At 41.0% G+C, this 104,218-nt stretch overlaps 3 protein-coding genes, 1 long non-coding RNA gene and 1 other non-coding gene across 9 annotated transcripts in view; 2 read left to right on the top strand and 3 right to left on the bottom strand.

Moving 5' to 3' along the window:
* Positions 1-2,556: 2,556 nt before the first annotated feature.
* Positions 2,557-7,158, bottom strand: LOC128560384 (uncharacterized). 2 transcript variants are annotated; one of them, XM_053553978.1, is made up of 6 exons: positions 6,372-7,158; positions 5,763-5,837; positions 5,194-5,244; positions 4,591-4,679; positions 3,348-3,469; positions 2,557-2,759 (listed from the first exon to the last, which is right to left on the bottom strand). In XM_053553978.1, the coding sequence occupies exons 1-6, from the start codon at positions 6,654-6,656 to the stop codon at positions 2,575-2,577; spliced, it is 807 nt and encodes a 268-aa protein (XP_053409953.1). In that variant the 5' UTR covers positions 6,657-7,158; the 3' UTR covers positions 2,557-2,574. The 2 variants fall into 2 exon arrangements, 1 of the variants encoding a protein (XP_053409953.1); XR_008372944.1 differs by lacking the exon at positions 3,348-3,469 and having other exon boundaries at positions 5,194-7,158.
* A 5,815-nt stretch (positions 7,159-12,973) lies between these two features.
* KLHDC10 (kelch domain containing 10) lies at positions 12,974-83,044 on the bottom strand. Of its 4 annotated transcripts, none has more exons than XM_053553853.1 (10): positions 82,745-83,044; positions 52,145-52,231; positions 34,021-34,242; positions 28,544-28,698; positions 27,251-27,399; positions 24,394-24,478; positions 23,029-23,095; positions 21,649-21,696; positions 19,086-19,225; positions 12,974-18,093 (listed from the first exon to the last, which is right to left on the bottom strand). In XM_053553853.1, the coding sequence occupies exons 1-10, from the start codon at positions 82,908-82,910 to the stop codon at positions 17,884-17,886; spliced, it is 1,329 nt and encodes a 442-aa protein (XP_053409828.1). In that variant the 5' UTR covers positions 82,911-83,044; the 3' UTR covers positions 12,974-17,883. The 4 variants fall into 4 exon arrangements, with proteins under 4 accessions (XP_053409828.1, XP_053409830.1, XP_053409829.1 ...); XM_053553855.1 differs by having other exon boundaries at positions 82,841-83,020; XM_053553854.1 differs by lacking the exon at positions 52,145-52,231 and having other exon boundaries at positions 82,745-83,020.
* A 1,042-nt stretch (positions 83,045-84,086) lies between these two features.
* On the top strand, positions 84,087-90,641 carry LOC128560289 (uncharacterized). The gene is made up of 3 exons (XR_008372924.1): positions 84,087-84,169; positions 86,091-86,174; positions 90,467-90,641. It is a non-coding gene; the product is annotated as an uncharacterized LOC128560289 (long non-coding RNA).
* On the bottom strand, positions 86,088-86,250 carry LOC128560674 (U1 spliceosomal RNA). Its single transcript, XR_008373139.1, has one exon. It is a non-coding gene; the product is annotated as a U1 spliceosomal RNA (small nuclear RNA).
* An 8,760-nt stretch (positions 90,642-99,401) lies between the features above and the next one.
* ZC3HC1 (zinc finger C3HC-type containing 1) overlaps positions 99,402-104,218 on the top strand; it is a 43,021-nt gene continuing 38,204 nt past the window's right edge. The window contains 2 exon segments of the mRNA XM_053553859.1: positions 99,402-99,616; positions 101,348-101,459. Coding sequence (XP_053409834.1) covers positions 99,471-99,616; positions 101,348-101,459 — 258 coding nt within the window. The 5' untranslated portion in view covers positions 99,402-99,470.

The following is a 104,218-nucleotide window of genomic DNA, read 5'->3' as shown; positions in this document are numbered from 1 at the left end:
GGGATAAAACGGTGACAACTTAGGGCCTGGAGAACCCCTAACAGCCTGTGGGAGTTCCTGGAGTTGGCATGGGGCTCCTTCTCCTGCCATGACCCACGTGCCTGCCCTCATGCCTCAGCACCCACACCTGCCTGGGGTACATACCTGGTTTACTCTCCCTCCCCCACTCTTCTAGGTGAACATGAGGGTGAGGGTCAGGCAGACCCAGAGCAGAAGTGGGCAAAGCTGAGCCCATGGACAGGGGCAGCAGCAGGCAGAGCACCTTCATCTGCTTGGTTGAGAGCGATGTGGGGAGGGCATAACCCATGAACCTGGTCACCTTGCCCAGTGTCTGCGCCAGGCTCTTGGCAACTTCTACTTCCACTGTTTCCTATTCCAGCCCAGCAGAACTCAAGTGCCCTTTTGCAGAAAGAGGCCTTGGAGCTTCCATGTTGGTCCCCAGGCAGCTCTGACAGAGGGTACAACACATCTTCCATACTCCCCACACTCATGTGCCATGCAGCCCTGGGTGGAAAGGCGTTTGGGGGGCTTGCAGGATCAAATGTCTTGACTGGCTTTTAGCCTCTCCACTCCCCAAGCTGAATGCAATTTTTATTGAACCTATGAAGTACCAAGTCCTACAGAAACCATTGCAAGAATCTTCGGGAAAACAGATACAACACTCCTGTAGGACGGAGGATGAAAGTAATTCATGCCTCACCACACCCCCCTGGGCAACAGGTCCCAGGGTACCCAGTAGAATGCTTTACTCTCAGGCCTATCCAAGTTCTCTCCCAATCCAAATCTCATTAAAAGAAATCCCCAAAGGCTGTATTATTTGGCTCCCATCTGACCTCTTGAAATTTAAGGACTTTAATCAGTAGAACATTAAAAAATTAGGTAACTTTACAATAACAAGGACACCACCAGCTGGCCCTTGCAGTGGCTCTTGCAGAGTGGATGGGAAATGGATTGCACCATCTGGGCCTGACTTCTCTCCCAGAGAAGATGAGTGATTACACCATTTTGGAATCCAAGTTTGCAAAAACACGATTCCCAGATAGAGAAAAGTTATGCCCCTAAATGGCTTAGATCTAAGTATCATTTACTTGCTGTATCCCGCTACCCTGCCCCACACCAGGGCTCCTCTGTTCCCTATTCCAGGCCAAACATTCCAATGCATCATCCATGAGTGACATGCATGGGTGACAATGCAGGAAGTTCCTGGTGAAGAAATGTGGGAAAATCTAGCAGGAAATAAATTACATAGGTAGAAAGATAAGAAAATTGACCTGATTCCTCCTCCCAGCCCGAGTCTAGGATTTACCACTCCTCCTCCTGGAGCCACCTGGCTCTCAGGGAAGAGGCACACTGCCCGGCAGGTGACAGTTGAGACAGGAAAAGAGCCCTCTTCCTTAAGGAGCCATGAGACGGAGTAAGTTTCTAGACTGGGGATGGAGCCCCTCCGTGGAAGATGCCCATGCACCCTCCTCTGGCAGTGGTGGGACAGTGCCTGCCCCGTGTGGCATGTCCCCAGGTAAAGGAAGTGGACCAGGATTTTGAAACTGGAGCTGGGGCTCGGGCTCTGCTTGTGGACATGAGAACACATAGCAAGGAAGCAGCGTGGGCTCTTCCTCCCCAAGAGGGATATAGAGGCAGAAGCAGTTGGAGGCCCATTTCCCCACCCAGGGATACATTTGCAGCCTGGAGCCACCTGGCTTGGCTCACCCTCTTGCCCCACTGCTCCTCCTCAGAATCCCTCTCCACAAGCCGTGGAAGGGCCGCACCCCAGTACTGAGTGGGTCATTGGTGCCCTTGCTGCAGGAACTGGCCATCGTCTATGCCCTGGTAAGAGCACTCCTTCCACCCTCTCCAAGGTCAGCAAGGGCTGGAGGTGCCTGGGTGGGTGGTGCTGCTCAGGTTGTCTGTTAAATGTGGCATCAGTGCTCCAGGGTGATCTAACCAGATACCTACCAACCACCATTGGTCTGGCACTTTCCTGGCCACCTTGATTTTATTCTTGTGTTTGATTTGTGCAACCTTTTGAGAGTGGAAGCTCTTGTTTCAGAGGTGAGGAAGGCAAGGCCCAGAAGATCACATTTCTAAGCAGAACTGCTGAGATCTAAACTCATGTATTGTTTAAAGCCCAGACGGCTTTCCTGCAGGGCTTGTGTAACTAAACACCGCCCGCTGGATCCGGGAGCACATGCGTCAGAACCCACTCCACCTGCAAGTTTCCGACTGCGTCCACACGGACCGGCAGCTCCGGCTCAGAGCCCCCAAGTCAGGGAGCACAGCAGAAAAACCAGAGTCTTTTTTCTTTTCTTTCTTTAAGAGAAAGTATGGTGAATCACAGAGAATACTCTTGTGCCTACTACCCAGATTTGTCATATCTTTACATTCTGCCTTGAGCTGGTGTTTAAAAAAATGTTTTCTTAATAAAATTGTTTTAAAAAAGAGGGATGTCAAGAACAAAGACACCAAAGTCTTGACTCTTCCTAAGTCTGCCATGCTGGTGCTGCTAGATCAGTTCCCTGGGGCTGCAATAACAAAATATCACAAGCTGAGTGGCTTAAACAACAGAAATTTATTCTTTCACAGTTTAGAGGCTGGCAGTAGGAGATTGAGGTGTCGGCAGGGTTTGCTCCCTCTGAGGGCTGGCAGAGAGAATTGATCGATGCTTTCTCCCAGCTCTGGGAGTCTGCTGGCAGCCTCTGGTGTTCCTTGACTGACAGGGGTATCATCCTGATCTCCACCTTCATCTTCACATGGCGTTCTCCCTGAGTGTATGTGTGCACACGTGTCTGGGTTTAAATTTCCCCTTTTTGTAAGACATCAGTCGTATTAGACCAGGGCCCATCCTAACGACTTCCTTTTAATTTGATTACCTCTATATAGAGATCCTATTTCTAAACCAATTCACATTCTGAGGTGCTGTAGATTGGGACACCAAAGTATATTTTCTCTTCTTTCTTTCTGTCCTTTTTATTAGAGACAAGGTCTCATCTGTGTTGCCAAGGCTGGAGTGCAATGACTATTCACAGGCATGATCACAGCACACTGCAGCCTCAAACTCCTGGCCTCAAGCAATCCTCCCACCTCAGTCTCAGGAGCTGTGACTACAGGCACATACCACCATGCCCGGCTCTTTGCTGTATCTTTTTGGGGAGGAGGGGGACATAAGGATATAGCCTTATCCTGCCATGTGGGAGCTGATTTGGGGCAGTATTATACAGAGCGCGAGAACTGTGTTTATAACTAGCCCAGATGGTGTAGATTGTATCCCACCTCTGAGCACTCACAGGTAATTTCACAAGCTGGCTGCAATTCACACCCATATCTCCCATCAGAGCAACCTGTCAACGCACATGGCTTGGTTAAGACACATTTTCCAGGTGTCACAGGACAATTCAACATGTGGCAGGTCATCCTTGGCTTGGCAGGTACAGACAAGCCTCCAGCAGTCACATCAGAAAGCTCTCCAGGAGACCTGAGCACACCAAGAGCTTTTCACTTTTTTATTTTGTCTCTGTGCCAATGATCCCACACTAGACATTCCACTGGGGTAATTCCAACAAGAATTCTCCCAAGATCTATTGCCCAAAACATACTTACTGTCTGACACAGCCATTTATATTCCTTTTAGAGTCTCTTTTCGCATTGCTGACTTCCAGAAAGCTAATTAATTATTTTAGACACCACTATTAAATTGACATAGTGATTAATCTGATAATCCTTTTTATGAAATTACCTCTGAAATGCTAACTTTTCATCTTTTGAAACTCACTGTGTAAATTAACTCTGAAGATTACATTGTACCAGCTTTGGGCTCTGTAAATCTTAATGGCAGTTTTTTGCCAAAAGCAATAAAAGCTGTCCTGAATTTATCAGGTCAATCAGGAAAAAGGCAGGCAGGCAGGAAATTGAAGGTGACTCATGCTGCATGCGTAGGTTTCAACTGATGGAACTGTTAGAACCTGCTGTTACTGGTTAGATACCGTGGAGAACAGCAGCAGCCACAGGAAGCAGAGGGGCACATGGAGCCCCTGGTTGCAAGTATCGAGGCTCCCTACATGAGCAGAGCTAGTGTGGTTCTACAAGCTTCCTTCTCCTCTCCCTATCCAATCCCTGCATCTCCTCCCAATGCCGCTGGCTGAGTCTTTCAGTGTGGCAGTTGCCTTCCAACATGTGGCCTGAGCCCACAGAAAGATGCCTCACAGACCATGCTCAATCCCCAAAAGCCCTTGGCATGGGGTAGGTGCAGGAGCAGACCTGGGATACTGCTCTCCCCTCTGCTTTACATAGTGGGCAGGGTCCTGGGCCTCTGGATGACTTCAGTTTCTTCAGTCATGTTTATGAACACTGTCTCATAGGACACGTCAAGCCTGGCTGGGGCTACCAGGCCTGGTGGAAGGAGCAGTACCCACCTTTGGTATTTTTTAAAGTTAGTTTTCCTTTTTAATAGTAACCCCTGTGCATCCCATTGTGTGCCTTACTAGGAGTGTCAATCTCTTTTATGGCTGTGGCACTTTCCACTGTTTGGAAAGTGGCCCCATTCATCCTTCCCTTCATCCATCCATCCAACATGTGTACTGAGTACTTACAACATACCAGGCTCGGCGGCGCCTGTGCCTCAAAGGAGTAGGGCGTGGGCCCCGTATGCCGGAGGTGGCAGGTTCAAGCCCAGCCCCAGCCAAAAACTGCAAAAAAAAAAAAACCTGCAAAAAAAAAAAAAAAAAAAAACAGACTCTGGGGAAAATAGATCAAGAACAAGGCAATTCTGGTCCCCATGGCACTGTCATTCTAATAATCAGATGGATATTAAGGATCTGCTGTTCCATTCCTTGGGAAGTGGAATGGGCAGGAAGAGGACTGTAACCAGGGGGCTCAGAGAAGGCCTTGCTGGCTGACTGGCCTCACCCTCGCCCTGGCTCTGCTTCATTGAGAGGATGCCATTAGAATAAAGGACTGAGAAGGTGAGGAAGCTGAAGGAGGAGCATGCCAGGCGGAGGAGCAGCCATGCTGGGAGCACACCTGGCCACTCAAAGTGGTCCCTGTGGTTGGACTGGAGTGAGCCAAGGGACAGTGGTAGGAGGTAAGGTCACAGAAGTTTGGAATCTGACTGTGGCCATGGGAAAGCTGGATAAACGGGGCACCTCTGGGTGTTTTGCTGGGAAAAGCAGGCTTGCTGCCTCCTTCCTATTCCCCTCTCACCACTGTTCCGTCTTGGAGGTGTCTCAGGCAGGCCACAGTATCTGAAGACCCCTGTGAAAAGAAGCAGCCTGGGACCTGGTTTCCTGTAATTAGCTAGCTAACCTGGAGAAACTGAGGTTGCAGGGCACCTCCACCCAGCTTCCCACAGGTGGCCCTGCTGCTGCTTCTCGTGGCTCAAACTACACAGATCAGCTCAGTTTTGCCGGGGCATGATGTGCACCCCCCTGCAACATCCCTTTGTGCCCGGTTTTCTCCTATCCTTGGGCACACAGGTAAAAGCCAAAGCAGGAGAGAGCCCCTCCCTAGGAGCAGATGGGCTGATTCTGGTGATGGAGGGACCTCAGTAATCTATACAAAGCCTGAACCTGCCCAAGGTTTCTGACACCCTCACATTGCTCTAAAGAAGACAGACCCAGGGTGTGGAAGGCTTTGGTCAGCAAGGGCTTCAGTCAGCAGCAAGAGAGCGACACAGTGACATTTCTCCAGGAGGGGCTGGGGATACACTGCTTTGTGATCCCCCCCACCCAATCTCATGCAGGCGTTATTCCCTTGATCTATCACACTCACACCTTCAGCAAAAGGATGACTTTCTGGTAGTCGCCATCCCACATCAGGTGTCTGTCTTCCCCGGGAGGAGACCAGATCTGAAGAAGGAAGGACCAGAGCACCCTGGAGGTCTCCAGGGAGCACAGAGCAGGAGCAGTCAGGGAGCAGCTGGGAACAGTGGGACTCCGTGCTTCACACAGGACCTGCTTCTGGGCCTGGGTCCCTGGGGTTCTGGGTCCCCCTCCGTGTGGTTGCCCCTTCGCTAAGCTGCCTCATGGAAGGGTTTTCTAGAAAGGGCCAGCGAGGTGTGGGTGGCAGTCAGAGCTCTGGCATCTGTTTTCTGCTCCCTGGGTTTAAAGTTGACAGCAAGTATGAGTGCTTGGATTTTTGGTGCGTCCCCAGGCCCCATCTGCCACTCCACTGAGGGTGCCTGAGCCCTCTCCTCCGTCTTGTTTCCCCAGGCCCACATCCTGCTCCAGAACGACCCCCTCCCCCCCATGCCCACGGGAAGGGTCCTTCCTGTCGCTTCTCCAGCGAGCCTTTTCTTCCCCATCAAGTCACCCTCACAGCAAACTCCCCGTGGGTTGCCATGGAAACAGAGCATTCTTTCCTCCTCCCTCCTCGCTGTTTACCTTGGTCGGGGACTGCGGCAAAATCCAGCCAGTCGCTGACGGAGCGGAGCGTGGAGGGCGTGGGGAGCGGGAGGAGGGAGCCCGCGGGCCCCAAACCGGATCGCTCCGGTTCTGCGCGGCTCCCTCTGGCCTGGGGGCTTCTCCACCTCCGCGCAGTGGGCTGCGCATCCGGGCTTTAGTGCAGGAGTCTGAGACCACCTCTGCTCTGACCCGTGTCCCTCTTTGCCAGTGCGTGGCGCCAGCACAGCTTTGGGGGTCCTGCCCTGGTTGCAGGTTGTCCCCCATTCAAGGGCGCCCTGTTGAGGTGGGGGTGATGGGATCCACAATGTAGCCCTTTGCCCGTGCGCACCTTGGGCCCTGCGGCCTGCCACCAGCAGCGGGTCCGGTTTCCGCGCACGCTCCCGCAGCGGCCCTAGGGTCCTTTGGGTGGCTGTCTGGCTTAAAGCTACCCACTGCTCTTACAGGAGAAGTCACCCATTTATCCCAGCTCCAGGTGACCTGCCGGGCTTGCCTCTTCCTGGGGGCTCCCCTGGCTCCTGCCACATGGCTTCCCCGCTAACAGAAGCCACCGAAACTGGGCCCTGCCCGGCACGCTCAGGTCACTGATGTAACTTGGGGTACACTTTCTCGCGACTTCCAAGCTCCCGTCGTCGGCGAGGCTCAAGCTAACTTTCTGCTCCGTGGGCCTTCCGCGCCTGGTTGCTCGGTGGCCGTGCCCGGGGCTCGTCCCCTCCCCAGCGCAGGGCACGTGCCCGCGAGTGAGCGAGCCCGCGAGCCGCGGCGTGGGGCGGCGGGGCCCCCTCCCGGCCGGTCGCCGCCAGCCGGCTCCCCGCTAGGGGGAGGCAGAGCCCGGACCGCCTCTTCGCTTCGCCTTGGCGCGAGCACGAGGCCATCTTGTCGCATACTGAAAACCGTGACCCTTTCGCCCCATGGTGCGCACTGCGGCGGCCCCAGCGCACCTACTCCAGCCCCGAGCCCCACCTGGAAGCCAGGGGTGACCTTCGCCTTCCTGCTTGCCCTTTCGTAAGGGTTTTCTCGGTAACACTGTGGCTCATCTGCCCCCCCCCGCTGCCGGGCCTAAAGGATGAACGGTTTAGGACTTCACAGGACTAGAGACATGGGCACTCTAATCTGGGCTTTGAAGGGTCTGGGTTAGCTAACTCCCTTGGCAAACCATTTACCTGGTCTTGCCTTGGCCTACAAATCTGCCAGATGGGGATAATACCTCTAGGCCTATGATCCATGGCAGGGAGGCAGAGGCTGGGCTCTGAGGACGGGGTGGGGGTTGGGAGGGAGGTTCATCGGGTGTAAAGCCAGAGTTCTCACCGTGGTTGCCTAGTGTGCAAACAGCTTTGAACAACCTCCCTGCTCATAGTTCTGTGGACCATATGTCTCTGTGGGCAGCAAGTACAAATCTGGGTAGTGCAAGGGGCAAGGGGCAAGGGGCAGAGGCTGACATCCTGAACCATGACCTTGGCTGTTTCTGGGCAAGGTTTAGGTAGTTAGTGAAACCCAGATGCAGCAGAGGCCTGGACAGCCTAGATGTATTTTTCTGGGGTTGGTAGAATAAATAAGTCAGCTCCCTGACTCTGGGGTGAGGGGGGTTTTGGACACTGTGGTAGTCACGGTGAGGGCTGCCTCAATTCTCACAGCCAGGCAGCTTTAGCTGGAAGGTTCAAGGAGGATAAACTGACCAGCCTAGTCAGGGGACGTAGGTTGCATGATAGCTGCCTTCTCTACTTTTCACAGGTGGTATCTGCAATTCTGCTCTAAAACCCCTGTTCTCTGTGAGGTCCCAAAGTAGTGGCCAAGACTCCCAGCTGTCTCTGTCTTTCTCTCCTCCCTAGTTCTGGAGCTGGGATGGAGTGGTTACTGCCCTCCATGGCTGAGCTGGGCTGGGCACTTTCCTTTCTGCCTGGGCTGCTTGAGAATCTTAGTGTCTGAATGTCTCACTTTCACATTTGAGACTGTGAGGCCGGACCCTAGGCTTGTGTAGGATTATCGGATTTGCTGGGCCTGCTTTGCATGTCACTAACAAGCCCTGCACCTCCTCTCAACTGGCTGTGGAGTGTATGGAAGAAAAACTTCTGCCCTACTTGAATGTTCTTGAGGCTGGGCACAGTGGCTCACTCCTGTAATCCTAGCACTCTGGGAGGCCAAGGTGGTAGATTGCCTGAGCTCAGGAATTCCAGACCCGCTGGAACAAGAAGGAGACCCTGTCTCTACTAAAAATAGAAAAACTAGCCTGGCACTGTGGTGGGTCTGTGTAGTCCCAGCTAATTGAGAGGCTGACGCAAGAGGATCACTTGTGCTCAAGAGTTTGAGGTTGCTGTGAGCTGTGATGCCATGGCACTCTACTGAGAGTGACAAAGTGAGATTCTGTCTCAAAAAAAAAAAAAGTTCTTGCTTGATTTTATTAGATGGTGAGGAATAGGCTTTGGGCAGTAGGTTAAACCACAACTTAAAACTTGACAGTGTTTGTCAAAATCCTCTCCCTCCTCTCCATTTTTCCCTTCTTCTAGCTTCCAGGATTGGTTTTTAAATCAAAGATTACCAAGGACCAGTCAGGCTGCATCCAAATCAATGAGGAACCTGAAAATATGAATACTCCAGCTGCCCCCTTTGAATCACCCAATCCTTTGCAGCCTGCCTGACTAGTCAGAAGAGAACCAGACTCTAAGTATTTTGAAGATCTAAATTGAAAAAGCTGTGAAAGATTCTTGAAAGAGGGGGAAAAAGTAAAGAAAAAAACAAACAAAAAAACCCCAGAAACACACTTAAAAACCCACAGTTTCTACAGCAACCCTTCTTCCTTTCCATGTCAGTCTTAATACTGTAAGCTCTTTGCACTGTGTTTTTTAGTTTTCTTGTTTTTTTTTTTTTTTTTGATAGCTACCTTTACAGCTATAATTAATATGCTTATCTGGCTACTGTTTCAATTTGAGACATTTTATAGATTACCTTCCTGCCACAGAGAGGAGGATTCAGCTAGCTCACTCGCACCACCACTCTGCCCTCCTTCATCCTCTTATGTTTAGTTTCTTTATTAACTTTGTAATTTTTATTTATATTTATTTATTTATTTTTTGAGACAGAGTCTCAAACTGTTGCCCTGGGTAGAGTGCCATGGCATGATAGCTCACAGCAACCTCCAACTCAGGCTCAAGTGATCCTCTTGCTTCTGTTTGTCTATTTTTAGTAGAGATGGGGTCTCGCTTTTTGCTCAGGCTGGTCTCAAACCTGTGAGCTCAAGCAATCCACCTGCCTCGGCCTCCCAGAGTGCTAGGATTACAGGTGTGAGCCACCAAGCCTGGCCTCTAATTTTTATTTTATTTATTTATTTTCTTTTGAGATAGTCTTACTTTGTCGCCCTCGGTAGAGTGCCAGGGTGTCATAGCTCACAGCAACATCAAACTTTTGGGCTCAAGCAATCCTCCTCAGCCTCCTAAGTAGCTGAGACTATAGGCACCTACCACAACACCAGGCTATTTTTTTAGAGACAGAGTTGCCCTCTTGCTCAAGCTGGTCTGGAACTCCTGCCCTCAAGCAATCCACCTGCCTCAGCCTTCCAGAGTCCAGCCCTAACTTTGTAATTTTTAGTAACTTTTATTTCTTGTTCCATCAACTATAGAGAACAATAGTCAATACCTATATAATGTTTAGTATGTGCAAGTGTCATTCTAAACACTTGAGTATGTCTGTTCAGTCAAACCCACAATAACACCAGGAGACAGGTTACTATTTCTAGCCCCATTTTAGGGACAAGGAAAGAAGTGCTGTTTTACTGTTATGTTGGTGGTTCTGCAAAAGGGAAAGGAGAGAAGCTTGTGTGGTTCATCTGCCATCTTTACACTGAGTTCAAACAGGGCAAGGATTGTTTGTTCGTTCTGACTTTTGTGGTAAAGTCCCTTGCTGAACAATTAAGTATGACAATAATAAGTAAGGTAGCAAAGCCTTTCATCTTGGCTAGCTGGCACTGGCCAGTTAGCTCAGCTGTGGAACAGGGATTCCCAGATGTCTTAAACCAGCTGAATCAGAATTAGCTGAAGTGTTTGTTAAAATAATACACCTACTAAAACTTAATCTTTGGGATTTTGGAGTAGGACTCCATGTGTAATGAGCATGCATCATGGTTTTGAAACCAGTGGGTCATAGGTGGTCCTGTCAGTTGGCCTTCGTCTATTCCCTACTCCATTTTTCAGCCCTCTTTTTCAGAATCATACAAGTGAATATCCAGCCAGTGATAACTCACGAAGGAGCTATCTGGCTTGTGTGGTAGACCTCTCATCACAGTGGGATTAATGATCTTTAATATCAAGATCAAGGTGAAGAGATAAGGCTAGTCCAGTCCTAGTGCTATACACATATGGTACTATTATGCTCCAGGGCTTTAGCCAAATATACTAAATACAGAAGGTTAGATCTGAAAGTGACTTTGGGGATTGTCTAGCCAACCTCATTTGACAGATGAGTAAGCAAAGACTCAGAGAAAACTAAGTTGCATACAGAACAGGACTATTACAGACTGAGCCAAGAGCAGAATCCTGGTCTTCCACCAGGATTCTGGGTTATCTCTTTTGAGAACTGCATTGTCTTACAGGGGTCCTCAAACTTTTTAAACAGGGGCCAGTTCACTGTCCCTCAGACTGTTGGAGGGCCAGACTATAGTTTAAAAAAAAAACTATGAACAAATTCCTATGCACACTGCACATATCTTATTTTGAAGTAAAAAAACAAAAACGGGAACAAATACAATCACACCACCTCATATGGCCCGTGGGCTGTAGTTTAAGGACCCCTGGATAGGTAGCCACTAGCCACATGTACCTATTTACATTTAAATAAATGAAAAACTAAATCAAATTAAAAATTCAATCCCTCAGTCAGCTACATTTGAAATGCTCAATAGCCACAGATGGCTAGTGGCTACCACTATCTTGAAAAGTACAGATAAGTTCTTGTAAGAACTTTGTAAGAAGTTCTACTGGTCCAGTGCTGGGCTAGAACCTGGACTTTTCATTTGAAGGTAGCTTAGAAACTGGATGGTTTTATAATGTCGTCTCCTTTCAAGCAATTACTGCAGATTAACTACAAGAAAATGCGGTTATACTATTCCATTGTAATAGCTTAGTAATAGCATTTTGACAAACTAGAATTTTGCACATGTTTAACTGAAAGAACAAAACCACCCAAACCAACTAAGCCACTTGAATCCCCTCCCCCTAGGCCAAAATAGGGCTAGATGCCTTAACTAAGAACTGAACCAGATGCAAATAAGAGTCCATTTCAAAGCTGGTCTAAAGACTAAAAGGAGGCTCTGCGTCCGTAGCTCAGTGGTTAGGGTGCCGACCACATACACTGGGGCTGGCGGTTCGTACCCAGCCCAGGCCTGCTAAATGTTGACAACTACAACAAAAAAATGCCTGGGCATTGTAGTGTACACGTGTAGTCCCAGCTACTTGGGAGGGTGAGGCAAGAGAATCACTTAAGCCCAAGAGTTTGTGGTTGCTGTGAGCAGCGATGCTACGGCACTCTACCAAGGGCAACATAGTGAGACTCTGTCTCAAAAAATAAACAAACACACAAACAAATAAATAAAAGACTAAAAGGAATGAGATTCATTTCTTATTCCTGGTAGGTTGGAGGGGAGTATATTTTACAGAAGGGAGGAGAAATAAACCCAAGGTAAGAAGATTGCTCTGTACTGATAAATGTAAAGGATTAACTGTAAGGTAAATCCAAGGGTAGAAATTTTTCTCTTTTTCCTTGTAGACTTATATTGTAATTGGAGGGTGTTTTGTTTGTTTTTTGCAGTTTCTGGCCGGGGCTGGGTGTGAACCTGCCACCTCCGGCATATGGGGCCGGTGCCCTACTCCTTTGAGCCACAGGCACCACCCTGGAAGGTGTTTTTGATCCAATAAGTGGCCAATGGAAATACTGAAAAATAAGAGGCATATATGCAATTCTAGAAGGGAGCCCTTAAAAGTGACCAGACTTAAGAGTGTTCTTGTCTATTCTGGACTTAACAGACTTGGGGAAACGTACTGCTAGGGTGGGATTAGAGGTTGGAGCATCACAAAGTAGAGGTTTTAGAGAAGGAAGAATCTGGAAGACCAAGGCCAGAGCTAGGAACTGTGGTTTCATCCCCTAAAGACCCCTACGTAAGACTCAGCTCCCCCTGGGGCTTTTTCCTTGGATCATAAAATCATAGAACTTTGCATGTATAGGGTCACATTTTCCTTTTTGAATTTGTTATCCTCTCCCAATCTTCAGGAAAGCCTTGTTATACCCATATACATGTGTATAGCAGTGGTTTGGGGATATAGGATAGGGTAGGGAGAGGGCTGTCAGATGTGGCCTATTCCACAGTTGCTCCTTTGCTGATGTCCTTGTGGAGGGAACTATTGTCTAGGGGTTCCAGATGGCGAGCAGAACAGGTAGAAGAACTCACAGAGGGGGTGTGGAAGGTGGGTGATTCACAGATATTAGAAAAGCTGTGGTGGGGATGGTGGAGGTACGTGGGACTGATGCTTACGTCATGCAGACGAGCTTACATACGCACAAATTATAGTCAGACAATCAAGGTGGCCTTGAACCAGTACATCTGGGTAAGATTTATTGATCAGATTGTTTTAGAAAACCAACAGCAAAACACTGACAAGATACATAAATACAGATTGGACATTTTAGGGTAAATTCACTATATTTCCTACTTGTGTGTAGGAAACCAGGTAAGGTGGAAAAGCTGTCCTGATCATATGGCATGCACACCAGACTGCAAAAGGACATCCACACTATTTAACAGGACGGTGGCAAATAGCTTTAAAATAAGGCAAGCATTGTGTGTAGCCCAACCATACCCTGTAGGAAGAGCAAAGCCTAGGCTCACCCCTTGGAGACTGCGGCTCAGAAGGAGGCTTTCCTTTCTTGCCCAGATCCTTCCAGTAAATTTGTCCCTGGCAGGTGCCTTTGTAGGGAGATGCCTGTGCTCTTCCTGCGCAGACTCTGGTATAAGTAAGTGACTTTGGAGAAAGTCAGAGTGTTTTCTGATGCCTCCTTTGTATTCTAAATGTGTAACTAGTAAAACAGCAAATACTACCGCTTGGTGAAATTGTTTTTTTTTCCGTCTGAAAACTGTTTCTGACTCACCTTGTACGCTGAATAAGCAGGGCCTTTAAAAAACTTCTAAAACATTTTTTAAAAAATCAGAAACATGAAAATTACACTAAAAAGATGGTATCACTTTTGAAGCACAACTCAGGACTTCTGTTCATAACACCAGACTAGGGAAGAGGTCGCTTTCCTCTGATTTTAATGACCTTAGAAGAGAAATGCGAAGGCTGGGCATGATCCAGTGGTGACAGCAGTGGGGGTATGGAACTTCACTGAGCCTACTGCAGGCCTTGCCAATGCTCCTAGGGTTCCAAGCATATTTGGGGAACCAAAGCAAATTAAGTTAACAGTGACCAGTTTGGGGAGTGCAACTTATGATCACAGGACCATGAACCCTCCTACATGAGCTCAATACCAGAAAAAAAATCTTAAAATAATGAAAATGGCTTTTTGTGCTATATCAGAATGCTGGCAGGTAGATCAGTAACCTGTGCCACTTTCTAAACATCTGTAAGACCACATAAAAACAAATGGGTTTTACTGAATCATAAGACCAACACAGTCTTAGAGGATAATTCAACCTTTCCTATATGCCAAGCTATATGACTGGAAAAGGTATCTCCTAAGGAAGAAGCAAGACTCCTTCAAGATCAGAGGAAAAGCAAGTTTTTCAAGAGCCAAAGGAATGTGCTCAAATAATGGAATTTCCCCTGCAACATACAGCTTTTTCTGCCTGTAGGTGCTAAGAGTTCTTTGGTGTTTGTAAGAGAGACAGCCTAGAACTCAGGGCAGGAGATTATGCTGAAGAGTAACATCTAAACTCAAGATTACCACCCATGGTACCTAATTTTAGCATTCAACTATAATTGTTCAGACTGACCAATTATAGGTAATCAGGCCGCTTACATGTTCACTGATTTCCAGCCCCTCAGAGATTCTTCCTTTTTCTTTTCTAACTACTCATTAGCCTCATTCCACTGGGAAAGAGGTTCTTAGGGGAAAGGGATAGGGAGGAAAAAGAAATGTAAATGAATCAGCTGTTGATAGAAAAGCTGATACACTGATTATCTAAGGATTTCAATTATCTGTGCTTTATTCTTGCTACTCTGGATAACCAAAGATCACGGTTAACATATCTTTTGCTTAAAAACGTTAATATATTCATTATACTTTTAAATCTAGCTATGTAAGGGCATGAATGGTTTCAAGGAAATTTTTACATCACATCATTAGGGCACTAACAAAAGAAGATTCTGACAGTGGAAAGGGTTTTGTTTGGCCCCTGAAGCATAGTTAAAATTTCAATTATTCTGCATGAGTTTATAGTTTTCTAGGATGTGGCAAGTATTTTATTAAATGAAGAAAGCATCAGTGTCTTCGTTTAATAAAGTATTATATTCCCAGATAAATTAGTATATACATGGGAGAACTGATAGTATTAAATACTAGGTTTTAATTTTCCATTTAGGAAACTTCTTACATGTGGACTTCCTTCTGCTGAGGCAAAGAAACGTAACAAGTCATGCAGACAGGAGATAGAACAAAGATGACTGGGGAAAAAAAATCTCAACTCTAACAAACCCAAGGGACAGTAAGTCTCTAAGCGTTGGAGTTTAAAAACATGGACTTGAAAATCCAGCTTTACCAAGAGTTGGTTTAAACCAGCTGATCACATCTAAAATTCCTGACATGATTTAACTCTAAAGTAATGAGCTGGCTTCCCTAAGATAGGTACAAAAAAAGTGGCATATCTGCTTTATAGTTGCACCCTATATACAATCTGTATATATCCATATGTGTTTCTATATATTGCACTTAAAGTTACAGGACTGTAGCAAGATGGCTGGGAGCACCTCAAAGAGGCAAAGAAACAGCAGGCATAAACTTTCCTAAATCAAGGAAACAGTGTCAGGAATTCTTAGTGCTGGTTATAGGTAAACCAAAATGCCTGATGACCTCTTGTATAAAATTCCAGTCATCTACATTTCAGTCATAACACAGTCTCATTTGGCATCTAGAACGTGTGCACATGTGTGGCTCTATAGCACTCAGCGCTGGTGATACCATGTCATTTTCACTAGTGTTAGATTAAAAGACAGTTTAGACCAAGGATGTGCACTTTTATGAAACCGTCATGCACAGATCTGCCTCCAAAGTCTACTTCAACGAAAAGTACCCTCAGAAGGCTTAGCCAAGAGTGCTAGCAAGTGTGGATGGAACCAGACCACATCTCTCTCCAGCTTCCTGGTGTAGGAGAGCTGGAGACCCACTAATATCCCAAAGACCAGGGAAGTCTAAGCACAGAGGCTGAGCATTCTGTCTTTGGTCCCTATATAAATCCATGATAAAAATCCTCTCACCACCCTAGACAGCCTGACTTTTAAGTTGTGATGTATTTTCCACCCAACTTGCAGAGACCAGGCTGGAGTCAGCAGCGAAGCTCTGATTTGGACCAGCGGAGCTGCTCAGACTGCCTTGCTCTGGAAAGAACTCTTCAGAGGAACAAGTCTGACAGTGGGTGGCGGAGGTTAAGTGGCACACAGACTGGTAATGACAAGATGTGGGTGGATGACCACTAGAGGAGCTGCTCCTTTTCCTGCCTCTCTCCCACATTCCTCACTCCCTAAAGAGGACCTAAACTCACAGATGGGTGGTTATTACAAGACTTTGCAGAATACAGGCACCATTTACTCAACCCAACACGTACAGGATGTTATAATAAGGCCTAGAAGTTAGGAAACCACGTCTAGAGGCCATGGTTTTCTCTTTTCCAGAACTGAACACCAGATAGTATAAATTTTTAGCCTTAACTCAAAAGGTGATTTTAAATCCACACATAAGCTAACGAGATCCCTTCTGGGAAGAAGGAAAAAGAATAACTTTAAAAGCTATGTGAAAAAGAGGCACTTAAAGGAAAAATGTGTCCCAAATTCCCCAAGTGAGTGAACTGCTGTGAGGTGGCCTGCAAGGAATCAGCACTGTGTCCTCTGGTGTGCCTTCAGCACCTACGGACTTCTGAATGCTCATGGCCAGCACTTGCTCAAATCCTCTAGCAGCTTGATGGCAAAGCAAGTGAAAATTTAGATCTTTTTTCTTTATAGAAATAAAAAAATACACCAAAACAAAAACTAAAATTTCATACCAAAAAAGGTGAATGATCCTCAGTTTCATTCCTTCCTCATGCTAGTTTTTAAATGATACTTGGTTCTTTAGGAAAGATGACTTGTGGCTTTCCCCCAAAAACCTTTTAGCTAATTCTAGACAATTGCAGCACCATGCACATTGAAGCACATAGAAAAGGAGGCAACGAGCTCAGGGAAAATTCAAGGACAAACTGCCTAAGAAACTGGCAGGTACATGGTCCAGAGATTTAAAAAGCTCTGAAAAGAAAATGGCCAACGTGGCAAAGACCACGGCCTGAGCAGAAGCCAAGTTAACAGCCCGAAGGGTACAGCTCTTTCTGCCCAGCTCTTCTCTGGCCTCTCTCACAAGTATGTGTTTATGTGTCAAGGCATTTACACCAAACATTTAGGGTCTATAAAATTCCCCGCGAAGAAGTCAGAGATACCTAAAACTATTAACAAACATAGGGGAATTTCAAAACTGTCAGAATGAAGAACTTTGTCCACCATAACGTTTTCAATTTGAAATACTCTTGATGCCGTGATTTCTGAGAATCACATCAAAGAGCACGAGCACGTCACACTTGGCAGTCTTTCAACTAGCCAGCTGTAACCATCGGTGGCACCATACGGATGAGAAAAGAAATCACTAACCAGGAGTCGCTGAGCTGCTTATCTTTCCTTTAAAGCCAAAGGATTGGTTTGAATATCCATGCAGCAAGAAGTCAAGCGCTGCTGCCATTAGATCAGCTACTGAATTAGATGCACCGTGAAAAAGCTAATTTAAACATCTAGGCTTCAATATAACCTGCAGGACTCTCAAGGTTAGCCTTCTCATTTTACCCTCTAAACTTCTTCATGTTGCTGGAATTTTCAAAGTTTTGATTTAATGTTTGTTTTTATTGATGATGCTTTAGTTTGTAGAACATTGGTTAACATGGTTATATGTTCAGAATTCCCTTAAAAATTTTTTTTTAATCTTGATTCATAACATTATTAAGGTACTTTCAGACTTCTCCTCAACTCCATCGAGAAAGAAGGAGTGTGTATGTGTATATGTGTTGGGGCAGGAGGAGAGAGGCAAAGAAGGAAGCACATGGGAAAGTGAGATGTCCATAAACTTAAAAACCAATTTACGGAAAGGCATCTGATGTATTTTCTGAATAAGGCCTTGATCAAGGTAACCAATCCTCTTTGTAGCACATTCTACACTGCCCATAAATAAAGGAGTCTTTTTAAATTAACATTTCCAGTATCAATGACCAGTCCAGACATCCTCATTTCAAGCGCTCGATGAGTCCCTGTGTGAGTCCAAGGTGCAGAAGCTGTGTTCGGGAGAGGTTTGCTAGGTTAGGGAAGGCCGCGAGCAGCTTCTCCCATGCCAGTTCCAGCAGGCTAGGTACCACCAGCCAGATCTTAAACAGTGACCCAGTCCGTTTGTTTTCATGGATGTTCACCACTCCTCCATGAATGTACATGCAACCAGCCTATGAACAAACGGCAGTCAGAAGAGCACAAATTCAAATGGGAGAGAAACAGATACCAAGGCTGAACAGTCAGCACTACCCACCCAAAAAACATAGTAGGCTGAATGAAGATGAGGTGAAACAAAAAGAATTTCTCACGGATCTCACAGTGTAGACATCAAGATGGTTTAAATAATGAAGAAGTTACTAAGGACTAAACTATAGATTTTTTTTTTTTTTTTACTTCAACAACAAACAACTTCACTTTCTATTAATTAACATTAAACTAAGACTATATTGAAGTATCCAAAGTACCAAATACTGGGAAGAGAAAGATGAAAATTAAGGGCTTTGCCTTCAAGAAATTAGTAGGGTCTTCAATATTATGGTATCCTGGGGGCAAAACGAATTCTGCCCTCCCAGGAAACACCTTTAAATCACTGTCTGGGACCTGAATGCCAGGTGTAGCATTTACACCTAGCATTCATTTATGTTATTTTTTTCCATTTATGTTGTTCTGGTTTTTTTTTTTTTTTTTTTTGGAGACAGTTTTTCTTTGTTCCCCTCAGTAGAGTGCTATGGCATCATAGCTCACAGCAACCTCCAACTCTTGGACTCAAGTGATTCTCTTGCCTCAGCCTCCCAAGTAGCTGGGACTACAGGTGCCTGCCACAATGCCCAGCTATTTTTTAGAGACAGAGTCTTGCTCTGGCTCAGGCTGGTCTCGAACATGTGACCTCAGGCAATCCACCTGCCTCGGCCTCCCAGAGTGCTAGGATTACAGGCATGAGCCACCACACCCAGCACTATGTTCTTTTAAATTTGGGTATGATGCTTTTTTCTCTCCTTTGCTCAAAGTAAGGGCTAGCTTTGGAAGGAAGTTTCAAAACCACAATCTTAATCCAAGACTTACTGATACTAGGATCTTTTTTTCTTGCTAATACCTCTAAAAAGATTAGAGATTTAAGGAAGCAAGGCAACTATGTAAGGAAGATATGAAAAGAAAAACTTACTGGTGTAACAGCAGCACAGTGAAAATAAACTGGCTCTGGCATGGTAGCTGGGAGCTTTACCCATTGAAATGTCTGCAGATTCAATTTCCAGATATCTCCCAGGATTACTTCTCCATTATAGCCCCCACAAATAAATACATCTATCAAGAAAAGAGAAAGCCAAGGTCACATAAAGGAAAAGAACCAAAGTTTATAGTAGATCACATGGCCAGCTGACACAGATCTGTTCAGTGGATTGCCCCTACCATAGAGGAATTCGTTGTACAGTCTCTTGTGCTGCTTTCTTGTTCTTCAGTAGAGTTAGGACACTGTCAGATTCTTTATTGAGGTTAAGGGTATAAGCCTCCAAGGAGACTTCATGTCAGGGTTCTCAAATTCAAATACCTACAGGTTCCAGGCACAAAAAGTAAACCAACGAGAGGGTCCAGGAAAAACAAAAAGAGGTTTGGGGAATACAAACAAAAGTGCTCATCCTCTAAAAGAGGTGATGGCTATGCCCACTCTGGCTATTTGATACCATGGGGGAGATAAGGCTGGCAATTGCTACATCTGCCATTTTTTCAAAAGAAGCTGAAAATCTGGATTTTTTTTTTTTAAAGAAACACTTGATTTTAATACACATATGGACCACAAAACACATCTGCAAGCCACTAGCTTGAAAATTCTTTAAAATAATGTCATGGGCGGCGCCTGTGGCTCAGTCGGTAGGGCACCGGCCCCATATGCCGAGGGTGGCGGGTTCAAACTCGGCCCCGGCCAAACTGCAACCAAAAAATAGCCGGGCGTTGTGGCGGGTGCCTGTAGTCCCACCTACTCGGGAGGCTGAGGCAAGAGAATCGCTTAAGCCCAGGAGTTGGAGGTTGCTGTGAGCTGTGTGAGGCCATGGCACTCTACCGAGGGCCATAAAGTGAGACTCTGTCTCTACAAAAAAAAAAATAATAATAATGTCCTAAAAAAAATAAAGTAAAATAAAATAATATCCTACAAAGAATATATAAGAATATCTGCTCACACAGACAAATATCCTTCATTCAACCTGACATTCAACAGGAGGAGAAGCATTCACTGCACTGCTTAGTTTGGGGGCATAAAAGAGGTTCTTTCAGGCTTTCTTCAGCCCAAAGAGGACAATGAAAATCCATTTGGTCTCTACAGTTCTTTATTAGAAACAAAATTTTCCAAAAATGAAACAGGTTTTTTGTTTGTATGTGTGTGGTTATTACTATTATTTTTTTTAATTATTATTTTTTTTTTGTAGAGACAGAGTCTCACTTTACCACCCTCGGTAGAGTGCCGTGACGTCACAGGACTCACAGCAACCTCCAGCTCTTGGGCTTCCACGATTCTCCTGCCTTGGCCTCCCGAGCAGCTGGGACTACAGGGGCCTACCACAGCGCCCGGCTATTTTTTTGTTGCAGTTCGGCCGGGGCTGGGTTTGAACCGGCCACCTTCGGTATATAGGACCGGCGCCCTACTCACTAAGCCACAGGTGCCACCCTGTGTGTGGTTATTATTATTTTTGTGTGTGTGTGTGAAATCAGTTATTATTTTTGTGTGTGTGTGTGTGAAATCAGTTATTTTATATTACAAGACAACTTGTAACAAAGGCTGTGTTAAACTTCAAACTACAAGCCCAGAACTAAGACTGAATTCCATCTGTATGGTGCTTGGCCTCAAAGAATTAAATAAATAAGAGCCTTAATTCAGATCTAGATCAAGTTTAAACCAATACTTAATTAAACTATAAAATTCACTGGAAAATTTTTATAGCTAGGATTTAAGGAAAACTTTAAAGTAGAGCTCCATTCTCAGAGAGGCAAAGCTGAACAATGCCACTATCTATAAATCTTATCCCCAAAGCAGAAGCGTAATAAAAACTATCTCTGTACTAGAGATGGCAGATTAATCCTAGTTAAACCTGAACTAAGCTGCTGAAAGGATACAGGCTGTCTAACTCATTTAGATACACTGTCCTCCCAGAAAAATTTAAGGAGCTATATCAAACTATAAAATAAGATGGAAGGTTATCCAAAGAGGAGTCATTTATCACATTTAGATAAAGCAGCTGCAGCTGCTTTCTGATGCTATATGATGCCTTTATCATAGTATGGCCAAAGAATGAGTTAAGAGTTCTGTTTGGCATCAGCCAGAACAGAATCAACTTTATGAAATAACACTCTGAAGGAGTTTTTACCATTTCAGTACCATGTTCAGTGAGGTCCCCATTGTGTAACTATTCCAGATTATAAGCACCACCCACTATAATCACAGACATCTGCTAAGGCGTGGTGCTAGAAGATCAGCGGGTGCAATTAAGAGTTTATTTATCACAAATTTTTGAATTGTTATAATTGAGGAAATCCAAACACTATACTACTTTACTTTAAGAAAATTGCTAGGAGATAGGCATAACTCTATGTGTTTCCCTTTAAGTTTAAACTACGAGAAATAGACTCTCCCCAAAGTTTTGTTCTCTCTTTTGAGGAGCTATCATTAGGAAATAAGACATTTTTAGCAGATGCAATTACCGAAATAGAAACAAAATGTTATTTAGAATCCTTACCATTTTTTATCTGAACGCAACTGTGACACCTTCGAGCTGCAGGAAAACCTGCCAAACACATAAACACAGAAATTCTATTATTCACAGAAAGACTGGGAATCATATTACTATAACACAGTGAAAGGGCATACTATGAATAACTCAAAACAATTCCTTTGTTGCATTAAGCAAACCATTGATTAGTCCTTCCAAATTTCAAAAGCCATCAGAAGTCTCCTCATAACAGTATAGTATTGGCCAAATGCAGTGGCTCACTCCTGTAATCCTAGCAGTTTGGGAGGCCAAGGTGGATGGATTGCCTGAGTGGGACCAGCCTGAGCAAGAAGGAGATCCCGTCTCTAACTAAAAATATAAAAACTAGCCCAGCATTATTGTGGGTGCATATCCCACTTGGGAGGCTGAGGCAAAAGAATTGCTTGAGCCAAGGAAGGTGAGCTTGCTGTGAGCTATGACACCACAGCATTCTAGCCTGGGGCAACAGAGTAGGACTCTGTCTCAAAACCAAAATAAAACAAAACCAATCAAACAAAAAACCAAAAAAATAAAACAGTGCAATGTTAAGGTGCCAGGGAAACAAAGTGGAGGAGGGGCACAAGGGTTACTAGTAGCTTTCCCAGCCTTTTACCCACAAAAAGGCAGGTAGATCTTGATTTAAGCTCTTATTTCTTATCCCATCCATATTTCAAACATTTCTGCCACAAAATTCAACAATCCCCATTAAAAGTCACTTTGTTCAGGCCAGGCACAGTAGCTCATGTCTATAATCCTAACACTTTGGGAGGCTAAAATGGGAGGATCTCTTGAGGCCAGGAGTTTGAGGTTGCTCTATGAGGTAGGTTAATGCCATTGAAATCTAGCCCAATTGACAGAATGAGACTCTGTCTTAAAAAAAAAAAAAAAAGTCATTTTGCTCAATTGCTAAAAAAGAATAACAGTTGGGTTAAGAAATACAATATTGGCCCGGCATGTGGCTCACGCCTGTAGTCCTAGCACTCTGGAAGGCCAAAGCAGGTGGATTGCCTGAGCTTAGGAGTTTGAGACCAACCTGAGCAAAAGTGAGACCCCATCTCTACTCAAAATAGAAAAGCTAGGTGGGCATTGTGGTGGGCACCCGTAGTCCCAGCTACTTGGGAGGCTTAGGGAGGAGCCTAAGAGTTTGAGGTTGCTGTGAGCTATGATGACACCAGGGCACTCGACCCTGTGGTAACACAGTAAGACTCTGTCTCAAAAAAATAAAGAAAGAAAGAAATACAATATTTGCTAATAACATTTAAACAGATATTTTACTTGCCATATAACTCAATAAAGTTACTTTTCCCTTTCCAAAACAAGTAAAAGTATAATATACATTTGTTAAATGAATCAATACTTTTAATTTACCTATTTTTTCATGGGGCTTTGTTGCAATTTCCTCCCATGCATTTGTTTCAAGGTTGTATGCATGGATCTTGGAGAAAAAAAGAATATATACACATAGATAAATAATTTTAGCTAGTGTGAAAAATGGATTTTTAAAAAATACACTTTATTTTTTAGAGTAAGTTTACATTCACAGCAAAATTAAACAGAAGGTACAATGATTTTCTATATAGAAAACTAGACTTCTAATAACAGCCAGTGCAAACATATATTCCTGATAGAAAAGTTTTTCTTCTTTTGTTTTGCTTTTCTCTGATCTTTCCTAATTCTAATGTAAGGCAAAACACTGAATGAGGCAGTTGAAATTAAGCACATATATGATCTTAATTTTTTAAATTCACAGAAAAAAATGAAGGAAAAAGTTGGAATAAGAAACAGAAATGTGGGCGGCGCCTGTGGCTCAGTTGGTAAGGCGCCAGCCCCATATACCGAGGGTGGTGGGTTCAAACCCAGCCCCGGCCAAACTGCAACTAAAAAATAGCCGGGTGTTGTGGCGGGCGCCTGTAGTCCCGGCTACTTGGGAGGCTGAGGCAAGAGAATCGCTTAAAGCCCAGGAGTTGGAGGTTGCTGTGAGCTGTGGGAGGCCACGGCACTCTACTGAGGGCCATAAAGTGAGACTCTGTCTCTACAAAAAAAAAAGAAACAGAAATGTACACAATTCCTGATTTTCTTCTGCATGCCTTTCTACAATTTCCACATTTTCTACAATGAACATGAATCATTTTTATAACAGAAAAAAGCAAGTGTTGGTAAGGAAACATGGGAATATAGTTTTGACAAAACTTGAAAAGGACTATTAAGGTTCCAAAGCGGACCAGGAGCTCTGCAGTCTAATCTATATTTTCCCTGGGATATGTAACTATAACATTTTAGAAATGCCACAGGGATGGATAAATTACAGCTTTCAGATCTCGGCTTTCTAAAGTTAGTGATGATCAGCCCAAAACAAACCTGTTCTTTTTAGTTACACAGCATTGACAATGTTAGGGATGACATTCTGAGAATCCTAGTTCCAATTCCAATTAGTTCATCCATTTAAGTTACTCTATTTTCCTTTCAGTCATTTCCCTCATCCAGCATAAGGGGATAATTTTCATAAAGTATGCTCAGTGTGTGAAAAATGCAACTGTCAACTAGAAAGCATAAGAGGGGCACAGAGTCTGACCTTAAAATATAAAGAACTTCAAATACAAAATAGGTGTTGATGGGTATGCTGCTCAAAAATAAAAACACATAAAATAACAGGATCATCTTGCTTAGTGTGATATATGCCTCTCTTTATCCTTCTCCCTCTCCCTTTTTATTCTTTTTCTTTCTTTTAAATACCTTGTTTAAGGAATAAGCCGTCCAGGAAGTACCACCTCCCAAGATGTAAATCCTCTGCCCATCATGTGCAATTTCATGTCTGTATCTGAAAATACATAATAAAATACATTTGTAATTTGGTGAAAAAATGATCTGCAAGGTTTATTTTTAAGAGACAGAGTCTCACTATATTGCCCTCGGTTGAGTGCTGTGGTGTCCAACTCCTGGGCTTAGGTGATTCTCTTGCCTCAGCCTCCCAAGTAGCTGGTACTACAGGTGCCCCCCACAGCACCTGGCTATTTTTTTGTTGCAGTTTGGCCGGGGCCAGGTTTGAACCCGCCACCCTCGGTATATGGGTCCGGCGCCCCACCCACTGGGCCACAGGCGCCGCCCAACCTGCAAGGTTTTTATTGCATCATTATTTATAATAATAATTCACTGGAGAAAACCTAAGTGTTTAATAATAGTGAACTGACTGGAAGAATTATAGATTATATATAAAAGGAATCAATATGCAACCAATAGGAAGAATATAGTTACAGATGGATAATACTTTGAGAACTTTTCATATGACTGAAAAAAATTAGTTACATAAGAACATACATCATTAAAAATGTATGACTGGGTGGAGCCTGGGGCTCAGTGGGTACAGTGCCGGCCCCATATACCAAAGGTGACGGGTTCGAACTCAGCCTCTGGCCAAACTGCAACAAAAAAAATAGCAGGGCATTGTGGTGGGCACCTCTAGTCCCAGATGAGGGAGGCTGAGGTAAGAGAATCGCCTAAGGTCAGGAGTTGGAGGTTACTGTAAGCAGTGTGACGCCATGGCACTCTACCAAGGGCGATAAAGTGAGACTCTGTCTCTTAAAAAAAAAAAGAAAGTATAGCTACCCAAACATGTACAGAAAAATGACTATAAGGATATAATCTAAAATGTTAACCCTAGTTGTCTCTGAGCGTAGATGCTGTTTTTTATTTTCTTCATTTTGTCTATTTGTATTTTCTAGATTTTCTATAATCTTTTGTGACAACTTTGTGTAAGGGTGGAAATATTATAGAGTTTTAAAGTGATTTGCCTACATTTAATTAGAGACTCTAGACTAGACTATAGGTTTTCAAATTAAGATATTTATTTAGCAGATAATTATGCTACATAGAACGGTTGAGTATAATATGAAATGCCTACCAGAACTTTCACCTAGGCAGTCAGGCTAGAAGCTAAAACAATTTATAATGTGTCCACAAAGTAATTCAAAGAAAACAACCAAGTGAAAATGCTTTGGAAACTTAATCTATTTCCTCCTTTTCCTGAAAGCCCTGGTGCTGATAAAATAAATTACATTAAAATTAATCTAGTAGCAGACCATCTTCCAAGTCCTCTCATAGCAGTTTTGCAATCATGAGCCCACTAACATACTACAGTAAAGATAAATTCTTCCTTAGCACCTGCCATTTTGTTTAAAGGCAACAAACAGGTATTGATTAGTCTAAACAAGTGGTTCTCAACCTTTCCTAATGCCAGTCCTTTAATACAGTTCCTGTGGGCTGCGACCCACAGGTTGAGAACCGCTGGTCTAAACCGAGTGAATAAAAAATTGTTTATTGTCTTTGCTTTTAAACTGGAAGGGGAAAATCATTTCTTAAAGTGTTTCAATGAGTTTAATTCTAAGAAGCAGCAATGGCTATTAGGAAAGAAAAGTTATAAATGTAGGACTACTACTAAAAAGCAATCAGAGAGAACCATGTGATAGCTGAATGTTTTTTTTTTTTTGTAGAGACAGAGTCTTACTGTACATGCCGTGGCGTCACACGGCTCACAGCAACCTCTAACTCTTGGGCTTACGCGATTCTCTTGCCTCAGCCTCCCGAGTAGCTGGGATCACAAGCCACAACGCCCGGTTAGATAGTTGAATGTTTTTAACAGAGTCCTTAAAATGAATGACTTTTCCATTTATCCACCCATCTTTCCATCTATCCTTCCTTCCATCTAATCAACATTCATTGGGTACCACTATGGGCATGGCACTATGCCCTGTTCTGGGGATATATCTGTGAGCAAATGAGTCAAAGAATTCTAATATGTAAGTTAACAGTCACATATTGGTGGGGAGGAATCAGGGACTGACCTCACCCATGTTTTGTTTTTGTATGTTCTGATGTTCCACATAAACAAATGTACAAAAAAAAAAAAATCGGTGGGGTAAGTACTTGACCCCACCCCACCCCGCCAATGTGACTTTAGAAAGAAAATGAAAAAATAACTAGAAAGTAATTATTTTGGGCTCAGTGTCTGTAGCTCAGTGGCTAGGGCGCCAGCCACATATACTGGAGCTAGCGGGTTTGAATCCAGCGCGGGCCTGCCAAACAATGATGATAACTACAACCAAAAAATAGCTGGCCATTGTGGCGGGCACCTGTAGTCCCAGCTACTCGGGAGGCTGACGCAAGAGAATCGCTTAAGCCCAAAGAATTTGAGTTTCTGTAAGCTGTGACGCCATGAGACACTCTACTGAGGGTGACATAGTAAGACTCCGTCTCAAAAAAAAAAAAGAAAGTAATTATTTTGCCTATAATATGAAATTTAATTACAACTTCTACCCTTGGTTTCTTTTTCAAAGTGTTATAATCTTCCTAATGTAGAAGGGCTACAGAATAAAAAAAAAAAAGCCATAAAAAGATTCTGTAGTTGAGAAGGAAATACCACTTCCTCACCAGAAGACCTGCCTGTACTACAGAACTTTCTCTACTAACCTGGGGTCAAATGACCAGTTAGCTATTTTAACTAGGGCCAAAGGGATTTGCTTCATATTGCCAATACTCTAAAAGAGGTCAAATATTAGCAAGAAAGATTAAATATGCCTTCACCCTCAAACCTTACCTCTCTTCTGGTAGATCACAGGACAGATTGTTTGGTTTCAGTTGTGTCCACTCTCTGGTATTAAGATCTAATTTGTGCAGGTCTGTGCTGTAAATATAGCCGGTTGTCCCTCCAAAGACATAAAGGGAGCCATTGATGATAGCCATGGCCTGGACAGCAAGGAAAGGTGAACAAGACTGACTTTTTGACACTGGATTAAAGAACGTAAAGTTACCAGATACCCCCAAAATCAGGTTTTAGGAAATTCTCTTCTACTTTTTATCTTAAAAAAAAAATCAGACCCTTAAAGGACCAAAGACATTAGACAATCCAGATCATATTTAGAACCTGGAAAATATCTATAAAAAGGCAAAGATTTACTCAACTGGAGATCAAGTTCTACTAGACAAGCAAGATAATCCTTTAAGGGTCCTACCCAAGCACAAAATATACAGACTCAGGACATGAGCATTTCCATTAAAAGCTTCTTCTCTTTATAAGCAGGTTAAAGAAAAATACTCTTAAGAAGAAAAAACAGATAGGAAAATAAGTAGGAAGTCTCAAGTTGGCAGTCTAAGTAACCTGATATTTTCCATCAGACTTTCTTCATTTTAAGTTTGGCTCTTATTATGGCTACTTGTTGGAGACATATGCCTCCTGTGATAGGAGACAGAGTTATCTAGTGTATAGATTGAAGTTAAAGCTTAGAAGCTGTTCATCAGTACTTACACTGGCTAGTCGAGAAAGAAGCCAAAGCTAGGCTGTTCTGAGCTCAGCCCATTACTCTCAGAGTCTCTGATGTACAACAGGTGGCTCCCTACTTTTCTGGATATGACTTTTTAAATCGAAGGTTTGAAGCATTAGAGCCTAAACGAATCTCCACATAATCTATTTTAGCTCAGATCCATGTAAAAGTCTCTTAGCCAAGTGCAAGTGTCATCTACTCTACTACTGACGTCAGAAAACTTTTCAAAGAATCCTATCACTCTAAAAGTGATAAGACCCAGTCCATAGTGGAGGCAGTCTCTCATTTGGCATAGGGGTAAAGACAGGTTTCTGACATTTAAAGAAACTTCCATATAGGTCTAGGTCATGACCCTAAACTGAATTAGGAACAGGGAATGAGGGTAGGGAATGACATGCAACTAGACTTACAAATTATAATTTCACATCAGAACTGAAAAATCAAATACTAACCACATGGAACTTTTTCTCCATTTAAAAATATAGTAGCAACATAAATATTCTGACATCATCCACAGACTCAAAAAATATGAATAAATACATCCACCGTAACTGGCCACAGATTGGTACCTGTCCATATATACGACTGGGTTTCTTCCCCCGACAGCTGAGCAAAGCCCATCTCTTATACTTCACATTACAGACATGGACATCATTGCCGTTGCTCTCGCCAAACGGGATGCCGGTACCTCCAAACACTAACAAGTTGTTTCCATGCAGCACAACTGGGAAAGGAAAAGCACAGTTCCATTTACATACTGCTACCTACAATGTTCCCACATAAACCCAGAACATAAGAGAAACTCAAAAATATCTGCTTTGCCAAGAAGCAATGGCTCACGCCTATAATCCCAGTACTTGAGAGGCCAAGGTGGGTGGATTGCCTAAGCTCACAGGTTCAAGACCAGCCTGAGCCAGAGCAAGACCCCGTCTCTAAAAATAGCCAGACATTGTGGTGGGTGCCTGTGGTCCCAGCTACTTGGGAGGCTGAGGCAAGAGAATCGCTCGGGCCCAAGAGCTGGAGGTTTCTGTGAGCTATGATGCCATGGCACTCTACCGAGGGTGACAAAGTGAGACTCTATTTAAAAAAAAAAAAAAAAAAAACAATCTGCTTTAATGCTTTTATAAGATAGCACAAACCACTGACATTTTACAATAGGCTAAGGATCCCAAATTTGAAAATCCAAAATCCAAAATGCACCAACATCTGAAACTTTTCAAGCACTCACTTCACAATGGATATGCTCACTAGAGCATTTCAGATTTCAGATTTTCAGATTTGGGATGCTAATATAATACAAACATTCTCAAGTCCAAAAAAATCAGAACAGTCAAACACTTCTGGTCCCAGGCATTTCACTTAAGGGATATATAACCTGTCCTATAAAGTATTGCTGAAAAAGGTCTAATTCATACTACATAGACTATATCACATAGCTCATTGTTAGGTATGAAATGTATTCAATACATGTTTGTGCAATTCACTAAATACTATACATAACGATACTGAATTATATGAATGACAGTGTACTACCACCACTCAAGACAGTTCAAGCACGCAGCAAAATACAGATCATCTTTGCTTAAGCAAAGAAGGAAAGACCCAGGATGACTGGAGAGACTCAGTAGATTCAGGATGAAAGGATTAAAGCAGCATTCTGGTTTTGCCAGGGAAATGATTTCTATGTATAAAATTACGGTTTCTATCATTTTAATCCTATACCAAATAAAAAGAAACACTAATATCCTGCAGGTAATGCTGATGTTATTCCTCTATCTCTTATAATCCTGCCACCACACACACACACACACACACTCATTCTTTCTCACACATACTTTCTCTTTTTCTTTCAAAATAGTGCTCCTGTATTATTTCAGTGGTTTTCTTTTTAAACCACTGCCTTAATTGATTCAGTGCATTCATCAACAGCATGGGGCCACCAAGGGCTGGGTTTAATTTCAGTGTGACCTCAGAAAAATTATATAACCTCCCTAAATTAATCTTTACAACAGCCTTATCAGGTAGGAACTACTAATTTATTCTCCATCTTTATGGAGAGGTGGAGAACAGTTTAAATAATTTGGCTGGGCATGGTGGTTCATACCTATACTCCCAGCACTTTGGGAGGTCAAGGCAGGGGGATTGCTTGAACCCAGGGAATCAAGACCAACCTGGGCAACACAGTAAGAACACATCTCTAAATATAAATTAATTAATTAATAACTTGTTAAAGATTTCCTAAAAAAAGAACCTTGCCAAGCTAGGATTTATCCCAGGCAGTCTAGTTCCAGAGCTTGAGTTCTTGGCCATTACCCTCAGGACTTCTCTAAAGACTCACTTTCCTCATTTGTACGGTGGCAATCATTCCAGCAGCTGCATCACAGCAGGATGTTGCGAGGATTAAATAGACAATGTGTGTGAAGTACAGGCAGACCTCGTTTTATTGTGCTTTACTTCAATGGACTTTACATCATTGCACTTTGCATGATACTGTGCTTTTTACAAATTGAAGGTTCGTGTCAATCCTGTGTCAAGCAAGTCTGTGGGTGCCACTTTTCCAACAGTATGGGCTCACTTTGTGTCTCTGTGTCACATTTTGGTAATTTTCACAGTATTTCAAACTTTTCCATTATTATTACATCCATTATGGTGGTGTGTGATCGGTGATCTTTCACGTTACTATGATAATTATTTTGGGCACCACAAACCAGGCCCATATAAGATGGTGAATTTAATCAATAAATGTTGTGTGTGTTCTGACTGCTCCATCAACTGACTGCTCCTTTATCTCTTTCTCTCTCCTTAGGCCTCCCTACTCCCTGAGACACAGACTGCAATTAGGCTGATGAACAACCTTACAATGGCCTCTAAGCAATCAAGTGAAAGGAAGAGTTGCATACCTCTCATATTATTATTTTTTTAATCAACAAATCATAATTGCACATATTCATGGGGCACAGAGTCATGTTTCAACACATACAGGGTGGCCACAAAGTTCATGTGCAATTTAAAGTTTTAAACTTTGTGGCCACCCTGTATAATGTAGTTATCAGATTTTACCCTCCAAAGACATATCCATCATCTCAAATACCTATCATTTCTTTTTGTTGGGAGCATTCAATATTCTCCTTTTAGCTATTTGAAACTACGCGTGTCTAAAATATTGTTACCTATGGTCATCCTACCAGTGGTATATAACCCTAGAACTTATTCCCTCTATCTAGCTCTAACGTTGTATCCTTTAACAAATCTCTTCCCCCCTTCCCACATCCTTTCTAGCCTGTAGTATCCCCTGTCTCTTCACTTCTATATAAATCAATGTTTATTAGAGACGATTTAAGCTTTGTGAGGAAGGCATGTCTAAAGCCAAGATAGGCTGAAAGCTAGGATTCTTGTGCCAAACAGCCAGTGGTGAATGCAAAGGAAAAGTTCCTGAAGGATATTAAAAGTGTTATTCCAGTGAACATACGAATGATAAGAAAGGGAAACAGCTTGATTGCTCATATGGAGAACACGTAAAAGCCAAAGCCTAATGCAGAGTAAGGCCCGGACTCTCCTTAATTCTGTGAAGGCTGAGAGAGATGAGAAAGCAACAGAAGAAAAGTTGGAAGCTATCAGAGTTTGGTTCCGTGAGGTTTAGGAAAGAAACCATCACCTTTATATAAAAGTACAAGGTGAAGCAGCAAATTCTGTGTAGACGCAGCAGCAAAGTACTTGGAAGATCTAAGGTAACTGACAGAGATGGCCACATTAAACCACAGATGGTCCATGTAGATGAAACTGACTTCTATTAGAAGATGATGCTATCTAGGACTTTCATAGCTAGAGAGAAGTCGATGCCTGCCCGGCTTCAAAGCTTCAAAGCACAGGACGACAATCTTATTAAGGGCCGATGCAGCTGGTGACTCCAAGTGGAAGCCAATGCTCATTTACCATTCCAAAAAATTCTGGGGCCTCTAAGAATTAGGCTACACCTCCTCGGCCTCTCTATAAATGGAATGACAAAGGCTGCATACAGCGCACCTGCAAAGTTTACTGAGTATTTTAAGCCCACTGTTGAGACCTATTACTCAGAAAAAAAGATTCCTTTCAAAATATTATCACTCATTGACAATGCACCTGGTCATGCAAAAGCTCTCTTGGAGATGTGTTAACACAAGGAGATTAATGTTGTCTTCCTGCCTGCTAATGCAACATCCATTCTGTAGTCCATGGATCAAACAGTAATTTCAAGTCTTACTATTTAAAAATTACGTACACTTTACAGCTATGTAGCCATCACAGATAGTGATTCTTCTGATGGATGTGGGCAAAGTAAGTAGATTCTTCCGATGGATATGAAAACCAAATTCAATTCCAGATGCCATTAAGAAGAACAAGAGGAAGTCAAAATACCAACGTTAACTGGAGTTTGGAAGAAATTGATTCCAATCTTCATGGATGACTTTAAGGGGTTCAAGATTACAGTGGAAGAAGTTAACAGTGGATGTGATAGAAACAGCAACAGAACTAGAACCAGAAACGGAGAGTGAGCCAGGAGCAGTGGCATGTGCCTGTAATCCCAGCTACTTGGGAGGCTGACGCAAAAGGATCATTTGAGCACAGGAGTTTTTTTGTTTTTTTCCTTTTTGAGCACAGGAGTTTGAAGCCAGTCTAGGCTATATAGCAAGACCCTGTCTCTAAAACAAAAACAAAAGAAAAAAAGAAAAGAAAAGAGAAGAGGAGAAAAAAGAAAAGAAAGGAGGAGAAAAAAAAAGAAAAAGAAATAAAGACTTAAGATGTGACTGAACTGCTGCAATCTCATAATCTTGAATGAAGAGTTGCTATTTATGGATAAACAAAGTAGTTTCTTGAGATGAAATCTACTCCTGGTGAAAAATGCTATGAACACTGTTGAAATGACAACAAAGTATTTAGAAGATTACATAAACTGAGTTGATAAGGCCAGGGCAGATTGGAGAAGACTCACTCCAATTTTGAAAGAAGTTTTACTATGGATCAAGGGCTTGAACAGCACCATATGCGACAGGGAAATCTTTCATGAGAGGAAAAGTCATTCAATGCAGTGAAGTTCAGCCATCCCAACCTTCAGCAACCACTAGCCTAATCAGTTAGCTGCCATCAACATCAAGGCAAGACCCTACAACAACAGTAAAAAGATGATTCACTGAAGGCTCAGATGATCATTAGCATTTTTTAGCAATAAAGTATTTTGAATTAAGGTATGTAAAATTTTTAGACATAATGTTATTATAGACTTAATAGACCAAAGTACAGTGTAAACATAACTTTTATATGCACTGGGAAACCAAAAGAAAATTTGTGGGACTTGCTTTACTGCAATGGTCTGGAACAGAACCTGCAATATCTCCAAGGTCTGCCTGTACTTCACTTGATAGATATTAATTATCATAGTTATATATCCCTTTTGTTGATTTTCTGCTATATTTTGCCTAGCATATATAGGTATATGATATTTTATATTGGTTCTCAGCCTTCTGGACAACAGCAAGTATATATATATGATACTTTTCAGCGAACCCTCTAAGATCTCATTTCACAGGTAAAGAAATTAAAGCTAAAATTAAAATTTATTGGGCAGGCAAATGGTATACAGCTGGATTCAAACTCAGGACCCAAGTGATTATAAATTATCATGCTATATTATTATCATAGTAAAAAGCTTATCCATCCACAAGGTTAAATCATATTGCAATTTTATAAATTTTTTTTTTTTTTTTGAGACAAGAGTCTCAAGCTGTTGGCCTAGGGAGAGTGCCGTGGCATCAGCTCACAGCAACCTCAAACTCCTGGCCTTAAGTGATTCTCTCCACAATGCCCAGCTATTTTTTGATTATAGTTGTCGCTGTTTGGCAGGCCCTGGTTGGATTTGAACCCGCCAGCTCTGGTGTATGTGGCTGGTGCCCTAGTCGCTGAGCTATAGGCACAGAGCCTGATGTTATAAATTATTAACAGGAAACATGATATTGAACATGGCCTCTCAGACATTTCATGCAGTCAAAAGTTAAGAACTGCTTGCACTCACGTGACATAGATGCCAATTCCCGGGGCATGTAGCCATCCGTGCCCATCTGGTGCCATACTCCTGTAGCAAAATGATACCTCCAAAGCTCCCTGAAGAGAGGATAGTCTTCATTATCTGGCCCTCCTGACTCATCATAATCTGGGTTATAACCTCCAAACACATATAAATTGGTATTATCTGCCACACAACGATGTCCACTTCGTGCTGGTGGAGGTCTGTGGCCTAGGAGAGAAGAGGACATTTTTCCACAAGTGGACTACCAGATTCAAAGCACAAGAGCAATTAAGTAACAACCATTTTAGCTTTAAAAGAGGATCAGGAAGATTTATAACATGGATATACTTTGTATTTGCTTAAGGTATTTTATATATTCATACACATTACTTAAGACTTTAAGGAACCCATCTCTATTTCCATTTTATATGACTATCTTCAGATGGTGATAACTGTAAAAAAACACAATAAACTCAAGAAAATGGCTAACAACTTAAAATTTTCAAGAAAGGGGGGAAGGGCTTAATAATCCAAAAGCTAACGGGAAAATTTTTCTTATTTCCTTAGAGAGGAAAAAAACACAGGCTAACTAAACTATGAATATTAGAGAACTACATAAATATAACTGCAAATGTGAAGGAGTCATATATGAATAAAAATACACACGCATAAAACCTATGTTTATTTCCACATGTATAATTATATACCTAAAACGAAAAGTAGCTGTCATGGAGTTATCGCAAAATTTAGAATTTAAACATCATTCCAGATATTATGATGGTTAACAAAGAATATCCTTACATTTAACTTAGAGAACATCTTTCATCTTATTAAGAGCTTTACTAACTAAAGTTATTTCTACAATTTATATTTGAAAGCTTTCTGGAGTTTAAATTACATTAACTAGTTTACTAAAAATTACTTCAAGGTCATTTTAGAGTAAAAACAAAAACAAAACCTTTTTATTATTTCTATTATCCATATCCATATATATATATATTTTTTTTTTTTTTTTTTTGAGACAGAGCCTCAAGCTGTCACCCTAGGTAGAGTGCCATGGCATCACAGCTCACAGCAACCTCCAACTCCTGGGCTCAAGCGATTCTCCTGCCTAAGCCTCCCAAGTAGCTGGGACTACAGGTGCCTGCCACAACACCTGGCTATTTTTTTGGTTGCAGCCGTGCATTGTTGTTTGGTGGGCCGAGGCTGGATTCGAACCCACCAGCTCAGGTGTATGTGGTTGGTGCTTTAGCCACTTGAGCCACAGGCACCGAGCCATATCCTTATAATTTTTTATACCAGTCTACACAAACTCTCACATAGCTTCAGAACCAAAGATGCTTAAATATATATGGAATGGAATAAGACGCTACTACAGTTGTTTATTACCCTAAACATCTATCTACTTTTATAGCTAGTCATAGATATTAGTAGATGTACATTAATATTTGGGATAGGCTGGGTGCAGGGGCTCATACCTATAATCCTAGCAATCTGGAGGCAAGACTCTGTTTCAAAAAAAATAATTTAGGACGATGCTAGACACCTAATAAACTACTATTATACAAATAAATTCTTATTATCAACCTAATATGGGCCTTATTATTTTTTAAATCAAAATCCCACTTTCTAGGGTATGATTTTAATCAAGAATTCAAAAGAAATTTTACACCTATCTAGAACAACTCAACAAAAACAATATAGTGAATCATTGAGTCACTTAGGTCCAAGCTGTTAGTCCTATTTGAGTGTCTTCCATGGCTCCTCACCACTCGAGTACCAAGTCCTCCGCCCAGCATTTTAGAGCCTTTCCTCCACTAGCCTTGTCCCATCTTCTCTCCCACTCACTACTGCCTGTTTAAGTTGCTCTGTGCCTGGAAAGCCCTCTTCTACCTTGGCCTATTCTCTCTGTCATTTAATCCCTAGTTGTGGAAATGGCCCCAAGGCTAGCATGCAGCCCTTTCTCATTAGTCAAACCCTAGTGTCTTCCAGTTCAGTACCATACTCCTCAAATATTAGGGCATATATGTACAATTAGTAAAAATACACAAATATTAGGCAAACTATAACCAGTTGGCAAATATACTAATGAGCTGTGATGTGGCTTCAAGCAGTGACTTTCAATGGGTGTGACACGAGAGGATCTTGGGTATAGCATAAAAATTTTTAAAGGTCATTATTTTTGAAAGAAGTTCAAAGCACAGTAATTACATTCTTCTTTTTACTCTTTTTTCTTTTCTTTTTTTTGTAGTTTTTGGCCGGGGCTGGGTTTGAACCCACCCCCTCTGGTATATGGGGCTAGCACCCCACTCCTTTGAGCCACAGGCGCCGCCCTGGATCAACGTAATTTAAGTGTGCTGCGGAAGTTTAACTATAGGTTCAAGTGTGCCAGGAGATAAAAAAAGGTTGAAAAACACTGGCTTAAAGGAAGAACTCAATTTCTTTTCCGACTACTGTTGAACCACACAAAATGTGCTACTGACACAAGAGCAAGGGCTCCCTCCTATGAATACCTAGGTTGGAATCCAGGTTCTTTCTAACGGCTACCTTGAGCAAGGCACCCACCTGAGAACTGAGTTCTCAGCTTCCTCATTTCTTTTCCTTTTTTTTTTTTTTGAGACAGAGCCTCATGCTGTCGCCCTAGGTAGAGTGCCATGGCATCACAGCTCACAGCAACCTCCAACTCCTGTGCTTAAGTGATTCTCTTGCCTCACCCTACCAAGTAGCTGGGACTACAGATGCCCGCCACAACACCCGGCTATTTTTTGGTTGTAGTTGTCATTGTTGTTTGGCAGGCCCAGGCTGGATTAGAACCCGCCAGCTCCGGTGTATGCGACTGGCGCCTTAGCCCCTTGAGCTACAGGCGCCGAGCCCACTGCTTCCTCATTTCTATATGAGGATATTATTACTATACCTCATAGATTTATTACATGTATTATGTTAAAAGGAATTTATTGGCTTATATGCATCTTTCCAGGAGGCTGTGAGCTGAGGGAAGAGGAATGTATTTGTATTCACCTTTCTATAAGCAAGACTATGGCGCATAGAAAAACACTGACCAGGTGGGAATCAGCTAATGTGGCATTTGATTTTTTTCTAGTCATTTTGTCAGTTCGTTTTTCTTCTCCAAATAGATTATAAGCTCCTCAAGGGCAAAGATCGTGTATAATAATTATCTTGTATCACCCACAATACCTAAAACAGTTGGAAATACATAACAGGTACTACAAGTTTCGTTGACTTTAGCTTCAGGTCAAAGTTAAACAGTGTCAGGGATGATTAAAACAGCGTCCAACTCTCAGTGGACTTTGATACTGTATTATTATGATTAAGAGATTTATGATTTAGGGGGCAGATGTTAGATTATGCAATGGTCTTCTCAAGACACAAATGCTCAAAGAATTATCAAGACAAATTTAAAGAAAAAACATGGTCGGGCGGCGCCTGTGCTCAGTGAGTAGGGCGCCAGCCCCATATGCCGAGGGTGGTGGGTTCAAACCCAGCCCCGGCCAAACTGCAACAAAAAAATAGCCGGGCGTTGTGGCGGGCGCCTGTAGTCCCAGCTGCTCGGGAGGCTGAGGCAAGAGAATCACGGAAGCCCAGGAGTTAGAGGTTGCTGTGAGCCGTGTGACGCCACAGCACTCTACCCGAGGGCGGTACAGTGAGACTCTGTCTCTACAAAAAAAAAAGAAAAAACATCATCAACAGACAGGATCTCCAAAAATTCTGTAATGTCATTTGCTATATTACCTGAAGCCAATACGTAATCTATAAAGCTGCTTTTGGAGAAATATGAACAGAAATACAGTATAGTCTAGATTTTCTCTAAATAGCTATATAGCAGACAATGTGTTTATTATAAGTTTATTGCCAACTATTTCTGTGACAACTCACATGGATTATACATTGAAGAGTCCGTAAAAAGATGGTTTTATGTTTATGCACTCATTCACTAAGTCAAAAACATTACTGGAAAAAATATATTGAAAATGAAAGGGCGGCGCCTGTGGCTCAGTCAGTAAGGCGCCGGCCCCATATACCGAGGGTGGCGGGTTCAAACCCGGCCCCGGCCGAACTGCAACAAAAAAATAGCCGGGCGTTGTGGCGGGCGCCTGTAGTCCCAGCTACTCGGGAGGCTGAGGCAAGAGAATCGCTTAAGCCCAGGAATTGGAGGTTGCTGTGAGCTGTGTGAGGCCATGGCACTCTACCGAGGGCCATAAAGTGAGACTCTGTCTCTACAAAAAAAAAAAAAAGAAAATGAAAAATAAATTTAAGAAAACATTACTGGACACCAGCTATGTGTCATGTACTGTGGTAGGAGCTGGAGATACAGCAATAAGACAAATACTATCCTTGAATTCTGGAGCCTACAGTCTAGTCCTGCGCCATCTAATCAGTGCCCACTAGCCACACCATATGGCCATCGAGCACCTGAAATAGGGTTAGTCCATACTGATACATGCTTTAAACATACAATACCTGTAAGATTTCAAAGACTTAGTACCCCCAAATGAATGTACAATTATTAGTTTTTATATTGATTATATGTTTTTGTTGTTGTTGTTTTTTTGAGACAGAGTCTCCCTTTGTCGCTCTGGGTAGAGTGCCATGGCATCACAGTTCACAGCAACCTCCAATTCCTGGGCTCAAGTGATTCACTTGCCTCAGCCTCCTTGGTAATTGGTACTACAGGCGCCAACCACAACACCCACTTATTTTTAGAGATAGGGAGGGTCTCCCTCTGGCTCAGGCTGATCTTGAATTCCTGAGTTCAGGCAATCCACCTGCCTTGGCATCCCAGAGGGCTAGGATTAAAGGCATGAACCACCATACCCGGCCTCCACCTGTCTTTTTTATGTGGGTATTAGAAAATGTTTAATTTTGTGCCTCACATAGTATTTCTCACACTGCTGGTTTAGCCTAAATACTGGCTTCTGTTAATTTATGACCTGCTGAGTCCAGTGCCTGTATTCCTGGCACTTTTGGAGGCAAATGAGGCAAGATCGAGACCAGCTTGGACAACATAGCATGACTCTGTCTCTACAAAAATTTTTAAAATTAGCTAGAATTTACCTAACAATTGCAATCAGTGTAACCTGGCTTATTGTACCCTCAATGAATCCCCAACAATAAAAAAAAAAAAAAAAAAGCTAGAAACAGTGGCATGCATCGATAGTTCTTAGGAGGCTGAGCTAGGAATATTGCCTGAGCCCAAGAGTTTGAGGCGGCAGTGAACGATGATTGTGCCACGGCACCAGTATGGGCAACAGAGAGAAATCCTATCTCAAAAAAAAAAAAAAAAAAAATCATGATCTGTGCAAATCTAATTGTTAGGTAAAGATAATTTGATTAATATTTGATTAATTATTAGCCGTCCCGTCAAGGAGCCGTATAATTGGAAGTAAAGAGGCAAATCCTCTCTCTCATCAGTAACTACAGATTTCTTTCTCATACTTACAGCCCATGAGTGACTAACACATTAAAAAGGCATTTCAACTATAGGAAGTTACTGGGTTAATGCCATGGAGACTAAGCATTAATTTTCATTATTGGCTCCTCAACCTTAATAAAAACAAAATTGGGTTTAGAGTCTACAAAGTAGCTCTCTAAATCCCTACCCCCTAAATTCTCCATGTACAAATCCCATTTTCCTAAAAATTACTGCTGCTAATAAAAATCTCCCATAGAATTGGTTTATCTGATTCAGGAGCTTCCATTAGAAAATGTAAAAGTAAAAAATTAAAACTGAACCCGTATGGACAGGTTATCCCACATAAAACCCAGAAGGGATGAAGCCAAGGGACACATATCTGTGGTGTCTGACCCATCTTTTCTTCCATGCCACAAACACTTGCTCTTGTACCCCAAGGAGTGAGCAGGCGCGCTCAAAGGCAGAAAGAAGCTGTTTTCACTATTACAAATAGTATTGTAACAAAGCTTCCTCTACATATATTTATACTCGTGCAAATGCATGAGTATTTCTGGGAGTTGAATTTCTGGGTCAAAGGAATATGCATTTAAAACTGTTATAGTTACACTATTGTTACAATAGTTACACTATTGCTCTTCAAAATGAACGGACCAATTTATACTCCCAGCAATGTATATGGAAATGCCTAGTTCTTCATGCCATCTTTATCCATTTCTTTATGCCAATCTAATGAGTACAAATTGGTGTCAGGTTAATTTGCATTTCCTTTAATAGTTCATGTGTTTCTTGGTCCATTTGTATTTCAGAAGTCTGCAACTTAACCCTCAAATCGTTGAAACAGAAACATGGATCTATGTATGTTATGTATGATGCATGGTGGGGAAAGAGACAGGAAGGGGAGCAGGATAAAGCAAATGAGATAAAATGCTAACATTTAAGGATTCTGAGTGAAGGATACAGTTTTTTTTGTTTGTCTGTTTTTAGAGACACGGCTTGCTCTGTCACCCAGGCTGGAGTGCAGTGGAGTCCCCATAGGTTATTGTAACCTTATACTCTTGGGCTTAAGCAATCCTCCTGCCTCAGCCTCCCGAGTCGCTAGGACTACAGACACACACCACCATGCTGGGCTGATTTTCTTGTTTTTTATTTTTTTTGTAGAGACAAGGTCTGGCTATGTTGCCCAGGCTGGTCTCCAACTGTTGACCTCAAGCTATCACCCTGCCTCAGCTCCAAGAGTGCTGGGATTACAAGTGTGAGCCACCACGCTTAGTCAGAACATTTTACCATTCTTGAAATGTTAAGTCTGAAATAACATCAAAATAAAAATTTATTTTAAAAAACGTTTATATCTCCCTTGGGGCTTTTACTTGGGATAACCTATGAAGTAACAATCTCTAAGCTATTTATTATTATCTTTTTTGATGTCCACCAGTACAATTTCATTGCTCTTTGCTTTTTGTAAGTACTTTATAAATTTCCGTTTATAATATCCATTCACGATTGTGACTAGATATCTATTTTATTTTCTAATTGGCTGCTTTTAACATATAGGAATGTGATTTACTTATGCAAGTTTAAATTTTATCCAGCCAGCTATAATAATCATTAGTTATATTGAATCTTATAGGCAACTAGATCATCTGCTATTAATTCCAACTTTCACCACTTTCTCCCCAATATGCATCCTCTTCTTTTTTTTCCTGGTCTTCTATTGTATTGGCTGAAACCTCTTTCAGGGGCATCCAACTGTGGCCTGTAGCTGGTATGAATGTTTATCTGTGGTGGCGGATATCTTGAAAATTATGCGTGGACCTTTTTTTTTGCTCATCAGCTTTCATTATTATTTGTGTATTTAATGTGTGGCCCAAGACAAGGCTTAGATAAGCATTCACAGCCAGCTGCGGGTTGTGGTTGGATGTCCCTGCAAGGCCAAATAATGGAGAAGATAGAGGGCATTTTGTCTCATTTTTCACTTTAATGAAGATACTGGTAAGGTTTTACTTTATATATGATGTTTGCTACTGGTTTCTTGTAGACATCCGTATTCTATCAATAAAATAAATTTTCTTTTATCCCTGGATGCCTCAGAATTTTTTTCATTACCAAGAATGGTTGAGTTTTTTTTTTTTTTTTTTTTGAGACAGAGTCTCACTTTGTCATCCTTGGTAGAGTGTCATGTCATCATAGCTCACAGCAACCTCAAACTCCTGGCTTAAGCAATTCTCTTGCCTCAGCCTCTCCAGTAGCTGGGACTATAGGCGTCCACCATAACGCCCGGCTATTTTTTAGAGATGAGGTCTCGCTCTGGCTCAGGCTGGTCTCGAACCTGTGAGCTTAGGCAATCCACCCGCCTCGGCCTCCCAAGTGCTGGGATTACAGGCATGAGCCACTGTGCCCAGCCTGTGTTTCTTTTTGTAAATGAAGTTTACATTGAAATGTAATCTATATAAAAGCATATATGTCATAAGGGTATAGCTTCATGCATTTTAACAAAATGAACACTCTGATTATCAAATTTTATTAATTTTTTTGATACCAAGAAAACCACTCTTTTCCCTTTATCCTATTAAAGTGGCAAACTAAGTATATTCCACAGATAAAACCTGTTTGATTTTGATCCCTTTTGTTTTTATTTAGATTCACCCCTTCCATCTTACATATTTTTTTTTTTTTACCATTCTTTCTTGCTGTTTCATTTTTTAAGTTTACTAAAATAATCAAGCTCCCTTTTCTTTTTTTTTTCCTAGGAACATCTACATCCTATTGCCCCTAATACTTTCCAACAAACCCAAACTTTAATTTTTCTAACATTAAGAATAAACCACATATAAAGGAAACTTGCCTATTAATGGTGGTTACCTCTGGAAAGGGAATTAAGTTGAGTGAAGATGTAAAGAAAGACCTTTGCTTTTTTTGGTAACTCCTTTTTATTATGAAATATAACACATCTATAGGAATGTACATAAATATAGAGTTCAACAAATTATTAAATAGAGAACACGGAACCATCATCCAGGTCAAGAAATAGAATGACATAAATAGAAAGTTTAACAAATTATTTAAAAGGGAATATATAACCACCATCCTGATCAAGAAATAGAATATTATATTTCAAAAAGTTTAACAAATTATTAAAAAGCCACCATCCAGGTCAGGAAACAGAATATTGCTGGCACCCAGATGCCCTCATCTGTGCTTCCGGATAGCACCCGCCAACCCACCCCCTTCACTTCTAGAGGTAATCTATTTCCTGATTGTTAAGGCAATCATAAAATTTGCTATCTTTTTATAGGAATCATAAAATTTGCTGTTTATTTTTTATAGCTTTATTATACCTAGGTATGAATCCTTAAACAATACTATTTTGGCCTATTTTTGAAGTATATTTGATTAGAACAATATAGGATGTATTCTTTTTGGCTCTTTCATTCATGATTTTGTTTCTGAGATTCATCCATGTTACTGTTGGTAGATGTGGTCTGTTCATTTCCATTGCCAAATAGTATTTGTTTTTTTTTTTTTTCTAAGACAGGATCTCACTCTGCTGTCCAGGCTAGAGTGCAGTGGTGTCATCATAACTCATTGCAACCTCAACTCCTGAGCTCAAGTGCTCCTCCTCCCTCAGCCCCCACCCCCACCCCCACGTAGCTGGGACTATAGGTACACACCACCACAGCAGGCAAATTGTTCAGGCTGATCTTCAACTCCTGGCCTCAAATGATCCTCCCACCATGGCCTCCCAAAGTCCTAGGATTACAGGTACGAAACATGGCACCTGGCCCCTTGTATGAACATGTAACACAATTTACTCATCTAGTCTAAGTTGTATGAATACACATTTGGTTTGTTTCAAATCTGAGGTTCTTATTGTTGCACTGAACATTTCTGTACATGTTTTCAGGGGCACAGGGGCCCACATTTCTGTTGGCTATAAATCTAGAAATGGAACTTGAGTCTCATTATAGAAAGTTTTACCTTCACTAGATAATGTCAAAATGTTTTCCAAAATGGTTGTACTAATTTACACATCCACCAGCAGCATGCGAGAATTCCTGCTGCTTCACATCCTTCCCAATACTTGGTATTGTCATTATTGGTCTTTTAGGTTTTGTTTGTGTGTGTATTTTGAGAAAGCATCATAACTCACTGCAACCTCCAGCTCCTGGGTTCCAGAGATTCTCCTGCCTCAGCCTCCCAAGTAGATAGGACTATAGACGCAGGCCACTGTGCCTGGCTAATTTTTCTATTTTTAGTAGAGATGGGTCTTACTCTTGCCTCTTGCTCAGGCTGGTTTTGAACTCCTGAGCTCAAGCAATCCTCCTTCCTTGGCCTCCAAGAAGTACCAGGATTATAGGCATGAGCTACTGTGCCAGCCTTATTATCTGTCTTTTTAACTTAGAAATCCCTGTGGGTTTATAGACAGACCTTGTGATTTTTAATATGCATATCTCTTGTTACTAATGGGGTTGGGCACCTTTGCATATGGGCCATTTGGATTTTTTCTCCTGGGAAATACCTGCTCAAGTCTCTCATACATTTTCCTAGTGAGTTTTTTTTTTTTTTAACTGATTTGTACAAATTCATTATATATGCTTGCAATAACAACCTTCACTCTTCACCCTATGTATTTCCATATTATTTGAAGTTTTCTTTTAATAAGTAAATATTACACCTGTAAATTTTAAAGCAAAAATTCTAGGACCTTAAGCACTACTCCCAATTTAATTTCAGTTACAGGAAGTTGCACAGCTAGGTGCCTGTAGCACAGTGGTTATGGCGCCAGCCACATGCACTGAAAATGGCAGGTTCGAGCCCGGCCTGGGGGCTAGTTAAACAGTGAGGACAACTGCAACAAGAAAACAGCCAGGGCTCGGCGCCCGAGGTACGGTGGTTATGGCGCCGGCCACATGTACCGAGGTTGGCGGGTTTGAACCTGACCTGGGCCAGCTAAACAATAAGGACAACTGCAACCAAAAAACAGCCAGGCATTGTGGCAGCGCCTGTAGTCCCAGGTACTGGGGAGGCTGAGGCAAGAGAATCGCTTAAGCCCAAGAGTTTAAGAAAAGAAATTAAAAAGAAAAGAAAGAAAAGAGCCGGGAGTTGTGGCGGGCACCTGTAGACCCAGCTACTTGGGAGGCTGAGGCAAAGAATCACTTAATCCCAAGACTTTGAGGTTGCTGTGAGCTGTGACACAATAGAACTCTACTGAGGGCGACATATGGAGACTCTGTCTCAAAAAAAAAAAAAGGAAGTTGCACAGTTGACCCTTGAACGACACAGGTTTGGAGTGGGTCTACTTATATGTGGCTCTTCTTCTGTCTCTGCCAATTCTGAGACATCAAGACCAACTCCTCCTCCTCTTCCTCAGACTGTTCAATGTGACAATGACAAAGATGAAGATCTTTTCGATGATCCACTTGCACTTTTGAATAGTGAATACTTTTTCCTTCCCTTATGATTTTCTTAATATTTTCTTTTCTCTTACTTTATTGAACAAATATACAGTAGAACCTCCATAACTGACCACCTCCTTAAGTGACCTAATTTCCATTGACTGGACATGCACCACATGTTCCTGACGTTGACCACCTCTGCGTGTCGACTGGTTTGTTACAGTCCCTTAAGTGGTCAACTTACAAAGGTTCCACTGTAATATATATAACATACAAAATATGTGTTAATCTGCTATGTTATCAGTAACACTTCTAGGCGCAGTGGCTCACCCCTGTAATGCTAGCACCCTGGGAGGCCAAAGCAGGCAGATTGCTTGAGCTCAAGAATTCAAGACCAGCCTGAGTAAGGGTGAGACCCTCATCTCTACTAAAATACAAAAATTAGCTGGTGTTGTGGCAGTGCCTGCATTCCCAGCTACTTGCTGAGGCAAGAGGATCGCTTGAGCCCAGGAGTTTGAGGTTGCTGTGAGCTATGATGCCACAGCACTCGACCTCAGGGCAATGCCTCAAAAACAAACAAAAAAACCACTTCTGGTCAACAGTAGGCTCTTAGCAGTTAAGTTTTGTGGGAGTCAAAAGTGATTACAGATAACTGCACAGAATCAGTAACCATAACATTTGTCAGCTATGTGTGGCACATATTTATATTATTTCTATGTATTTTCAGAAATCTCAACACTTATACCATGCTTCATGGTCCCTTTAAGCACAACTTTAAGTTCTATTGTTTTTGTTTTTTGCACACTACTGCTTCTTATATCCAAATCTTCCTCTTCTTTTTATTTTTCATTTTACTGGGAGTATTTGTTCAAGTAATTTTCTCAAAATGGGAGCATGCCATAAATTTTTAGAGATCTTTTTTATTTATTTATTTTTTTTTTTGGAGAGTCTTATTATGTTGCCCTCGGTAGAGTGCTATGGTGTCGCAGCTCACAGCAACCTCAAAATCTTGGGCTTCAGCGATTCTCTTGTCTCAGCCTCCCAAATAGCTGGGACTACAGGCGCCCACCACAATGCCTAGCTATTTTTTTGTTGCAGTTGTCATTGCTGTTTAGCAGGCCCAGGCTGGGTTTGAACCCGGCCGCCTTGGTATATGTGGCTGGCACCCTAATCACTGAGCTACAGGCTCCAAGCAGATCTTTTTTATTTTGATCCCTCACTTAAACATTACTAGGGTTGAGTCCAGAAATCTGTCTTGAAAATTATTTCCCCTCAGAATACTGAAAGTACTGTCTTCTAGCAAACCACGTTACAGGTGGGAACTCCATAACAGTCTGATTTTCAGGCTTGAGTCTTTCTAGGTAATTTGTTTTCTACTGCTAGAATTGTAAATAGTTCAGTAATGGATAGAATTTTGCTTTTTGTTGGTCTGTTTTTGTATTTTTCCTGCTTGGTCCTTGAAAACAGAGTCATTCTTAAGTATAGGGAATATTCTTTATTTCTTTTTTTTCCCCCCTTCCATTACATGCTCTTTCCTCCTAAACTCCTATGAAATGGATCTATCCTCAAAGAATGGTTTTTCCTCATGTCCATTCCATGTACTGTCTATCTGCAGGTGTCCTTACTTTATGGTCTCCATATTTCCTCTACTTAATTTTCATGAAAAGTAACTGATCGAAAGCCTATCTATTATTTAGCCTTCCAACAGAGTTTTTATTTCAGCAATGAATTCTGCAACACAGTACTAATTTGTTGATTATTACTTTTATTCATGGCAACTGCCCTTTTATTTATGGATCTAATTCACTCTGGGCTCTGTGAGGATACCTCCTGTGATTTGAGCTTCCTAAAGTTCCATTCTGCTTTCCTCATTATCTCTGTTTCCACCGTAGGCAGCTGTTTTATTGGTTCATCTTAGTCACCTCTGCTAAGTCTAGTTTCCCTCAAATGTCTGGTGATCCCTGATCACCTATTCATATTAATACATGAAGGAACACACTGGTTACTTGTTGTAAGAAAAAGGTGTCTCCTTAACGGTTGCATTAAACAGTCTCCAAAACCTCCAAGTGGGAGGTCTGTCTAACTAGGAGTCTCTACAAGTAAGTGGTCCACTAACAGACATGTTTCCCTTTAGAAGTGTAAAAAAAGAAGTTTTACCTTACTATTGCCAAAACAAGACATGCTACATTTCGATAGTATGGCCCTATGTACGTCAATCCTGGATGGAGCTCCTCTTCTTTCCTCCCCCTACTCTCCTCGTCCAATCTATTGTGGAGGCCCATTACCTAAGGCTCTGCTTTGTGCCCTCTCTCTCCAATCCCAGTGTATGCTCATAAAACCTGCAAATCCCCTACTTTGCTTGAAGAATTCATGGCTTTATCCTGGGAATGAATGCCATTGCTAGAGCTCTTTGTGTGAAAGGAGGGAGAGAAGGAGGAGGGGAAGTAACCCTTGGAAGGCAGTTCTCTCACTGTTTGCCCTGACGTCCGACTTCCCCCAGACCTGCCCCCTTTGTATGCTTACTGTCCCTCATCTTACAGTTTCAGGACAGCCCTCCTAAGAAATTCTCTGATTTCTGTCACGGCAGCAGGAGCACCTATTTTGAGTTGCATTTTATTCTGTGATGGTTCTTCAATCAACATAATTTCAACTGCCTTCTATTACCCTGAAATTCTTCATAATTTCTGGCATTATAACAAAAATAATAACATTAACTCAACATTTGCCATATGTAAAAAATTCTAAGTATTCTGCACATGTTGTCTCTCTTGATCTTCACAATAACTCTAAGAGTTACTGCATATCATCCTAACTTTACAGATGAGGCAACTGAGGCAAAAACAGAATAAGCAATTTGCCCAAAATCACACAGTTGACAAGTGGCAGAGCCTGACAAGTGTCTGCACGGCTAATCAAGTTTCCAAGCCTCCCTTTCCTTTTTGGTTGGGGTTTTTTTGTTTGTTTGTTTTTTGAGATAGAGTCTCACTATGTCCCCCTTGGTAGAGTGCCGTGGCGTCACAGCTCATAGCAACTTCAAACTCTTGGGCTTAAGTGGTTCTCTTGCCTCAGCCTCCCAAGTAGCTGGGACTACAGGTGCCCGCCACAGTGCCTGGCTATTTTCTGGTTGCAGTTGTCATTGTTGTTGAGCAGACCCGGGCCAGCTCGAACCCGCCAGCCTTGGTGTATATGGCTGGCACCCTACTCATTGGACTATGGGTGCCAAGCGACCTTTTCTGTTTTGGGTGTTTTTTTTTTTTTTATTACAAAGGTGATTTATTCCTCATCTATGCCTGTTTTGTCATTTTTGATTATATCTGAGCAGCAGGGGAATGTAAATGGGTATGTTTAATCCATCACCTTATAACAGAAACCCCAGTTTTTTTTTTTTGTTTTTTTTTGTAGAGACAGAGTCTTACTGCACCGCCCTCGGGTAGAGTGCCATGACTTCACACGGCTCACAGCAACCTCTAACTCTTGGATTTACGCAATTCTCTTGCCTCAGCTTCCCAAGCAGCTGGGACTACCGGCGCCCGCCACAACACCTGGCTTTTTTTTGTTGCAGTTTGGCCGGGGCTGGGTTTGAACCCGCCACCCTCGGCATATGGGGCTGGTGCCCTACTCACTGAGCCACAGGCACCACCCGAAACCCCACTGTTTTTATAACACCAGTGTTGTTTTCACTACACCACACTTTTAATTGGTAGAAGTATCTTTGAGAGAAGATGTAGGATCTAGTGAAGGAATCTAGTGACAGAAAATGGGCCCTATGAAACTGTCTACAATCAAAACCCAAAGAGGTAACGTAAAGGATGCCTAAAATAAGAGGCTTCAAAGTGGCTAGTTCAAAAGTATAGACAACTTTACAAAAAAAAAATTGAAACATTAAACAATAGCATTTTCATGTTCTCAAAAATTCATTAGTTCATTGTCAACACGAACAGAAAGTTGAGAACTTATAAAATTTTAGTCCCTCCTACTCCCTGTCAGCAGCCTTTTAACTAATTCAACTCCCATACATACAATAAACCTACTACATGCACTATGCTACCAATTGCAGATAAAGAAATGAAACGCACACATGCTGTCCCTGCCCTTACAGAGCTTACAGTCTATGGGAGGCATAGACAAGTCAACAAATGTCTGCAATTCAGTGCAGGAGGTGCTATGATACAAGTCGGTACACAAATGGTGCCCGCAGAACAGAGAGGGAACAGGCTTGCCAAGGAAGTTTCTCTGAAATAAGTCTTAGATTAAGGGATATGCTGTTATTGGTTTGGAGAGATTAAACTGAATTTACCATATTTTCCCTGCCCCTCTATCCAATTATAAAACACCTGATGAACAGTACCTTCTCTTCAGTTGTCTTCAAGTCTCATCTAATTCCACTTTTTTTTTTTTTTTGAGACAGAGTCTCACTATGTCGCCCTTCGTAGACTGGCATGGCGTCACAGCTTACAGCAACCTCCAACTCTTGGGCTTAAGCAATTCTCTTGCCTCAGCCTCCCAAGTAGCTGGGACTACAGGTGCCTGCCACAACACCCAGCTATTTTTCACTTTTTTATTGTTGTCCTTATTGTTTAGCAGGCCACGGCAGGGTTTGAACCCACCAGCCCTGGTGTATGTGGCTGGAGCCCTAATCAGTGTATGTGGCCAGCACCCTAACCACTGACCTAGGAGCACCAAGCCTAATTCCACTTCCTTATATTCCAATCAATTCCTACTCTCTATTCTTACTATAACTACCTTAATCTCCATATCCACCATTTCTCACCTTGATAATGGTAATCATCTCATAACTGGTCTTTCAATTAAATCTGTTCACTAGTTAAGAAACCAAATCTCATCCTGAAAATGCCCCTGGAGTGGTGCCCCACTTGATTCTGGCCCTTTTCAGCTTCTGTCCACCCTTTCTCCGCCTCCACCAATGCTGAATTTTCTCCACAGCTATAAAGGTACCCACGCCCTGTTTTGCCTAAATGCCTTGACTCAAACTGCTTGGTTCTCATGGCTTGAGAGGTTCTAACCCTTCCTTGTTAATACCTACTCAGCCTTTAAGCACATCCCTTCTGAAAAGTCATCCTCATGGCCACTCCTCTTTTAGCCTCCTCCCCCCAGCTGAGTCGGGTACCTCTTCTGATTGCTCCCATTCCATACTGCCTCATCAGGACGCTAACCACAAAGAATGACACTCACATTATTCTGTAATTGTCTGTTTACCTGATTCTCTATTATTTAGATCATCAAGATAGCACAATGCCTGGTACATAGGAAGCAATCACAAAATACTGAAAGAATGAAAGAACAAACGAAGATAGTTCAGCCTGTGAAAGTTGATGAGACAACCCAAGGAGACAATGGAGAGAAGGACAGAACATTGGAGCAAAACCCACCTTTCGTGGGTTGAAGAAAGAAGCTGGTAAAGGAAACAGAGTGAACAATCAAGAGGCAGGAAGAAAACACCCAGGATTGTACAGTAAAGAAACCCAAAAGAAGAGAAAAATTTCAGAAGGAGCAGGTGGTCCACGGTACACTACCAACAGGTCAGAGAAGGTGAGAACTGGGAGAAGGCCGCTGGTGATCTTGATATAGCTAATGGTGGGTTAACGACCACCTGAGTTCTCAGCACGGTCGCAGATCATCTTTCTCAGCCATGTTTGAGGCAACTGAGACCTTACAAATAACCAATAGTATGAAACTTACCTGTGCAATCTTTTTTCTTATGATTAAAAAATTGGAAAACAGAAAATATACAAAAGAAAATAAAATCCCACCATCCAGATATAACCAGTTATGTCACTATTTTCTTTGTTTTTTTATATTTACATTTTTAGGTACTTATACTAATTCAATATCCTAATTAAATAATTTCTTAATTATATTTATATATAATAAAATAACGAAAATAATTAAATGTTAATAATATAAATAATGAACCTTAATTTATGCTTTATTCAGCCTAAGTTAGAGTTCTCATTGTAAATCAATAAATTAGCATTCTAATTTATAAATACAAAAAAAGAAAACAATAGAATCAGATCTGGTGTGCACAATGCATTTTTTTGTCACACGATACTAAAATCATCTCTTCATTTTTACTTAACAATTATTTATGCTAAAAGGTAGCACATTATCTTAACTATGCTAAAAGGTAGCACGTTATCTTAACTATCATATCTTGACCCATTTAGGCTTGATTTTATTCTTTTCATGCTCTGGAGCTTGGCTGCTAAAAAATAGGCTAGGCTGCTAGATATAGAAACATTTCTAGCAGCTACAAGATTTTTACCCAGGTTATTTTTAAAATATCTTCAGCTAAAATTAGATATATTGGCTTATAAATAATAAAGTCTAAATTATAACATTAAGTATGCTTGTCTGACAATTTGTTACATCTAGAAAAATAGTGTGAATGAGAGTTTTCAACCTTCTTCTGAGATTTTCTTTATACAGGATAGAGTATGTTTTAGTGGGAAAAATAAAAAGTAGAAGGAATGCAACACTTCTAAAAGTAAGAACTGCTAGGTCAAAGGGCATGAACATTTTTAAGGTTTTTTGATACATACATATTACCAAACTGGATCCAGAAAGGCTGTAGAACATTCACTTCCTTCAATGTGCGAGCTTCATTCTCCCACACCCTTGACAACACTGGATATTCTTATTTTTAATCTTTGTCAACATAATAGGTGAGAATATCTTATTGTTTTAATTGCCATGTTTATAATAATAGCAAAAATAAAGATTTGTTTACGTTTATTAGCAATCTTTTTTACAAACTGATTATTCATATCCCTTTACCTATTTTTCTAGTGAACACCTGCTTTTAACCTATTGATTTATAAGAGCTTTTATATATTTATAATATTACCCATTTATTGTATTTCTCCCTTATTTTTTTATTTGTAATATTTGACACGAGATTTTTTTTATTTTCTATCATCACATAAATTAATCTTTTATTTTTTCCTTAGAATTATATTTAGAAAATTCTTTCCCATACCCATATTTTATAAATTATCCACTCCAGTTCTTTCTAATATGATTACAGTAGAACCCCACTGACATCGGTGAGGGGATTTATTTCTACCATCTAATACACATTAAGTGATTCTAACTCTCCAAAACGTATACTTACAATCCCAACAGTAGCCTACATAAAACAGAGGTTTAAAATGACTTTTCTTACTCCAACTATTTCATTAGCTGCCTAGAGAATTTTTAAAAACCAGAGTTTGAGTTTAGAAAATTCATTCAAAGTTCCCTTTAACCCATACGAAGCACAGATCTCTTGCTAGTTATCACCCACCTCTCAAAAACCTGTTAGGGATCCTTATGATGGGACAGGACTGAATGAAGCGCCTCCTAACTGGGTCCCATCGTATTTTCTTCTTACCTGTTACCACAATCATCAGCAATAAGTCAGACACATACAACACATGGCAAATAATACATAGTTACTGTAGCTATAAAGACAGAAAAACAGGAAACAAAACAGTACTTGAATACAGAAAGAAAGTGTGATGTACAGTAGCATTTAACCCTGTTATGGAAGTCAAAATTAAATCAATACATAAGCAGTGATGAAGGTTTTAATTCCTGTCCCCAAATAAAGACAAACAATTGTGTGCACCTTTTTTTCAGAAGTATGGTTCAATAGTGTGTGCACTCAATAATCACCAGTGCCATCTTGTAAGCAAAATTACCAGGAGCTTTACAAAACAGTGACATTTTAAAGTCAGTTAATGTCAAAAAAGAAGATCTGAACAAAACTATCTTGGCATAACATAGGCTCCTGTTCTCTTCAAGGTTTGGTATCCTTTCATTAGCTATACAGTAAAGAAGAAAAAGCAATGAGCAGCATTCTTTACATATAAAATAAGATGATCTTACTATAATTAAATTTTATGATAGCAACCAAATAAAACAAACACTTACTATCTTGGCACTTCCTTGGGGGGAAGGGAGGGGAGGAGTTCTTCAGCCTTCCCAAGAAGCAAATTAGCTTCCATGTTAAATTAACCCCAATTAAAACTGTTTTCTTATAAATAGAAGAAAAGTGTAATGCATTTATGGAACTGTTAAATGGAATCATTTTCTCTTTTCCCCAAAGTTTTGATAGCTCCCAAAGATAGCTCTTACTGACAATAAGAACAATTAACATTTGTGTAATGCTTAAAGTTTACAAAGAGCTTCCACATATATCACCTGTATAACTCTCACAACAATCTTATTCTGATTCAACAAGTCATTTTATCAGGCATCTGCTATGTCTGGAGCCCTGGGCAACCTAGGGTTGCAAAAGAAGGATATGATTAATACTCTTAAGAGCCTATAGTCTTATGAGGAAGGTAGATATGTAAACGAATAATTATATTACAGTGAAGTAACTGCTATAACAGGGGCTTAAAAACACTCAGAGGAAGATGTTATCATCATAATTTTCCACATAAAGAAGCTAAAAAAAAAATTAAGTGACTTTATGCCACAGCCAGGACTCAAGCCCAGGTCTCTGCCTATAAAATCTGCCTTCATTCCAGTGTAACACACTTACCCTGTCTCAGATTTCCTAGAAAGACAATGGTTTTTATTTTTGGCAGTTGAAAATATATTCAGATGTTCATTGGCAAGGTCTGGTTTGCCTACTACAGAACCTGTCCGTAGAGACATACAAATTCTGTGTAATGGCATTACCTTCACATTTACTCAGTATTGTAGAAAAGACAGACTTTTGGGTTAGGGGAAGAATTATTTATTTTGTAAAATGGTTTATCTTTCAACACTCTAGGTCTCTTAACTCAAAGGTTCCCAAATGTTGGTCTGCAGCCCACTGCTAGGCTAAGGTGAAGCTTCACCAAACACAAAATGAGAAAAATATGGACCAGGCAATTGAGTTTTTCAAAAAGCTAAAATGCTCCTTTTAAAGGCCTGTCCTTTTCTCAGAGATTAGAACCTTTTCATTTTTAAGTATTTTTTAAATTTAGGAAATGACAGTGATGAGGAAATGATTTTTTTTTTTTTTTTTTGCAGTTTTGGGCTGGGGCTGGGTTTGTACCTGCACCTCCAGCATATGGGGTTGGTGCCCTACCCCTTTGAGCCACAGGCACCACCCGAGGAAATGATTTTTTAATATCCTTCATCTTTTCTTAGAAAAATAGAAAATCTGAAGCTATATCTATCCATATATATGTATGCATATATATGTATATAGGTTAATGAAATTCAAAACTCTAGAGAAATGCTACTCTAAATCAATAGAGTATGTGTTGATGATTCCAAGCTCAACACTGTAAACCACACTGTCAAAGGATACATAAGCCGTGTAAGAAACTTCCCATACCCTCAAGAAGGTAATATTCTAACTAGGGAGACAAGACAGACACATAAAACAATTAGATAGCAATACAAGACAGAATATAACAAGTGATTAGCTTAAAATTTGACATTTTTATGTATCAAAAGCGTTAAGATGTACATACCCTTGGACCCAGCTATTCCACTTGTAGGAATCTATTCCTAAAGAAACAATCATGGATGCATGGGAAGATGTATGGACAAAGATGTTAACTATGGTATTATTTATAAGGGTAAAAAATTAGAAACACTTTCAATGTCCAAGGACAAGGAGATGGCTAAGTACGCTAATTAAACATAATTAAATATGTTCATATTCTACACACCACTAAAAAGTCTATAAAAAACTATTAACATGATAAAATATTCACAATATATGCAAATGAAAAGTACCAGATACAAAATAGTATTAAATTATGATATGCTTTTAGTAAAGAAAAAAGTATATATATTTATGAAAAATAAAGGAAGCAGATACACCAAATTTTAATTATGGCTATCTTTGGATGGTCATTGTGAGTGATTTTTGTTTTTTCTCCTTTATGCTGATCTTTATTTTCCAAGCTCTCTCACTAAGTAAGCATTACTTTTGGACTGGAAAAAAGACTATCTTAAAAAACTGAAAAGAAGGCTTGGCGCCTATAGCTCAAGGGGCCAGGGCGCCAGCCAAATACACTGGATGGTGGGTTCGAATCCAGCCCGGGCCCACCAAACAACAATGACAACTGCAACCAAAAAAAAGCTGGGCATTGTGGCAGGTGCCTGTGGCCCCAGCTACTTGGGAGGCTGAGGCAAGAGAATCACTTAAGCCCAAAAGTTTGAGGTTGCTGTGAGCTGTGACGCCATAGCACTCTAGCCAGGGCGACAGCTTGAGACTCTGTCTCAAAAAAAAAAACTGGAAGGAAACTACCAGCGTTAGCAGTGGTCATGACTGGAGCTGGGGTTATTATGCAAAACTTCTATGACATATTATTTTATAATGGAAAAATATAACACTACTTTAGAATAATGCTGAAAGACCATTTAAAAATTACTGAATGAAAGCTGTAATCAGAAATCCTTTTTTAAGTTTTCTCAGAGCTTCGGTCAAATGTCTTTGGCCTGTTTCTCTCTCAGCCACCAACAGAGCTCTGTAGGCACAGGTGGATGCTGACTCTATACAGGTTATTCCAGCCAGGTGGGCACTGACCTCAGAACCCTCATTTCATTCCTTTACCCAAAAAGAGAAAAAAAGAGAATTCTTTTTGTTTTATTTTTGTGTAACACCAATAAAAATGAATTTTTTTATTTTTTGGGAGACAGAGTCTCAAGCTGTTACCCTGGGTCGAGTGCCCTGGCATCTTAGCTCACAGTGACCTCCAACTCTTGGGCTCAACCGATCCTCTTGCCTCAGTTTTTCTATTTTTACTAGAGACAGGGTCTCGCTTTTGCTCAGGCTGATCTCGAACTCATGAGCTCAAGCAATCCACCCACCTTCATCTCCCAGAATGCTAGGATTACAGGCATGAGCCACCGCGCCTGGCCCAAAAATGAATTTTTTTTATTTTCAAAGAAATATATGCCTTTCCAATTTCATATAAATACATTCCTGGTCTGAACTTTTGTTCCCTGAAATTTTAATTTCTATATATGCAAATTGCCATTCTTCATTAGTGACTACCCTTCAAAACAAAAACTGTAATGTCCTCAATGGTTTCATCAACATTTTACTTTTTGCTAGGTTTTTAAGTGTGTTCTCCTTTTTACCAAGTTTACTTCACTATAAATATGACACAGTCATTGACTGAATCAAGCTGGTAGGCTAAGCACACTGTGAGCAAGCTCATCTTCCCCCCAAATCTCCCAAATGACACAAAAACCATTTTTAAAAAATCCATAATCAAAAGGAAGCAAGAAATGCCCTTAGTGGACTAACCCTATGAGGAATCACTGAAAGATGATGAATGGATAGAATCAGACTAAAGGAGGAAACCACAGTCCATGCACCAAGAGTAGAGGACTAGGGCAGGTGGCGAGAGCAGCTCTCAGGGTAAGCTAAGCTCGGAGGAGGAAGACAGCTGGAAGAAATGAACAATTTATAAAATTGACAGCGTGACTGATTAGAGGGTAGCACACCAGTCACAAAGCACATCAACTCCACCACCTCTCTTAGTCAAGCGCTGGAGAAGAGAGGCACCTTTATCTGCTCCCAGATGGGAACAGTGGTAACAAACACTCTCCAGCTAGGAACAATGAGTATGAATAACAGACCAGAGACAGGACAGAGATCTGTGTGGTTACTGACACTCAGGCAGGCCAAGTACGGTGGCTCATGCCTGTTTCCCTAGCACTCTGGGAGGCCAAGGCAGATGGACTGCCTGAGCTCAGGAGTTTAAGACCAGCCTGAGCAAGAGTAAGACCTACCTTTACTAAAAACAGAAAAAAAAAAAACAAAAACAAAAACTGGGCACTGTAGTCTCAGCTACTTGGGAGGCTGAGGCAAGAGGGTCCCTCAAGGCCAAGAGTTTGAGGCGAGTATGAGCTATGAAGTCACAGCACTCTACCAAGGGTGACAGAGTGAGACTCTGTCTCAAAAAAGAAAAAGAAAAAAAGGAACCCACTCAGGCAGAAGAGGGGAAAGTCACAATGAAGAACGGTGACTGTACACTTCATCTCGGTGCACAGGCCACTCCTACCCACAGTCAGTGGGAACCTGAGGTAGTAAGTGGAAGGAACATTCACAGGAAAGTGAACAAGGATACTCAGATAAAGACGAATGAGCATAAAACCACAACCCAAGACCTATTTCAATATTTATTTATTTATTTATTTATTTTTTAAAGACAGAGTCTCACTTTATTGCCTTCAGTAGAGTGCCGTGGCGTCACAGCTCACAGCAACCTCCAACTCCTAGGCTTAGGCGATTCTCTTGCCTCAGCCTCCCAAGTAGCTGGGACTACATGAGCCCGCCATAACGCCAGCTATTTGTTTATTGCAGTTTGGCCGGAGCTGGGTTTGAACCTGCCACCCTTGGTATATGGGGCCGGCTCCCTACCCACTGAGCCACAGGCACCACCCCCATTTCAACTTTTAAATGTAGAATTCTATACCTACTCAAACTCTCGTCCAAAAAAGAGAGTGAACAAGATCCTTGGATATGCAAGGACCCAAAAAGTTTGTTTCCCTCAGACTTCTGAAGAAAGAATTACTCAAAGATAATATAGCTGAAAAAAATAAAACAAAAAGAATTCTTTTTTCCCTGCTCTTTGGGTAAAGGAATGAAATGAGGGTTCTGAGGTCAGTGCCCACCTTGCTGGAATAACCTGTATAGAGTCAGCATCCACCTGTGCCTACAGAGCTCTGTTGGTGGCTGAGAGAGAAACAGGCCAAAGACATTTGACGGAAGCTCTGAGAAAACTTAAAAGCGAATTTCTGATTACAGCTTTCATTCAGTAATTTTTAAATGGTCTTTACAAAGTAGAAAAGTATACATAAAAAATGCATAGATATGGACGGCGCCTGTGGCTCAAGGAGTAGGGTGCTGGCCCCATATACCGGGGGTGACGGGTTCAAACCCAGCCCCACCCAAAACTGCAAAAAAAAACAAAACAAAACAAAAAAAAAACGCATAAATACAAAACAAAATCATGCAATCTCTATCAAAATGTCAACTTCCTTGTTTGTTTTATAGAAATGGTCAAACCTATTACTAAACTTCATTCAGAAATGCAAGAAACCCAGAACACCAAAACAATCTTGAAAAAGAAGTATAAGTTGAAACACTTGTACTTTCTGATTCCAAAACTTACTAAAAAGATACAGTATTCAAAACAGTGTGGTACTGGCATAAGGATGGACATACAGATCAGTAATGAATAGAGTCCAGTGGTAAATCCAAACACCCACAGTCAACAGAGTTTCGAGAAGTGGGACAAGACTATTCAGTAGGGAATGGATAGTCTTTTCAACAAATGGTCCTGGGACAACTGGAGATACTTTTAAATGCAGAATTCTATACCTACGCAAACTCTTGTCCAAGAGAGAGAGTGAACAAGGTCCTTGAATATGCAAGGACCCAAAAAGTTTGTTTCCCTTAGACTCCTGAAGAAAGAATTACTCAAAGATAATACAGCTGAAATAAAATTTAATTCAAGAAAACAAAGCCTGAGAAAAAGTATAAGAAAAACCAGTGAAACCTTTAAGTCTAAATAAGCACTAACTGGGAAGAAGAAAACACAAAACCTTACTAACAGTCAAAACTATATTGACATCAAAAGGAATAACTGTAAAGGTAGGAAGGGGGGCTAGGGGAAGGAAAAGCAGGGGAACGTTAAAAATCTGCCTTGTTCAGAAGAAGGATGTAGAAAGTGATTAATATAGACAGGCATGTAAAAGTATAAAGGTAAGCACTGTGTAAAAAACTTAAGAATACTAGATGGCTTCACTGGTGAATTCCTCCAAACATTTAAGAAAGGGATAATACCTATCCTAAGCAAAATACATTCAGAGAATAAAGAAACTTATTTACAGAACTAGTAAATAACTTGGTATTAAAACCTGATAAGGACATGAAAAATAATTAGAGATCAATATCCCTTGTAAAAACAAGCACAAAAATTCTAAACAAAGTAGTAAATCAAATCAAAGTTACATGAAGAGGATAATACGTCATAACCAAGCAAAATTTATTCCAAGAATTTAAGGTTGATTTAACATTCAAAAATCAATCAGTATAATTTACTGCACTAACAGAATAATGAGAAAAAAATCTAATTACCTCAATTAATACAGAAAAAGCATACAATAAATTTCAATACCAAGTAAACAGGGAAAAAAAGGAAACTTCTTAACCTGATAAGAAATATCCTGAATAAACCTACAGCTAACATCATCCTTAAAGGAAAATATTGAACACTTTGTCTGGAGATCAAAAACCAAACAAGGATGGCCCACTGTCCCCACTTCTTCCAAAATGATACTTGAAGTCCAAGCTAGGGTAATAAGGCAAGAAAAGGAAAATAAAATAAGATAAAAGAATGAAAGATTGGAAAGGAGAAAGTAAAACTCTACTGATGACACAACTGTATAAGTAGAAAATCCAAAAGAACCTACAACTAGAATAAGAAGTAAATTTATCAAATTGTTAAATACAATATACAAAAAAAATTGTATTTCTCTAAGCTATCAACAAATAATTATAAAATGAAAATTAAAAAAAAGCTATTTACAAGAGGATCAAAAGTCATCAAATAGCAAAACAGGATATAATACCTAGCAATAAATCTAACAAATAATGTGTAAGAACTCTATAATGAACATTACAAAACCTGTTCAGAGGAGCCAGGTGCTGTGGCTCACACCTGTAATCCTAGTACTCTAGGAAATCGAGGCAGATGGACAGCATGAGCTCAGGAGTTCGAGACCAGCCTGAGCAAAGTGAGACCCTACCTCTACTAAAAAAAAAAATAATAGAAAAACTACCTGGCGTTGTGGCGGGTGCCTGTAGTCCCAGCTACTCAAGAGGCTGAGATAAAAGAATTACTTGAGCCCAAGAGTTTGAGATTGCTGTGAATTATGACGCCATAGCACTCAATCCTAGGGCAACTGAATGAAACTGTCTCAAAAACACAAAACAACAAAAACCAAACAAATAAAATTAAGACCTAAATTTCCTCTCTGGATCAATCTCCTTTTGCCTTAATAGGCCCATTCTCTCAGCCTCTGGTTGACTTTGCAACCATCCTTCATACATAATTAAAGTTTATGATGATATCCTTAGAGCAGTAGCTGCCTATGTTCACAGATGAGGCCATCTATTCTTCAATCTACATTCATTCTACAAACACAGATTGGGTACTTATTATGCACAAAACATAACAGTATCTTGGGAAATGTAACATGAACATGGCTGTGGTTTGTGGATGGTATTGATGCCAATATTCAAAAGGCTAATACTGTTTGGGGACAATTGCTAAGTCAAACTGGTATGTCAACAAATATCTCCTTCTATGGCAGCAGTTCTCAACCTGGGGGTTGCGACCCACAGGAATTATATTAAAGGGCCGCGGCATTAGGAAGGTTGAGAGCCACTGTTCTGTGGGAACTTGGAGACACACTTAAGAAGTCAGTTCTGATTTTCTTAAAATGAGAAACACCAGTTAAACTTGTCACCCCCCACAAATCTCCTAGATTTTGGGTTTTATCAAAACTGATTATGCTCCCTACACCTATCAGAATGGGTAAAATTACAAACACATTCAGTAATAACACCAAATGTTGGCAAGGATGCAGAGAAACGGATCACTTATACTATACTGGTAGGAATGTAAAATGGTATAGCTACCCTGGAAGAGAATATGGATGACAGTTTGCTACAAAACTAAACCGTTGCTCACCATACAACTCAACAATCCCAGAGAAAAGAAAACTGATGTTCACACAGAAACCTGTACACAAATGTTCCTAACAGGTTTAATTCACAGTAGCCAAAGCATGTGAATGGTTTGAAAGCATCAAAGAATGATTAAACAACCGTGGTACATTCATGATCTACTAATGCATGCAACAATTTGGTCAACTCAGAAGACTGATGCTAAATAAAAAATGCCAAGGTCTGGTGGCGCCCATAGCTCAGTGGGTAGGGGGCCGGCCATATACACGGAGGCTGGTGGGTTCGAACCCATCCCAGGACAGCTAAAACAATGAGAATTGCAACAAAAAAATAGCTGGGCGTTGTGGCAGGCGCCTGTAGTCCCAGCTACTTAGGAGGCTAAGGTAAGAGAATCGCCTAAGCTCAAGAGTTTGAGGTTGCTCTGAGCTGTGACACCACAGCATTCTACTGAGGGCAACAGAGTGAGACTCTATCTCAAAAAGAAAAGCCAAGGTCAAAAGGTTACATATTGTATGAATTTGTATTTATAACATTCTTGAAATGAGAAAATTTTAGAGACATATTAGGCACAGGGTAGGGGTTGCCAGGGAAGGCAGCTGTTGCTTTAAAAGGGTAAGTCTAGTAGACTTGCAAAGGGACTGTTTTGTATGGTGAGTGTGGTGGTCATATGAACCTACCTAAGTAACAAAATTGTACAGAACTCAATATGCACAGACACACATGCACAAATAAGTGGATGTGAAACAGAGGAAATCTCAGTATGGTGAGTGAATTATATCAATGTCAATTTTCTAGTTGTGTTATTGTATAATGGTAACAAGATGTTATACCAGGCTGGGAGCAGTGGCTAACGACTATAATCCCAGCAGTCTGGAAGGCCGAGGAGGGTGGATCAGTTAAGCTCACGAGTTCAAGACCAGCCTGAGCAAGAGTGAGACCCCATCTCTACAAAAAATGAAAAACTAAGGCAAGAAGATTGCTTGAGCCCAAGAGTTTGAGGTTCCTGTGAGCTACGATACCATGGCACTCTACTCAGGGTGATGTAAGACTCTGTCTCAAAAAAAAACAAACAAACCTGCACGTGAATCTATAATTCTTAAAGTTAAAAGCATAAAAATTAAATAAAAACCAAATTGAAATAAATGATGCTGATACAGAGTACATTCAGAAATGATATATCTAAAACAATTATGAATATTTTAATAATTAGAACTATTGATGAAGAACAAGATCTAGAATTCTTTTTTTTTTTTTTGCAGTTTTTGGCTGGGGCTAGGTTTGAACCCACCACCTCCGGCATATGGGGCCGACGCCCTACTCCTTTGAGCCACAGACGCTGCCCTTTTTTTTTTTTTAAGAAACAGGGTCTCACCTTGTTGCCCTCTGTAGAGTGCTGTCGTGTCACAGCTCACAGCAACCTCCAGCTCTTGGATTTAGGTGATTCTCTTGCCTCAGCCTCCCGAGTAGCTGGGACTACAGGCGCCCACCATAATGCCTGGCTATTTTTTTGTTGTTGTTGCGGTTCGGCTGGGGCTGGGTTCAAACCTGCCACTCTTGGTATATGGGGCTGGCGCCCTACTCACTGAGCCACAGGCACCACCCAAGATCTAAGAACTCTGATTTGGGCAGGCACAGGGCTTACAACTGTAATTCTAGCACCTTAGGAGCCTGAAGCCGAAGGATCTCAAGGCCAGGAGTTTGAGACCAGCCTGGGCAACATAGCAAGACCCTATCTCTACAAAAAAAATTACAAGTTAGTTGGGTGTAGTGACATGTATTAGTAGTCCTAGCTACTTGGGAAGCTAAGGCAAGAGGGTATGTGAGCCCAGGAATCTGAAGTTGCAGTAAGCTATGATTGCGTTACTGCACATCAGCCTGGGCAAGAGAGCAACTCTGTCTCTATACATAAATACTTTATTTATATTAAAAAATAAAAAAAGAAATAAAAACTCCAGTCTTTTGGACCAGTTTAATCTTTTGATAGGAAGAAAAAACCATAAATACACTATACACCATATGTATACCACACAATCCCTAAAGAAGTAAAAATTCTGCAATTTTCAGTGGAATCAGAACTTCTCCCAAAACCTTACAACTACCTATTGCAATTATTCCTGAGATACTAGACTTGTTGGCCTTTTCTGAACTTAATAAAAAAAGAAAGAAGACCAGGCATGGTGGCTCTTGCCTATAATCCTAGCACTTTGAGAGGCCAAGGCAGAAGGATCGCTTGGGGCGAGAGTTCAAGACCAGCCCAGGCAACATCGTGAGACTCCATCCTTAAAAAAATAACAATTTTTTTAAAAACCCACAAAAGCAGATTACCAGGCCCACCTCAGTAGGACTGGCATGTTAACTTTGGGAGGGGGAACTGGGTTCTGTTGAAATTTAAAAAAGGAAAAGAAAAATCACTGGCTCTCTCCTTAGAAAATGCACCTATACTCACATTTCTACATATGCTACAATAAAACCATCCATAGACTCATGAACTGATGGACCCCAGGTTAAAAAAAAAAAAAAAAGAATATAGGTACAGAATATCATAATTGTTTCCAAAAGGGCAGTTCAATGGAAGAAGGAATAGATTTATTCCATAGTTTTCCGGAAGACACTACTAAGAGAAACTTGTAGAAGCTGCAGCTGAAATTAAGGCAACCCTTTGTATAACAATAATTAGGCCCATAATTGTAGGCCCATAATTAGAGCCCACAAACAACACAATAGCTCTCTCTACAAAGCAATGGGCAATCCATTACAGCAAGTATATTCCCTTTAACAGGATGAAATAAGTAGATCTCTTTAAAATAGAAGTATAAAAAAAAGATTAAAACTGCTGCACAAAAGCTTGCTAGATTGGGCAGAAGATAGGGCAAGATGACATCTAAAGTCTTTTTCAATTTTAACCTTTTATGATTCTAAGAAGTTTTAGATGAGGGGGAAAAGGAAAAAGATAAAAGTCCATTTTGAAACTTTTTCTACTGTTTGTAGGTTATTTTCTGTGTATGATTAAAAAAAAAACCTGCCTGCATTTGTACTCTTTTTCTGTCTGTGGTCATGTGCTCATATTGAATTGTTTTCCCCCAGAGATGAGGTCTCACTCTATTGTCCAGGCTGGAGTGCAGTGGTACCATTCATAGCTCACTACAGCCTCAAACACCTGGGCATAAGAGATCCCCTCATCTCAGCCTCCTGAGGGAGCTGAGACTACAGGCAAACACCACCACCCCACACTAAGTTTTAGATTTTTTGTATGAAAGAGAGTCTTAAGAAGTTTCTCTGGGTGGTCTCTAACCGGCCTCAAGCAATACTCCCACCTTAACCTCCCAAAGTGCTGGGATAACAGGAGTGAGCCATCATGCCTGGCCTTGCAATACTAACAATAGCCAGAGAATCTGTTTATCTTAATTCAGTATCATCTCATTCCTTTTAATCTCCAGTAACACTTTGTTAAAAAACAAAAAACAAAAACAGGTCAACAAACATGTTTAAAAAATGCTCAACATGGCTCAGTGCCCATACCTCAGTGGTTAGGGACCTGGCCACATACACCAGGGCTGGTGGGTTCGAACCCAGCCTAGGCCTGCTAACAACAATGGCAACTATAACAACAAAAAAATAGCCGGGCATTGTGGCAGGTGCCTGTAGTCCCAGCTACTCGGGATGCTAAGGCAAGAGAGTAGCGTAAGCCCAAGAGTTTGAGGTTGCTGTGAGCTGTGACGCCACAGCACTCTACCAAGGGCAACATAGTAAAACTCTGTCTCAAAAAAAGTCAGATATGATTATTGCCAGAATATATGTGATTTCTAATAAGACATCTGCAAAGTATTATATTTAGAAATAATAACTTTATTCCAAAATAAGAATTTCAAAAGATAACATTTCATAAGAAAACTTGCATTTTTTCTATAAATGCATAGATTAAAAATTATAATCGAGCATAAAAATTTTGATGTAGCTTTAAGAAGTTATTTATCTATCTGAATGGTTTTTCAGTCTTTTGTTTTATATGTGTGCCTGTATTTTTTTTAGAGACAGAGTCTCACATTGTCACCCTCGGTAGAGTGCCGTGGCGTCACAGTTCACAGCAACCTCCAACTCTTGGGCTTAGGTGATTCTCTTGCCTCAGCCTCCCGAGTAGCTGGGACTACAGGCACCCACTGCAATGCCCGGCTATTTTTTTGTTGCAGTTTGGCCGGAGCTGGGTTTGAACCCACCACCCTTGGTATATGGGGCCGGCACCCTACTCACTGAGTCACAGGCGCCGCCCTGTGTGCCTGTATTTAAAGCTAAATCTACTTTATTTCTTTCCAAGGCATCAAATTTGGAATGCACATTAGAAATTTCATATTGCTCAAACATCAGGTTTGTGTATATGTATGTATTTTAAGGAATTTGTTTTATGTGACACCAAGATATTTGAGGTTAGCATTTGATCAATTACACATCTGATTCAAATTAATTGAGTTGAATCTTTGTTGATGAAACCATATGGTAAGAGCTACTATAGGTAAAATGGGAAACAAAGAAAAAGCACCATTCAACTTCAGAGATCATTTATTTTTTTTCATGCTAGTCATCACACTTCTAATTTCACTATCTAGTCTTGTAGACAATTTAATGCTCAGATCTCATATAATCATGGAGCAAAATCACTGATGTATGGCCAATATAATAAAAGGGACTACTAGCCTGAGATTGGGCTGGATTTTAAATGCAGCGGGAAGCCACTGAAAGATTTTGATCTGGGAAGCAATATAACTACAGTCGAGAATAAGGAAGATTAATCTTGTTTCAATATATAGGATGGTTTACGAAAAGAAGACTAGGAATGGCAAAAAGCATCATTAGTATAGTCCAGTTTAAGGCAGTGAAAGACTGAATCAGGGTACTAGTAACAAAAGGGCTGTGAAGGGCAGGCCGCAGAGAAGAGAGCTATGTCGTCATCAAGAGGATGGATTTTAGAACCATACTGCCTGGGTCCAAAGCTTGGCTCTGTCCCTGGCTGGCCACATGTCCCTGGACAAGGTCTTATCTTGTCTCTGGGCCTCAGCTTCCCCATCTATAAAAAAAGGGGACAACAATAGTTCCTATCCCTCATTAGGTTATGAATAAATGTTTACATAAATGCCTAGCTAGTATTATTATAGGGATACAAGATCATAAAGACATAAAAGAGTAGCTAAATGGGAAGCTAAGTAAAATAAAGAGAAAAACATAAGTGTTGAGTTTTTAAGTTCTATAACTTGAAGAAAAAAAAAATTTTTTTTAATTTATTCTTTTTTTTTGTAGAGACAGAGTCTCACTTTATGGCCCTCGGTAGAGTGCCGTGGCATCACACAGCTCACAGCAACCTCCAACTCCTGGGCTTAAGCAATTCTCTTGCCTCAGCCTCCCAAGTAGCTGGGACTACAGGCGCCCGCCACAACGCCCAGCTATTTTTTGGTTGCAGTTCAGCCGGGACCGGGTTTGAACCCGCCACCCTCGGTATATGGGGCCGGCGCCCTACCGACTGAGCCACAGGCGCCGCCCTTGAAGAAAAATTTTAAAACGCAGATATTAAAAGTCAAGTTAGGGCTCGGTGCCCGTAGCTCAATGGTTAGGGCGCCGGCCACATACACTGGTGTTGGTGGGTTTGAACCCAGCCCAGGCCGGCTAAAACAACAAGGACAACAACAAAAAATAGCCAGGCGTTGTGGCAGGTACATGTAGTCCTAGCTACTTGGGAGGCTGAGGTAAGAGAATCACTTAAGCCCAAGAGTTTGAGGTTGCTGTGAGCTGTGAAGCCACGGCACTCTACCGAGGGTGACATACTGAAACTCTATCTCAAAAAAAAAAAAAAGAAAAGAAAAGAAAAAAGGCAAGTTGGCAATATTTATCATTATGCACTGCAGTGATATTTTTAAATGACAGAAAAAGTCTAAATACTTATCAATTGGGTGGTTGGTAAATTATAGCACATTTATATAACACTATACTTTCAGCCATGAAGAGGCATGAGATGAACCCAAGTGAGCTAACAGAACAATCCCCAAAATGTATTTTTAAGTTAAAAAAAGACAGGTGTTGTTGTCTTCTAATTTGTTTAAAAATAAAGATAATACGTAAGTACAAATTCTATTTCTAGAAAGATACAGCAGCAACTCTAACAGAGGATACCTCTAGGGAGACAGACTGGAAAACCAGGGATCTTGGGTGGAAGAAAACCTTTTCCCCTCTTGCATACTACTTGATTTTACCATGTTTATGTAATGGTTTTCACTTTTAAAAATTAGTGGAAAAAAAATCATTTTGGGGGAAAGCAGGATGAGTTTAGTAACAGAAAATCTACTCAACAATCTGCTATTTAAGTGAGCATAACCTTTACATGTTCTACAAGTTTGCCCAGTATAGATACTGATAAAAGTCTAATTATACAGAGAGTTCAAAACCATGAAAGACTTAAAAAAAAAAAAAAAAAAAAAGAGGGCGGCGCCTGTGGCTCAGTCAGTAGGGCGCTGGCCCCATATACCGAGGGTGGCGGGTTCAAACCCGGCCCCCGGCTGAACTGCAACCAAAAAATAGCCGGGCGTTGTGGCGGGCGCCTGTAGTCCCAGCTACTCGGGAGGCTGAGGCAAGAGAATCGCTGAAGCCCAGGAGTTGGAGGTTGCTGTGAGCTGTGTGATGCCACGGCACTCTACCAAGGGCCATAAAGTGAGACTCTGTCTCTACAAAAAAAAAAAAAAAGGGTGGCGCCTGTGGCTCAAGGAGTAGGGCGCCGGTCCCATATGCCAGAGGTGGTGGGTTCAAACCTAGCCCCCCCACAAAACCACAAAAAAAAAAAAAAAGAAAGGGGGGGAGGAAAAGCAGAAAGAGGGATGGAGGGAGTGGGGTGGGGCCTTGGTGTGTGTCACACTTTATGGGGGCAAGACATGATTGCAAGAGGGACTTTACCTAACAATTGCAATCAGTGTAACCTGGCTTATTGTACCCTCAATGAATCCCCAACAATAAAAAAAAAAAATGAAACCTTAAAAAAGAAAAGAAAAAAAGTGGGAAACTGCCCTAAACTATTTTAGGGAGAATAAACAAAGTGAGCTTTAAAAAGTATAAGGCTATTAAAAAATAAGGCTGTATCTCAAAATTCTTATTATATCAATTTGTGACTTAAAATTCTGAATATATTTTCCCTTGTTATAAATAGTTAACAGGCCAGTTCCTATCAGCCCACAAAAACCTACCATAGCCAAAATGATAACCTATGGTACTATCAATAGTAGTACAGAGTCCACCATTAGAACCTTATCTTTTGGCTCAGCGCCTGTAGCTCAGCAGCTAGGGTGGCAGCTACATACACTGGAGCTGGAGGGTTGGAATCCAGCCAGGGCCAACTACAACCAAACAATAGCTGGGAGTTGTGGTGGGCGCCTGTAGTCCCAGCTACTTGGGAGGCTGAGGCAAGAGAATTGCTTAAGCCCAAGAGTTTGAGGTTGCCATGAGCTGTGACGCCACAGCTCACGGGCGACATAGTAAGACTCTCTCTCTCAAAAAAAAACAAAAAACAAAAACAAAAAAACCTTATCTTTCTCAAGCTCTCAGGCACATCTGACAAGGTGACCTCTCCCTCCTTGAAACATTTTCTTTTTTTTTTTTTTGAGACAAGGTCCTACTCTGTTGCCAGGCTAGAGTGCAGTGCTATCATCGTAGCTCACTGTGACCTCAAACTCCTAGGCTCCAGCAATCCTCTTGCCTAAGTCTCCTGAGTAGCTCATGCCTGTAATCCTAGCATTTTAGGAGGCTGAGGCAGGAGGATCACCTGAGGCTGAGAGTTCAAGACCAGCCTGGGCAACATAGTGAGACCCTGCCTTTGCAAAATATTAAAAAATTACCCAGGTATAGTAACACACATCTGTAGTCTCAGCTACTTGGGAGACTGAGGCAGGAGGAACACTTAAGAAGTACAAGGTTGGCAGCGCCTATGGCTCAAAGGAGTAAGGCACTGGGCTCATACGCTAGAGGTGGCTGGTTCAAACCCAGCCCTGACCAAAGACTGCAAAAAAAAAAAGAAGAAGTTCAGAGTTACAGTGACCTTTGATTACACCATGGCTAAATAAAATAAAATTAAGTAGGATCTCAAATTCAGTTTTAGATGTGCTGAACTTGATGGATATGAGGCATGTAAAAGTAGAGATACGGAAAAAGCGAGTATATGGTCATCAAAAGAGAGATTTGGGCAGAAGTTACAAAGTGGAATAACTTATTGGCATACTGTCGAAAGAGAATAACTGGTATGACTTACATCACAGATTTGGAAGAGAACACCTCAAATAAATTGAAAAGAGAAAGGTGGGCGTATGGTACCAAGACTTGAACATTTTATACATAAATGCCTGACAAAAAAGCAAGAGGTGCCAAAGAAAACTCAGGGCAAGAGGCCAGACATATAAAAAGGAGAACCAGACTCAATACCAGGGAAGCCAAGGAAAAAGGATATTTCAAAATTAAAAGGTATCAGGTCGTGGCGATTCTAAAATGTCCATTTCATCCGACACACGTAAGTCATTTGTGATTTTAGCATAGGCTGTTTCAGAAAAACGATGGGGGCCGGGCGTGGTGGCTCATGCCTGTAGTCCCAGCGCTGTGGGAGGCCGAGGCGGGTGGATTGCCTGAGCTCAGAGGTTCAAAACCCATATGAGCAGCAGTCAGCCAGAGTAAGACCCCGTCTCTACCAACAACATCAAAAACAGCCAGCACTGCAGGAGAAAGAAAATCAACAAAAAAAAAAAAAAAGAAAAAAGAAAAACGATGGGGAGCACGGCAATGAGAACAACTACCCTGCTCGATGCTTTCACAAAGCTGGCTATACAAGGGGGAGGTCAGAAGACATCAAACTTAAGCAAGTTCAAATACTATAGGAAGGATTCAATGAGGAGAAAGAGAAGGAAAACATGGGACAGGAGAGCAATACTAATATAAGTTTTCTGAAAAGGCGGGGCAGGGGATGGAATCAAGGCACAAATGGAAGGATGCTGTAACTGTCAATGACAATACTCAACATTAAATCGTCTTTTTAAAAAAAGAACATCTAGAAAAGCCATTCAAAAACTGCATGTGTTAAATTCCTAAGTAAAAAATAAAATACATTTGTATTTATGGGAAGGAGAACAACCTACACTTGATCCTCCTGCAAGAATAAATATGGACATTGACATTTACTGATTCATTCAATAAACATTTACAAAAAGGCAGGAAGTAGTCCAGTCTCTGTAGAAGACGTTAGAGAATAAGACATTTTTGCCTCTAAGGAGCCCACAGCTAGTAACCAGTTAAGTCTGAAGACAACTACAATTCACTGTAAGTACAGCACTATGGTCCTTTGTATAGACAAAACAAACTGGTAGCACAAAGAAGAGGCAGAATTGCATGGGCTTTAAAGTCTAACAGACTGGTCTGAATCCTAACTCTGACATTTATGAGCTGTATAACTTTAGGTCAATTATGTAGTTTCCTTCTAAGTCTTAGCTTCCTCATCACTAAAGGGGATGAAAACTTACTTACCTGCCAAGGTTATAAGGATGAAATACATTAATGCTGTCAAATCCCCTGAACAGAGCCAGACACATAGTAACTACTCAATAAATGTAAGCTATTTATTAACAGAGAAAATAGAAAAAGATGCTATTATAGACCACAGTACACGTGGGTGGGCCTTAGAGCCAATTATGAGAATGGCATTCTAGCAAGAAGAAATGGTATGTACACAATCATGAAACAATGTAATGCACAAAACTGCAAATTGTTTTTAAAAATCCTTCCTTCCCAACCTACCTTGTTCCAAGAAGAATTTAAGGCAACTAACTGAAAATACATCTAAACAGCTGAAATATAAAATGAAAGATACAAATGGTGAGATGGGAGAAGTAGAAGGGACAAATAGAAGAGCTGGGGTAAGGACGAAGAATTGGTAAGACTGAGTGATCAACGGGATAAGAGGTGAGTAGAGAGAAGGAATCTGATGTGATTCCCATGTTCCTGGATTGATTCACTAGACTCATGATGTAGCCACTAAAATAATCAGGACGAGGAGCCCAGGATAAAAAACAGGTTTGGCAGGAAGGAGGATGAAACTTTTTCAGACATGTTGTATTTAAGGTACTTAATAGCTGGCAGGGTGAGGTGGCTCACACCTATAATCCAAGCACTCTGGGAAGCTGGGCAGGTGGATTGCTTGAGCTCAGAGTTTGAGACCAGCCTGAGCAAAAGTAAGACCCCATCTCTAAAATATAGCTGGGCCCACTCTGGGAGGCCAAGAAGGGTGGATCGCCTGAGCTCACAGGTTCGAGAACAGCCTTAGCCACAGCAAGACCTCATCTCTAAAAATAGTCGGGCATTGTAGTGGGCACCTGTAGTCCCAGCCTCTTGGGAGGCTGAGGCAAGAGGATCACTTGAACCCAAGAGTTTGAGGTTGCGGTGAGCTATGACTCCACAGCACTCTACCAAGGGTGACAAAGTGAGATTCTGTCACAAAATAATAATAATAAAAAATAATAAATAAATTAATTAAAAAATAAAGAATAGCTGGGCATTGTGGCAGGCACCTGCAGTCCAAGCTACTTGGGAGGCTGAGGCAAGAGGATTGCTTGAGCCCAAAAGTTAGAGGTTGCTGTAGGTTACGACTCCACAGCACTTTACTGAGGGTATCAAGGTGACTCTGTCTCAAAAAAATAAATAAATAAATAAATAAAATACTGATGAGCCACTTGGTAGAAACATCTAGTGGCCATGGGCAAACAGGCCAGAAAGAGAGATCTGAGTTGGAGATCAATCTGGGTGTTGTCGGTATTAATGATGCTACTCAGGGAAAATAAAAGAGCAAGAAGGGAAAACAAATAAAAAATATATATACTCTTGGATACCTAAATTAAAGGGCAGATAAAGGGAAACTAAATGAGACATTCAAGAGATAAAAGAATAACTAAGAGCTCTTCAGGAACAGGAACTTTGTCTAATTATTTTGTATCCCCAGGGACTGGCATAGGAGGTAGTTAATATCAAATTCTGGAGAAGTTGGGTGGATAGATATCTATGGATTTAGCAATAAGGAAGTTATTACCTTAGCAAGAACATGAATAGAAGATGGAGGGAGAAGTGAGATTACAACAGACCGAAAAAAGAGAAATTAAGATTAACAACAGAGTCTATTCTTTCTGAAAGCTTGGCAGTGAAGGGAGTAAGCAAAATAGGCTACCAACTAGAAAAAAAAAACTTAGTTAATCACATGGTAAATTGAGGAGAAAAGGATTCCACCTGAGAAAATAACAGAAAACATAAACTAGGCCTGTGGGTAAAACATTTAAATATAGAACACGTTTTTTTTTTTTGAGACAGAGCCTCAAGCTGTTGCCCTTGGTAGAGTGCCAGGGCGTCACAGCTCACAGCAACCTCCAACTCATGGGCTTAATCAATTTTCTTGCCTCAGCCTCCCAAGTAGCTGGGACTGCAGGAGCCTGCCACATTGCCTGGCTATTTTTTGGTTGTAGTTGTCATTGTTGTTTGGGCAGGCTCAGGCTGGATTCGAACCTGCCAGCTCGGGTGTATGTGGCTGGCACCTTAGCGCTTGAGCTACAGGCGCCAAGCCAAATATGGAACACTTTTTTTTTTTGTAGAGACAGAGACTCACTTTATGGCCCTCTGTAGAGTGCCGTGGCCTCACACAGCTCACAGCAACCTCCAACTCCTGGGCTTAAGTGATTCTCTTGCCTCAGCCTCCCGAGCAGCTGGGACTGCAGGCGCCCGCCACAACGCCCGGCTATTTTTTGGTTGCAGTTTGGCAGGGGCCGGGCTTGAACCCACCACCCTCGGTATATGGGGCCGGTGCCTTACTGACTGAGCCACAGGCGCCGTCCCAAATATGGAACACTTTTAAGAGAATCCCAAGGGCAGCGCCTGTGGCTCAAGGAGTAGGGCACCGGTCCCATATGCCGGAGGCGGCGGGTTCAAACCCAGCCCCGGCCAAAAAAAAAAAGAGAATCCCAAGTTCCTACCGGTAATATATAATTATTTACATAGTATTAAATAAAACGCAATTCACTAATAAATAACTAAAAGGAAAGTAAAATACCAAAAATGTTGATATAGTTGTCTTTAAATGAAGTAAACTATGGATGATTTTCCCCTTGTTTCTATTTGTCCATATTTTCCAAATTTTAAAAATAAGCTTGGATTCCTTTTATAGTAGTAGTAATAAGGGGTGGAAGACAACAGGCTTTACCAAAATTTGTAATGTCTCAAATGTAGAAAATACTTAAAAGAGATTCTACCTCAAGAAAGATAGAAAACAGAAAGAAGGGTGGCGCCCATAGCTCAGTGGGTCAGCTAAAAGAACAATGACAACTGCAAAAAAAAAAAAAAATAGCTGGGCATTCTGGTGGGCGCCTGTAGTCCCAGCTACTTGGGAGGCTGAGGCAAGAGACTCACTTAAGCCCAAGAGTTTGAGGTTGCTGTGAGCTGTGACACCACAGCACTTTACTGAGGGCGATGCAGTAAGACTCTGTCTCAAAAAAAAAGAAAGAAAGAAAGAAAGAAAGAAAACAGAAAGAAATAAAATACAAGCATGCAGTGAGCAAGAAAGAAAAGGAAGGGAAAAATAAAACCAAAACAGAAATGAAATCTTCATTTGAAGTAGCACAAAAGAGTACAGACACTGCTAAAAACAAGAAAGGACTTGGACGATAGGACTGAAAAAGGCAAGCAAGATATAAATGAACTCCAAAAACTGAAGCTGAAATTGCTCAAAGAAACTGTTGAAAGAAATTAAAGATCTAAATAAGTGGAAAAACATTTCGTGTTCATGAATTGGAAGACTTAACATTACCAAAATGGCAATAATCCCCAAACTGACCTTCATACTCAATGCAATCTTTATCAGATTCCTAACTAACTTCTTTGTGTAAATTGATAGTTGATTCTCAAATTTATTCAGAATTACAGGGGACCCAGAATAGCTAAAATAATCATAATAAATAAATACATAATAAGATGAAAGGACTCACACTTCCTGATTTTGAGACTTACTACAAAGCAACGATAATTGAGGCAGTGAGGTAATGGCACATGAACAGGCATACGGACCAATGTAACAGAGGCGAGGGTCCAGAAATAAACACATGTACAGTCAACTAATTTTCAGCAAAGGTGCCAGGACCATTCAATGGGAAAATCGTCCTCTCAACAAACGGTGGTGCGACAACCAAAAACCCAACAGGCAGTTGAGATAACCCTCACTTCACACCAAATACAAAAGCTAACTCAAAATGGATAAAAGACATAAATGTAAAAGCAAAACTAAAAAGCTCTTAGATAAAAACAGGAATAAATGTTCCTGACCTTGGATTTAGCAAAAGATTCTTAGACACGATACCAAAAACGTGAATAGCAACAACAAAAAAGATAAATTAGACTTCATCAAGACTAAAAATTTTGTACTTCAAAGGACACAATCAAGAAAATGAAAAGACAACTACAGAATGGGAGAAATATCTGCAAATCATATATATGGCAAGGGATTTATATCTGGAATACACATAGAACCTTTACAACAACAATGAAATGACAAATAACCCAATTAAAAATAGGACAAAAGAAGTGAATAGACATTTCTCCAAAGAGGAATTGGCCAACACATACAAATAGTCAAGAAGCACATGAAAAGAGGTTTCATATCATCAGTCATCAGGGAAATACAAATTAAAAATAACACTTGAGAATAAAAAACTCAGATAACAAACGCTGGCTAGTAGGGACGTGGAGAAATCAGAGCCCTCATACGGTGCTGGTGGCAACATAAAATTCTAGCCACTTTAGAAACTACTCTGGCAGTTCCTTAAATGCTGGAACGTAGAACACAGAATTATCCTATGACTCAACAATTCTACATACATGTAGTATACTTCAGAGAAATGAAAACATGTGCCCACAGAAATTTGTACACGAATGTTTACAGCAGCAGCATTCATAACAACCAAAAAGTAAATACAACCTAAATGTGCATCAACAGATGAATGGATAAACAAAGTGTGGCAGGTCCACACAAGGAAATACTATTCAATCTTAAAATACAATAAAGGGCTGAGCACAGTGGCTCACACCTGTAATCCTAGCACTGTGGGAGACTGCAGCAAAAGAATTGCTTGAGGTCAGGGGTATGAAACCAGCCCAAGCAAGAGCAAGACACTGTCTTTATTAAAAGTAGAAAAATTAGCCAGGTGCAGTGTAGTGTGCCTGTAGTCCCAACTACTGGGAACGCTGAGGTAGGAGGATCACTGGAGCCCAAGATTTTGAGGTCAGGGACCTATGATGACACTGTTGCAATAATAATAATGACGATGATGATGATGATGTACTCATATCTGCTACAACATGGATGAACCTTGAAAACATTATGCAAAGTGAAAGAAAGCCAGACACAAGGCGGCACCCATAGCTCAGTGGGCAGGGTGCAGGCCACATACACCGAGGCAGGTGGGTTCAAACCTGGCCTGGGCCAGCTAAAACAACAATGGCAACTACTACCGAAAAATAGCTGGGCGTTGTGGTGGGCACCTGTAGTCCCAGCTACTTGGGAGGCTGAGGCAAGAGAATCGCTTAAACCCAAGAGTTTGAGGTTGCTGTGAGCTGTGACACCAGGGCACACTACCTAGGGTGACATAGTGAGACTCTGTCTCCAAAAAAAACCAAAAAGCCAGACACAAAAGACCACATACTATATGATTCCATCCACATGAGGAAGTCCATAACCGGGAAATCTATAAAGACAGGAAACTGATTAGTGGTTGCTTGGGCTGGAGAGTGGGGGTAAGGGAAGAGAACAAGAGGATAAGAGTGTGACAGCTAAAAGATACAGCGTTTCGGGCGGCGCCTGTGGCTCAGTGAGTAGGGTGCCGGCCCCATATGCCGAGGGTGGCGGGTTCAAACCCAGACCTGGCCAAACAGCAACAAAAAAAAAAAAAAAAAAAAAAGATACAGCATTTCTTGTTGGGGATGACAAAATAATTGACTATAAATGACTAGGGTGATAATTGCATGTGACTGTGAATACACATATATTAAAAACCATTGACTTGTTAGACTACAAAAGGGTGAGCTGCATGTGAATTATATCTCAATAAAGCTTATAAATGATAATTTGAAGAAAAAGTTAAAAAGGATGAAGTGCTGTATGTTCAAAAAAACCTAAAATAAAATGGCAAAATATTTAGAAAATAATTACAACAAGACATCTACAACCTGCAAAATACAACTAATGCAGTGCTCAGAAGAAATCTTATTTAAACACATGAGAATGAGGAAAATTAAGCATCTAATAAGAAGATGAAAAAGCCACCATAAAATAAAGATATGGTAAACTAAAAGAAAGATTTAAACAATGAAAATAAATTAATAAATAAAAAAAGAGAACACAGTAGAACTAATTTTTTAAAATCCAAGAGCTGGTTCCAAATAAGAAAATAAAGCAAGACATCACGTCTACAAAATAAGACATGACAATATGTAAATAGTCATAGACACAGGAAACTATTTTTTTAATCATAAGAAAAACTTGCTCAATTCATACATAACTTTGAAAATGTGAGTGAAATGGATGCCTTTCTAGGAATATAAATTATCAAACCTTACTCCCCAAAAGATATAAATTGTATGCAGCCAAATAAACATAGAAGTAGATATAATTAATTACCCAAGAATGCCCCCCCAAAAATATGAGGTCCAAATGACTTCACAAGGGACACAACTAAACTTTTAACTTCAGTGTAATTTAACAAGAAAAGGGGGGGAAATGCATAGAAAAAACAAGCAAGCTTTGAAATAATTCTGTGAAAGTAGTTAATCCAATAAAAATAACACAGAGAAAACTAAAATGGTTTTGAAGAGTGATGCAAAAATTTCTAAGCCAAGTTTAGCAAACAGAACCCAATAGCATGTTTAAAACAGCACACCCAGATAGGGTGGGGACCATGGCTCATGCCTGTAATCCTAGCACTCTGCGATGCTAAGGCAGGGGGATCCCTTGAACTCAGGAATTTGAGACCAGCCTGAGCAAGAGCAAGACCGGATCTCTACTAAAAATAGAAAAAAATGGCTGGGCAGTGTGATGGGGGTCTGTAGTCCCAGCTACTAGAGAGACCGAGGCAAAAGGATCACTTGAATCTAAGAGTTTGAGGTTGTTGTGAGCTAGGCTGACACAACCTCACACATGACACTCTAGCCTGGGCAGCAGAGTGGTCTCACCAAAAATAAAGACAAAAAAACACACCAAGGCAAGGCAACTGATTCAGCAACTAACTACGAGGATGGTTTGGTAACAATAAATCTATTAGCACAATTTACCATAATAGTAGATCAAAGAAGAAAAATTACACATTAATTCCTGAAATTAAGATGCTGAAAAGGCATTAGCAAAATTTACTTCCATTTATTAAAAAAATTATTTAGGTCAGCGCCCATAGCTCAGTGGGTAGGGCACCAGCCACATACACTGAGGCAGGCGGGTTTCAACACGGCCCTGGCCAGCTAAAACAACAATGCAACTGCAACAACTGAAAAAATAGCCGGGCGTTGTGGAGGGCACCTGTAGTCCCAGCTACTTGGCAGGCTGAAGCAAGAGACTCTGTTAAGCCCAAGAATTTGAGGTTGCTGTGAGCTGCCACGGCATTCTACCCAGGGTGACAGCTTGAGACTCTGTCTCAAAATAAATAAATAAATAAATAAAAATAAAAATAAAAAAAAATTTTAAATGGGTAGAGGAATGAGGAAGCTAGCAATGGGGAGGAATGAGAGGGATGACGGTCGCGGTGCATGGCACATCTCTTGGGGGATGGGACACAATTATAAGAAGGACTTTATTTAACAAATGCAATCAGTGTATCCTAATTCTTTGTATCCTCAATGAATCCCAAACAATAAAAAAAAGTCATACCAAATATTGAAAAAAAAATTTTAATGGTAACAGCTGGATACTTTGACATCATAAAATATGTACAATTCCAATATAAATCCAGATCTAATCTTAATAGGAAGGCATTAAAAAAAATCTATTGCGGTTAGGAATAAGACAAAGATCTACTACTCTCTTCCTGTTTAGTAAGATAATCAATTTAACAAAAGAAAGAAGTATAAAAAATGGATAATCCTAGCCCTCTGGTAATCCTAGCACTTTGGGAGGCCAAGGCGGGTGGACTGCCTGACCTCATGAGTTCGAGAACAGTCTGAGCCAGAGCGAGACACCATCTCTAAAAAAAATAGCTGGGTGTTGTGGCAGGTGCCCATAGATCCAGCTACTTGGGAGGCTGAGGCAACAGAATCACTTGAGTCCAAGAGTTTGAGGTGCTGTGAGGTATGATGCCAAGGTACTCTACCAAGGGTGACAAAGAAAAACTCTGTCTCCAAAGAAAAAAAAAGTTTTGTGGAAAAATAAACAAGGGACACTTCCCAGGGAAACTGAAAAGCTGAATGAGGGAAGACAGTAACCAAAGAATGGGGTCATTAGGTCTAAATAGGTAATCTGACCCATGAAACAATAAAAAGTTCAGTAATAACCCCAAATTCTATGTAGGAACTAAGTACCCCTATAGACAACATTTCAAATCAGTGGAGGAAAGTTGGGCTACTTAATAAAGGATACTGTGATAACTGGATAACCACTGGAGAAGTAAAGTGGGATTCCTTCCTCAGTACTTTTACTCAATTTCTATTTTGTATGGATAAATGCATTTACTTAAAAAATAAACACATAAAAATACCAGCTAAAAAACACAAGGATATTAACTTTAAATTTAATTAGAAATACTATTGAAAACTATTGTTTTCTCATGACACAAAACCCAGGCTCTAAAAAAGATTGATAAATTTAACTACAGAACACTTTTTAACTTCTGTTAAAAAAAATATATATATACCACAAACAAGGTCAAAAGACACAGGAAAAATTGTGGAAAATATCTGCAACATATGTCAAATGATAAAAACTAATTTCATTAAAAAACAAAGTGCCTCTAACAATACTAATCATCCCAAAAGAAAAATGAACAAGCCAGTACAGTGGCACATGCCTGTAGTCCCAGATACTTGGGATCCTGAGACAAGAGGCTCTCTTGAGCGTAAGAGTTCAAGACCACCCTGGGAAACACACTGACACTCTCATCTCTAGAATAATCAATTAGTTAATTAATTAAGAAAAATGAATAAAAATATCAAGGAAACAAACACAGCTCTCATACCTATTGAAAAGATGCTTAAGAAATACATGCCTATTAAATTGACCATTTAAACAGAGTTTGATAACCCTCTCTGTTATCAAGGGAACGAGGAAGATAGCATCATAACACTGACAAACCAGTTTGACAGTATCTATCAAAGTTTAAATCGTATATATCCTCTGACACAGCAACTGTACTTCTAGGAATTTATCCTAAAGACAGACTCACTCTCACATGCAAATTATATACATATAGGGATATTCAGTGTATCATGGTTCACATTAGCAAGACTGTAAACATTTTAAATTCCTACCCAAACAAAGGAACACAACCATCTCCAACGCCCACACCCTCATATCCCTGAAAAAAATACACAAGAAATTTATCATTGGTTTCTTCTAGAGAAGGAAGCCAACTAGTTGGGATCAAAGGTAGAAGAAAAACTTGCCTTTGTTCCTTCGGTACCATTTGGATTTTACACATATTACTTATTTAAATTTTTTAAGCTAAGACTCAGTATTACTTTTGCTGAGCTTTACTAATTGTCTCATTTTTTCTCCTCTTTCTTAAGTCAATTTTTCAGTTCCTACATTAGCGAAAATGTTTAACTGTTTTCCCAGCTAATACATGGTATTTAACCAATCACACAGTTAAATCACAACAGTATCTTTAATTCCTTACCTCCACAACTCCCTTGCTTCTAAGCTCTATTTCTGTGTACTTATTCTACAAAAAGAACAGTTCCCTGTTCTTTAGTGCATAAAGATTATGAGTTAGTAAAAAATTCAGGAGTAAGAAGCTATCTGTGAATTTCTTAGCCTACTACACAAACACATAATCGCTACTGTATTTCAGAAAACAGAAAGTAAGCTGCTCAAACAAGGTTTCACAAAATACCATTTGTGCTGTCACAACGAATGCAGTACCTAGTCCACTACTTTATATGTTTAATAATTTTTACTTATTTGTCTGGAGTAAGTAGAGTGAGTGGGGTAAAAGGGGATCGAACCACATTAATCGAATGCCCTAGACACTAATGTTGTATACATAATACTAACGTATTTAAAATTTTAGAATATGTATGTATGGTGTACGTATACTCATCTACTATATATATATATATATATAATATACTATATATAATATACATTTATCTCAGGAACATCAAATCATGCCCATCAAGGAATCACACACAAATAGTCACATAAAATGCCATGAGTGTGTATAGGGAGAAGAGAGTAAGTCAGCAGGGTCAAGGAAGGATTCCCTGAACTGTAACCTAGCTGAAATGCAATGGAAAAGAAGTTAAAATAAAAGAATGAAATGAGGAGTGAGAGGGGCTTGGCTGATGGAATAGCATGTACAATGAGCCTGGGAAGGAAGGAGTATGATACGTCATATGTCCAAGGAGGTCAGAAAAGACCAAAGAGCAAGAAAACATAATACAGGATTAACTGAGGAGTTAGAGAGGCACCAGGCCACGTGGTGCTTTTTAGGTCATGTTAAGGATTTTTACCTTACACTAAGAGCAATGGAAAACCAGTCGAGCACTGTAAGCAGGATGAGAATGGAGCTGTGCTTGCAAAAAGATTAGTGTGCTATACAAATCGGAGGACAGGAGTAGAAGCAGAAATACTGCTTAGAAAGCCACTGCAGCAGACCTAAGTGAGGGATCATGGCAGGATAGAACCAGAAGTAAAATAAACGGGACTTGGTGATTGATTACACCTATAGTACAAAGGAGAGAAAAATGTCGAGGAAGCACAAATGTCAGGTTTGTATAACTAGATGGACAAAGAGAATGCTGTCATTGAAAAAGACAGAGAACACTCCCAGAGATGACGGAATGGAGGACAGAGATGCAAAAAATAAAAAAGGGTTCTGAGTATTCATATCTGGAAGTTTTAGTAAAGAAGGATGTAAAATGGAAAATGGGATTAGAGGTCAAAAGACAAAGAAAGTTAACCACAGTACATTTTTTAAAAAAGGTTTTACCTGCAGGGTCAGCCGTTAAAACAGGCCTACACATTCCTGTTCCTCCTCATCACCTAAAATCTTTTTAAACCTCTCAAAATACAAGAGAGAAAAACGGGGAGACAGTGCTTAGAAAGCAATACCTGGGAGAATAAAAAATTGCTATGAAGGAATTTCAAAACATATATTAAGATATCAGATGTTTTCCAATTTTTTTAGAGTGATGAAAAAAGAATGCCTACGTGAGGAAGAAGGAACAAAGTGTCAGTCATGAGGAAAAGGAAGCAGAAAAAAGAGACTGATGATCCAGTTCACGAATTCTTACAGTTTAGACACGTCTATCTTTACCTCTGGACAAATGGTTGTTCTTGGCCTGTGTGCTAAAAGAATGCAGAAATAACTCCGCACCTAAGGCCCTCACCAGAAATCATGGCTTCGACTGCCATCAGGTGGTAGCAGTGAGGAAGTGCACCACTCAGGTTCTAAGAGCTTGAAAATGCCTATATGGAGCATACGGTATAATAATTAATCTATGATCAAAGACCTAAAAATTGTGGTACTAGCGGGCAAACTGGTGATAATCCGTGCTAAGAGATTTATATTCTAAGTTGTCAGTACCCTAGGATCTAAGTTTTTGTTATTAATTTGGGAAAAGGAAAAAGATTTTTCCTTCTTTTTCATATTAAAGATCACATACAGTATTTCCAGAATGCCTGGTCTGATACTATCATCTCAAACCCAACTGTCAGTATATTATATATTTGACTACTTAAACATGCTTCAGCTTAATTTTAATAGTGCACATAAATAGGTTAAAGTATATTCCTAGCATACATCAATAACCTCATCACAAATTGAAAGCAATTGTCACACTGAATTTGCTAAATTCCCTTTGTTATTTTCAAATTAATCAAATATTTTCAACTACCTAGAAGTGCAAGACATCATCATATCTGCATAAACATGGGTCAAAAAATAATTCGTCATGTTCTCAAAACTCATCAGCTAAACAAATATATAACTAATATAATCAACTTCAACATTATTAACAGAAAACATGGTTGGCGAGTGATTAACACATCATTCCTGATAGTCCTCCTTAGTAAAAACAAGCTTGTCCAATACGTGAATAATATTTGATATGCTGTGTATTATTTAATTCCCTACCTGCCTTCTACCACACACAAAAGTACTTGTTTATTTAAAATTGTCTACACACACATATCGACTAGATTTGATTTTGTTTTTAAGACTTTTGAACTCAAGGATACGATTGTATTGGGTACAATTTTCCCAATTTTCGTTTTCTTTTATATGGTAGACACAGCACAATTTTGTTACTGAGTATATTCTTTATCTTCGTTTTTCTCGCCTTAAAATCTAGACACCATTATCCATTCTGTCTCTGGACATTCCAAAATATTAGTAATTCAACTAGTTTTCCCTAATCCTCTTGGTTCTCTTTCCCATACACTCCCCAACCAACACCCCCCACACCCTTTCTTCTGTTTCAGAATGCCTAACTCTTACACACTCGGGTGGTTTTTACAAAATCACTCCTTGGAATGCGCTTCCCTATTCTCTCCTTAATTTGGCATCCTTTTTGAAACAATTTCCCGTAGGAAGATGTCGATGTCTTTCTTTTACAAGATCAAACTGCGGAAGGGGAAGAGATTTGGGAACCCAGTAAGCGAAACATTTGGGAATGTCAAAGAGACAGCGGCCTCTCTCCTTTGAAAAGCACAACTCTCAGCACCGAGCTTTCAACAACAGAGCAAGAATACTTTTCTTCGTGGTACTCCTGTTTCCTCCCTGACCTCACAGACACTTTCCCTTTTCTCTGATCCCCAGTCTTTCTGCTAAGCTTGGGGCCTGCTTTTCCTCCTCCCAAGGAACAGAAAGCCAAGGCGAAGAGGAAAGGCAGCAGTCACCCTCCTGCCTGCCGCGCCGGCAGCTGTCAGTGCCCTGCGCCGCAACTCACCTGGCAGGTGCGGCCGCCCGGAGAGTTGCACGAAGCGGTTGAGCTGGCCAGTGCCCCGACCCCCGCTGCCCCCACTGCCCCCGCTGGCCCCGCTACCTCCGCCACCACCGCTGGCAGCACCTCCTCCCCTCCGGCGGTTCCTGTCCCAGCCCTGGGCGGCCGACATGACCCCCTAACAATTGCCGCAGCCCGGTCACGGGAGCCCCTGAACCGGCGGCACCGGCGGAGCCTCCTTCCTGGGCTCCTCAAGAGACCCGGGAGACAAGGTAAGGGGGAGCGCCCGGTCCCATCAGAGACCAATGACTGACCGCCTTGGCCAATGGTAGCCAATGGCCAGTCTTCTTCTTGATAGGTGAAGGGAGGCGGAGAGAGATGTGGTAACCATAGCTATAGCTAAAAAAAAAAAAAAAAAAAAAAAGTGGGGGGGGAGAGAAAGGCAGAAGCAGCCACTCATCATTCGCATCCACCGCGCGGGGCAAACCCGCGGCGCTGGACTCCAGCGGGTCAGGCCGGCCAATCGAAGGCCGATCGAGAGAGGCCCCGCCTGCAGCCGGACGCCCGGCGGCGGGCACTTTCCTCATAAGCATTGCAGTCAGACGCTAGATTTGCACATGATACACACATTTGGGGTCAATACAGTGTTCTGCCAGCTTTGCAGACCGAGCTCGCATTCCCTGAAGGTTGACACACACAAAAGGTTCGCTTGGGGATGGAAAGGGGAACCCAGGGGCGGAGTCAACGCTTAAACGTAAGAATGAGGCATCTCCTGGGTTTCATTTGTCTTTCAGTTAGATTAGGTGAATTACTCCCGGTATAAACCACGTCCCAAGCAAACTAATAGTTTTAAACCTGGTTAACAAACACAAAAATGTTCAATCTCGTCAATAATCTTAGAAATACAAATTAAAACTCCAGCGAGAAACTATTTCTGGCTAATTTGTAAAGATTTTTCAAATAACACCCGGCGGTGTGCGGAATGCTAAGGCGAAGGTACTCTCATAGATAACTATGTAAATGTTTTTGTTCTATCAAACCTTATTTTGCTCGTAGAAAATGTTGATAAATTTAGAATATATACAATCAAATGGAAATGCAAAGTTAAATAAAAGGCAGAAACAGTTACGGAAGATGGAGATCAGAGGAAAATGTTGATATGCAGATAAGGACTTCTATTGTTCCAAAATTAAACAAATTTTGGCTTTGAACTTGGCGCAGTGCAAAATGGGAAAACACAGACTCTTCACTCGTAATTTATATTAAATTCCTCAAAGAAAACAAAAACTTTTCAAGGTCCTTAGATCTGATGGGTTGTTTTGTTTGTTTGTTTTTCTTTTGTAAGAACCTTACATTTTGCAATGGAAAAAGAGAGAAACTCTCCTGGAGCTGAAGACAAATACTCCTTTGGTCCTGGCTTGCAAATTTCAGGTAGACACGGGCCCTTTCTCCTTTTTCTCCTACTTCCAGTCCCTTTAGGCAGAGGTGTTATTAACCATTAATAACACACACTGCTTATGGCAATGTTGACAACTGAAAAAAAGGCCTATGGCTCTAAAATACAAAAAGCTAAATTAATAAACGGTAAATATTCCAGAGAAACTGTAACATTGAGTAACCAAGTAGATGAGAAATTTTTTGTTTATAGACATTTTCCATGTAATTAGGAATGATAGAATACCACCATTTTGCAATACCTGATGAATTGGGTTCTACCTATTGAGCATCAACCACTGGTAAAGTCACAAAATAAGAGATGAGATATTAAGTGCCCTTCTAGAGTGGGAGAGGTGAAAAAATTCTGCTCCAGATGACATTGAAAAGGTGAACGTCATCAAGGAGTTTGGATTGAATGCTAATAGAGTGAGGAGGCATTACAGGCTTTAACATTTTGAAAAATCACTCCAGCTACATTGAATTGAGTTGAGAATTTATGCTGGAGGCTGTCAACTGCCATGGATGTAGGTACTTATAAACAGCAGCCTCAGGGAAAAGACCTCTGCGCCCAAATATCTTCTACCAGCCTCACTAAAGACCTACCATGTCACATTATGTATGTTTAAGAGCAATATAGCTAAAGATTGGAATTCCTGTTTAGACTATGATTTAAATGCAATAGTGTTCCAGCGCTGAGTCACGTGGTTTTATAACTATCATTTATAAAGACAGTGCTCTTGTAGCAGTATTCTATAACTGAAAGACTAAAACAGAATTAAACTATAGTTTTTAAACTATTAAATAAGTTTTGTTTTTTACTTGGCATCATGAAAATGACATAATGGGATGCAACAGTATATTACTTAGGATACAGGCCGCCATGTAGCAAGCAACATGTGCTCACCCCAAATGAAGCCTGCACAATATAGTAGATAGTCCAAAAGCAAGTTTCTCAGTGATTCCAAGTCCTTACGCTGGACATTTGAAAAGACAACTGATTAATGGTCAGTCATTTTTTTTTTAGTTATGTGAATGAGTCATTTGAGTATTTCTTTCTTTCAACAATCTAATAGAAAGTTCTGCAACAACTGGACACTTTTTTTTTTTTTAGCACTCAAAGTACTTTTATTGTTGGGGATTCATTGAGGGTACAATACTAGACACTTTTTTTAACATCTGCAATAATTGAACTTGAAATCCAGATATCATTTCCTGTTCCTAATTTCAGTAATAATTGGTTTAGATACTCATTTAGTGTAGACTTAAGTAACACTAACTTAACTACAAGAGAATAAGATAGTTTTATAAAGATATCAAGTCATGTCTCATTAAGTTGACATTAGAGAAACGCTTTCTGGCAGTTTTTGTGAAGTATTAAGTTCAATTATCTCGTACAAGTGAAGTCTTATGAACAACATTTTGTATTTCTGGTGTGCCAAGCTTATGTAAATGGAAACTAGATTACAGAAGGAGATTAATATTCTTCTATTTTTTCCCAATATTAGTGATTGCATTTCATCAAAGCAACATTATTCATCAGAGTAAATTAATGTCACTAAAGTGAATTATTTTGAGTTTGTGGTTATTTAATTTGATAAATTTTTTTAATTTTATAAATGTATAGATTTTATATATATAAGTACTATAAGCATAAGGAAATTATAAATAAACTTTTAAAACAGGATGAAAAAATTTAAAGGTAGAATGAGCATTCCTCAATTTTAACAAATACTGTTCTACTAAATTTTCCTTGCTTAAGCTAATTAAATTGTGTTTGTTACTTGAAGCCAATAAAATTCTAATTAATACACTACCTCTAGAGTTGTAAGAAATAAATGCAAACCATAAAGTGCAATACAAATGCAAGATATTTACTTTACAATGTAGGTTCTTTTTTTTTTTTCTTTTTTAACAGGGGAAAGTGGGAACCTAGTCCCCCATTACCACAAATTACACAGTAGAGTTTCCCATATTTGGGGAAATCTCGGGAGTGCAATGGGTAAGCCTTGCCCTGATCATGGTATCATGGTATCTCCACTTTTGTGATCATGGTATCTCCCCTGCCAAGTAAGTAGAACATAGGTTCTTTTTTTTTTTGCAGTTTTGGCCAGGGCTGGGTTTGAACCCGCCACCTCCAGCATATGGGGCCAGCACCCTACTCCTTTGAGCCACAGGCGCTGCCCAGAATGTAGGTTCTTAAGTAATGCTTTTTAATTAGTCAGCTAGAGAAATGAAATAAGAAAATGATACATAAAATTTTAATAATCTCAAGATTGGCCCAATAGCTATATGGGTAACTGCTGTGTTTTGAATGCATCCCTCAACGTTTGTGTGTTAGAGACTTAATTCCCATTCAACAGTGCTGACAGGTGGGACTATTAAGAGGTGATTAGGCCATGAGGGGTCTCTACTCATGAAGAAATTTATGCTCTTATTTTGGGATTGGGTTAGTTATTACAGGAGTGGGTTCCAAATAAAAGGATGAGTTTGCTCTGTCTCTCTGCCTTTCTCTCACCTGTGTGATGCTTTCCACCATGTTACAATACAGCAGAAGGCCCAACCAGATGTGGCCTCTCTATCTTGGACTTACCAGCCTTCAGAATCCTGAGCCAAATAAATTTCTATTCATTATAAAACACCCAGTCTGTGTAGGCGAGGCGTGGTGGCTCACTTCTGTAATCCTAGCACTCTGGGAGGCCAAGGAGGGTGGATTGCCTGAGCTCATAGTTCGAGACCAGCCTGAGCAAGAGGGAGACCCTGTCTCTAAAAATAGCTGGGTGTTGTGACGAGTGCCCGTGGTCCCAGCTGCTCAGGAGGCTGAGGCAAGAGAATCGCCTAAGCCCAAGAGCTGGAGGTTGCTGTGAGTCCTGTGACGTCATGGCACTCTACGGAGGGCAGTAAAGTGAGACTCTGTCTCTACAAAAAAAAAAAAAAAAAAGAGTGATCTTTCGCTTTAATAAACTTTGCTGCCTGCTGCTTCCAAACTGTCTCTTGCTTTCCTTTTACCATGGGGAGAGAAGACAAGAACTAGTTCAGCTGGTAACAACACTAGGGCTGTTGTAACCAATTACCACAAAGTAGCTGGCTTTAAACAAAAGAATTTACTCTCTCATGGCTGGAAGTCCAAGATAGTCAATAGGGCTGGCTCCTTGTAGAGCAGCGGTTCAACCTGTGGGTCGGGACCCCCTTGTAACAATGAAAATACTCCGTGGCATTAGGAAGGTTGAGAACCACTGTTTCAGAAGCTCTGAAGGAGAATCTGTTCGATACCCCTTCCCTGGCTTCTGGTCATTGCTGGTGATCCTTGGCTTTCATTGGCTTGCAGCTCCATCAATCACCTAATCTCTGCCTCCATCATCACTTGATACTTTCCCTGCGTCCCCAAATTTTCCTCTTCTTATTATAACACCAATCGTATTGTATTTAGAGCCCACCCTAATCGAATATGATCTCATCTTTGAGACCCATTTCCCAATAAGGGTACATTTGCAAGTTCCCAGCAGACATAAATTTTGTTTTTAGTTTTGTTTTGTTTTTTGTTTTTGTTTTTGTGTTTTTGACAGAGTCTCACTTTGTTGCCCTTGGTAGAGTGCCATGGCAGCTCACATCAACCTCAAACTCTTGGGTTTAAGCAGTTCCCTTGCCTCAGCCTCCCAAGTAGCTGAGACTATAGGTGCCTGCCACCAAACCCAGCTATTTTTAGAGACTGGGTCTCCCCCTTACTCAGGCTGGTCTCAAACTCCTGAGCTCAAGCAATCTACCCTTCTCAGCCTCCCAGAGTGCTAGGATTATAGGCTGAGCCACCAAGCCTGACTGGACATGAATTTTGGAAAGACACTATTCAACCTATATATCATCTAAGTCCACAGACTGTCTGGCCTGAACAGAGTGAGTTCTAAATCCAAAAATAGAAAAGATGAGAAATGCTAATTGTCATCCTCTTGGATGGTGAAATTACAATTTTTTATCTCTATTTTTAGAATGTTCTAGAATGCAGTTACTTTTAGAATAAAGAAAAATTAGTAGAGATGATGATAATATTATTTTGAACACTGGCAACTTTTCAGATAACAATTTGCTGTGAATTTGGTCTTCGATCATTTGATCAGCATAAAGGCAAAAGGACCTGGGCAGGTTAGAGGAGTCAGACGCCTGGTTTTATTCATTGGTAAAGTTGCAAGTAAACCTGAAAAATCTCTGTCAAGGAAAAACACAGTCACATTTAATTCCTTTAGTACAAGAGGAACATCATCAAAGTCTCATAGGCTTAAGACATTCCTAGATGACTACAAACTGTGAATGCCATATAACAATGAAATGTAAAATAGTAGTCAACATACCCCATTAAAAGGAGGCAGTTTTCCATATACCTATTGGCCAATAAGCTTTTGCAAATGTACCAAGTCCATTCAATGGGGAAAGAATAGTCTCTTCTACAAATGGGGCTGGGACAACTGAATTTCCACATGCAAGAGAGCCAAGCTGGACCCCGACATCACACCATATGCAAAAATTAACTCAAAATTGATCACTGATCTAAATATAGGAACTAAAGCCTTAAAACTATTAGAAGAAAACAGATGTGAATCTTCATGACCTAGGACTTGGCAACAAACTTTTATTTATTTATTTATTTTTTTGAGACAGAATCTCACTATGTTGCCCTTGATAGAGTGCCTTGGCATTACAGCTCACAGCAAACTCTTGGGTTTAAGCGATTCTCTTCCCTCAGCCTCTCAAGTAGCTGGGACTATAGGCGCCCGCCACAAGGCCCAGCTATTTTTTGGTTGCATTGTCGTTGTTTAGCAGGCTTGAGCTGGGCTCAAACCTGCCAACCTCAGTGTATGTGGCCAGTGCCCTACTCACTGAGCTATGGGTGCCGAGCCAACAAAATTTTAGATATAACACCAAAGGCATAAGAAACAAAAGGAGGGCGGCGCCTGTGGCTCAAAGGAGTAGGGCACCGGCCCCATATGCCAGAGGTGGTGGGTTCAAACCCAGCCCTGGCCAAAAAACTGCAAAAAAAAAAAAAAAAAGAAACTAAAGGAAAAAAATAGATAAATTTGGTTTCATCAAAATTTTAAACTTTTGGCTGGTCGTGGTGGCTCATGTCTGTAATCCTAGCACACTTTGGGAGACTGAAGCAGAAGAATGGCTTGAGCCCAGGAGTCTGAGGTTGCATTAAGCTATGCTGATGCCACTGCACTCTAGCCCAGGTGACAGAGTGAGACCTTGTGTCAAAATGCATAAAGTAAATTAGAGGTTATCAGAGGCTAGAGGGAGGGAATGGAGAGTGTTTGTTTAATGATTACAGAATTTTCGTTTGGGGTGATGAAAAACTCTGAAAATAAATATTGGCAAGTGTTGCACAACATTATGTATAATTAATGACACTGAATTGTACACATAAAAATGGTTTAAATGGCAAATTTTGTGTTACATTTTTTTTTAACGACAATTAAAAAAAGGAAGATGAGGGCAGCGCCTGTGGCTCAAAGGGGTAGGGTGCCGACCCCATATGCTGGAGGTGGCAAGTTCAAACCCAGCCTCGGCCAAAAACTGCAAAAAATAAAAATTAAAAGGAAGATGAGGAATAACTTTTTGAAATAAAATGACAGAACACCAAAAAAAGACTGATTCCTCAACAACAATATTCTATTGAATTTGGCTTCCTTTGGACCAAAAATTCGGAAAGTATTTCAAAGAAAATTTCATGGTTATTACCTTATTCGTATTAGTAATGGTCTTATCCTTTACCTGATACTAAACTAGAAGTAAAAATCTCTAAGAAAACAAATTTTTCTGTAAAATGTCAAAAGTCTAAACTTCACTTGCTAATGGCAAGGGATTTTCTGCCCAACGCTGCATCTGAACACAGGGCAAGCCTCCTCGGCTTTCTGGGCCATTTCCTCCTGGACAAAATGAGAGGGTTGAACTCAGTTGCCTTTATTGATTCCTTGATTTTTTTTTTTTAGTGCCCATGTTACTCAAGGGCCCATGATTTGTGGCCCAGCAAGTGTGTTTTTGGAGTATGAGTCAAAAAGAACCAAATGGTCAGGGTGGTGCCTGTGGCTCAAAGGAGTAGGGTGCCGGCCCCATATGCCAGAGGTGGCAGGTTCAAACCCGGCCCCGGCCAAAAACTGCAAAAGAAAAAAGAAAAAAAAAAAGAACCAAAAGGTCAGTCAGGTGAGAGGTTTTTATACAACTACTATAAAACTTAGTCACATTAGTCTGTTTGTGTTTGTCACTTTTTAAAGTTCTTTTTTGTTTGTTTTCTTCCCTGTTCATTAGAATAGAAACTCTCTGCTATACTCTCAGCATCCAGAACAGTACTTGGCACACAGGAGATGTTCAATAAATATTTGTTAAATTACTAAGTGAACAAGAAGAAGAGCATACTGTATTAGGTGCTGAGCATGAGAGCAACAAAAGAACTAAGATATGACCAAAATGGTCTCTTCCCAACTCTGATTACTCCCATTCCCTGGTATGTATCGGAATCTACTCTGTGTTGTAATTATTTAGGATTTGGGCTTACTTCCACATCCTTTCTGCCCTTCTCTATTACTGACAATTTGCCATCTCCCCTACCTCTGTAGCACTAGATCATAAACTGCTTTGAATCAGGGACTATGCTATTCTCTGCAGTGCCTAGACCCAGTGCCCCGCCTTTCCATAGGGTTACTTTTTTTTTTTTTTTTTTTTGCAGTTTTGGCCAGGGCTGGGTTTGAACCCACCACCTCCGGCACATGGGGCCAGCACCCTACTCCTTTGAGCCACAGGCACTGCCCACTATAGGGTTACTTAATACATACTTGCTGAATATGCATGCAGAAATGATGTTGAGAAGAAGCTGTAATGGGTACCTTTTAGGTAACTGCACCCACTCCAAAGCAAGGAAAATACATAGAATTGTGTATAATCAAAGAGCTGGAATTCTCCCATACACATCTCAAGCTCTGCTTATACAAGAAAATCAGAAAAAATAGGTCAGGGCAGCGCCTGTGGCTCAGTGAGTAGGGCGCTGACCCCATATGCTGAGGGTGGCGGGTTCAAACCCGGCCCCGGCCAAACTGCAACAAAAAATAGCCGGGTGTTGTGGCGGGCGCCTGTGGTCCCAGCTACTGGGGAGGCTGAGGCAAGAGTATCGCCTTAAGCCCAGGAGCTGGAAGTTGCTGTGAACTGTGACAGCACAGCACTCTACCAAGGGCAATAAGGTGAGACTGTCTCTACAAAAAAAAAAGAAAAAATAGGTCAAACTAGTGCCCGTAGCACAGGGGGTTAAGGCACCGGCCACACGCACTGAGGCTGCTGGGTTCGAACCCGGCCCAGGCCAGCTAAACAACAATGACAACTGCAACAACAACAACAAAAAAGACAATAGCCAGGTTATGTGGCAGGCGCCTGTAGTCCCAGCTACTTGGGAGGCTGAGGCAAGAGAATTGCTTAAACCCAAGAGTTTGAAGTTGCTAAGAGCTGTGACGCTACAGCACTCTACTGAGGGCTACATAGTAAGACTCTGTCTCAATAAAAAAAAAAAAAGAGGTCAAAAAGAGCATCTCCAGGTACAGAAATGGAATTATGCCATTTCTGAGGATGCTGCTCCCCTGAGAGCATTTCAGGTAAACCAGAATACTGCAGATTTATGGGGAAGAACTGTAGAAAACAGATGAAGAGGGAATTGTAACATACTGTAACTCCTGAAAGCTGTTGCCTAGCCTTGGGTTTATGCCTACTTTCTGGGCTTAATCATACCATGGAATCAACTAGTAACTAGTGCTTGGGCATAATTATAATCATTAAAGCAAACACACACACACACACACTCTGAATGTCTTTTGAATTCAAATGTACTGTGCAAAGTGCTGGAGAAATAAGGGATGAGAAATTACATTGGCCTTTGAGGAGCCTTCAACCTGACTGGTAAAATAAGAAATAACGCATATATACAAAAATGATGAAGAGTATTCATACAGGTTTCGTTCTGTCAAGGCTATATCAATTCAGAACACTACTTCACAAAAAATCTTACTCTTTTTCAAATTAGTTTGGAAGAAGATGAACTATAATCCTCATATTTTATTTGTGGCCTGTAAAATTCAAAAATACACTGGAAATTCCAGATGGATAAATGAAAAAGACAAAAGAATATTGGGGGAAGTCTTCATTCAATATGTACCATATGGTTTCTTAAATATGACAGCAAAAGTATAAAGTGAGAAAATGAAAAATAGGTAAACTGGACTTCATCAAAATTAAAAAATTTGTGTTCCAAAGAACACAATTAAGAAAGTGAAACGAGGGGCCAGGCGCAGTGGCTCACGCCTGTAATCCCAGCACTTTGGAAGACTGAGGTGGCTGGATTGCCTGAGCTCGCAAGTTGGAGACCAGCCTGAGCTAGAACGAGACTGCCCCCCAACCCCTGTCTCTAAAAGTAGCTGGCCATTGTGACAGACACCTGTAGTCCCCGCTACTTGGGAGGCTGAGGCAAGAGAATCGCTTGAGCCCAAGAGTTAGAGGTTGCTGTGAGCTATGACATCACAGTACTCTACTAGGAGCAACAGGTAAGACACTGTCTCAAAAAAAAAAAAAATGGGTGAAGGACATGAATTATTCCTATTATTAGAATTCCTATTATTAGACATCATTAGTCATTGGGGAAATGCAGATTAAAACCACAATGAGATTCCATTTCATACTCACTAAAGTATCTAAAATTCAAAAGGCAATAATAATAAATGCTGGCTACCATGTGGAGAAATAGGAATCCTCACACATTGCTAGTGGGACTGTAAAATGGGTGTAGCACTTTTGGAAAATATTTTGACAGTCTCTCAAAATGTTAAATGTAGAATTGCCATACAATCGGGTGACACCTGTGGCTCAGTGAGCAGGGTGCTGGCCCATATACCGATGGTGGTGCGTTCAAACCCAGCCCCAGCCAAACTGTAACAAAAAAAAAATAGCGGGGCGTTGTGGCGGGCGCCTGTAGTCCCAGCTACTGGGGAGGCTGAGGCAAGAGAATCGCCTAAACCCAGGAGTTGGAGGTTGCTGTGAGCTGTGATGTCATGGCATTCTACCAAGGGTGATAAAGTGAGACTCTGTCTCTTAAAAAAAAAAAAAGAATTGCCATACAATCCAGAAATTTTACTCATTGATATATAGCCAAGAGAATGGAAAATGTATGTCCACATAAACACCTCTATACAAAGTTTCATAGTAACATCATTTATAATAGCCAAAAAGTGTAAACAACCAAATGTTTATCAGTGGATTAGCAAAACAAAATTATGTTATTTCTATACAATGGACTATTGTTCAGCCATATAAAGGAGGGACAGTATTAATATATGCTACAAAATGAAAACATTATGCCAAGTAAAAGAAGCCAGATGCAAAAACCCACATATTGCTTGACTCCATTTATATTAAGTGTCCAGAATAGGCAAATTTATAGTGACCAAACGTAGATCAGGGGCTGGGGAAGGGAGGAATTGGAGTGATTGCTAAGGGGTACAAGGTTTCTTTTGTCAGGAGGTGATAAAATGTTCCAGAATTATATAGTGGAGATAGGTGCATGTATCTGTGAATATACCAAAACCACTGATTTGTATACACATTAGAGAGTGAATTTTATGTTGTGTGCATTATACATCAGTAAAAAAGAGGCTCCTAAGAAATGAAAGTGTTTGATAAATGTTCATCCACTTAAAAACCTATTAAGCCAGTGGTGGTGGCTCCCAACTCTAGTCTCAGCTACTCAGGAAGCTGAGGTTGAAGAATTGCTTGAACCCAAGAATTCAAGGCCAGCCTGGGAAGCATAGCAAGACCCCAGTCTCTTAAAAAAAGTAATTTAAAAATAAACCAGGGTTTACAGAAACTAAATTTTTACTAAATATATAAATTTGGGGCTGGGCACAGTGGCTCATGCCTGTAATCCCAGCACTTGGGAGGCTGAGATGTGTGGATTGCCTGAGCTCACAGGTTTGAGACCAGCCTGAGCAAAAGCGAGACCCCATAAAAAATAGCTGGGCATTGTGGCAGGTGGCTATAGTCCCAGCTACTTGGGAGGCTGAGGCAAGAGAATCGCTTGAGCCCAAGAGTTTAAGGTTGCTGTGAGCTGTGACGCCATAGCACTCTACTGAGAACAACAAAAGTGAGACTGTCTCAAATAAATAAAATAAAATAAATAAAAATATACATTTTGCATTCTGACACATTTTTCTACTTCATCAAAGACTTATACTAGGAAATGTAATATTCTTTTTTTTTTTTTTTTTTTTGAGACAGAGCCTCAAGCTGTTGCCCTGGGTAGAGTGCTGTGGCATCACAGCTTGCAGCAACCTCCAACTCTTGGGCTCAAGCGATTCTCTTGCCTCCCCCTCCCAAGTAGCTGGGACCACAGGCGCCTGCCACAATGCCTGGCTATTTTTTGGTTACAGCCATCATTGTGGTTTGGCGGACCTGGGCTGGATTCGAACCCACCAGCTCAGGTGTATGTGGATGGCGCCTTAGCCACTGGAGCCACAGGCGCTGAGCCGGAAATGTAGTATTCTGATGCATTCCTAAGAAGAGAGGTTCTGCATATCAGAAAAAGTATATCAGTTTAAATTTTTGTGTGTTGTCCCATTAAAAACCACACATACACCAAAGACAGTCTAGCAGCTGGCATTATCAGCAGAGCTGTCTGCTTCCCCAGGATAGACCAAATAGACAAGCAGACCTTAAGAGGGAGATTAGCATGCAAAAGGCTTTGGAGGGGAGCTCTTGGATCAATACCACGGCAAGGAGGGACAGAAAGCAGGATTAGGCAGAGGGAGAAGCCAGACTGTGATGCAGTTTCAAGGGGGCCTAAGGGACCTTGAAGGAAACCCTAAAGCTGGGTGGCCCTTCAACATTGCCCTGAGTTGGGGCCGGGTCTGGGCCTTTCACAACTCGATCTTGATAGTCACTGGATGCAGGATGCCTCAGGAAGGGAGTAGGGGCGATCTAAGAAGAAATGGCTGAGTTTCATCAAATGACTCTTGAAAGAACTGACAACTGCTAGCATCCCCAGTGTCTAGAGAGAGCAGTTCTTTTTTCCTGAAAGGGGAAAGGGTGATGTATCATTTCTTCCACTTCCTATACTAAAATGCATAGGAATAAAACTAGCATTTACCAAGAACCTACTATGCACCTACCATTTATATATATATGATTTCATTTAATCTCATGACTGGAGGTTGACCCCAAGGCCACATGCTTAGCAATGGCAGTTGGATTGTGGGACCATCTCTGACTCCAAAACTCAAACTCTTTCTTTCACATCACACTAGCCAAGTGACTATTTGAAAATTGAAAATTTTGGGGCGGCGTCTGTGGTTCAGTGAGTAGGGCACCGGCCCCATATGCCGAGGGTGGCGGGTTCAAACCCAGCCCTGGCCAAATTGCAACAAAAAATAGCCGGGCGTTGCAGTGGGCGCCTGTAGTCCCAGCTGCTTGGGAGGCTGAGGCAAGAGAATCGCGTAAGCCCAAGAGTTAGAGGTTGCTGTGAGCCGTGTGACACCATGGCACTCTACCCGAGGGCAGTATAGTGAGACTCTGTCTCTACAAAAAAAAAAAAAAAAAAAAAGAAAATCGAAAATTTTGGAAGTATTTATTAATTCATGTCTCAAAATTGACATCTTTTGAACATCCACTGTGTGCCAGGCAATTATAAAAAAAGGTCTCACACCACCCCTCAAATATATATATGGTGTATATGTGGTAAATATAGACTCAGAGTATTAGTGTCAGGACCCCAGAGAGATACTAAAATTCATGGATGCCCAAGTCCCTTGTAGTATCGCCCAAGTGATGTAATATTTTCATAGAACCTATGCACACCCTACTATACTCTAAATCATTGATGGATGATTATAATACCTAAAACAATGTAAATACCATGTAAATAGTTGTTATAATGTATAGTTCGGGGAAAAAGAACAAGGGGGGAAGGTTTGTACATGTCCAGCACAAATGCAACCATCCTTTATTTTTTATTTTTATATTTTGGAGATTGCCCCAGGGTAGAGTGCTATGGCATCACAGCTCACAGCAACCTCAGATTCCTGGGTTTAAGCAATCCTCTTGCCTCAGCCTCCCAAATAGCTGGTACTATAGTCATCCACCACAACAGCCAGATAATTTTTCTATTTTTAATAGAGATGGAGTTTTGCTCTTGCTCACGCTGCTCTCAAACTCCTGAGCTCAAGCAATCTACCTGCCTCCGCCTTCCAAGAATACTAGGATTAATAGATTTTTGTTGCTAGTGAAAATAATTTTATGGTTGCGGGTCACCACAACATTAGGAAGGTTGCAAACCACTGCTGTAGAAGGTTTACAAGGCTTGGTGGCCTTTATGAGGCAGAGGCAGGAGGATTGCTGGAGGTCGGAAGATTGAGACCAGCCTGAGAAAAATAGCAAGACCCCTATAAAAAAATAAGAAAGATTGGAAAAAATTAGCCAGCCCTGGTAGCAAGTACCTGTAGTCCCAGATACTCAGGAGTTTGAGGCAGGAGGATAGCTTGAGCCCAGGAGTTTGAGGTTGCAGTGGGCTATGATGGTGCCCAGGAGTTTGAGGTTGCAGTGGGCTATGATGATGCCCAGGAGTTTGAGGTTGCAGTGGGCTATGATGATGCTATTGCACTCTAGCCTGAACAACGGAAAGAAACCATGTCTCTAAAAAAAAAAAAAAAAAAAAGTTTTTATTATCTCAAGTGAAAACAAAAAAGAAAATTAAAAAAAAAATAGAAGGTTTATATAGTTTCAGAGACAGATCTATAAGCCAGCTCCCACACCCTTGGCCAGATAAGGAGGAACCAATGAAAAAAATCTGGATATATAAAAAATCGAAGTGAGGGGCGGCGCCTGTGGCTCAAGGAGTAGGGCTTCCGTCCCATGTGCCGGAGGTGGCGGGTTCAAACCCAGCACCAGCCAAAAAAAAAAAAAAAAATTGAAGTGAAAGTTCACCCCCTAAAGAAAACAATAACTCCTTATCAATGGATATCAGCCTAAAAGAAAAGATTAAAATGACAGATGAAGAATTTTGAACATGGATTGTAAGGAAGCTCACAGAAATTCAAGAGAAAATAGAAACCCAACGCAAAGAAGCTGCAAAGACAATGTAGAAAATAAATGAAACATTCTCTAAAGAAATCAAAGTGTTTAAAAAAAAAATAGAAGTTCTGGAAATGTAAAATTAATTCAAGGAATTACACAGCATAGTAGAAATCCTTAAAAGTAGGCTTTATCAAGCAGAAGAATCTCAGAACTTGAAAACAACACCTGTGTCCTAAACAAGTTAGTTGAAGAGAAAGAACAGAGACAAGAGGAACCAAGAAAACCCACAGGAAATATGGAACTATGTGAAGAGGCCAAATATAAGAATAACTGGTATTCCCTGAGGGAAAAAAAGAAAATAGACAAGGGTTTGAATAATTTATTTGAGAGAATTACTGAGGAAAATTTCCCTGGCCTTGCTAGAAATCTAGATATCCAGATGCAAGAAGCAGACAGGACTCCCAGAAGATTCCTCGAAAGGGGCAGTCACCAGGACACGTCATTAGGGGAAAATGAACACAAAAGAGGCACTCCTTTGAGCAGTAAGGAAAAATAGTTTACTTTTTTCTTTTTTTTTGTAGAGACAGAGTCTCACTGTACCGCCCTCGGGTAGAGTACCATCAGGTCACATGGCTCACAGCAACCTCCAACTTCTGGGCTCACTTGATTCTCTTGCCTCAGCCTCCGGAGCAGCTGGAACTACAGAGGCCCACCACAACACCCGGCTATTTCTTTGTTGCAGTTTGGCCGGGGCTGGGTTTGAACCCGCCACCCTCGGCATATGGGGCCGGCGCCCTACTCACTGAGCCACAGGCACCGCCTAAAAAATAGCTTACAAAGAAAAACCCATCAGACTAACTGCAGACTTCTCAAATGAAACCCTACGAACTAGAAACCCTTTCTAAGTCTTCTAAAACAGAACAATGGGCCAGGTGCGGTGGCTCACACTTATAATCCTGGCACTCTGGGAGGCTGGAAAGGGTGGATAGCTGGAACTCAAGAGTTCAAGACCAGTCTGAGCGACAGTGAGACCGTCTCTACCTAAAGTAGAAAAACTAGCCAGGTGTTGTGGCAGGTGCCTATGGTCCCGGCTACTCAAGTAGCTGAGGAAAGAGGATCACTTGAGCCCAGGAGTTTGAGGTTGCTGCGAGCTATAATGCCACCACACTCTACATAGGGTGACAGAGTAAGACTCGGTATCAAAAATATAAGGTTCCATTTCAGGTAAGGAATGTAAATTAGCATTTCCTTTTTCTTTAGGTACATTTAGCTATATGGGAACAGGATCAGAGTAGCAGAAAAATTGAATTCAACTATGACTGATGTGTTGCCAAATGAGCACTATTTAAAGCAAGAGATGTTCAAGTAAATTGAGAAGGTGTTCAAGCTATTTTTTAGCTTAATTTATTCTGCTTTTTATTATGATATTGTCAAACATACTCAGTAGTAGAAAGAATGACTTAATGAGCTGATGAATTCAAAATCTAACAGTTAAGAACATTTTGCAAATTTCTTTAATCTGCTCCTCTACATGTTTTCTTTTCCTGGAGCATGTATTTATTTATTTTTATGAGACGGAATCTCACTTTGTCTCCCTTCCTCAAAAGCCTTACCTTCTTAATCTCGCCTAAGAACTACCTGTATCTCACTACTGCCATTGCCAGTGCCTAACAGTGTATAACACTGTTACACTTTGAATAAATAACACTAGTTAACACTAGTTATAGTACACTAGTTGTACTATAACACTAGTACAACACTTTGAATAAATACTCGTTGGACAAGGGAAGGAGAGAGTGCTCAATAGCGTCCAATGCCACAGATTTCTAAATCCACCTGTAACATGGGCTCTAAGAAGGATTCTAAATTATTTGCTCCGAGCAAGGGTAGACACTCACTTGTAAAAAGACGGAACTTAGGAGGGTCCTATGAGTTAATTTACTTGAAAACTAAATTGAGCCCCTCAGCCCTGCTGAATTTGGAGAAACAGCGCTCTGAAAATTCCTTATCACCCTAAATATGCTAGTTCATAAAGCAAACGATTCATCTAGGTTGTCCTAAATGCTGCAACCCTCCTCCAGCTCTGCTTGTAAGGTTCTGAGATGATGTGGGGGCGGGGGGCGGGTCCCGCGGTTTGTCAGCGGATCTCGGCTGCCCAGAACGGAAGTTCCCGAGCCTTCAAAGCCGCGGGGAAGCAACTTGCCAACGGACCGAGATGGCGGCGCCCAGTGAGGGGCAAGCGTTCGTTGCGGGGATTGAAAATAATTGGGGTACAGGCGTTCGTTCTCCAGAAGGGACCCCTCAGAAAGTCCGGCAGCTGATAGATGAAGGGATTGCTCCGGAAGAGGGAGGCGCGGACGCGTAAGTTCTCGAGTCAGTCCTGGGTTCGGCTCTGGAAGAAATGGAGAGGGTTTGGTGAACACAGGCCTGGGGCCAGGATGGGAGTTGGAGGGTACCCCGCTCGGTCGGCGACTCTGGTGGTGGGCTCTGAAAGAGACTGGTGTTAAGTAAGCTTGGTCGGCTTCGATCTTCCCGCTCGGATGGACTGAATTCCGCTCAACGGGCAGAATTTTACCTTAGGGAATTATTTTTGAAAGGAAAAAGTGAGGACCACTAACTGAATGAGTGCACCTGACATCTCTTCGTTAGGGTTCTCAACCTTTTTTGCGCTGTGTACGACTTTGGCAGTTTGGTGAAGCTTGTAACCCCTTTCAGAATAATATTGTTAAATGCTTGGAGCGAATAACTTGGAGTTATAATTACGTCGAAACGTAGTTATCAAGATAGAGAAAAAGTTACGCAGTAACTTGGTTTTTTGTTAAAGAGTTTATAATATCTAGTATGTTATCAACCGTCATTTTGAAGTAGTGGTGAGCATAAACGTTATTTCAAAACATGTGCAACAACCATAGTAAATGTGATAAAATTATGTGACAAAGTCACAGATGCTGCTAATACTACTGCAGTGTTTCGTTTTGTTTTGAGACAGAGTCTGACTACGTCGCCCTCGGTGGACGTACTTACAGCTCACAGCAACCTCAAACTCTTGGACTTAAGCGAGTTTCTTGCCTCCACCTCTCAAGTAGCTGGGACTACAGGCGCCCGCCACAATGCCGGCTATTTTTTGGTTGTAGTTGTCATTGTTGTTTGGCAGCCCCTGCGGGATTCAAACCCGCCAGTTACGGTATATGTGGCTGGCGCCCTAGCGGGTGAGCTGCAGGGGCCGAGCCAATACTACTATAGTTTTTTACCTTCATCAATAATCAGAAGAAATGCTGAATTTCAGAGATGAGTGAAAAATGAAATAAATGTACTTTTTTCCCCATCCAAGTTTATGGTTCCTTTGAATTTTTTCCAAGAACCATAACTCCTCAGGGCTCTCTGAGAATCTCTAAGAAAGATTCTTAGAATAAATTTGTTTTGAGTTATAATTGTTGGTATAATCCTATTTTTATTAAAATAACTTTTGTCTTTCAACAATTCCAACTCCTCTCCTCCATTCCTAGGCACTGTTGAAATGTCTTTCACTGAAAATGAGAGGATTGCTTTGGTGATTTTTTTCCCCCTTAACTTTTTTCATGAAATCTCTCAAAGACTTTTACTGTGATTTGAATTTTCTCAGTTCTTTTTTTGGAAGGAATGGGTATCCGGGGTCCATCTAGGTAGAAATATATAAATTATGCTATTAAAAGAATTAAATTTCTAAAGAGGTTCAAATTGTGTAAATCATACCTGAAGTCTTATTTTGTGTTTACTGAAGTTATGCAAAATACTATTGGAGAACAATGAGTAAGCTAGGAGAATATTTTGCCAGTATTAGTAGAGCACTGTAGAGGTAGAAATTGAGATTGAGGAATGATTAAACTGTAAAGAATTTTGAATGCCATACTGAAGAATTTGGGTTTTATTTAGTAAGTATTATGAAACCATTGAAAACACTAAGTAGAAGAATGACATTACTAAAATGAGTTTTAGGAAGCTTAAAATCCAGTGTTGGTATGATTCATATTGTGATGAATAAGTTAGATAAAAAACATTTAAGCAGAGTAGTACCATGAAAAGATTACCAACAGTTTTGCTGCTTTATATTAGGAAAGATACATCTGCTGCATCCCAGTCAGTTAATGGATCACCCCAAGCAGAACAAGCTCCATTGGAATCTACAAGCAAAGAAGCCTTCTTTAACAGAGTGGAAACATTCTCTATATCCTTTTTTACTTGATGTGAGTTGCACTTTCTACCTGCTCCTATGATTGTTAATTCTTCTAGGGTATTATACCACTTAACTCTGTTTTAAATTTAAGAATCAGTCTTGGCTGGCAGTGCCTGTGGCTCAGTAGGTAGGGTGCCAGCCACATTTGGTTTGAACCCGACCTGGGCCAGCTAAAGCAGCAATGACAATTGCAACAACAATAAAAAATAGCCCGATGTTGTGGTGGGCACCTGTAGTCCCAGGTACTCTGGAGGCTTGAGGCCAGAGAATCGCTTAAGCCCAAGAGTTTGAGGTTGCTGTGAGCTGTGACGCCATGGCACTCTATCCAGGGCAACAGCTTGAAACTCTATCTCAAAAAAAAAAAAAAAAAAGAATCAATCTTGGTAAGACATTTTATAGGAAAATCAGTATCATAATATGTTGTCCTCAGAGAGATATTTGAGATTACCTAGCCTTTTCATTTTACAGAAGAAAAAACTAAGAGCCTGAGAGAAGAAATAATAATTAATATCAGTATATAGTATGTTTTCACATATATTATCACATTTGATCATCACCTATGAAAATAGGTATTACTAGGCCAGGCGTGGTGGCTCACGCCTGTAATCCTTGCACTCTGGGAGGTCGAGGCGGGTGGATTGCATTAGTTAACGGGTTTGAGACCAGCCTGAGCAAGAGAGAGACCCCGACTTTAAAAAAAAAAAAAAAAGGATAGGAGTTGTGGCAGGTGCCTGTACTCCCAGCTACTTGGGAGGCTGAGGCAAGAGAATCACTTGAGCTGAAGAGTTTGAGGTTGCTGTGAGCTGTGATGCCACAGCACTCTACCAAGGGCAACAACATGAGACTCTGTCTCAAAAAAAAGCAAAAAATAGAAAAGAAAAGCTAATAGGCATTACTATTATATTATTATTACACTTGTTTTACAGAAGAGGAGACAGTTTTGGGTAAGTCACATAACTTGCTCAATATCAACCTGCTTACAAATGGTAGATGTAGGATTATAGCCTCATGTCTCTTGAGATTTTTCTTTGTGTATTAGTTCTCTATTATTGCATAGCAATTACCCTAAACCTTAGTGGCTTAAAACAGCAAACATATGTTATCTTATAATTTCTGTGACTCAGAAATCCAAGCATAGCTTAGCTGAATCCTTGGGCTCAGAATCTCTCAGAGGCTGCAGTCAACATTGGCCATGGGTCAGGCACTGTGGCTCATGCCTGTAATCCTAGCACTCTGGGAGGCTGAGGCAGGTAGATTGCTTGAGCTCACAAGTTCAAGACCAGCCTGAGCAAAGCAAGACCCTGTCTCTACTGAAAATAGAAAAATTGAGGCAAGAGGATTACTTGAGCCCAAGATTTGGAGGTTGCTGGGAGTTAAGACGCCACGGCACTCTACCCAGGGCAACAACTTGAGACTGTCTCAAAAAAAAAAAAAAAAAAGATTGGTCATGGGCACTGTCATCTCAAGGCTCAGCTACAAAAAGATCCCCTTCCAAACACTTATATGATTGTTGGCAGGATTCATTTCTTTGTGGCTGTTGTATTGAGGGCTTCAGTTGCCCGGAGACCTCACTTGGTCCCTTGCTCCATGGATCTCTCTGTAGAGACCATTCACAACTTGGCAGCTCTTCCATCAGATTCAGTAGGAGAAAGAGCAAGATGGAAGCCACACTCATCTTGTAACCTAATCTCAAAAATAACATCCCATCATTTTTGTCATATTTTATTCATTAGAAGCCTATGCTCAAAAGGAAGGGATTACACAAGGGCATGAATGCCAGAAAGCAGGGATCACTGGAGCCACCTTATGTGGCTCAGTAGGGCGCTGGCCCCATATACCCAGGGTGGTGGGTTCAAACTCAGCCCCGGCCAAACTGCAACAACAAAAAAAAATAGCCAGGTGTTGTGGCGGGTTCCTATAGTCCCAGCTACTCGGGAAGCTGAGGCAAGAGAATCGCCTAAGCCCAAGAGCTGGAGGTTGCTGTGAGCTGTGATGCTACGGCACTCTACCGAGGGTGACAAAGTGAGACTCTGTTTTCTAAAAAAAAAAAAGTCTCAGCGCCTGTGGCTCAAGCAGCTAAAGTGTCAGCCACATACACCTGAGCTGGCGGGTTCAAATCCAGCCTGGGCCCGCCAAACAATGATGGCCTGCAACCCCAAAATAACCGAGTGTTGTGGCAGGCGCCTGTAGTCCCAGCTACTATGGAGGCTGAGGCAGGAAACTCGCTTGAGCCCATTAGCTGTGATGCCACGGCACTCTACCCAGGGCGACAGCTTGAGGCTCTGTCTCAAAAAAAAAAAAAAAAACCTGTCTACATCACTTTGCTTTTACAGAAATCTTTAGTAGTTCCAGCTGTTTTTTATTCCAAGTTTGTCTTTATTATCCATACAAACATCTACATTTCTCTTTTACAGCACAAACTATTAAGGTCCTGACCTAGCAATAAAAAAACTCAGAATTTAAGACCATGAAATATACTAAACCATTTATGTTAATAACATTCACAGCTTACAGCAACCTCCAACTGCCTCAGCCTCCCAAGTAGCTGGGACTACAGGTGCCCGCCACAATGCCTGGCTAGTTAATAGCATTCTTTATAGCAAAAGGATCCACTTGAGAATCACACCTTGCACCTACTTGTCATGTTGCTTTAGTCTTCTTTAATTTGGAACATTTCCTCAGTTTTTCCTTGAATTTTATGAGCTTGATATTTTTGAAGATTACAGGCCAGTTATTTTGTAGAGTGTATC

The sequence above is a fragment of the Nycticebus coucang genome, chromosome 11 (genome assembly GCF_027406575.1).
Source record: "Nycticebus coucang isolate mNycCou1 chromosome 11, mNycCou1.pri, whole genome shotgun sequence".
NCBI lineage: Eukaryota > Metazoa > Chordata > Mammalia > Primates > Lorisidae > Nycticebus > Nycticebus coucang.
This window is presented reverse-complemented; position numbering and strand designations above follow the sequence as displayed.

Coding starts and splice junctions, on each gene's coding strand:
- LOC128560384 (XM_053553978.1), bottom strand. CDS start 6,656: ATGGGGGACAACCTGCAACCAGGGCAGGACCCCCAAAGCTGTGCTGGC. Junction 5,245..5,762: donor AAGTCATCCTTTTGCTGAAG/GTGTGAGTGTGA, acceptor TTCTTTTCACAG/GGGTCTTCAGATACTGTGGC. Junction 2,760..3,347: donor ATGTGTCTTAACCAAGCCAT/GTGCGTTGACAG, acceptor ACATACACTCAG/GGAGAACGCCATGTGAAGAT.
- KLHDC10 (XM_053553853.1), bottom strand. CDS start 82,910: ATGTCGGCCGCCCAGGGCTGGGACAGGAACCGCCGGAGGGGAGGAGGT. Junction 52,232..82,744: donor CGGGCGGCCGCACCTGCCAG/GTGAGTTGCGGC, acceptor TTGTGGTAACAG/GTAAGAAGAAAATACGATGG. Junction 19,226..21,648: donor TTGCGTTCAGATAAAAAATG/GTAAGGATTCTA, acceptor TTTTCTTGATAG/ATGTATTTATTTGTGGGGGC.